This window comes from Ambystoma mexicanum, chromosome 1q (assembly GCF_040938575.1).
Source record: "Ambystoma mexicanum isolate Mex_15411 chromosome 1q, UKY_AmexF1_1, whole genome shotgun sequence".
NCBI classification, from domain to species: Eukaryota; Metazoa; Chordata; class Amphibia; order Caudata; family Ambystomatidae; genus Ambystoma; species Ambystoma mexicanum.
The window spans coordinates 326,793,552-326,937,730 of record NC_090922.1 but is presented as its reverse complement, the minus strand read 5'-3'; positions in this window follow the sequence as shown (position 1 = coordinate 326,937,730).

Genomic DNA, 144,179 nt, shown 5'->3' with positions numbered 1-144,179 from the left:
GTCTATAACGATTCTTAAGAAAGTCAAGTCCACGCAAGTAAAAACGTATTTGATCAGTATATCATGATTTTACAAGCAAATAAAACGGTACAACAAAAAATCGAAAAGCCTCACTTAGACAGAATTGTAAATGGCAACATGTGCCACTCGTAGATAGAATTGTGAATGGTAGCATGTGCCACACTTAGAGATGAAATTTTGAACATTAGCCTGAGTGGCATCTAGATAAAATACAATTGTCAACATGTCCCACACTTGGGCAAAACTGTGATTGGTGCACCAGAATGGTACCATGGTGAATGGTAGCATGTACCCCACTTAAACAGAACCATGACCATTAGCCTGTGTCGCATCTAGATAGGATTGTCATTGTTAGCAATGCCACACTTAGTCAGAACTGTGAATATTAGCCTGCGTCACCTCTAGATATGATTGTGAATGTTAGCAATACTACACTTAGTTAGAATTGTGATCATTAGCCTATGGCAGACAGGATTGTGTTTGTTAGCAATGCTGCACTTGGTTAGAATTGCAAACATTAGCCTGCATCGCAACTAGATAGGATTGTGATTGTTAGCAATGCCACTCTTAGTTAGAATTGTGAACATTGCCCTACGCCACACCCAGATAGGATTGTGAATGCTAGCAATGCCACACTTAGAACTGTGAATATTAGCCTGTGTCACCTCTAGATAGGATTGTGAGTGTTAGCAATGTCGGACTTGGTTCAAATTGTGAACATTAGCCTGCGCCGGACCCAGACATTATTGTGAATGTTAGCAATGCCACATTTAGAATTGCGAACATCAGCCTGCACCAGACCCTGACAGGTTTGTGAATGTTAACAACACCGCACTTAGATCGAATTCTGAACATTAGCCTGCGCCAGACCCTGACAGGTTTGTGAATGTTAACAACACCGCACTTAGATCGAATTCTGAACATTAGCCTGCGCCAGACCCTGACAGGTTTGTGAATGTTAACAACACCGCACTTAGATCGAATTCTGAACATTAGCCTGCGCCAGACCCTGGCGGGATTGTGAATGTTAGCAATGCCACACTTAGTTCGAATTGTGAACATTAGCCTGCCCAGACCCATAATAGATTGTGAATGTTAGCATTGCTGCACTTAGTTAGACTTGTAAACATTATCCTGCATCTCTTCTAGTTAGGATTGTGAATGCTAGCAATGCCACTCTTAGTTAGAATTGTGAACATTAGCCTGCCCCAGATCCATAATAGATTGTGAATGTTAGTATTGCTGCACTTAGTTAGACTTGTAAGCATTATCCTGCATCTCTTCTAGTTAGGATTGTGAATGCTAGCAATGCCACTCTTAGTTAGAATTGTGAACATTAGCCTGCCCCAGATCCATAATAGATTGTGAATGTTAGTATTGCTGCACTTAGTTAGACTTGTAAGCATTATCCTGCATCTCTTCTAGTTAGGATTGTGAATGCTAGCAATGCCACACCTAGTTAGACTTGTAAGCAGTAACCTTGCATCACTTGGTGATAGGATGGTGAATGTTAGCAATGCCACACTTTGTAAACTCGTGAACATTAGCCTGCACCAGACCCTGATAGGATTGTGAACGTTAGCCTGAGTCACTTTTAGACAGAAATGCCAATGTTGGCATGTCCCACACTTGGGTGGAGCTGTGAACTTTAGCCTGAATCACATCTGGAGAGAAATGCAAATGTTAACATCCCCCACACATGCATCACTGTGTACCCTGCTGTTCTGTTCCCCATGCTGTTGCTATATACCCGTATCCCCACCTCCTGTCACAGTAAGCCCAGCCCCCTGTATCTATGTGTCCGTGTGTCGCTCTGTTCCCTGCCATCCTGTTCACATGTCTAGTCTTGGGCGCTTTAAAGATAACCATCATATCACATTACTACGCTCACTCTCTACACATTCATACAACTAGAACACAGCTATACCCCTGATTAATTCGGCCTAGCTGTTCACATACGAATATGACCCCATGAACACCTCATCACCCTACTAAAACACAACTAGCCGAGTCTGGGTGTCCAGCCACCAGTCTGCACACATCCAACTGATATCTCCAGCAGCAAACCTAATGTGAGGATGCAGCTACCATCCGGCAATTACATCAGCTGCACACATATCTGGTGCATCCACGCACCCTACAACACTATCTCTCTCCACTGACCAGAACTACGGTTCCCGAGGGCGTTCAACCTACCAGCACTTTCAGGTCATACCAATGATATATAGAGCGCTATATAAATGCCAAGTAACATAACATAACATAACATTTCCCAGCCCCCTGCAGGTCCTATATGCCCAAGCTCACCATTCATGGAGGGCTACTGAAAAACACCACCACCTCACTGGCAGTGCAGTGGTACCATGCTGGAGCCTCTTGCATATGCCTTATACCAACATCCTCAACTAGGAGTGTCATCCATGTATTACTTCATGCAGAAACAAAAGGAAACGCAAAACAAAATGCGGACAGTTGTTTCAATCAAAGCTCCACAAGCACAGAAACAATCACACACGTGCCTTCTGTTCCACACACAAAGGGAGAGAGCCAGAGTGAAGTGTAATGCAGAGGGCCTGCATTCCAAGGTTATGCATCATCCCGAGGTAGGATTCCTGTCCAATTCAATACGTGATTCCTGTAAACGAATGGCTGTTCTTAAGTCACTGCATGTGAGTCCTATGTATTCAAGTACATATCAGGCTGTATCACTGGTGTACAGAGGTGAACAGACTTTTCCAACTCTGTTATTTTGATTGTGATCGAGTTTGTGGATATAATTTATAGTAACCATCATACTCTGTATGGTGTGGGATGTTCTGACCCACTAGGCTATGCCCTGCAACATCACTGTGTGCTGTTTTCATCAGAAACAACAGGATGGCCGCAAAAAAGCTGTATGCGCTATAAATCTCTGCGAAGTGTGCAGGGAAACCGGAAAAATAGGCCGCCAATCCATTTTGCCTATGTCAATGGTAACACAGGAGACCACACTACCAAAACCTTTCATTGGGCTGCCCACATAGTGAAATGGAACTATTTGAAAAGGCAGTGTTGCATTCCAAGGAAAACCCAGAAGTGCTTTAAAATCCGTTTTTCCTTGGCTGTTGAAAGTGCAAAATCGTGGTTCCCAAACATCAGAAAAGATCCAACTTTCTTGTTGTGTGTTAAACATCACTTTATTTAAAGAATCCACCTAAGCACAATGTCAGGAGAAGTACATTTCATCACAAGAAAATCCACATTCAAAAAGGTGCTTGCCTGGAAAAATCTGTCAGATATGGGCGCAGTACCGCCGCTCGCCTGCGCAGAGCTGTCATTTACTTATACTGTTAGTTAAACGTGTACATTAAGATTAAATTGTGGAAAAGAAGAGACTTGCCATCAAAAGCAATATAGGTTGCTACAAATCAATCACTATGTTTGAAAAAGACTGGAATTATGAGATCTGTGTGCATATATGTTGAAAATGTAAGCTTATTTAGAAAAGACAATTTTAAACAACGGGTTTTAAAAGTGAACTAATGTTAGCCACAGTACATCAAAGGCACATTCCACAGTTTGCCCCAAACAAAGGCATCTTCCCCCTGCTCTCTGCTCAGGAACTGTCATTGAGTTGTTAATGGAGGTGGGAGGAGATTTTGGCATGTTGCTCTGAGGAGAGACAAAAGACTCCCTTGATTGAAAAGATATGCAGATTCAACTGTCAACAGAAAACAACTGCCAGCAGGAAGAGAGCCTGGGAGTGCTCTGGCCCAGCCAAACCTTGGGGGCGGGACCAGACAGATATGTGTATCTTGACCCACAAGAAAATATCTTTTTGAAAAAGACTAACAGCGAACTGTGCAAAATTTGTAAAAATCTGTAAATATAGTGTTGTTAAAATGAAATTTCTCCTCACAGTTTGAAACTACTCGGAAATCTGTGCGGTGTTCAGAGACAGGACTACCAAAATGTTGATGTTGTAGCAATTGTGATAATGCTAGAAATATGAAACTTCACAGGATTATGCTCAGATATCATGCGCATATATGTAGGAAAATGTGTACAGATCTGACACTGGGTAACCAACCAAAAGCGCGAATAACTGTCAATTTTGAACCGAAGCTTGCACTAAAATGGAACTCGGACGGATACGTGCTCTACTAAATTTGTGATGTGAATATGTATTATTAGCAAGTTGGTGATATTGTAAATATGATTTATGTGAAAAATAGATTTAATGTACTGAAACAAAGGGGAGGTACTCCCTGGATTGTAAAATGCAGCATCACTATGACACTAGATTTCCTTCTCAAATCAGGAGAGGGAAAATACTCTAACCAATAGGATTCCTAGAGGGTTTGCTTAGTAGAATTCAGCCTACCCACCCCTTTGGGAAATACATAAATAGGGATAGTTTAGGACCTAGAGACAAACAAATTCATCCATCAACTGACTTACTGTCAAAGCGCTCTGCAGGAGGAACCCAGATCCAAGACTCCAGAACTGTGAAAGCAGAAGGCCCAATTCCAAAGCTGAACCCTTCTCAGCTGGCCTTTAAAATCTTGAAACCTGATTTTAACCCCAGACTTCCAAGGGGCACACCAACATTTTAACAGCCTGGCTGTGCTGTTTCTGCTTTCTTGCCAAGAACTCGTGCTAGAACCCAGTGATCCAAACCAGCAGAGCAGAGCTCTAACGAGATAGCTGTAAACCAGAACCAACCCGTCAGATCCAGTCCAGAGGCCGTGCAGAGACCAGAGTGCCATGCTGAGTGCAGAACCGGGTGCCTGAATCCTGTCCGGTGGGCTAGCAGAATTCCAGTCCAAAACATTTGACCAGATCTTTGACGGGCCTATTCCAAAACCATAGTTGTGAGTATCTATAGCATAGAATTTTCCATAGCCAGTATCTTATCCTTAAGTAATCCAAAATCCAATCCAAAACCATTCTATCATATCCAGACCTGCATTGTAGAATCTCTTTCTTGCTTTTTCGGAATCTTTCCCACATCCATATAGTCCTTTGTTAATTGTAGTGATAACTTCATCTTTGCGCTAATATATTTGCTGAAGAAAGGCAAGCATCTCGGCAGATAGAAACCATCCGGGGGCGTCACTGGATCAGTGGCTGTGCTGTCGTGTAGCTTGTGACTTCATAAACTCCCTAGTGTAAAGAAATTCCTGTTTGTAATTTCAAAAGCGCATTTTTCATTTGTAAATCTTGACTCTTTCTGAGAAAAATTGACCTCTACTAAAACCTCTGCAATTCCATACCGTACATGCTAGAAACAAAATTTCCTTCCTTATAGTTTTCCCGCAATCGCATTTCTCGCGCACTGAAAACTTTGCCATGAATTTTTCATTTGGCTCAATTTCATCACGTGTAAAACAGCAATTCTTTGCAATAGACCTCAGAATTCAGTTTTCAATCTGCAAGTTATTCAAACATCATTGCTAGTGTTTACCTGAAACTATACAAAGCGGCTCCCACTAGTTTTGAATCCAATTTAGAGAATTAAAGTCATTTTTCAATGTTTTTCCCGTTCATTCCAACCCACATTCAAAAGCATTTGAACTGTTTTGAAATCATTCCTGTGTCTATCTATGGTTGCTGGAGGGAACTGAGAGTGAAACTGTATTGGTTGAGATTGTATATTCCTGAAACCTGTTTTCTCGCCTTCCATCTCTATATTGCATATTAGGGGGGATTGAGTTGTATCAGGGGGAAAGAGTGACATTGCATTTTGATTGAACCCATATTAAGTATTATTTTATGCTGCATTGTTTTCCTATCCATATCAAGTATTATTCCATGCTGCATTATTTTTCTTATCCATACTCATTCTGATTAAAGAGATTGTTGATTGTTGTGATATCACCCCAATGGTGATCATTGTATAAATATTAATAGTTTGATATATATATATATATATAGTGTTCAAATTCATCAAATAAATCTTTTAACTTTGCAAAACAGCCTGCTTCCTGGTTTAGTGTGACCGGGGGGATTCAAAGAGAGGGGCGTGATATAAGGGTAGTCCATTCAGAAATAAAAGAACTTATAGACAAAAATATATAATTAAGAGTACCAGCTGTGCATCACACGCTAGGCATTGACTTAGGTGGATTGCCCGGTTGAAATCACTTACAGGAGTAGGGGCTCATAGCGGGATTTCTGAATTAGATATACCACTTGTGACAGTCTAATACAGTGTGCTAACTGACAGGGTACATAAATCCTGTTGGGCTACCACACTGTGTTACACTGTGAAAAGCACCCCTCAATAGGAACGCTCTAAGGAATCGGTCTGTTTTGCAGAAATAAAGGAAAACTTCTGTAAGTCAGGAAGGAAATTAATATTTCCAGAATGGCGACTTTGGTAGATATGAATATGGCTAAAGAACACCTATTGCATAAACTATTTGTAAGGGGTGAATGGACAGAGCAGGATCAGAATGTGTGGTTGCAGGCAGTCACATAACAGATCACTGCAACAGGGTTAGATATATGGCAAGATCAGGGTCCATTACATATGGCCCTGAGTGAACTATATATGGCCCCTAAGGCAAAGGAAGAGCAAAACAAGATTGCCAAAATAGCGGCATATCTATACCCATATATTGGAGCCATTCAGGATAAATATGCCGAGGGCCAAGATCTGGCAAACAGGCAACTGCAGACATTAGAAAAGGCCCAAACTGACCTGGACTCTTCTGAGCAGAGGCTGCAGAGGAACCAGGAGTCAGAAAATAAAGTAGGCAGTACCAAACCAAAATAAAAGAGGACATGGGTATCCTGCAGCAGGAAAAGGCAGACCAGAATACCAGAATGCTGGCCCTGCAGAAGGAGTACCAAGAAAGTTTGGACTCCCTACTGCAGAGCCAGAAAAAGCTGGAAAAACAAATAAATTTCAACAGGGCGTGCGCAGAGCAGGTAGTCACCCTGCAAAGCCACTTAGACAGAGAGAAAGAAGAGAGTAATACATTAATACTGAAAGGCAGAATTTGATGACGAGCTCCAGAAAGCTGGTGCGCTTCAAAGACAGGGGGACGAGCTGGCGGCACAGAGGCAGGCTCTTGCTCAGGAAAGGGACGCCTTAGGCCAGGAAGTCTGCTATTTAAAAGAGAAGCTAGAAGGAAATCACCTGGCCCTTCAGGGAATGGGTGACAACCAAAAAGACCACCAAAAATTGTCAGAGCACACCAGGAGGGTGGAAGATGCTCTAGCAAGGAAGGACCAGGCCAGTATGGATAGGACTCTGTAGGTAACCCTCCTGCAGCAAAGACTGGCCCAGTAGTCTAAAACAACACAGGGAGCACAACGAGAAAATGAGGCTCTCTGTGAGAACAATGACAGGCTCCACAGACAGGTAGCTATGCAAGAACGATTGATAGAAACTAGCAAGGCCTTGATAGAGGAACAGAAAGCTCAGGTTCTTGCATGGCAACAGGGAGCAGGGGCTTGCAGAGATGAGGTTTGCTGGGAAAGGGAAAAACCTGAGCATAATCTCAGGAACCCTAGTAACAGAGGCCTTCACCTCTTCCAATCCCTGGACTCTGCCACCCCCATGTCCACTGGCGCACAGGAGCCCACAGCCACGGGGATGGCAGATTTGAATCCAATCAGAAATATGGGGCTCATAGACCAGCACCTCCCAGGAATGGATGGGCGGGCATCTGGGTATGGGTTCCCAAGTACTGTGAAATTTACTGGGGAGCTCCATGAGAATAGGCCCACTAAGGGCATCCTGAAAACCTCTGCCCAGCTAGGACAGTGGCGGGGGTACTCATCAAATCATGGGAGAAAGGAAGAATCAGAAGACTCCTCTGAGCGCCCCAGGACACAGGAGACTAGGTCCCCACATTCTGCCAGCCATTCCCAGGCTCGCAGAATCTGGGAGAGCCTAGAAGACCAGATGGGCACCTCTGGGAGCAGTGCCTCTGAGTCAGAGGAGGAGTGGACCAGGCTTACCCGAACCAAGAAGGCCAATAAGGCAAAAAGGGCCTTGCTTAAGGACCCCTCAAAGCAAATCAAAGTGATAAGGAGCGTCATCACGCCCTATCATAAGAACGCTAAGTATTCTGTTTGGGAGCACTTAGAGCTCTTTGAGCAGATGATGGAAACTTTCCATTTGAAGGACAGCCAAAGCTGTATTCAATATGTGAAATGGACCTTCTCACCAGAATACTTCAGGTTCTTTGCGGGGCTGGAGGACCAAAATCATTCTAGGTGGTCCACCTATAGGGCGGCCATCTTGAAGCATTTTTCTGTGCATAGAAATCCTCAGGAGGCTCGCAAGGCAGCCTACAACTTGCAATGTGTGGAGCATCAGACCCCACAGAATTTGTGCAGGAATTAAAGCGTGCCTTTGCGCAGACCACCAGAAAGGTGCGCACGGACAGCAAAGAATTTGTCAATACTTTTTCCCACGCTCTCCCCAAGTACATCATGACCCAACTAGTGAGAGATTTTCAGGAGAAAAGATCACTAGACTTGGTCATTGAACAGGTCACACAAATTTATGAGGTGCAAAAGCCCATAGAAAACAAAAATAATACAAAAAGCCCCAAAACAACCAACACCCCTGCTGCTAAAGTGGCAGAGGTGAAAGTTGCCCCCATTTTAGACATAGATATGGGGGAGCCTAAAAACCTGCCTGCACAAAATCAGAATAATCCCAAGCCCAGAAGGCCCTAGTGCCAGTCACAAACAGGGAGCCAAGGAGGTAGTCCCACAAAAGGGATCCCTCACTCCCCTGACTATATAAGTACCCGCAACAAGGGGAACAGACCCATCCTGGGTTATGTGTGGACTCCTACAGCTCAAGGGGGGGATCCAACCAAGCAGCAGCTAACCCAGGAAACTTCCCCCCTCACCTCCCCCAGGAGGGCAGAAATTCCCCAAATCATGGACAGAGCTTCTTCTCCAGGTACCCGCAAAACTTTCAACCCCAAAATAATCCATCCTTCTTTCCCCACTTTCCTGAGCCCAGACAAACCAATCCGGGAGAGGGGAGGCCAAGGGTGGAGGGGTACCCAAATTTTCCAAACCCAGGGTATTTTCAGAGAAGGAATAACTACCCTTCCTGGGATCAGCCCAGGGAGACAACAGAACCCTGTATCAGCCTAAGCGGGTTTCACAACTAGAGCACCAGGTCCAAAACATGGCACAGGATCTGGGTCGCATGCTGAGGGCTCAATAGAACCCTCAGATGAGCATGCCGTTGCAGAATGCCTCACACTCCGAGCCTGGTGCTCCAGAGCAATGACGGGGGAAGAACCCCGACAACCCACCGGTTTTCAGGGAGGAGGCACAAGGGGAAGGGGGTGTAAAGCCTTGGAGGAAGCTTCCTTCCAAACTTGTAAAAAGCCCCTGGAAACCCAGGAACTGGAACCAAAATCTACTGCCTCTGAAAGTCTGACACCCAAGGAGCAGAGGGGGGGGGGGATGGTGGGTTGAAACAAAGAACCCAAAAAGACCAATTTTGAGGAGGAGGTACAAATCTTCAAATTTGAAGGACAGGGATCCTCAGAGAATCCTGGGGAAAAGATCTTCTCCTTCAGAGATGGGGGAACTCCTCCCAAAGAAAAATGGGTCCCAAAGGATCCAAATCCACACTGGGTAGATGTGGGGACTGAGCTAGCGCCGCCCAGGGGAACCCAAAACTTCGCCCATCCCCAGTTGTCACCTTTTATTTTCAGATTCCCTAGACTTCAAAGAGAATTCTGCCCAAATCACCTCTCTATCAGTGTCCAAAACTAGAAAACTAACCCACCAGTTGTCCAAAAATGTAGATTATCTGTGCCCCCTTGAGGAGAAAGAGGGAAGATTCTATGCCCCAGCCCAAATATAGGGGCAGTGTACAATTTTGGCACTGGTGGACACTGGATCCCAAGCTACCCTTCTGTCAAAAAGGGCCTTTGATAAACTGAATTTGGGAAGGGGGGAGAATTACCAAATTCCTCTCACCCTTTTTCCTGGACAACTTCAGAACTTCGACGGGAAGGAAATTCCGATTGAGGGGACTGCGGATTTGGACATTAAAATTGGGCGACACAAGGTGAAGCATCCGGCCATATTTGTAACTCCAGAGGGCACCCCTTGGTTACTAGGGAATTAACTCCTGCGAAGGTTGTCATCCCTAATAGATTGCGTAAACAAGGTCCTCTGGAACCTAACTGACCGATAAAATTAAAACAGAGTGTCAACCATTTTAGATTAAATGGCACCTGCCATATGGTTGAACAAAAACCTAACTAAGTAGAATTTCACTTCCAGAACAACCAAATCCCAGACGTGACAGTAATAGCAGTAGGACAGCAAACTGGTGATGGGGGGTCCTCTCTATTTCTGAAAATCAACCTTCCTTCCAGTCTAAGGTGGCATTCCACACTGGAAGGAAACACTCTGACCACTTACCAATCCACAATCAGACATTCCCACTCCTATAGTCCAGAAAGATGAGAAATCAGCTCAGAGCCTGGCTGATATTCAGCAAATTGGAGAGCAGTTGTTCCTCCCAATTCAGTTAAATGAAGGGAAGGACTCTGTTCTCGCCCAACCTGTGTGAACAACGGTAAGAGCTTCATCCGCGAAGCCATGTTCCACAAGCTCCCAAATGATCCAGCCATTCCCACATTTAAACTGAGAGACAAATGGGAAATGGATCTGGAAATACCCAATCCCAAACATCTCCTGCCAAGCAGGTGTATGCTCAAAATCTCCATAGGCAACAAGAGCATAGTCCATAATTGTTGGGTCGTGCGAGACATCACTGCCGCCTTTTACTTAGGCAGTGACATTCTCAATCGCTTTGCCATTAGTTTGGACCTAATAAACTTCAAAGCTTGGTCTCGATTAGCAGATAATCCCATGGGCTTTGATGATCCAGAGAAAGCATTTAGGTCAGCTCAATTGCTGCCTTATGCAGTTGAAATTCAGATTGGAAAGGAAGTCACCATCCCAGAAAGGACCCGACAATTCTCCCTGGAAGTTAAAGTTAAAAGAGGACAGAAATTGAAAAACCCTGATGCCTATATTCATTTAAATGTTTATTTCCAACAGCAAGGGTTGGGGGTAAACCCAACACCGCTAGTCAATATAGAACATGACACCATTCCAATAGAGGTGGATAACAGCGCCTTAAAGAGTATCACTCTAGCCGCAGGCACCATTATTGGAATGGCGGTTGATGAGTGACATTTTTCCATAGATTTAGACAATGAACTGTTAGGACCAATCCCAGTGAAGCAACTAGGTCCACGGAACGCCCACACCAACCACCCGCCCCTGCACAGAGACACAGGACAGAGAGTTTAACGCACAAAAACCTAAGGTGAGCAATAACCCCAAGTGAGGGGATTAGCACCAGAGGGAGGTGGGAGTCCACCCATCACAGAACCAGTATCTCTACCCTACATTCTTCTGCTATAGGTGCTACCCAATGTCTGGCACATAACCAAGCAGAGAGGGGTCCGGGATAGCACTTAGACCTCCATCCAGTGTAGTGTGGTGCCCCCATGGATACCAGGTGAGCGTAACACACCTCAGCCAGTCTCTGCAAGGCCCCACGCAAGTAACGATTCCTCCCCAGCAAACCTACACATGTCCCCCATAAGTAACGACTGCACCCCTGCCAATCTACGTGATGCCCCACACAAGGATCCGCTGCACCCCTGAGAACCTGCCTGAGGTCCCCTCTAAGCAACGGCAGCACCCCACCGAATCTGCATGATGCCCCGTGCAAGAAACTGCTGTACCCCTGAGAACCTGCGCAAGCTCCCCCACAAGTAACGTCAGCACACTAGCAAATCTGCACATTGCCCCATTTAAGTAACTGCTGCACCCCTGCAAACCTGCACGACATCCCCCGGAAAAAACGTCAGCACCCAATCTGCGTGATGCCCCATGTTAGTAATGGATGCACCCCTGCAAACCTGCATGAGCACCCCGGTAAGTAATGGCAACACCCAAGCCTGTCTGCGCGAGGCACCACATTAGCAACAGCTGAACCCCTGCGATCATGTAAACCATCCCCCTACTCCCTACCCAAAAACACAGCTGGCAAATACCCAGACTGTACAGCACCCTCAAGCCTACACACCACCCACCAGCCCCCCTCACCTAGGGACCACACCCAGGCATCCCCACAGGTCTTCACACCACACATCAGCCCCCCTCACCTCCAACACCAACCCCAGGCAGCCCAACATGTCCTCACTCCACTCACCAGCCCCCTCACTTCCTACACCACCCCCAGGCAGCCCCACAATCCCACCCGCCACCCACCAGCCCCCTCACCTCCAACACCACCCCCATCCAGCCCCACAGTTCCTCACAACACCCACAAGCCCCCCTCACCTCTGACACCACCACCAGGCAGCCCCACAGGTCCGCACACCACTCACCAGCCTCGCTTACCCCCAACACCACCGCAGGGTATCCCCACAGGTCCTCACACCACTCACCAGCCCCCCTCACCTCTGACACCACCCCAGGCAGGCCCACAGGTCCACACACCACCCACCAGTCTCCCTCACCTCCAACACCACCCCAGACATCCCCAAAGGACCTCATACCACCCACCAGCAGCCCTCACCTCTGACACCACCCCAAGCAGCCCCACCGGTCCTCAAATCACCCACCAGCCCCCCTCACCTCTGACAACATCCCAGACTGGCCGTGCCACATATCCCCCCTACCAGTCCAATGTTGAACAACTTACCTCAACTCCACTGGCCTGCCACCAACATGAAGCACACTGGCCACATACCCACACAAAGCTATACCTACTGGGGCACTGATGCAGAAACCATGTCTGTAGATTATCAAAGGACTCCCTGATACATCACAGCCAGTGGCACAGCAACAGGACAGCAGAATGTAGCACCTGCAACACAGTTAAAGTACAATTTATATGTGACACAGTAAAGCTATGGAATTCAAAGTGACACATCATTGTGCCGATCTGCCATTGCAATGGCCCAAAGTACTGTATGACTGTGGAGGACACACGTCCAAGACATCACTGATAGGATCTCACATGTAACGAGAATGCATAGTAGCAAGAAACAATCAATGAATGCAGGGACTCAGGTAGGAAAGCATAGCATTCCAAGGCCCTGCAACCAACACAAGTTGAACAGCCATGTGTCAGGGTGATGCAAAGGAAGTCTGGCAGTGTGTGAGCCAAGCAGATGGATGATGTGTGTTGGTGGGTGGCCATGCATAGGGAGGCAACCCCCGCCAACCCCAACTGCACAATTGATGAGTGTATGACATACATCCACAGTTAGGCCACAACCCATGTGACAGCCACAGAACAAATGCAAAAGGAAATGAAACTAAACAAAATGCAGCACATGAACAGACAACAATTGTGTCATGAACAAAGAGAAAACTTTATTAGCAATGTGCACACTATGATAACAAACTACGTGGAAGGGGGAAATGTCCAAGGGTAAAAATGTTTTAAAGAAAAATATCAAATCAGCACAATGAATTATATACATAGGTAGTGGGTTTCAATAGTCTCTCATGACATCCTCCAGGGCAGGGTCCCATTGATCGTGCTCAACTTGGAGGCGGGACACCGTCTGGTCCTGGACGGCTTGCAGGCTCTCCCTCAACCTCCACACATCCTGCTCCATATCCCTGCAAGCCTCCTCCTATATGGCGACCAGCCTCAGTGTCCTTCCCTCCATCACCTCTGCCCGTGCCATCCTCGCCCGCTGCCTCTCCGCCATCAGCTGCATCTTAAAGTCCATCAAGATGCACACCAATTCAGGAAAAGCGCCTGTGCTCCTCCTGCCAGGTTACCGTATATTGCTGCCCCACTTGCCTCCTCGATATTGATGGGTATGGCTAGGATTGCCACAGGCCACTCCTATACTGCCACTGTCTGGCCAAGCATACACTGCGCATGTACCCCTGCTGCCTGGATGTTGTACCACGGGCGAGGGTACAGTACCAGCACTGTCCTGATGTGCCAGCTGTCCCACTGATGCCTGTTCGTGTGCAGGTGCCTGGTAAGGCACAGAAACCACCACCTCTGTACTTACCTGGAATTCCACCTGAGGCAGGGAGGTACTGACCACCAGACTGGGCGGTGTGGGTGGGATTGAAGTAGAGGGTGCTGTGTCGGATACTTGCAAAGAAGGCCACCTGGAGGAAGACTGAGGCACAAAGGAGGTAGTGGGAAGGGGGCAACTGAATGTGCCAGCGCACAGAGACCACCCGAGATAAGCGCACGTTCCAGCTAGCCCAGGTAGAGCTCCATCGATTTGTGATGTTGTGAGTGCTCGGAACACAAAACTCTCACATCATCACGAATTGAGGCCGTGCGTCATGCAATCCCAGCCAAAAAGGGTGATCCTCGTGGCCCCAAGGGGGGGGGCACGGTCTATGTTGAGGCATCCATGATGGTGGTCATTGCTGCATCAGATGAGGCATGAAGTGGAGTTTGGGCAGCTCCTTCCATGATGCACTGCACATCACCCTGTCCCTGGCCTAGGGTTGTAGCCTGAACACACTTCTGGATGCCCCCACCCAACCCTGTGCCCTGGCCTTCACCTGACTCCTCCTCCACCAGCCCCTCCATCTCCCTGGATGACTCCAGAGTGTCTTCCTCCCTGGAAGGCCATTCCATTTCCACGCACTGTCCCACAGCAACTGAGGAGTCCCACACCACAACAACCTCCTGAGACGTACCCCCAGCAGCTCCGCACGATGGAACTTGCGCTCTGCCAGCTAACTAACCCTCAGATGATGTGGGATCAAGTCGGTCTGGCAGGCGTGTGCGCTTAGGTCTGTTGGTTTTGTCCCGGCCCTTATGCTCCATGGCAAAGCCTCTGCCCTCTTCACAAGCTGCAGCAACTGTTGAAAATTGGGACAAAAAGCATTGACATCATTAACGGTTGTCAATTGATGTGTGCCATACACAAAATAAACATGACTAATCATGCAGCATGAACCAACCATGAACTGACACACACACACACACACACATGTACCCAGGCAAACTGCAAATCAAATGCTGCATGAGTGTAGTGTAAAGGTCCAATCACAGTCATGACACAAGCACATGTCAATAAATCACATTCTACAGTGGCCAACAGCGCATCACCAAAAACAGGCAAGGCCACCATACCAATGAACAACAAACACACGAATGACATGCAGCCATGTGCTTGGGAAAATTTCCAGGGCACCTGCCTACACAGACACAGTTACCAATGTGTACATGCAACAGCATGACCTGCAAGCAAGCAACATGTACCGGCACACATATCTGTGAACAAATTGCACATGTCAGGTGGCCAAACATACACATATTGTATTAACACACTTACACTTGTGTTACAAATGAAGTGGGATGAGAGGTCACATCTCAGTCCCGAAGATGTCAATGCATCAACTCCACATACGCAGGCATCAATGCACATGTGTCACTATCAGCAGATGTGCCTGCATGGATGCATCTGACAAGGTGTTCCACACATGGACTCATACATCATGCACATCACACACATGCCCACAACATAGCATGTCCACATCTGACATAGCCAAGACTTGTTCCATGCTCACACACTCCATGTGCCCAAGTACAACACACACTTAATGTGCAATCTGACAATACTCATGCAAATGCCAGTATACAATGCCTGATGCCACAAATGGCTTGCATTGGCATGAGGCAGTAATCTGCTGTCTCACACCACACACAAGCCACAAACAGGATGTAGCATTTGCAAACATGCATGCCACACACATGCAGTAGAGCATTGGCCCACATGGGTACTCACCAGCAGCATCCAGATGACTTCTCCAGGCCAAGAACTGGGAGTGGAGGGCCGGATAGAACCGCTCAGGTCCCTGCAGCTCTATCTAGGTGAACAGGTGGCAGCCAGCATGGTACACCTCAACGGTGGGTTCTGTGTCAAGTGCTGCCACCACCTTGGAATGGCTACGGGTCTTGTGGTCGTCCCAACATTTCCACACCATGTTCCTGGAACTGGAATGCCCCCATCTTCATTGATGGAAGCCATGATCTCATCCCAGATTCTCAGCCTTACGTTGTTGCCCACCTGCATAGCTGGGTTGAAGAGGGCATCATAGGTCCCCAGGACACGATCCACCAGGATGCCAACTTCGGTGGAGGTGAAGTTGGCAGCCCTATGCCTCGACATGGGGGCGCTGCACTCCTCAGATGGCATAGATGGGGCAGACGTGGCACCCCCAAGGCAGGTATGGGCTTCCTGGGTAGGTGCAGTGGAGCTTTGGTGGTATTGGCAGAGATAGAGCTCCCAGAAAGTACAAAAGCGGTGGCTGCAGGTCCAACACAGGAGTCCAGGAAAAAGTGGGACAGCTGGCACAACAAGACAGTGCTGGTTGCAGGTAGGCACTCACTCTCGAGCAGGCAGTAGCAGCATATGAGTGAGTGAGGCAAACCAGGGCTGGAGGAGGCAAATACAACAGTACGTAGGCAGGAGGAACAGTGGTGTGCATCTTGCATTTACAGCAGCCGATAGCAGAGTAAAGGCCCTTAATGCATAAGTTGTGTCTGGCATATGGTGATGCAGTGCACCTACCAGGCACACCTATGTTGCTCATGACAATGATGGGGTGATTTAAGGCACCGACACTCATCACTGGTTGTGCGCGTGAAGGTTACGATCCTGACAAGTTTCGGAGATGTGTTTTGTGGTGATACACAATCCTTCCCTTCAGGTACCGGGTCCTGCATTTTTTTGTGGGGGCTTGCCTCTGCGCATAGACATATTATTTTGTGAACTTTTTGAGGCCTACAGTATGTTGCATACGTAATTTATGAATCTCTGGGTGCCTCTGTATATTGCATACCACTTTATTTACTTTACAGAAGCTTTCTCGGTATCGTGTACGCAATTTACGAGTGCCTGTGTGGTGCTACGTATTGCCTACTTTTTTGGCCTTTTGGGGTACATTGGAGCCTTTCTGGACTACACATCTACGTCGCACATCATGTAGACTGTTCACTTACTCATATTGCCCACGACAATAACTTGGTGTGTCTTCCATTCATCCCATACATCTGTGACATGAGTGGAAACGCCCCAAGAGGTAAAGGGAGCAGACAGGGTCAGGGTGGGGACACATCTTCCCCAGCCCCATTGGGTTAGGGACATGATGTGGAGACATCTGCCCCAGTCCCAGGGGGTCAGGGATGTGGTGTGGAGACATATGCCCCAGTCACACAGGTGGCCCAGCGATTCTAAGTGATCCGGCCGCAGCTGATTTTGCCGCGGACAGAAAGTTTGCATGAGAAAGGTGTGAACTACCAAAAGTTTGCACCTTTCTAATGTGAACACACTTACTTACTACGGGGTCTGCAGGGGTTTCCCGTTCAACCCCCGCTCACTATACTGTAAAGTATAGTGAGTGGGCTGTTGCGGGGGACACCCCTGCAGCCCCCGTTTTTTTTTTCGTTTTTTTTCCTTGCAGGGGTGCCCCCGCAACACCGTTGCAGGGGATACCCCCGCAGCCCCTGCAGTCTTTTTACATTTTTTTTTACTTACCTGAAATACTACCACCAAAGGTTCGAACTTTTCAATTAGAGCCTTTGAACTTGTCCTTGGAAGTGTTCTTTTGCTCTGGAAGATACAGGGGAGTTGAGGTGCGCTCTGCCCTCATGTGTAAGTGTGACCACCATGCTCGTCCAAATCCTTCTCCCCACGTGACTGGAGACCACGAATTTGAGCTTTCAGTTTATTAAAAAGAAATTTTTCCAATGAGCCTCTGACGTCTTCTTTGTTCTCTCAAAGCTTCTGAACAAGAGGTTCATTCCTTCATTAGATTGTAATACATTTCTATTCTTCTCAGCCGAACATGACCTTGGTTTCTTGGCTCGTTCAACCTCGCCTTTCTGAAATTGACCTGTAATTCATTTGTTTTCTAACTGCGACATATGTGGAAAAGGTGGCCTGTCTCCTTTAGCTCCGCTCTGCTTTATAGTTCATAATGGGACAATCCATTCTTTACTCATTCCTATGTATTTGTTGTGTCGTCTCTCCTTTCTTAACTGTGCAATATGTTAGCTCTGTAAGCCTGAGTGTCGTCATCTTGTCCTATTGTGCAAAATGCCTGCTCCTTGTCTGCCTACTCTACTGTCCTCCTCCAGTACCTCCACCTCTCTCCTCTCCCACCTACTCTAGGGTGCTCTCTGCCTCTCCTATCTTCTCTAACTGCTTCTCTATTGACTATCCTGCTCTCCTCACTAAATCAGGCAGGAAGAAGTTTAAAAAGGACATCCTGGTCTCCAACCTAGGCCTCCCTATCCCTGACACATACACCAGTGCCTCCTCTAAGGAAACGCTCACCAACATCCTCTGCGACGTTCCTTCGCCAGACCTATTGACCCTTCATATGGTCTCTGTGCTCTCTCCCTTCTCCTCTTCTCCCATTAATGGTGGCACCTGCTGGGATGTCCTCCTGACCTCCTTCCATTCTTCTAAGGTCATCATTAATGTTTACTCGAACGGGACCGTCATGGTCCAAGACCCCCAGGCCATCCTTCACCTCCTTGGTAGAAGCCTCCCACATTTCATCAATTTCCTCTCTTCTCCTGCTGTTCCCTCTCCCCCCTTTCCGGGTCTTTCCCGCCTCCCCCTTCTGCCTCCTCCTTGGCTACCTTGGCTACTTTGCCTTCTCCTTTCTTCTCTGCCGCCAGTAGTCTGTCCGGTTTCTTTGCCGGATTACTTTGGGTCCATTCATGGACCACTGTCCATTTCTTTTGACTACGAACTGTGGAGAGAATTTGTTGGGGTTGAATCTGTTGAAGGAATTAAATGCGGTAATTCATTGTTCTTCGGATGGAGTGCGTTTGACGATTTCACCACAGCAACTTGCTGTCTCTCAGTTCTTGACTAGACCTTTGCCGCCAGAATTCAGTGATGTTCCGGAGTGTTTGTGGGCAATTGATGACAATGATGTCAGTGTTCTACAAATTGAGCCTGTTAAGATCATTTTGAAACATGGAGTAGAGTTGCCACATATTCCTCAGTATAAGATTTCGGTTGATGGTGAGCAAGCTTTGAAATGTATAGTCTCCGATTTTTGTACATTGTGGTTTAATTGAGGAAATTGCAGGTAGTTTGTGCAGTTGTCCAATTTTGCCCGAGTACAAAAAAGGCGATAATGCAATGCCTTTTCGTTTCATTATTGATTTACGTGCCATCAACAAGATTGTTGCTCCACAATTTCCCATTGTGCCTGATGTGACGACAATATTAACCATGATTCCGGCTTCTGCTACTTTCTTCAGTGTTGTAGACCTAAGAACGCTTTCTTTAGCATTCCTATAGACAAGGATAGCAGATATCTGTCGGCGTTCACCTTAGGGGGATGCTCATTTACATTCACCCGCAAGGTTACACAGAAAGTCCTAGCATCTATAGTAGGGCTTTCAAAGAGCAGCTTGATACACTCGAGTTGCCTACCACTTGTACACTGCTTCAATACGTAGACGATCTACTTTTAGCTGCTGACTCTGAAAGTGCCTGTAAGTGTCATGACCCATAGAACTTGCCCTTTCTGGACTTCCTGGTCCTTATCGCGACAGGGCTTGTATTCTTTGTTACTCCCTACATGGCCACGCCAAGCGACTTGCCTCGCACCAGCCTTCACATCGCACACGGCACATTTTATAAATTGGCCACGCCCCTGCGGCCCCGCGCGTCTCAACGCTATCATTAGGTAGTGACTTGACGTGTGTGTGCTGTTCGGCGAATCCACTATTCCTAGTTCCTGGTTCCTTCTTCCTTCTTTTCACCCCTTCCCTCTAATCTGCTCCCAGAATCCTCATACCTGGCGACCGCTACCTTTTTCCTGGACATCCTGGAACAGCGGCCTTCCCGGAACTCTGAACGCGCTCTGCAGCCGGACGAGACTCGAGCGAGCCTATACAAGACCCGATCCGTCCACAAGAGGAATCCTCCCGCGGAACAGAGCAAGAAATGATCCCAGGTGAGACGGGGGAGATTTACGACAGTAAGGAGGGCACTGTGTTGTTGCTTATTCACCTAGCAAAACATGGACACAAAGCTTCACTCAAAAAGTTTCAGTATTGTCGAGGTCGCCTATTTAGGCTATCTCCTGTCAAAGGAGGGGAGAAGGTTGATGCCTGAGCGGATAAAAATCATTTCTAGCATGGCTGTCCCAAATAAACCTAAGGAAGTCAGAGCCTTGATAGGAATGGCTTCTTGCTGTAGGCTGTGGATCCCGAACTTCTCGTTAACGATTAAACCAATGTTGGCTTTGACGAAGAAGGGCATTTCTTCGCCATTGCCATGGAACTTGGAACACCAGCAAGCGTTTGATCTGCCCAAGACTGCACTGTGTTCAGCACCAGTTTTGGGCACACCAAATTATGAAAAGGCCTTTGTGTTGTATGTGCATGAACATGATGGATATGCTTTGGCTGTATTAACGCAGGAACATGGAGGGAGGAATAGGCCATGCGGCTACTTTTCTTCCGCCCTTGACCCTGTTGCATGCTCTTTGCCAAGATGTTTCAGAGCTGTCGCTATTGCGTCTGTAAAACAGAGCGAGGGTATGGTCCTAGGCCATGCTTTAACTCTGATGGTACCTCACTCTGTAGATGTTCTATTAAACAGAACACAAACACAACACCTCACCTCCGCACGATTAACGAGATACGAATTGATCTTGCTTGCTCCGCACATTAAAATTCAGAGGTGTTGCTTTCTGAATCCGGCTGAACTTTTACCTTTCCCGCAAGGTACTGCTTGCAGTGACAAAGTGTCACATGACTGCCTTTACACCACAGAGCAAGAGAATAAAGGCAGAATCAATTTGAAAGATACTCCTTTGAACAATCCACAAGGGGAGCTGTTTTGTGATGGCTCCTGTTTCAAACTTCCGGATGGTAAACCACGTCTGCTTATGCAATCACCACATTAGGCACGATTGTGGAAACCAAGAGAATCACGCATAACTCTGCGCCGGCCGCAGAGATTATAGCATTGACCCGAGCTTGTGAACTTTACAAAGGGCTTACAGTAAATATATATACTGATAGCCAGTAAGCCTTTGGGGTGGTTCACAACTTCAGTAGACTTTGGGAGAACAAGGTTTCTTGACCTCACATGGGACTAAGATCCAATACGGCTCCTTGATAGTATGGTTACTCTCAGTACTTGCACTCCCCACTCAGTTAGCAATCATGAAATGCGCAGCGCATCAGAAAATCATAGATGATGTGGGAAAAGGGAATGCTTTCGCTGACCAGATAGCCAAACAGACTGCTGCTGATCTCTATTCAGAAATGTATACTTCAAGGGAAGCCACAAATGTTTGTACTTTGGATGAGGGTATCAAATCTGTGAAAGGTATTCAAGCTGATGCCACATTAAAGGAATCTAAGAAATAGACTGAGGGTTTGGCAAGATTGGATGATGATGGGTGTTGGGTGGAAAAGTTGGAAGGAAAATGGTTGCTGCCAGATGTGTACAATGATGGTCGCTATGGCTCATGGCCCCACCCACATCTGTGCACGGAAGGTATCCAAAATGTTACAAAATGTCTGGGTGAATGATAAAATCTCCAAAGTAGCTGAACATTTTGTTCAGAGATGCATGATCTGCTTACAGCATAATATGGGAAAGGGTACATCGACTCCAAGGGTTAGTTTTGGTCCACCTTCTGTCCCCATTCAGGTTATCCACTTTGATTTCATTGAAATGGAGCATTGTAATAACTATAAGTATGTACTAGTTGTAATCTGCGCCTTTAGTAAATGGGTTGAAGCCTTTCCTGTTAAAGATGCTGCAGCAATGACAACGGCGAAGACCATGCTTAAGGAATATTTTCCTAGGTTTGGTTTGCCAAGGGTCATCTGGTCGGACAATGGTCCACATTTAATCGCTGCTGTAATTCTGAAGATATGCGCGGGATTGCAGATCGATAAACGGTTTCATTCGGCTAGACATTCTCAGAGTGCTGGTCTGGTAGAGAGACACAACGGCATCATAAAGAACAAGCTCGCTAAGATGTGTGCCGGCACCAAACTGAAATGGCAGGACGCCTTACCGATCGTGTTGTTATCAATGAGAACGACCCCACAGACTAAGACTGGGCTCGCCCCATTTGAGGTGGTTATAGGTAGGCCAGCTAATATTTGAAACCTGCCCAATCCCCGATATTTGCTTGACATTGAACATGTACTTCTTTCCGACTACTGTGGCCAGTTAACTAAAAATCTGTATTTGATTTATCAGCAGGTGCGAGAAGCCCTCTCTGGAAAGTACAAGGGGCCAGGTCATAGTATCCGACCTGGGGAGTGGGTGCTCATCAAAGCATTCGAAAGAGCATCCTGCCTCGCACCACATTGGCGGGGCCCGCATCAAGTTCTATTGGCCACACAGACCGCAGTACGAGTGTTGGGGCGAAAGCATTGGATCCACGCGTCACATATCCCTTCCCTTTGCCACACGATACAGAAGACACAGAAAGCCTTACCAGCACTGCTCCCAACAATCACGTAGCATTGAGCAGCATCGAGAGTGCTTCGGAGACTCTCCCTGAGCCCGTGGGTCCTGGGAAAACAGCCGCTTTATCTCAACTCCCTCCTACAGATCCTTTTTCGTCATTGTCAGGGTCTTTCACGGATACACCACTTCCATCAGGAAGCAACAACACATTGTTCACATATCACGCAGGACCAGGAGTCACAAGGTACGATCTGCGTCCACAGAGCTAGACTTACTGCACGGTTGGGCTGTGCCACCTGGAAAAATCATCGGAGGGCTTGTCTTTTTGGCCCGTTCTTTTGTACGTAAGGAATTCTGTTGGCTGGGGTTAGGGAAGGACTAAGAAAACGCGCGATCAGGAGATCGCCAGCAAACAAACTCTTCAGTATTCATTTGAAGAAACAATGCCTGCAACCGCTCACAATCGTACGGAACAAATAAAAGACTGTGGGCCTCAATAAGACTCCGGCGCTAAACCATGGTTCTATTAGCACCATGGTCCATGCCAGAGTCCGCCATGGCGGAATGGGGAATTACCACCCCATTCCGAGGTTGGTGGGGCGGTAATTCACCATGCCGCCATGGCCCTTCCCCATTCCCATTTTTGCCCCATAGGGCTTAATGGGAATGGGGAAGGCGCTAATTACGGTACCGCAAATTGCGGTACGATAATTAGCACCAAGGTCCCTTTGCGGGTCCCTACTTTAAAGGCTGGTAAAACTAGCCGTGAAGGTCGGGTCCCGCAAAGGGACCTCGTAATTAAGCGCTAGGTGTTTAACAGCGCCGCAGCATTTTGCGGCACCGTTAAACACTTAGCTCCAGGGTCATATTGAGGCCCTGTGCGCCTGATAGCAGTAATGAACAATCAAATGTGTGTGCCCTGAAAACATATTGTTGTCTTGTGATTATGTTAATCGGCCTCACAATAGTAATTGCCTTAGGATTTTGGTATTTGGAAGAAGTACATCCGCTTGAAATCCTGTTACCTACTGAAAATGTACCTACTGTTTCTACACCCTTCATGCATCTGCACACTCTATTTCCTAGAGACTCTCAGCACAGACAGAGTTACCACAATAACACTTTATTACTCATAATGAATGCCACACATGTCATTTTTAACAAATCTAATTGTTGGGTCTGCTTGCATTTACCGCAACACGGAGACAAGGGGTTGGGCTTGTATATTCATCCTTTACCTTTGACTACTGCATGCTATGCATCTTTAAGGGCACTATTATTTGGTAGATGGAACGATAGCATCTCAGCGAACTTAGTTGGAACTAATGTGAATGATTTTGAGAGACGAGTTATAACGCCCCTGGGATGCTCACTTTTTACAAATAGGAGTAAGCTTAATGTTGCTTCTATTAGGCCTTCTGATAAATTGTCTCATCCTTTTCAATATCTGATCCCTTTCAAGATGGCTCCTATCGGCAATAGTGATGCCACGCCATCTTCCTACACTGTTAACCACAGCACTGATTCAGTTTCTTTCTGCATACAGAGGAATGGTACTCAGTCGATGGGTGATTTCAAGGGTTGCGCCAACCTTGTGAATTTGACCAGTGAGGACAGACCTTTGTAGGTAGGCGAACCTGTCTACTTTGTTTGCGGTAATGAAGCTTTCCCATGGTTACCTAGGAATTGGCAGGGAACCTGTTATTTAGGAAGTCTGTTACCCAGGGTATTCATAGCAAGCACCGTAGAAATCTCTAAGGCTCGGCCAAGGCGGGACGAGAATGGCGATACTTCAGCACAAGTTCTGGGTGACGTAGCTAAATCCTTTGGACCATTTTGGGGGCAAATATTAAACTCTGAGGATATCAGAAGACTAGCGAGAGTACTGGAGAGGACCATCAACCGGACCACTGACATACTTTATAATATGACTTTAGAAGAGAAAGCGCTAAGGCTAGCGGCACTTCAGAATCGGATGGCATTAGACGTCATCCTGGCTGAGCGTGGTGGAGTATGTATATTAGTGGGGTCTGCTTGCTGCGTTTTTGCGCCAGATTCCTCCCCAACCATCTTTAAGGCAATACAGAATCTGCACGTCCTAAGTTCAGAAGTGCACATTCCCGAGGGAAACTGGGATCTTAGCGCTTCGTTCTGGGACTTCTTACAATCTTGGGGATGGAAGCTACTTTCAGTCTTGCTGATTATTTTGGTATACTGTTGTTTTTCTCTTGCTGTGTACAGTGTCTTCATGGCATATGTTCGGTGTTAGGAGGATGTTGTGCACAGGCAATGGGAACGTTAGGACAAAAGGTATGCGCCCCAGAGAAAACAACAAATGAACTTGTGTTGAAAGAAATTTCTGTTTCTCACCTCATGGCGATCGATATTTCCGATGATAGTGATTCAGGCTGTATGGACATTGAGATGTGGAGTTACTCGTAAAGTCACTAGAAGTAGTTTAGTGCTTGGCTTAGGTCAAAAGGAGGGTTTGTTAAATGGGAAATCATATTGTGCCTTCTTCCCTAATATATATTGGCCTAAGCCAAGTCGCTCTGCGAAGAAAACCATGTTTCAAATGTTCCGATTTTAGATCGACTTCGCCGCCATTTTGGGATCATCCGCCATTTTGATTTCTATTCAAAAGTAACTCTGTGTTCTAAAATGGTGGACTGTGTTTCCAACTTGTAACTGGCCTTCCCAAACCTTGCACCTTAGTTAATGTTTAGGCTGTCCGCGGGCCGAATGTTTAGACTGGGTAAAGAGACCTTGTCCCATGCCTGACTTGTGGTCCTAGGATTCTCTGCACCAATAAGCCTGATCCACAGACATACATCAACACAATGTAATGCAAATATCGAATGTGGACACTGGCTGAACTGCATTGTGAAGGGACATGTGCTAAGGCTTACTGTTAATCCGGGAATACATTGTTGCCATTGTAACTTGTTTGTACGCAAACCAAAAATGATCCGTGTGCATATTGTCGTACAAGCCATAAGTGAACTCGGCACAAACTCTAGACCATGGATTATTAACTTGCAGAGGGGCTGGACATTATTACAAAATTGTATAAATACTTGAATGTCTAGATGTCCAGTACTTCTCACTTCTCACACTGAAGGGCTGGTATTCACTGTGATGTTCTGAGGGCCAGATAGCTATCTGATTTTGTTCTTTGTAAACTGTAAAATATTAAAGATCTGTGAATCTTTATAAGCCCATGTTTGGTGTATTTCCTTTTGGTGGTACTCAGCCTCGATATTTCCTCTTGCTTTTACACTGTGTGCACTTCCACATGGACCCAGTGCTCAGTGTAGCACTGACACATATCCATCAACGTCCCTGTGGTTCAGAAGTATTCGTCAATCAGTTATTGGCATACATCACGGCCATCTTGTGCATCACGTACTGGCAGAGGTGCTGCTTCCCCTCCATCATCATCCTCATCATCCTCACCCGTGCATGCATGTCAATTTCAGGTGGCAGTGGTACATTTCTCCGGATGCACATTTTGTGCAACATGACACAGGCCATGGTGATCTTTGCCACCTTCTCAGGGCCATAAAGGAGTGCTCCACCAGACTTGCTTAGGCAGCAGAACCGCGCCTTCAACAGGCCAATGGTCTGCTCAATCACGACACAGGTACGGACATGAACCTGATTGTACTACTCTTCGTGCCTGTTACACGGGTTCCGCACAGGGGTAAGTAGCCACAGCTTCAAGAGATAGCCTCCATCACCTGCATGGGAGCACAAAGAGGTATGTTTGAGTAATTCTGAGCTGCCACCTTTAGGATTAACAGCCATGGCGCAGCTATTTGGTGTTGACATGATCATGTCCCTGTACGTATGCACACAGATTCATTGGATGCATTGTGTACTGCAATATGGTTTGCTAGTGTGGATTGCGTTGTACAGATGATGCAGGGTGTTCACTTGCATGCTGATGCGGATGTACTGTGGATGCAGAACAATGTCTTGCCACCCATAATTGCAGTGTATGCTACTCTGTACCTAATCACACTAGCGAAATTGGCACAGTTGTAATCATGTTTAGTCATGCATCGCTTGACATACCCATGGTGGCCTGCTTGTGCATCTTGAATGTTGACATTGATGTACAGCATTGGTCTTATGTATGGCATGGATGTGTCATGTTCGGGTTGGGAGGTTCAGGTCAGAAGTGTTTAGCTCTGAGTGCATTGTCCACTCACTGCCCATTCCCACCCAGGTCGAGTATGCACCCCCCCATTCCCACCCAGGTGGAGTATGCATCCCCCCATTCCCACCTAGGTGGAGTATGCATCCCCCCATTCACACCTAGGTGGAGTATGCACCCCCCCATTCCCACCCAGGTGGAGTATGCATCCCCCCACTTCACAACCCTGACCCAGTCAGGCAACTCACCAAGCAGACAAGCACATCGTCCAGCATGTCACTCTATTTGGCGGGGTAGCGTGGAGTTACTCAGCACCATGGCATCCTGCGTATATCCGGGATATAGGGCTCAACAATGTGTGCTGATCTTGCTGGAGTCACATACCATCTGCACATTGATGGAGTGGTATTGCTTGCGATTGCGGTACACTGTCTCTGTTGCATGAGGGATGACCAATTCTACATGGGTGCAGTCGATGGCACTGACGCAATGGGCATGCCTGCCAGTGCATGGAAGCCTAATTTAGTGTCGGCAAGCTCCTGGGCAGTCCGTGGTAGGGATATGTGGGTGCTAGCGTGCTTCGGGAGGGCATCCAGCACTTGGGACAGCATGCGTGAAAAGAGTGATTGTGTGCTGGTAGGTGCCTGTGGCATGGAAGTGGAGCACAGACACCACCTTTAGTAGCAGGGGGATGGCAGTGCGTATTTCTATGAGGCTGACGATGTCATCGTGTATCATGTCCACTATGGTGGTGATGGTGTCCCGATCCAACTGGTACAGGGTGTGGATCTGCTCTGGGGTTAGATTGAATGGAATGGATCTGATGCAAGGGATTGGTGGCTGCCTATGTGGTACCACTGGCTGCAATGGTGGAACTTGCTGGGCCTGTCTCACCCTCCTTCTCCTGTCTCCTCTGTGCTGCCTGTTGTTGTAGCTGTAGTTGTTGTTGTTGTTCTTTCTGTAGTTGTAGCAGTACAGGCATGTCCTCCAGCCCCATGATTGCAACAGCTAGTGGTATCATTTTGGTGTGGGAAGGGGTGTGGTGTGTGGGTGTACTCCTTTTGTACTGGGACAGGCTCCATTGACTCCACCTGTGGTGATTGTGTGCACCTGTGGCAGTTGCCTACACTGCAGGTTGCTATTTACCGGTCGTCCGTGATGGCTGTGTTGCCGCCGTCGTGCAGGCCCTAATTACTGCCTTCGGGATGCTGGTAAGTGCATGCCCATGTAACTTGTGATGTCCTCCTATTAGCAGCCTCCCGGTATTGGCGCTGCAAAGGGGTGCATGTACGCACGCATGCAGGTATGAAGGGGCATGGTACGGGCAGTGGCGGTATTGGCAGGTTGTCGGGTCGTAATGGCCCGGACCCATTAACGATGCCGGTAATACCATTCCGCCTTCCTATTTTCATTACCTCCACGCTCGTAATGAGGCCCACTGTGTTTGTTGTCAACATTTTTCTATCAATTTTGGGAATGTTGCTCGCACTTCATTTCTCGCACAGCTCCCCTTTTTAGGATCTCTATTTTCCTCACTTATTTGTGTCTGCGCACAGCTCCCCTCTTTGCAGTGTGGAATATTTTTATCCACATCAATGCACCACACTGCACCCCTTTGCCAATGGGGAAAGAAAACTGCCAAAAATGGAGGTCGATAAACCCTGTGTGCAATAAATCTGCAAAATTGAGCATGGTTCACAAACCACAAAAGTGCTGCACACCCTGCCACACACACAGGCAAAGTTGGTGTAAAAACAGGAATCACTGCTGTCAACTGTCATCTGTCACCTGCCACCTGAAACAAGGCCACAGAAGGGCAAAATCCGAAAATGCCCTTAAAAATTCATTCATTTTTCCAGAGAATTATGGAAAGGAAAATGTGCTGAAATCATGGATTCTCCAGGCAGTAAGAGGAATCCAGGCATCACTGCCTGACAGCTGCCTAAGGAAATTGGCTGTCAAACCCAGTTTAATTGTGTTTTCTTTTTCCTGAGGAAGTGAAAAATCTGCCTGTTTAAAGCATTTTTCTATGAAAGGCTTAATTCCTTTAAAATGTCAAAATCCATTATAAACTCTGTTAATGTTATATCTTTTAAAATAAAAGATTGTAGGTGAATTTCACAGGAACCCAGCCTGGAGTTCATCAACTAGTTAATTCTGGTCTCACAGTGCCTGGCCTGGGACAATTGACATCTGAGCTTGACACTCCATTGCTACAGGAAGGCTTAAGTGATGCTAATGGTTTGAGCATAATGACAACCAGCAGTACAATGGGACATCAGTAGACTTTCGTCTGGGGCTGAGCCAAAGAACAAAGGACAGGCTGAGCATTGACCTCTGCGGGGAGGGGCAGAACTGCCCTTCAGGAAGGGAACAAAAAAGACTGGACAGCTGCTACCTGAAAAGGGGAGGTTACCAAGGAGAACTTTGATGTTAAATCCTTATGTTTCATTAAAGTTTATAACTCTTTAACTGAGCAACCTAAAGAGGAACAAATCTGAAAATTGGTAGACATTAAACTAATTTCAGCATTGTGATTTGAAGACATTGATGAAACTTATACCATTTATGGAACCAAAGTTATGAAAAATGTCTTATTGTAGCAGAACGATCAATGTTGCAAACTTAAAATTGTATGTACATGATCCACTGATCAGCCCCCAGAGATGTACCGAATTGGAAATGATTAATCCAAACCGTTCTAGTTAAAATTGATAAACATCCATAGAATAACCAAGACAGCTCGCACAAAGATGGGGAAGGGAATGTGAATGTAGACAATCGAATATAAAATATATGTGTCCAATTTTATTAGGGTACATAATGTTAGAAATGTACATTTGTGCAAAAGTTATGTTTTGGTAAAAATCAAGGTGGGAGTTCCTAAATCCTTTCATAAAAGATAACAGCTCTGTTCAGACCGCCAACCAGGACAAAGCACATCCTGTAGCCACTCACAGACATGGGGGGTGTTTTTGAAGTTCTGCCCATGCCATAAACGTTGTAATGTATAAATATAGGAGTTTCACTACACATAATACACACTGCTTCCAGAACACTCCCAGATTTACGAGCAGCACCTTGATCCAGATCTCTTCATTTTGTTGCTGATTCCAGAACTCTTTGAAGATCCAGATTTCTTTGCGGAATCCAGACTTAGCATTGCTGAACTATTGCTAGCTTGACCCAATTGCAAACCTCCAAAACTTAAAAGAATAATTATGATTCAGCTTGGCTTGCTACCAATAAGGCTTGCCCGCTGAAACTTGCATCCTGCTATCTACTGTGTCCAGTAACCAGAAGGGCCCATCCTAATCCAGCCTGAGGCGCAGTCCAAAATTGACCAGAACTGTGCCGCTGATCCAAATCCCTCCAGAGGTGCCCTGCTGCCGGTAGACCTGATACACCCTATGACCAGAACTGACGGTCCAATTTAATTATAAATGACTGTAAGTATTAACAGGAAGAACCTTGACCCATAGTATATCTGCATTGTATTATCTCAATCTCAACCCATCCCATCTTTAAATTCAGAACCCAAGTATTGTTAGAATCCTTCTTGCGCTAATTTCCTCACCTGTGTTACAAAACCATAACTCCTTAGTGATTTTGAATAAGTAAAGTAAATCCCAGAAATCAAGTATCAATCATGGACTGGTTGCGCTGGCCACGTAGCTGTGAAGTGTCATGTGTGGCATTCTCTTTTTCATAGTCCTTAATATAGTATAAGAAAACCTATCTGTCATTTTTAAAACCAAATTCCTGTTTCCATTTTCACGCCTATTTTGCAAAAACGCCTCTCACTAAAATCTCTATAACTTCAATTGTAAAGATAGAAACGAAATTTCAACTCTCACTGATACCTAAGACCCTTAGCTACATCCACAACTAAAAACATTGTGTAACAGTGTATTTGACCCGTTTTTCTCCAATATCGCATAGTAAAGCCAGAATTTGCAATTTTATTCAAAGTTACATGTGTCTTTTGCCCATTTCAAAGTGCTTCTTCCATCCCATCCTGATCTGAAGTGTGTATTGTTGTTCATATTATAGCTCATGTGTGTTAGGACTTGTTTCGTGATGCTTTCCTTAGAACTTTTATCCATTTAAGCATTTTGCACCCTTTTGCATTATTTTACAAAGCCATTCTCACCTGTCAGTTTAAAAGTGTCATTTGCCAAAACGGTGTTCCTCTCTTGTTTGGGGAGGGAAGATTGCCTATAAACTATAGAACTTGTCTTTCATTCCTGAATACCCGCAGGTTACTCACATTGTTGTAGGATTGCTCATTTGTATTTAAACAAAACTTTGCAGGGGGAATTATTAACCTAAACCCCATCCTTGCATAAAACAAAACTGTTCTTTTTCCTGTGTTTCTATTCTGCATTAGTATAAGTGAATTCAAGTGCTTTGCTTATTTTTGAATTGTATTGCTGCCCCATATATATATATATATATATATATATATATATATATATATATATATATATATATATATATATATATATATATATTAAACGTATGTGTGATTTCAATATTAAATAAATAAATATTTACCTTTACAAACTAGCCTGATTCCTAGTTCACTGTGACCTGGGGGGGGGGGTATTTTGAGACAGGTGTGATATGAGTGGTATATCATTCAGAATATTGAACTTATAGACAAAAATAAATAAGGGTTTCATTGCACGCTACATACTAGGCGAGACCTGGGTGAGTGCCTGATTGAAATCCCTTACAGCAGACACTTCCTTTCTGTACACATAGTCATGCGAGAATGTGTTTTATACATGTGACCACTCTGCCACTATGTATCCTTATAATTCAATATGTCAATTTCACCTGATGTGACTCCACTCTTGCGAGTTTCAGGCTGCAACTTTGTATCTTGCACACTTACTTCAATGCACACCGGCCTCTCACTGCGCTTCACTCACCTGTAGTGTTTTTTTTGTTCTTGGGTTAACGTCTTTGTTTTCTGAGGTCCGAGTCTCCCCACCTGCCCTCAGACACTACTGGGCTCCTGTCCTGCCCCAGGGGAACAACCATTTTATTTTATCAATGCAACAAAGGATCAGCACGGCTGCCGGCTCCCTTCATTGGACTTCTCTTCTTTGCTGGAAACAGGGGTCGTTAGCCCCACTTCTCTCAGATGCTTCTGCAGACAGACCATCTGTGTCTTGGCTACCCTGTTTCTTCCAGCTTGTCCTGGGCAGCCACGGTTCCTCAGCTCTCCTCCCCACTTGCTCTCTTTGCTGATTTCTAGTGTTCCTTTTATACTCTCTTGAAGAATTGATAGACTGCAGTTGGGCATGGTTGATTTCAATTGCCTGGCCTGCCTGGCCTTGTTAGTGGGACATGGCCTACGAAGATGTTGATGTGCCTGTATTGGCATCTTCTTCGTCCCACTACAATAGTGGTAGATTGTGAGTCTTATGATAAGAGGGTTGTTCTAGCTCTTTTTCCTCTGGTACCCTCAGTAAATAAGATCAACAGGGAACGAAACGATTGAGTCTCACAGTAGTTTATGATATTAAGGGGACGGGAGGATAAGTCTGTCATATGGTTTGAAAAAGGGGTTTTACATTCCTGTGCTTTCCTCCAAGTTCGAGTGTTCGACAGAACGTCTTGGGGTAGAGTAGAACATGCGTGACAATATCCTATGACAATAGAGGGGAGGTAGGATAGATCAGGATTAGGAAAAGGGGTATGTCAGATCTCATCTTCGGCATCCCACTTCCATTCTTCAAAGACCTTCCATCCCAGTAGTAGACCTTTGCAGCCTCACTCCCACGGTCAGAATCTGACAGTCTTACCCTTCTCTTCTCACAATGCGCGCACATACATACACAAACACACGCACACACACAAAATGCATAGCGATGCATCAAATGTAAATCTGCTTTCATACCATCTCAGGTTGCAGACCGATTGCAGACCAACCACCCTCAGAACACAGTGACTCTACTGCTTCTATTTACACAAAACATATCACATGTGTACTGTTCATAAACAGGGCATGTCAGCACAAAATGTAAGGACGAATGCTTTTTAACCCCCTTTTGTTTCATTTCCTTTGGATGGTGATGACTTTAGGGTCATGTCAAGACCTGTTTTACTTTGCATATTGGGACTGGAGTTGTGCTTTTATCATTATAAAATTAGGATTACAAGCCCTAGAATGTGAAGCAAAAGCGTGCACTGGATATGTACCAACAGACTGGAAATATTCAAGTTGACAAATATGTTCAATATAGAAACACTTGGCATAACTCATAAAAAACGCCTTGAACCACCCGTCTCAGCCAGCAGGGCCACTTACGATGTTTGCCTTAAATCAAAGTCCACCACTTCCAGCCCAGAATTTACCAATCCTAGTATATGACTCGGTTTGCAACAATCTTCCTTAATCAGAGAGTCAGTGATATTTGCGGTTTCTTTGTCTCTGAAGTTTCATGTAAAATGCACCAAAAAGCACAGCAAAAAAAGTAATGTTCAGTGATGTTGGTGTATAAAACTACACATAAAATGTTCTTTGAGATTTGAGAAGGAAACTGACTTGCATTGAGATGAGTGATCATTTGGGAGGAGGAAGAATCAGAGCCTATTGACATGTTTGCATCACAGAGAAACAGGAATCGTGCATGTGAAAAGGGGCAAAAGCCTTGCAAGAAGCCAATGGCATTTCCGGGGCAGTCTGAAGGAGGTTCAAACTTCTACATAAGGGCGACACCGTACGCAACCCGTGGGAACATTCAAACGGTATACCAAACATTAGCTTGCATTTCAATAAGGAGATCCCTGCATACAATTCCAAAGTGTGCAAACGGGGAGAAAAAAGAGAAATACTGTAAGAGACAAAGCTTGCATGATAAAAAAAAATGCTGAATTCTTCACACAAACCAAGCATGTGCCCCGTAAGTGACAATCACACTGCAATGTACATTTAAATGTGAAAGTGCAGTAATAATCAAGTTGGAAGTGAGCTACCATGACTCCACAGCAGTTGCCCAAAAGGGAACTTTAAAACAGTTCTGGGAGTCAAGGAGCTCTGTACTAGCGCTGAGGAAACTAGATTAGATAAACTTCTATAAACTTCTAGCCAGCAGAATTTTGAGAGGTTCTACGGACATGAAATTTTAAAAATGTCCAGGAGATTCAACAAAAAGAGTATGAGTTTATTCAGCGATGACAAATGAAGGTCATATGGGAAAGGGAAGACTATTGCATCACCAAAGGCCAATTATACTGGGGCCTGACAAATCATCATAAGGCATTGAAGCATCTTAAAACATGTTCTATTGCAAAACCAAATTAATGATGGCTGAAAGTTTAATAAAAAATCTAAGCCTCTGGCATTGCTCTGGGCAACAATCCAGACCATGTATCTTCAGCCTGGCAAGCCATTACAACACGGGGAAAGTTGATATGCACACCAGGCTTGGTCCTACCCCAAAAGGGGTAGGTCAGCCCAAACTACGTGATTACATCGCTTCTGCCTCAGATCAGAAACAACTCGACATGTTACGGCCTCAATGGCATCATCAGTAAGGTATAAACTGCATCGCTAGGCCCAGCAGGCTCGGAACCAACATCTGGGTATACCCGTCCTACTCAGGCTAACTGTAGCAAAAGTAAAGAGGTGATGGCAGGGAGGTTTAGAAGAAATCCTAACATGTGGCATCACTCTGGGTAATGGAAGGCAAGCCCTCCAGAAAACCAGACAATAAAAACACTCTAGGAAAAAAGACTTGGTGAACTGCTTTGCAAGGAAAACAAGATTTATTTTGTATAAAAAAGGAAAAGGTATCAGTAGGTCCTGTAAAACCAAACTGACATGGAGCTCTCTATTAGTTCAAAGCATGTACACAGCTTTTAAGGAAAACAAAAATGTGTCACTCATGGCGCCAACAATATACAGTGTTATTCCCCCACCCTCATTGGCTACCACCTATATACATACTAAAAGTCCCCCATTGTCCCTTGAACGATTGGACACATCCTAATCTACCCCTACCATGTAACATGTGGTTCCCCTATTCCGTCACCTCGGTTCCCAGCTACTGGATTGGCAAAGTACCTGGGATATTACCCGAACCATCAGCCTAGTCATGTGGTGTGCACCTGGTCATTAGCATAAGCTCAGTGGCCAACTCTAAGGGCCCTTTGCAATAATAGTGCACACCCCTTGATACAAAACACGCAGGCAGCCCAGCCATGCCTCCCCAGCTCTGGACTAGATGTGTTGGCATCACCTCTTACTCTTCTTATCACAAATCACTGAATGTTCTGCTCCTCACTCCCCCCTCATCAGTTGCCCACCCATGGTACACCTCCATGCTCTCTCGAGGACCACATTAATCAGCCCAATTCTGATGAACGTATGTACTCTATTTTTCCAGCCATTTCAAAGTTCATATGGGATGGCCATTGTCCCGGGGTGTGCTAGTGCCGTAAATCTAAACTGCACATGTTGGCAGCATGAGACCTCTAACCTCACTTCCATGTATGAGTCCTTCGGGCAGGCTGCAGCCCTACACTCACTCTGTCGTTCAAATTCCAGTCTTGTTCCACATCCTGTTCCACAGGCCTACAGCTGGATACAATTAAAGCATTATCTATTCAGCACGAATGCCACTATTCTCAGCTTCACTCATGGGGCTAGGGAAAGGGAAAAGGAAAACAATGTGAACTTGTTGTTACACATTATTGGCCTTGTGTGGAAGCTGCATGTGCATCTCAAGAGTAACCCTCCAGACGGTCTTTTCTCAGCCTGCCAAGGCACCATAGAAAGGCTATGGAAATGGGAAAGACCAAAGAAAAAGCTGATTAGTCGCATCCCTTCTACAAAAGACCACAAGAAAACCCAGACTTGCTTCGGCCTCATTAGGCTATATGAGGTGTAGCTTGGGTCTCTAAACAAATAATTTGTAAAAACGTTGTAAAACCTTTTACACCTTTCTTGGGGTGCTGTGGTTTGAAGGGGCAGCTATAGGAAACAGTATCTGAGTTCAGGGTCACTGGATCACAGCACAAATGTTACCTACACCATTTTGGTGGCCAGCAAACATTTGAACCAGTGCCCCATGAAATTGTATGCATCAATTTTGTGGAGTTCACATACCCCTATTCTGAACATGGGCACTTTCCTCTGTGGATGGACTTTCTAAATCTGTCGCTTGTTATTGCACAGGCTGCGGCACACTCCCTTGACTACTAAGATGTGGGACAAGTTGCACCCCGACCGTGCCTCAGCTTCAAACCTATAAAAGATACAGTATGCATTGTTTTGTTTTTCAGGGATGTCATTTGGGGGCCGCTTTAGGTCGCAGCTGTGACCCCTGCGCTCTCTCCATTGCTACTTCTAGCCAACATATACATATTTTCTTTTTAACTGGCTGTGGGCGGTCCTCATGCCTTTCGGCCCCTTTCCACCCCCTCGCTGCTGATGCTCTAAATAACATTTTTAAATAAAATAATAAATATCCTCGTTAGTCACAGGCCAATATCCTTGCTGAACAGCACTATTAATCTGTTTGGAAATGTGATCCTTGCAAGATTGTCACATCTCAATTAGGCATTCAATAGGGACACAACTCCTCCCGCCAGGGTTAAGCCTATATCCTATTGCAGCCAAGTTATTATTTAGCAAGAAAGAAGTGCTAAATGTGTCCTTTATGGACTTAGGAATAGCTTTTAACCTCTATATAGTGTGTGTATACCAATTGATCTTTTGAGAGTAATCATGGATCTGCAAACAAATAATTCAGTGGTGGTAGGGTGTAGAAGGAAAGGGCTGGTGACTTCACCCATTATTCTGGAACGTGGAGTGCCAAAGGCATGCAAACTTGCACCTCGTATTTTCCAATATATTCACTAAATATGCATGCATTTTTTTGTGACCTACATTTCTACATTGATGACAGTGCATGCCTCATGCTCTTTGCGGAAGCTTTCCAGCGCCTATGTTGAATATTTGAGAAACCTGGAATCAAATCAGAGGTAGATCAGCTATAATGGTGCTTTCTACTAAGCACCGACAGCCTCTTTGTAGATTGCAAACTATCCAGGAATTGATTGGATAATGGGACCCCTAAGGGTATTTGGCCATGAGATGTGTTTCTACTTTAACAATACAAAAACATAATGGAAAAGCCTCGAGAATGGCGCAAGCCATAGGGGGGAGGTTTACATTTGCTAAGAGTTATTACGTTCAATTAGTTCAATTTATGCTGGGAGCCTTCGAGACTTAAGTAAAATGAGTCGCCCTGTATTGCTTGGATATACGGTGCATAAGGAATAGAGAGCTAATGCAAAATAATTGGTTCTTTCCATGTCAGCCCCCATATTTGCTTTCCTCTGAAATGGAGGACTGTGGAGAACCTCTAAATGTCTGGAATAATTGAAAAGCTAAGCTAAGTGACAGAATTATAGCCGACATCTGGCAAAGCGATAAACCTTTGGCAGTCCCTCTGCTCAAATACACTACCACACTACCACACACTTGGCAATATGAAGTCCTCAGATTATCTCAAAGAGCCTCAAAGAGCCTGTTTTGTCTAGGGGTGAAATGACATGCGCCATCCCTTCCCATGATGTCACTTGAGGGCAGGATCAAATTGCATCACTTCATGTGATGACATCAGAGGTCAAGGGTCGTGTGATGTCACTTCAGTTACCTCAGGCATTTTGGTGAAATGACATCCCTTATGTTTTTGTTGGCAATGGGTAAACAAAAGCAACAAAATAAAATTTAAAGAATCTCTCAGAAAGGTGCCAGAGGAGTTGAAATATAAATCAAGCTTCCTTTACTGTGGCAATCACCCAAATCACTTCACAAACATGGGCGTAACAATAAAGCCTGTGGGAGTATAGAAAAGCTTCAACACATCATCATTTGTCACCATGTACTCAGTTCAGCCAAAACCTTACACATGAGCAATGCAGTTTCCATCTAGTGCCGCACTGTGGAGAGAGTGGTAAGGGTCTGCCAGTTTCCATTAGGCCTATCACTGATGCGGAGAAAAAAAAAAAAACATTCTCCAGTATCACTTACTGAGTGAAAGGTTCAATATCGGCAAAAAGGGTGCAGTGCATGTCAGTTGATTTTCAAAATGTCAAAGAGAAGCTGTGTAGAAGAGACAGAGTTTGGTGTGAACAATATATGTATAGTAAGCAATATTATAAAACATGCAGCTACATAATAGCCCATTAAACAAAGAGAGAGGCATAGATTGTGAACAAAATCTTCTGACAGCACTGGCAACTTTTTTTTTCTTTTTTTCTTTTTATGTGTATTAGTTGAAATAAATCAACCTTTCAAATACAAATTACAAGAAATGTATACATAAAAATACAAAGTCATATTATTTACATTTACATTACATTCCGCAAAAACCACAAAGGGACACAAAAAAATTAAGCATCGTTATATAATCAATACATAATAAGACAGACAGACACATTTAAACATTTTTCCATTTGTGGTTTCATGGTTGCTAAATTTTACTGTCTAAACTCATAATGCAATCGAGAAGAAATTCATCCAACACATGATTAGTCATATTTTTTGTACCATAGTGATAGGATTAGATTTTTGTAGCCTCTAAGTTTAAGCATGATAGGAAGTTGACAGTTGCAATTTGTAAAGGTAAGTAACAGGAACCCAAAATTAATGACCACACAAACCCTGGTCTGTGAGGCACAAGTATTTACAGTGCCTTGCATAGTGTGTTTCGTGTGAGGGCTGTAGAGCACAACATGCTGTGATAAGATGTACTAGTGTTTCACCAGTGTCTTTCACTGAGCAAAAGCGGCAGAAATTGTCAGTTGCAGCTAATAGTTTTCGTTTGGCTTGTACATCCCTGGTGTTCCACAAATTAAAACGTAATCTTAGAATACCATTACGCAATTTGAGTGAGGGGCACCGGACCAAATATGAGGGCATGGTTCGCAATTTATTATGTGGAAACTGACATCCCTCTATGTCATGATACGAGAGACACAAGGTTCTAGTGGTTATCCAATCAAACTCAAAGAGTTTTGATTTTGCTTTGTCTGTATTCTGTATTAATAAGTCTAGTGACACATCTGCCGAATTTAATATATGATAGACCTTCGTGAGTCATAGCTTGATGAATGTTTGATTAGTAGTAAATATATATTTTGTCAAAGTTTTCAACAAGACATTTAGGGAAGTCGAAATCAAGCATTTCCTAAAAAATGCACACAGCCGCCACTGATATATAGCCTGTATGGATACCAAGCCCAGTTCATACCTTATCCAGGCAGCGGGTATACAGTTCGGTAGGTGTAAGATACGCCGCCAGTATTTTGCTTCCCATTTAGCAAACGGAAAGGGTGAATTAGTGTTTAATGTTTCAAGGCCATATAAAAGTGCCGGAATGGTTTTCATGTTCCAGAAGTACAATGCAGGCTTGATTGAAAATTTACCATATTTGAACATAATAATTCTGGCTTGTGAGATAGATGAAGTAAGTTTTGCTTCTAATCGTGCTAAATGGCCTGTTGCGTGATACAAGCTCTCAAACAATATACTAAGATATGTGTACTGTGGCACCATTTTTATGGGAGACCGATGAAAAGTCCAGAGATATGATAATGGACCAAGGCGCCTAGGTGAGTAAGTGACAAGTTGTGTTTTGCTCATGTTGATTTTCAACTCATTTTTTTTTAGTATAGATGAAAAACGCGTCCAGCAGGCACTGCAAACCTAGTTGTGTTTTTGATATAAGAACTAGGTCATCTGCATACATAAGTGTTTGGATAGGTTGATTGTTGAGTTTTGGAGAGTCTGACACCACATCGGTCAAGGCAGATCTAACATCATGGATGAAATAATTGAAAATTGCTGAGGCTAAATGACATCCTTGTTTTAGACCCCGAAAGGTGCTAATCTGGTTGGATGGTAAACCATCTAAAGTTAAACGAACTCTGATGGAGGTTTGGGAGTGTAACGAATGAATGACATCATACAGTGTTGCCGGACAATTATCTCTACGAAGTTTTGAAAGCAGGAGCACCCGACTCACTGAGTCAAAGGCAGCACTGAGATCGACAAAGGCAAAAAAAAACTGTTGTTTGTGCATGTGACATTGCATTTTAGCGGATTGAGGGCAAATAGATTTATAGTAGTGCCCATACCAGCAATGAATCCTTTTTGATGAGGATCTCGGAGCTGGTAATGTGGAGTCCAAGCATTAAATTCAGAGCGAATCAGTTTGGTAAACACTTTCCCTGGCGCATCCAGTAGGGCGATCGGCCGGTAATTGGCAGGTACACTGCGATCCCCTTTCTTGAAAATAGGGATAATTATTGAAGTTTTCCAAGATAGAGGGATGGCGCGTGATGTTAATATATCCTCAAAGATGGTATATAGGATATTGGCCCATTCATCTTGGTGGGCTTTAAACATAATGTTTGAAAGCCCATCCGGACCCACCGCCCTAGAGGAACTAGCCTGCATGATGATAGCACGAATGCTTTCTATAGAAATCTGTAATTTCCATGAAAAGGCAAATGTAGGTGCATACATGATTTTTGAGAAGACAGGGTCGGCATAAAAGAAAGAAAAATGAGAAATCCAGGCTGATTCATGGACACCATTAATTTGTGCGTCTCCCTGGAGATGGCATCTATGATCATTCAGCAACTGCCATATGTTGGCAGATTTTTTATTGGACATGGCACTTTGCATTGTTTCACTATCCTGTTGGAATTGTGCCGTCTTTCTACTCTTTAGCCAGTTTTTATAACGGCATTTAGCTGTTTTTAGGTGCCCGCAATGCAGAGGATCTTGTGATACTGCTAGTTTTTTCTTGAGTTTTTTAAAGTTTACTTTAATAGGTTGAGTCTCTGCATCAAAAGTGTGTGGGTGTCGGATTGATTAAGCCGTGGAATAGTTATGTTCTTCATGAATGGTTTTAAAAGATCAGAGTATTGCTCAGTACTGGATTGCAATACATTATAATTCACTCTATTTTTAAAGGTGGTTAGTGTATCTGAATTCCACCGAAGACGATTCCTTGAGGAATTAACTATCGCCTCTACATGCAAGACTGGATTGTCTCTAATTGTCGCAAAGTATCAGGTGGTATGTGCGACTAATAGTCTATGATCACTGTGAGGTTGGTCAGAGACGTTAAGCATGTGAAAATTGCGGTCTTGCATAATGTTGCTCCATCTCTGGGCATCATGAGTGTTGCCAGACGGATTCCAGCAGTCCAAATTAAGGTCACCCGCAATGATGGTATCTGAAATTGCATGATTCATCAGTATCATGTCTAAAATCTTGTTTAAATGCTCATAAAAGATGTCATCGGACATGACGGCAGTATTCCTGTAAATGTTAACAAATGCTATCACCTGTGTATGACTAACAATTTGGACTAGTTGGATCTGAGCCCCAACAGATGACCGCGGCATGTCACGCAGGCCACTAGAGATGTGCACCGCCACAAGAAGACCTGAAGAAGGTCTGCCCCCACTGGGAAGTGCTGGAAGCAGGGTGATCTCATAACCGTCCCAAAGTGGGCAGGAAATTAGCCAAATTTCCTGCAATGCTAGCACCTGGTGGATATCTGACAAATTAGCAACAGAAGAGTGTAAGTGGGAATTGCCCCCGGTGTTCCAGCTTGCAATTTTCAGGGTGGCCGGGGAAGGAAATGTTGATGGTTAATATTGTTGAGTGGAGACACCCTAGATATCTACATTGTCTCTATTCACTCCCTGGTAGATGTTAGGTTTCAAACAAATATTTTGTTGTATGTGCGTGAACCTGTGGACAACAGGCACTAGATTGTTTAGTAATAGGCAATGTGGTGGGCTCACAAACTTGTCCACTTGAAAATTTGATTGGCAAAGTTGGCAAACCTTGAACAGTAGGAGCTGATAACCCTTCGGAGGGCTTGGCAAAAGTTGTACGAAACAGAGCAGCATTTTGTTTCTTTAGTGCAGCAAGATGGTTCTCAGCCTGGTTACCAGTCAATTGGTCGAAAACATTTGGTCGACAGGACAACTGGTCGACACCATTTGGTCGAATGCCAAATGGTCGAATTTATTTATTTATTTTTTTTACCCTTTTTTTGGTTTTTTTGGGGGGGTCCCCCCCCCCACCCCCTTTTTTTCTTTTTTTTTTTCCCCCCACACGAAAACCCACAAAACACATATATATATATAAAAAAAAAATTCGACCATTTGGCATTCGACCAAATGGTGTCGACCAAATTGCAGTCGACCAGTTTGCTGTCGACCAATTGACTGGACACCTCTCTGCCTCATTGTTTCGAGCTATCAATAGTACTAATTGTGAAAGAGGCGAAAGAGGACCACCCAGACGATCTTTGTTACATGGGCCGGTGATAACTGGAGGCACTACAGGCAGAATTGGAGAAGATATGGGTACTGGTATTGAAATGGGGGCTTGCCCAGTTGCGACAGGTACATTGTTTTGTGAAGCAGTCATTTTGCTCAATGCTTTGAAAAAAGTGTTATTTTGGTGTGTTTGATATTTACCATATTTTTCGGGGTTTTTTTTAGCAAAGAAAGGGATTTCTTTTGAACAACTTTAGGATTTCTAACTTTGAGCGCATCCAGGTGGCTTTTACCTTGGCCTGCTGGTCGCTCAGGTGCAGGCACCACAGTCACCTGTTTCGCCACAGAAGCGCTTGCTTGAGATGGGTGCACAAAGGGTGTATTCTTTAACTCATCAATCGGGGTGGGCCACATGCTTGTTATAGGGCGTATGATGCCAGTGATCAAGGGTAAAGCACAAGAATCTAAGGCCACCTCCTGATAAGAGGTATGTGTATGTGCACTAATCATAGCAGAGTTATGGACAATAACATCAACATCAGAATCAGCACATTCCACTGGATTATTCACTGCATTCAATTCATTATGCAAAAGAAGACTTTTAGACTGTGTGGATGAGATGTATGCTGATAACCACCACTTCGTCAGTTCGTCAAATTGTTTCGACTGATGAGAAACCTTTGTATCAAGTGACTCAAAGAGTTTACACAGACTCATGATGGTGGTGTTGATGGCAATGAGAGCCGGTTGGATCATAGTTGAATGCTGTAAAAATAGATCAGATAGGACTGTTTTAATTGTTCTGGGTGTAGGTAGAGCAAAAGACTGTAACATGGGATTGCGAATATCTGCACGAGACTGTGAGTGGGTTGAATCATCCTCCCCAACATGGGAGCCCTCGTCAGGACGATTGATATCCCTGCATAATATTGGGGATTCACATTGGCTTGCATGAATGGACAATCCAGTGTGGTCATGAGACAAGGGAGGGCAGTTAATTGGTGAAATAACAATACGGGAGGAAGAGAGTCTCGGGCTATGTTTGGTGGATGCTAACATCGTGTGGTCAGAGAGTGGCTGTGGGTTGACTCTTGCGCAAGGCATATTCACTGGAAGTGGCATACTATTGGACTCTGAAGAGCAAGATTTATTGTGGTCAACAAGATGGGATGTTGACATAGATGAAATAGAAACAATAGATTAATTCATATGATTGTCAAAAGTGAATTTAGGATTTGAGCAAGATGACACACAAGTTTGCGTGATTGAAGTAGCAGAGTAAAATTTTGGCTGGATAACTTCGGAATCAACATGACTTAGTTGGTTTGATGGTTTCAATATTAATGTCAAATGAGGAATGTTCAGCGGCATACTTGTTGTGATCTTATATGGCATTTTTAACTCAATTCACAAAGCCGGAAAACAAAACAGGGTCGGGGACCAACCCACAATACTAAATGATTACAATAGGCTATGCCAACAGGCCACCAAAAACAAAACACACACTGAATTTTGCAGGACTCTAGTGAGATAAAGAATTGAGAGAGCACTAAATGCGTCTTACTTTTTTAGGGGATAACAGGTCACACAAAATAACACAAAATGACAGTGAGCAAAAATCACAAAAGGGTCAGGACATTTAAAAAAAAAGGGACACTGCACCACCCACCGCACCGTCGCACGGCTAAGCGGACAAGCGGTACTCTCCCGGTACTACCACGAGTGCGCGCGCGCTGTGCCCGTGCGCTCTCGTGATATGGGAGATTGCTGATGACTTTGGGGAATGGGCGTTTCCTAGGGGCAAAGCACAAAAAACCTGATCAATCAAGTGGCAAAGAGCTTGGTGTGACAAGAGCTCGGTGGGCGCTAAAGAGGCCCAATGACCTTTGTCCTTAGTCACCTCCAAAGTCCTCCTCCAAAACACAGGCAAGCGCAGAGGCACTGACAGCAGGCAGCAGGCAAATCCAACGGCAGTCCTGCAGCGCATCGCCGACAAGCGGTACTCGCCCGGTACTCCCACGAGTGCGCGCGCACTGTGCGCGTGCGCTCTTATGATATGGGAGATTGCTGATTTCGCTGAGGAATGTGCGTTTCCTCCAAAGTCCTCCTCCAAAACACAGGCAAGCGCAGAGGCGCTGACAGCAGGCAGCAGGTAAATCCAACAGCAGTCCTGCAGCGTATCGCGGACAAGCGGTACTCTCCCGGTTCTCCCTCGAGTGCGAAACTGAATGTGGCTGTGTGGTAAAGTCATGGCCACCTTTTTCACAACTCTGACTGTAATAAAAGAAACAATTATAAGTCATTATTTGATTTGTACTGTAATGGTATTATTTTATAGAGGTGACTTTGCAAAGTACATAAAACATGATGACACAATTTAATTATATATTTTTAAATCCTAATACAAAAAAGTTAGGGATTGTGGCTCTATGTGCCCATTACACCTGGAGGACTACAAATACAATAATGCCAAGTGATAAAATATGTTTAGATTTCTGGATTTCAGTCCTTTCAAGACTTGATAGACACACACGAAAATATTTTTGGTAAATTAACTGTCAACACATGATTTGGCATTTTCACACACACTATTACTATTCATAAAATAAAGATAGGTTTTACAAAAAAGCTAACTTATTTGAATGCAAACAAAGAGACTTCATACAAATGAAGACAAAGTGTATCGGGGGTGTTCATATAACCAAGAGACTATCATTTGAAATTCCACTGTAAGAAGCTGGAAGTTTAATGTTCTAGACGGGGGTGGCATGTCCATATAGCTACCCCCTTAATTTTTGGGAACCTGCAGATACCCTTCCATGAATAGGAATACATTAAAAAAAAAAAGTTGTGCTTTCTTGCAAATGCAAAGACTGATGGTGTTCCCACTTCCTATTGTCTTTCAGAGAACAGTGTATGGGGCAGGGCAGGAGCACCCTCCACTGGCTCATGTGCAGACCTATGTAAGGTATTAGGGAAATGCCACCTGACGTCACAGCATTTATTTCGTTGCATGGGCACTTGAAATCCTGGCAGTGCAGGGAAACCAATGACTCTTCAACCCTTGCTCTCTATGTCTGTTACAGGCCAGGCCAGGGGTCAGAGGGCTGACTCCTCCCCTATCCTGATTCAGAGCATGAAGGAAGGGTGAAGGTTTCTAACCTTTGGCCTGCTGCAGAGCCCGTGGCTCTAAGTTCCAGAGCTCCTCTGGATAAAATATCACAGTCGGTGAATGTTGAATGTGTGCATGCGTGTGCGCGCGTGCGCACGTATCCCCTCACATATTTATATGTGTTTGGATTGTGAAGGGATTGTGAGAATTCTTACAGGGAGGCAGGGTAGATGTGTCACGGAAGAGAGTTAGTGAGAGCAGCATAGTGCAGAACATGGGCAATAAGCAGCACCACATCTTTTAAAGCAGTCAATTGGCAATGCAGGTATATAAGTAGGCAGGTACCATGTTTTCTTTGGACACAAGCACCATGAAAGGAGGAGGAGAAATGTCCTGCTTTGTTGATACAGCCGTATTGTTTCTTTGGGAACAAGCAACTTGAAGATGGGAAGGGAGCAGCAACACCTTGGTAAAAGGTTTGATGCTTTCTTTGGGCACTAGCAATATGAAAAGCGAGGGAGGGAGGCAGTGCAGCAATTATTTACAGTTCTGCAGCAATACAAGGAGGCGGGAGCACCAGCATATATTGATGGCAGGTCTCATGAGGCAACATGATTGCATGTTTTACAGTGTCAAATATGCCATATTATTATTATTATTATTATTATTATTATTATTATTATTATTATTATTATTATTATTATTATTTAATATTTATAAAGCACCAAGCAAGACAATGAAGCCCGGGGCATCAGGGCACTGATAAAAACATAACATAAACAACACAAAAATAGCACAGCTAACTCAATAAAAAACATAAAGCATTGAATCCCAAAATACAAAATAGTTCATTAAAAAGGCACCCATGCTCACGCACAAGCTCAAATATCCAGGGGCAATGAATTCCAATGCCTAGGTGCTTTGTAGTAGAACACCCACCGGCTAACCAAAGACAGTTTTGTCAAAGGCACCGATATTTGATGAGTATTATTCGATCCCAGAATCTGCTTGCTAGCGAGCCATGAGAGCCTTTCAGAAAGATAGTCCAGGCTGATGCCAAACAGGCATTTATGGGTCAGGGTCAAGAGGCAAAATTAAATTCTTGCTTCAATTGGGAGCCAATGCAAATCCCTCCTGGCTTGTGATGCGTGCTCTCGTCTACATAACACTTCCACAACACGAAATACACTGTTTTGGATGACTTGTAATTTAGAGATATCACCCTTGCCTGTGCCCTGAAGAAGACTGCCACAATAGTCTAACTTGGTACCAGTGATGGCTCTCGTAATAGTGGTTCTTCTTGGTTACAGAAGTGTGCAGTTCACTAAGCAGTTTGAGGTAATAGGCCGAAGTGGAGGCAAGGTTGTTTACCTGAGACTTCATGTTAATTTCTTGATCAAAACAAATACCCAAGGATTTTACTTTTGGTAGTGTAGTTTTCTTATAGTCTGCTATGACAAAGTTCTGATAATCCGATCAAAGCTTTTTTAAACCTGCTACTGTGCTTGCAATCATTAATTCAGTTTTTGCATCGTTTAATGCCATCCCATTTTCAACCATCCCATATTGGATAAAGGAATAGACTCTGTTTATATCTTTAACACCCTTTTTATAATCACCTGACAGGGGGATTAAACACTGTGGGCCTGATTCATGGAACGTTTTCCTATGGGATTGTGCCATTATAAAACACTTCCATGAATCAGGCCCCAAGTGTCATCCGCTTAATTGGTGAAATTAATTCCTCTGTCATCAAGTAATTGAAACAGCGGTTTAGCAAAGATGTTATACAGTGTAGGTGAAAGACAGGACCCTTGCGGAAACACCAAATTGGATATTAACTATTTCTGCTGAAGCCTCGCTGCTGCATACTCCGACTAAGCAATTTGCTAGAAAGGATTAACCCACCCAGGTGCATGTGATGAAAAAGATGCAAAGTGTAGAAGCCTCACGATTAAAATGGCATGATCTACTAAATCAAAAGCAACAGATAGATATAATAGCACCACAATCACAATTTGTTGGATTTTGGGTCCAGAAGTGCTGTTTCAGTGCCGTGAGCAGCTCTAAAGCTAGATTGTTGCTTGCCCAAATTGTTATTGACAATCAAATGCTCCTGACCTGCATATAGGCAACATGATCTAGAATCTTAAAATGAAAAGGAACATTTGTGATTGGCCTATAATTAATAGGTAAATAGGGATCCCGTGCAGGTTTTTTCATCAGCGGCGAGATCCTGGCTTGTTTAATACACTATGGAACATAGCCCACCGAAAATGATGTATTAACACATTTAGTCATAATTGGAATCAGGGAGAGCAAACAAGCCTTCCCTACCGCCGCCGGAAAGGCAGTCCCCTTACAATTGGTAGGCTTAAGTTGCAAAGTGATGTCTGTCAGTTCAGCTTATGCAACTGACCTGAACTTAAACAGTGTCTGGCCCTCGTCCAACAGAGTATTTGGGAACATTCCAACGGCTTTAAACGAGCTATCAACATGAAACAGCTTACGCTTGTCACTGATACTTTCTCTAATCTTATGCACTTCACCAAACATTGCATCTTGAATGGAGGAACACGAGGCACTACCCTATATCTATGTATCTGATGATTTTAGATTCCCTAGGACAAGGATTTCCTAATTCTTTAAGGAGCTAAAAAAGTTCCTGCATATCAGAACTTGCATTCATAATTCTGGAATTGTACTCAGCCTCTTTTGCGTCATTGATCACAAGTTTATAGTTTTTGCTGCCCTATGTATATGTCTCTATCTTCTGCAATTCTGGATTTGGACCAGATGTATTATAGGACTTTTGGTTTTCCAACATTAATCCGTGTATTTCAGGGGAGTACCAGAAAGACATCAAGTTTTCAAAGGAGCAATATTATTTGCTGCATCTGAAAGGGTTATCCTAACAGGCACGTGCCAGATCATCAGCAGACCCCTAGTTATCAATGGTCTGCGACAGTGCAGCAATTAATGGATCCATTGCTTCCTGGTACGTTTAATAACGTTTCTAGATACCATGGTTGTTCTGGCTGTTTTTATTTTCATCACTCTCATAAGTAGCACAAGATTCAAAACAATGAAGCTATGATCTGACCAGGGACACGGGAGAACCTTTGCCTCACTTATCTGTGTTTTAATAGTTGCATTCCAGTCCAGAATATTACCTTTAATATGTGTTGACTCATGTGCATGAATAGTAAACCCCAGCTCCTAAAGAGAAGGCTCCACTGATATAGCAATCTGATCTAGCCGCCCACAGACAGTGAATTTAGAAGTGGGTTGAAGCATGGAAAGCAACATGTTGGTGAATTAGTCTGGTAAAATATGCTGTTGATCGTCATGTTGTCTTCAACTGCGTACAACCAGCAAGAAAGGGGACAGAGCTGGCATATTATGTTACCAGGCCTCATTGTTTTCTTCGGGCACAATCAGCCTGAAAACTGAACAAATGCTGGGATATATTTTTGAGAAAAGGTTTGGGATTTATCTTTGAGGACACTGCAAAATTCTCCCTTTCTGTTGCTGAACTGGCAGTAAATGAACATTTGCAAGAACTCCAACACAGAACAGATTGTACATTGCATGGCTTTTTACCCATGTGTTCTATCACTTGTGGTGTAAAATACACCATGTCAAACCATTGCTTAAAATTATTTCTCAGGGGAAGAACCACATAATCCGGCCGGAGTTGGCTGGGATGCCTCGCTTGCACCGGCAAATTCAGGGAAAACACTTAGCACCTTCAACTTTAAAAATGTACCACCTGCCGCTGCTCAGATAAAAAAAAAGAATAGCTGCAGTCTTAAATACATCGGTTGATTGTTTGCGACAGAATCACTAAACAGACATGCAGTGTGCTCCCTAACCAGCTACTGTGAATATCTAACTTCTCCTAACACAAACACTACGTGATCACCGGCTTTGAATTTACTGTGTTACTGCATTTGCTGTTCTCTGCTTGTACCCATTTTTTATTATTGCATTTGTTCTAGTGCCTTGTGCTGGTTCATTTTGCCTGGGCAATAGTTAGGGCCTATGCCAAAAACTGTTATTTAGTAAGAGGGTGCCATTTTTGACAGTGGATTGGAGTTGAGAGTAATAGGATTGAAGGCCAAAAACCCACACCAGAGAGCCCAAGCAGGCAGGCGATGACAGCCCACCTGCAGGGAACACCTTTAAGGCACTGTCCTGTTTGTGCCTCAATATTGCCCTCAACATTCAGCGCGGAAGACACCCCAGTCTGCTGCACTATGGTGAGGCCGCCTGGGGTCCATATAGAGTTCCAGGAGAACGCCATTTACGACCTCCCTTCTTTGCGATCCAATGCAGCTCTTCCCGCCACTGTGCATCGCCACCCTCTGTATCTGATTGGCTGGAAGGCCAAGACCCCACTTCAGAGAGCCTGAGCAGGCAACCGACGCTGCCCCCCTTTAAGGCCTGTATGTGCCTGTCTGAGTGTGTTCATCCATAAATCCATGGATTTGCCCTTAGCATTTAGCCAAGCTCCTACGACCTGGCTTCCTCTTTTGACCTCACTGCTCCAGTCGGCAAAGGGACACGCCCACTTTACCTCCTGCTCCTCTGAGATGTACCACCACCCTGCTTCCTGAGTTCTGTAGGCCAAACCTCATTGCTCAAAGTAAACCCATTATGCTTGGAACAAGCTGCAAAGTTTCCACTAAATGCACCTCTACACCCACTACACACCAGCCTAATCCCAGTACCCTCCCCCCACTTACCTCCCCTTACTCGCACTTAGCATTGCGCCCCACCTCTTAACAGTGACCATTGCCGACCACCAGCCCGCATCACAACCATGCCTACTGAGGCACGGGCGCCTCTTCCCAAACCCACCCTCTTCTTGCATCCTCTCACTGCCTCTCACCGCCTGCTCAAATTCACCCTGTTCGCTCCCACTCTTTGCCCAATCCCACCTCCTTCCTGCCACAATTCCACACTACCACCAGTCCATGCAACGCTCATATTATCCATCCTCATCCCTACCCGCAATACACATCCATTCAAGCACACCCTAGATCAGGAGCACAAGCAGTGCCCAATCTCATCCCTAATCCATCTTATCCCGCAACACCCGACGGTTCCATGAGATAAAATCGTGGCAAAAATTGCTGTTGTTAAAAAATATCGCGGCAAAAATGCTGTGGTTTTTGCGCCGCAATCCATGTAAAGGATGCGGGGGCACCCCCGCAACCCCTGGACCCATTATACCATTTAAGGGGAGCGGGGGACACCCCCACAACCCCTGCTCCCCTTAAATGGTATAATGGGGCACACCTTTACCGGGCCAAATCACAGCTTTTTGCCGCAATTTTCTTTTACTGCAACATTTTTGCCGCAATATTATTATCTGATACCCACCCGACGGCTCTCAGAAGAAATCCTTGCCCTCACACTACTAAAGCATCTTACCTATCATTTATTGATTTATTTATTTTTCCATTTGATTAGTGCGTGAAGCCCATGGGCATCACGGTGCTGTTAGATAAACCAGTAACACTTAGTGAGGAACCATAACATAGCACATAACTTTTAGGATCATTGAGAGTATTTGAAGCATTTTGCATAGGAGAACAGTACAGATGCATGGTAAAACAAAATATTTGATCACACTCATTGATTGTTACTCAACCTCAGGGGGGTGAGCGAAAGGAGATAGAGTTATGTGAACGGCAACATTGGTAGAGCTTTCCTGAAGGCCCAGTAGAATTGTTCGGCTCGGAGGGTAGGTGGGAGTAAGTTCCATTGTTTTGCAGCAAATGTTGGGAAGCTAGATCCCCCAGCTTTTTGTGGCTTGAATTTTGGTTGCGTGATACAGTGAGTGTAGGCTGCTCTTGGTGGTCCGGTCGGGTTAGCTTTGGTGATTTTTTGGGATAAGTAGGGGGCACTTTAGATTGGCATCTGTGCATGATGCACAGAGTCATGAAGATGATTTGTTTGCGAATCGGGACCCAGGGGGCCACATTTCTAGCAGCAGTGATGTGGTCAGCTTTGGGAATGTTTGAGTGCGGCTCAAAGAGCGTTATATTGAATGATCTGCATTTTATGGATATTGGTGTCTGTAGTACCTGCAAAGAGGGCATTGCAGGAGTCAAGTCTGGATCCTATGGTGGCACGAGCTATTAGTTTTCATCCAAATATTAAATACATGCAATTCACCAACAGTGAAAAGGAGCATTTCCATGATGCCTTTGCCCATAACATATGCCAGAAAAAAAATACATTTTCACACTGACTGTTCCAATACATGCCCACTTTGGCAGCACCTATGTATATGCCAGCATTGCCATATAGGAACATACTCGTTTTGGCTTTGCACATAATGTCAGTAAATATACTATAAGAAAATATGTGCAGGCTGTCTCTGCCTATATATATAGAAGTATATGGCAGTATCCTTGCATGTTGGCTTTGCCATTGAAAATGCCAAACCAGAATAAGAAAACTGGCTGCATAAAAATGGCAGTCTACCCACGCAAGAAGAAGTATCATGCAATCACATATCATGCTTGCTTTATCATGGATGACTGCCCATTAAAAATGCCATGCCACAACAAGGAATGGCTACACTCACTGAACCCAAATGCCAGTCTAGCCAAGTAATATCACACATCATGCTTGCTTTATCGTAAATACACAATAAAAAAGTTCATGCCACAGTAAGAAATGGCTAGGCTTGCTGCACCCAAATGCCAATCTAGCCAGGTAATAACTTATCATGCTTGCAGCTTGCTTTATGTATCAATGCCCAAAAAAATGTACTCAACGACCATCCCTCTCACTCATGCAAAAACTCACTCAAACACGCAGGGAATTAAATGTTCTTACTGGAGCACCGTTCCATGTAGCCCAAACGCCCAAACCCTCTGCAAGTTGAGGAAGCTCTTTGCCCCTGACAGCTGTGAGTCTCATTGGAGTCTCAATGAATGCAGCACCATTGCCTTCACAAACTGCTTCTGAAAGCCGTCCTGGACAGCCCAAACATTGAAGCCATCCAAAACTATCATTTTACTGTCATGGTGACTATTGTAAAAGATGAAATGAGCATCACACCAAGTTCATTGTGTGTTCCTCCAAAGGAATGCACTTTTGTATTACCTATCACAGACATGTTTGATACATTGGCAATCATTCATATATTCCCAGAATGCACTTCGTTTTTATGCAAAGCAGCCAGTATCCTATATTCAGGCCACCCACGTTATTCAACACCTAGCTACACCCCACAGTCCCAGCCACACCACTGTCAATCTGCCCTATCTGAACAACCTACGTCATTTGTGTTCCAGCACTGAACAGACTGACACCAATTCATTGGATGTCTCTCATTTTCTCTATTCACAATGACACTTGTACACTCATTTATTCACATGCATTAAATCGTTATTTAAACGTAGTGGTTTCTAAGCGTGGACCCAGGGATCGAACCTGTGTTGCTTCATGTCATCTTGCTTTCAAGCCGAGCGCGTTGCCCCTGAGCTATAGCATGCACACAGCCACCATACAGCATACGATCCTTCAGTCGCTTACATTGCATAATTCAGCCTTAAATGGATGCATACATACAAACATCCATCATAAACATGGAACACCCTTGCTCGCACCCACATACCCCTAAACAACGTTTTTTGTGTCTTCTTACGCAAGGGACTCCTCTCCAGGCAGGCACCTGGCTCCCTGAGCTCTGTTGCAATGGAAGGATCCAGGAAGCAGGAGCTCTCCCAGCTTCCTCGTTCCTCCCATGCACAGATGAGCCAGAGCCTCCATCACGTGTGCACGGTGGGATAGATCCTCCATCCCAGGGTGCAACTGGAACATTTCCTTCTCTCTGAAAGAAATCATTTCTTTCTGAAGTCCAGAAGGAAATGATTTCTCATTTGATTATTTGAGCACTCGGCTCTGTTTAGTAACCCAGATCTTCACATCTGTTGATCTTCCTCGCATTCTGAACAGCACCGGCAGGTAGTGGGGGGGGTGTCTGAGAGGTGGAGTCATAGACATGGTGGGCAGTGAGTTATCTTGGTTTGTGTTTGATGGCAGGGGCAGAGGCGCAGGGGGTAATCCTGCGAAGATGGTCTTTGCTATGGGAATCGTCTACATCACTATAGCACCGAGGCCTGGTGTGGGTATGATAGAGAGGCATGTAGAATATTGTTTGGATATACGGATGGGGGCAGGGTAAAGAATGGCGAACGGCGCTAATACATACATGAAACTGAGATTAGGACATGATTAAACGACGTCCGTTATAATTTAGTTTATTGTTAATAGATCAGTATGGATTGTTGGCACACAGAGGGTCAAAAACCACTTGCTTCAACATGTAGGAAAATGTCTAAATGATGGTCACTTAATATTCTGGCCTCAATTCTCTGAATTAGAGGTCCTGTCTGTGGAGAGCATTGAGGGATGCCAAGTCAGATACTGTGTTTCCCCCAAAAGAAATCTTAAAGCTTCAGGCCAGGAAACAATGAGACTCGAGAATTACCACGTTATGTTATGTTATGTTATGTTATGTTATGTTATGTTAAAGGTTCTTATACTGCGCACTGTTGCCACCTGCGTGGGATCTTGGCGTTCACTACACAAGTACAGTAAGGAGTAGATGCTCGGAGAACAGCAGTGCCATTATTTTCTACCAGCAGCTCCCATTTTCTATCAAAGACACCAGGGCAGATACAGAAGGTTGCTTTGTGATGATCTGGGATGCAATCACCTACTTCAAAGTAACTCTGATTGTAATTGTAATTGTTTATTTATACCGCGCTTTTACACAGGTGGAGTGCTTCAAAGCACTTCAAGGCGGGAAGGGACAATGGAATGCAGTAATAATTTTTAGGCCGTAAAGTTTCCAAAAGAAAGGCCGGTGATGCTATTGCCCTCTTTACCTCCACGTTCCTTCTATCTCCCTGCATTCCAAACCAATATCAAAGAAACCCTTCCTGTGGCACGTTGTACTAGGTTTCAAAATTAAGGTAGAGCCAGGCCCCCGTCCTGTATTGGTGCTGTGACTTTGTACCAAGAAACCATGGCTTGCTTACCCCGCCCAAAGGAACTGTAACAGCGCTGATTTCAGCTCTTGCAAATATTTCCCTGGCACCATTATCGGAGCGTTCAAAAAGACATATAGAAACCTAAGAAGTAGCATCATTTTGACCACTGAAATCCTACCATATAGGTTAAGAGGAAGGTTCTTACATCTGGACATGGCTTCCTTTGCCTGTTCTAGGACCCTAATATAATTGCTGTTATACACAACTTTACTATCCCTGGCTATATTGATCCCCAGATAGTGGGTTTGGACCGTATGCCACTGGAAACCCCACCCGTCTTGATATTGCTCGACCCTGTCTGTTGATGGGAAAAGGACCCATTAGTGGCATTTACCTTCAGCCCAGAGAGATCTCCAAACTGTTGCATATCCGGCATGATTGGATGTAGATTAGTACTGGAATCTTTGATGAGCAGCACCATATCATCTGCATACAGCGATATTACTACCCTGTGAGTGTGCAGTGGAACTCCACAGTGCAGGTGCAGTTCCCTAATCCTTTCCGCGAATGGCTCTATTGCCAGGGAAAACAGCAGGGGAGGGAGGGGGCACCACTGTCTTGTCCCTCTTCCCAATGCTATAGTTGGTGTTAACTGGCCATTCACCCGTATCCTGGCTGACGGGTGTGTGTATAACAGTGAGATCATAGCTATAAACTCCTATCCCATCCCCATGCATCTCAGCACAGAGAACAGGAATGGCCACTCAACCGAATTGAATGCCTTAGTAGCATCAAGTAGGGCTGTCACTATGGTGCCATTTTATGGCACCATTGCTATCAGTCCAAACATTCTCCTAAATCCATACGATGTGGAGCGCCCTGGTATGAAACCTGCCTGGTCTGCCCTCACCATTGTTTGCATCATGGGCGATAATCGGGACACTAGGACTTTTGCTAAGATTTTGTTATCTATGTTGATAAGTGATAAGATAATGGGCCCTAGATTATGAAAAATCCTGCGCTAAACTCTAGTTGTTTTGTGTAGCTATAAGTATCTATGCGAGGTTACAGGTGTTGGTTGAGGTGAAGCGCACACCTCTTTGTATGGTTAGAAAAGGAGTTCTGGCTACCTTGCAAAGGTATGTTCAGAAAAATGGATTTCCATGCTGGTACAGTGCACACTTTTTATTTTTAGTGTGGACTAATAGTCCTAATGGTGCCGACCATTAGGACCATGAGTCCACACTAAAAGCCAGGACCCCTATGTTGATAAGTGATATTGGGTGGTAAGAGGAGCAATCATTACAGGGCTTATCCTGTTTTAATAATACTACTACCATTGCCTCCCTCAAGGACTCTTGTAGTTGTCCCTCTCAAGCTCTATTGAAACATTTCCAGCGAATGGGGGGCGAGCCTGTCAGCATAATGTTTATAGAATTCTGAGGTGAAACCATCAGGTCCTGGTGACTTCCCATTCAGCAGGGATTTGATGGCATTCTTTACTTCCGTCAGTGGACGGCCTAACTGCTCCCTCTGCTCATCCGTGCACCAGTGTAATGCTACATGGTCCAGATACATGTCTATCTCCGCCTGTGAGGCTTGGATTTGGGAGGAATATATTTGATCATACAATCTGATAAACTGCTGTCCTATCTCCTTGTCCTCAAACCCATCTACCCCTTGATCATCCGCTATCACTAGGATTCTGCCTCTGAGATTGTCCATTTTAGTTCCCCTTGCCAGTGTCCTACCCCAGACGTGCCCCTATCCATACTGGCGTATCGCCACCTTACCCATGATGTATTTGGCCTCTCTAATTGCCAATGCCTGGAAATCCTGCAGCTGCTGCAGTATTTCGTCTTGTTATTAGTTCGTTGGGGTGGGTGCCGCCATTTGCAAGGCTCGTATATTATTTTCCTTAGCCACCAGTGCCCTTCTGATTTGCTTTAGAATCTCTGATTCCTTGGCTATGTATTCCCCCCTCATCACACACTTGAAGCATTCCCATAGTGCCCCCGCTGATCTCACCGAGCCCACTTTAATATCAAAAATGTATCCATGGCTGTCCTTAAGCTCTCCCGAAACACTGTATCTGTAAGACCCTCACCTTTGAATCACCATGGCAACCCTTCCCTCATTCTGCCCGCCAGCTCGATGGTTGGTAATACAGGGGCGTGGTCTGATAGGGTGCGGGCAAGGATGTCCGCGTCCCGTACTTGTTCCAACAATGACTGTTACACCAAAAAGTAGTCTAGCCATGATGCCAAATTGTGGGGCGCAGAATGACACGTATATTGCCGCTTATTCTGGTTTCTGACCCTCCAAGCATCCTCCATCTCCCATATGAGACCCATGCTCTGTAGTCTACTTATTCCTCTGCCCCCTATGCAGTGGCTGTCTCCAGTCCGGTCTAGTGCAGGGTTCATGACTGCATTGAAGTCACCTGCCCAGATTATCTCCCCTGGCGGCAACTTCCCCAACAGTTTTTCTATCCAGCCTACCGTATCTACCGTATCCTGATTTGGGCCAGAGTAGTTAATTAAGGTGTACAATTTCCCCATAATACTCCCATAATACATAATAATCCCTGCACTACGAGAGCCCTACCCTCACTATCTTTAACGACTTTGGTCTGACGAAACCCAACTGTATTGTGTATGAGGGTGCTCAATCCTCTTGCATATGAGGAGTACGATGAGAAAAATCTATGGCAGCCCAAGCTCCTCCCAAATTTAGACTCCCCCTCAGGTGTTAAATGGGTCTCTTGTAAAAATACTATCCCTGTCTGAGGTCGCTGCATGTACAGCAGGACCTCCCGCACTTTTGACTGACAATTTAATCCCCTGACATTCCAGCTAACACACTTAAGCGATGCCATCAGTCACTGATAGAGCATAAGCGTTTCCAAGAGTACGAGCTCTCTGACTTTTTATCCCACCCATCTCCTTTTGATTGTATCGCACAAGCACCATGCTCTCTGTGTGTGGTGTGGCATTTGTACCGGCTCTGACCCCCCCACCCCCACCAACAACCCCAATTTGTCAGTACATCGTGAGCCCTCCTCCCCCTTTCCCCTCAAACAACCCCAATACAACATCCCAGTATGCCCCTCCCCCTTTTGCTGACCTCCCCAACACATCAGCTGTCACCCTACCCTTACCTACACAAAACCTGAGCTTTCGCTTGAGGGAAGGCTAAGAGTCTAGCCCTCACCACACGCGTATGTATATTCATGGCTGCACCCCGACTTCCATGAGTCATTACTCATTCCAATTCTAGTGTTTTGTAATGTGAAAAAGATATGTTCTATCGAGCATTTTGTCACCATTATTCCCACGTTGTCAGGGGATTCTTGGCTGCAGTTCTAAAAAGGTGTTGGCTTCTGCTGGTGTATAAAAGAAAATCGCTTGCCCTTCATGTTCTAAGCTTAACTTAGCTGTAAACAGCATGGTGTAACGGATGCTCCTATACCGCCATTGTTTCTTGACTTCTGTGAAAGTGCTCCCAGATGCTTGTACCTTGTCTGAGAAGTCTGGGAAGAGTTTGATCGTATCTCCTTTATAGGTCAGCGTCCCTTTCTCCCGGGCCTTACGCGGGGCTGTGTCTCCATCTCAATAATTCAACATACAGGCTATAATTGGGAAAGGCAGTGCCCCTGGAATTGGCCTCTTCACACTTGTTATCCTATGCGCCCTCTCCACTATGTACATCAGCGAGAAATCCTCTTGACCCCTTCAGCATCTCCTCCACAAGGGGTTCCATGTTTCTCTGCTCCACCGACTCCAATGATCCTTAGGTTGTTCCTAAGTGATCTGTACTCCAAGTCATGTTGCTTGTCGGCAAGTTCCTTTGACACCCGTTTCACCACTGACATATCCCTGGCCACCGATACAGACTTGTCCACATGCCGGACACTCTCTCATCCACCTAATCGAGCCTCACTCCATGCTTGTCCTGGCGAACCTGCATGTGATCAACCTTGCATATAAGGGTGTACATTTTCCCGTCTTGGGACTGTATGCTGGTTTTCATCTGATTAAACATCTCCTTGATGTCCTGAAAAGCCCCCGCCGGACCCTGAGCCGCCACCTGGGCGCGCACCTCCTGGAAATCTTCCATTATCTTGCAATTTCTTGCTTGGGATGGCGTATCAAAGTGCAACTTGGATTGTTGTTTGTTCCCTTTACTGAACTTGGACATCTCCACTAGCCACGGGTTACTCTGGCTCCTGGGGAATGTCCCCTGCTGCTGCTGTCAGGCATTTCTATGTTGAGGCCCCTCTGGCCCCTTCGATCCCGCCCAGGGTCAGCGATCTAGATTCCTGTGGCTGAAGTGGGATCCCTTGTGCTGAGAGGGACTCTGTATCATGAACCAACCACACGTCCCCCTCCGTTGATTTGGCAGCTTTGTTCACACCAACGTTCTCTGTGTAAACCCTTTTCCACAGCCCACCCAGGGCCAATCCTACCTGCCTTTTGTCAGCATGGCTTGCCACTCCAGACAAGCTTTGTTATGGCCTGTTTGATCAGGCGCAGCTCTTGAGGTCACTAGTTTCCAATCACTGTTTCCACCTCTTGGATCAATGCCCCCTAATCACTATAGTGGGAGCTAAGGCCTCCCATGCGCCGTGGCAGGTCTTCGTGGTGTGCATTTGTTGTGGCCTTAATGTCTATCTATACAACTTCATGCCCCTTTTCCACCGCCTTTCACCTGAGCCCCACCAATGATCAGGGGCAGCTCTGATGATGTCTACAACATATATTGCTTTCTGGCGTTTTTAAAGGAGTTTCTTATTTAGTTGTTATAGACAGGGGTGCCCAAGGTTTCTGCTAGGTATTGACCCTTCCTTTCCCTCCTTCAATTTGCAATGTCCCTGTTCCGGTTCTTACACAGCACAGATTACTTCTGGTCCCACCGCACCCTGAGTTGTTCTTGGTACCGACCGTTTTGCCCAGTTGTAGCTAGTTGATGTGAGGTGGGGGTTATTTCTGCACCTCGACGGGGAGCGCCGTACCCGCAACCCAAGCTGCCCACACGCCTCTAAACTAGTTAATGGGTGTTATGAACATAAGGTTGGTAGAAGTCTAATAACTTTTCCCCCTTTGTTGCTGCACGCCGGTTTACCTCGTCGCTCTCAAGCAGCTGTGGCGATCAAGCACAATCCAGGCCCAGCAGGCTCTCGCTCTCCTCTCACACTGTCTTCATTGCTGTTTTTCCGCTGTGCTGGTGTCCCGAGAAGTTGCTGTCTGCAGCACTACGGCGCTGCATGGGCCAGTGCCTCCCAGACCCCAAGCAGCCCATCTGTGCTGTTGTTGTACGTTCCGTGTGCTGGGTGTAGACTCAGTTCAGATGGGCTTCTCTGCTGTTGATTCCCTGGTCCAGGTACACACCTTCCAGATGCAGTTGGTGAAGAAAATCTTCACTGCCACCACTAGATAGCTCTGACCCCGGTCTGCCAATGATCATACTCCGTGCAAGGTTCATTGCATTCTGCCCCCCAGGTGGTAGTAGCTGTCAGTCGGGGAGATCTCTCCACCCGCTGTTGACCATGCACAGGACACAGACTTTCTCCTCGAGCACTCCACTCCCTGCACCTGGTGTTCTCCGTCAGGGCGTAAGCACCCACAGCTGCCTCCAGCAGTGGTTTCCTGTGCTCCTCGATCTGGCAGCCAGAGTCACCATCCCTCGACAGCGTCAGGCCCGGAGGGGATCGTGAGGACAGGTCGCCTGCACAACTGCAGTTCTCACTGTTGGCTCCTGTTCTTCGTGTACTGTCCTCACCTTGAGGCGTCTGCTCGATGGGCCACTTGGTACCCTCCTCCACAGTTCCAGTGTCTCACCAGTTGCTACCAACACGGAGCTGCTGGGTATGGGTTGGATTCCACACGGCCACGCATGGTACGTAATACTCTTGTCTCTGAGACAGCACTTCTCTGTTCCAGGCCCAGGGGCGCCTTGTGCTCCGCACTCCGGGCCTTCTCATTACTTTTGAAAGTTCACTTCCCGGGTACCAATCAGCTTCAGGTTTTTGTCCACTATGAGGGAAGAACTTGTATATGCAGCCCGTTGTTTCAAAGCAGCATTGATTTTCACTGGGGAAACCTCTGGATATTTACTGGATCTGTGGAAGCGTTTGGGAGCTCACAGGCTCGCGGACAACTTGGCTGGGCTCACTAGAGCCCCCCTCCAAATGATCTTAACAGAAAAAAACTAGCATACTAGGCCTGCTGGCATTTCTCCTAGTGCAAGTGCATGAAGTGCTGCAGTCGTGAACAAGCTAGGAAGGTGGGACAAAAAAGGGGGGGGACAGGACAAACAAACGTACTCTTCCTAGTACATTCAGCTCATGCATGCGTACAGACATAGGTACGAGGAAGGGGAGTGGTGGGGAACAAGTCTGGGAATCTAGACGGTATTCCCAACATCATTGAGTGTGCCCCAATAGCGTCACTGTGTTAAAGATGAACTTAGAAAGTGTGCCCTAATAGCATCACTGTGCAGCGTCACTGTTTAAAGTTGAACTTAGAAGTAAGCCCTAATGGCATCAATGTATTAGAGTTGAATTAAGATGGTATTCCCAACATCACTGAATGTGCCCTAATAGCGTCAGTGTGTTATAAGTTGAATTTAGAAAGTATTCCCAACATCATTGAGTGTGCCTGGTCGCATACACTTTACTGATTACCACAATATCACATTACTACGCTTACTCTCTCCTATACACCACCATTCAACTAGAACACAGCAGTACTATGACACATTTGGTAAAGCTATTCTCATACTAACATGACTCATCAAACCCATCATCCTAATAAAACATAGCTAGCTAGCATATACTGGCTAGCTTAGGCGTCTCCTCAGGCCTAACGCAGCCAGAACTCAGTCTGGATGTCCACCCTCCAGACTGAACACATTCAACTGATCTCCTCAGCACCGCACCTACCGCTAAGAAGCAGCTATCATGCAACAACCACACCAGCTGTACACATACCTGGTGCGCCCACGCACTTTACGACTCTCACGCTCTCAACTGACTTGAACTGTGGTTCCCGAGGGCTTTCAACCTACCAGCACTTTGAGATCATACCAATGATACATAAGGCGCTATACAAATGCAAAATAACATAACATAACATAACAAGGGCGTCCAGTCCAGCAGGTCCCTGGGTTATATGCAGAGAGGTTGCCCCGCTCATGGAGCGCAAGCGGAAAGTGCAGTAATGCTGAACATAGTGTAGCGGGCAGGAGGCAAGTGCAAAAGACTGGTGGGGGAGCCTGGGACCTGTAAGGCTCTGGAGGTGAACCAGGCAGCCAGTGCAAAAACTGAACAGAGTTAGGGAGAAGAAGGACGAAGGAGGGTGGAGAAAAAAAGAACAGAGGTTAGCGAGGGAGAGAGAAGGTGGAAGAGAAGAGGAATATCTTGAGGATTTTCCGTAATTTAAGGTGCTCCGGCTCAAAACAGAGAGAGGCAGGGAGGCTGTTCCAGATGGAGGCACCGGCAGAGGAGCAAGATCTACTCCCAAATCTCTTTTTGTAAAAATGACTCAACCACAGAGAGTTGGAGGAGGACGAGCGGAGGACTCTAGAAGGAGAGTATTTAGGAAAAGAGCATTGGGGATAGTGTGGGCTCCGGCCCCAGAAAGCCTTGTAGATTATCCAGAGGGTCTTGAACTTGATCTTTGCAGCTACGGGGAGCCAGTAGAGGGATTTCAGCACTGGAGAGATGCGGTCCCTGGGCTTGAGTCCAAGGATATTTCTTGCAGTTCTGTTCTGGATGGGTTGTAGAGGACGAAGAGTAGAAGTAGAAAGATTGAGAAAGAGGCTGTTTCAGTAGTCCAGCCTAGAGAGAACTAGGGCTCTCGAGATGGTGAGCTTCTGTGGGAAGGTAAGAAAAAGTAGAATACCTCTGAGGAGGTGCAGTTGGTAGTGGGACTTTTTAGAGATGTCTGAGATGTAAGAGTAGAAGGAGTTTATGCCCTTATTAACTGGTGAGTTTCTTATGAGAACTGTAGGACTTTGTTCAGGTATGATTTTTGTTAGTGATAGGAATGCAGTTTTGTGTCCAAATAAAAAAAATGCCCTCCACCAACACCTTTGCAACAGATGGAGCCACCTCTTCTAAGCTCAAGTCTTAAAAGGAAGTGGCATGGTTGAAAATTAGAGAATACTCCATCTGGATGGCTATGGCTACCCCTTTTCCTTACATGCCCACATGACGTGATCCAGAAGAGACTACATTCTGGTTTGCTATTATTTGGCCATTCCATCCCAGGCAGTGTAGAAAGGTTGCATCACTCTCTTTCCTCATGCCCCCATTTCACTATAGTTCAACTTGGGTGCTTTCGCCACCAAGGTTTTTAGATAGAGACCAGAGGAACTCTTCTTGAAGGACCAAGTAAATTAGAGTCCATCTTGGATTCCCTATTAAATAGCACGTCATGACACTTCTCCCTGATATCGCTGCAAATTTTTGTAAACAGGAAAATTGGATTCAGTTGTAAATCAACAATAAAAGACTGAGACACCTAATTGATAATGATCTTATGGCACAACATACCAATGTATAACCCTACATAAGAATCAGAGCTCAAAGAAGACCTACACAATGCTTACAGAGGCCTGGCTGCAGTGTAATGTTGGACAACACAATGCAGAAGCAGAGATTGAAGAAAACATTTTTAAAACAACTGAATGAAGCATGGAAGCTTCTGGTGCACAAGCTAAAATGATAAAAAGTAAAACCTATACATACATGCATTTGAGAGGATGGTGCTGTAATCAGACAGAGGCTGACAAGAGAGCTGAATTTGGGAAGTTACATGTTCTTTACTTCCCAGACTGCACCCATACTGCATTGATTCTGATGTCTAAAGAATGCATACCTGGTGAATACACACACAAGCGCCAATGAGTAAACGTAGGCTGTAAAAAATCCCTGGACCAAGGTTGATATACAGGATACTTCTATATAGTTTCTGTCACATTCCTTACCCATGCCTTATTAGATCTGTTCAGTACCTTTAAGTTTTGTTTGTTTGTTTGTTTGTTTATTTGATAATGCGCTCCAAGCCCTTGGGCAGCTGGGCGCAACAATACAAGTAGACTTGAAACTTAGTTACAGTGCCTGACAGAGGCTATTACAAAACAGATGTAACTTACAACAAATGATACAAGTTATAGAGTACATATAGGATCAAGATGGGTAAGCGTAGAAGAATACCGTCTTAACATATGTATAGCATGATCAGCTAGATAAGGGTGAATATCGTTACATATCATTGTTTTGCAGCCATTTGAGAGCGTTACATCTAAATCTAGTATAGGGTAATGGGCGTCTGAGGTCAGGTGGGAGTATGTTCCATGATTGTGTAGCTCTAACAGGGAAGCTAGATCCACCTGCTGTGGTAAGTTTGAATCTCGGGACTTCAAGTAGAAGGTGTTGGCAGATCTCGTCAGTCGGTTTGAGGGTCTCCAGTTGATTCTTTCAGCTAGGTATGGGGGTGCTTGATTGTTGAGGCATTTGGATGTGAGAGAAATAATTTTAAGGAGGATTCTGTCCTTTATCTTTAGCCAGTGGGCCTCAGTCTGGTGTTTGGAGATATGCTCTCTACGTGGGATATTCAAAGCTGCTTTTAGGGCATTATTTTGTAATCTCTGGAGTTTGTCAATGACGGACTTATTTGCACCTGAGTATAGGGCGTTGCAATAGTCCAGTCTGGACATGACAAGGACATTGGCCAAGGTGAGGCAGCTGGCACTGGACAGGAATGGTCTGGCAGCACGGATGAGTTTACACGTATAAGTGGTTGTAGAGGTGAGGGAGTTCACTTGCTTTTTAAGGGTAAGAGCTGAGTCGAGGTAAAACCTAGAGTTTTAACCTCTCGCATAACCTTAATAGTATTATTGTCGATGTTAAATGAGGCATAGTCCGGGGTGAGTTTAGTTAGTTTAAGGTCTGATCCGAGGAGCAGGATTGCAGTTTTATCGTCGTTCAGGCAGAGGCCATGGGTGGCCATCCATGCCTGAATGAGGATGTATATTTTATTCACCATAGCCAATTCCACTTCATAGTTGCCCGAAAGGGGTATGAGGATCTGGGTGTCATCGACATAATTTGTGTAGGTGCCACCCAGTCTGTCCAACTTGTCGAACAATGGCTTGGTGAAAATGTTGTACATAGTGGGTGAGACACAGGAGCCCTGCGGGACTCCACATGTAATTTGGATGGGATCGGCACAGATAGAGGTGGAAAAGACTCTCATGGTCCGGTTGGCTAGAAAGGTTTGGACCCATGCTATAGCTTCCCCTGTGAAATTGGCAGCGAGCTTGAGGTGGTTGCATAAAACTGCATGATCCACCAAATCAAAAGCTGCTGACAAGTCCAGTAGGAGTAGCAGCGCTGTTTTCCCACTATCCTTGAATTCCTCAATTTTAGTTTTAAGATCTATCAAGGCTGTTTCAGTGCCATGGAGAGGGCGGAAGCCCGATTGGCGCAATCCTAGTAGATGGTTAGCTTCTAAGTAATCTTGAATTTGGAGATAGGCTACTCTATCAATGATTTTTAGTAGGAAAGGTACAGTGGTGATAGGCCTATAATTAGTTGGGATGGATGGATCAAGGGTTTGTTTCTTAAGAAGGGGGAGGACCCAGGATTCTTTTAGGTTAGCTGGCACTGTGTTGGATTTGAAAGAGGAGTTAATGAGCTTCGAGATAAACGGGGCTAAATCTCTGGCTGTGTCCTTTATTATTTGAGCTGGGCAACTGTTGCCCTTACAGTTGGTAGGCTTCAGTGAGAGGATAACCTTTTCAGTGTCGATGATGGAGATAGGTTTGAAGCTAAAAGGGGGGATAGTATTAGGTTCAGTCACTAGAGGTGCTTGTTGATCAGTAGGAGAGAGGGCGTCCTTTTTATTAGTTATTTTAAGCTGGAGTCAAAGAGGCACAGGGGGGGTCATGGATCAAGAAGTGCTGGATGAATGCATTTGGTCACAACTAGAATGAAAGAATATGGAGGAATTATTTAGGGACAATCCACAATGCAAGCTGATCTTACAGTTATGAGCCTGTTTAATCATCAGGGGAGTATTATGCCTTTTCAATCACTTTTCACCACACTTTCAGGAACTCGTCCTTAACCTAGGGCGAGATGGTAGGACGGTTATGCTCAAAAAGCAGGGCAGATTCACTAAATTAGCAATAGGTAAAATAAAATCCCTCTAGGAATGCAGATATAACTTTGGAACCAGAAAGGTTGCAATATTGTAATTTAAGGAAGTGGAAAGTACACTGCAGAGTGAAAACGGAGGACTTATAGCCCTTTTCAGAAATTGAAAGGTATAGTCAGGGGGCTCCTCCAACTAAGGGCTTATTTTGAACTATTTGTCATATCTGTATGAGACTTATCACTGGCCTCAAGCCCAGGGGGCCATCTCTCCAGCCATGAAATCTCTCCCCTGGTTCCCAGTGGTTGCTACGATCAAGTTCAAGAACTTCTGTGCTGTCCACAAGCCTTTCTGGGGCCAGGGTCCTCACTATATACACCTTCTCTGCCTAAATACCTTCCTTCTATAGCCCTTCGCTCAGCTACCTCGAACTCTCTGAGGGTCAGATGCTTGTCCAAGCCGAGAGTGGGGGATAGATCTCTCGCCTCTGCAGGTTCCTCCTTCTGGAATGGCCTCCCTGCCCCTCTCAGACTTGAGTCAGACCACCTGAAGTTCCGGAAGCAGCTCAAGACTTTCCTTTTCTTCTCGGCATTCTCTCTCTCACTTCCTTGCTAACTTACCTATCTGCTGCTCCGACTGGTTGCTTGGTACCCTCAGATATTGATATTGATATTGATATTTTATTTCTATTGCACTCGTACACAAGTCTTTCAGAGTGCAACAATGCAAGGGAGGGAAACAGGGAAGAACAAAACAGCGATCTTACTACGCACAGTGACATTGAGAACACACAAGTGCATGTGAGAGGGAGATGGGAAAAGTGCATGGAAGGGGGGAGAAGTGGAAAGTGCGAGGCAGAGGAGAAACAGATAAATAACAATAAATAAATAATAAAGGCGACAAACAGTGGTAGTGCAGCCAGCAATTTGAAAGTGCTAGGTTTAAGGCAGCAGACAGGGTAGGTCTGATAAGTGCAGGAAGAAAAAGGGGGGCTGAATGGATACAGATACAGACCCCAGAGCAAGAGGTGGCCCAGAGGCAGTGCGGGAGGGTGGCGGGGTGAGCAGGTACTTGGGCCCAGAAGACAGAGGGTGGCCAGGTGCACGGTGCCAAGAGAGAACAGATCAGCAGGGCAGAGGGGGAGAGGAGGCAGAAGAAAAGAGGAAGGTTTGAGGTGCTTCCGGAACCGGAGATGGTGCTTCTCAGGTTTTAGAGTGTCAGGGAGGCTGTTCCAGAGGGAGGCCCCAGCTGAGATCTACCCCCAGCTCATTTCTTTGAAAAACGACTGACCCTGAGGGAGTTGGAGGTAGAGGAGCGAAGAGCTCGAGAGGGGAGGTATTTGCGGAGGGATAGCTGAAGGTATTTTGGACCCAGGCCCCAGAAAGCCTTGTGGACAATGCAGAGGGTTTTGAATTTAATCCTTGCATCCACTGGGAGCCAATGGAGAGATTTCAGAGCTGAAGAGATACGATCCCAGGGCTTGAGGCCAAGGACAAGCCTTGCAGTCATGTTCTGGATTAGTTGCAGAGGGCGGAGAGTAGAGGCAGGTAGATTTAGAAAGATGCTGTTACAATAGTCCAACCTAGAGAGAGCCAGAGCTTGGGATCCCATGAGCTTCTGGGGGAAGGAGAGGAAAGGCAGAGTACCTCTGAGGAGGTGCAGTAGGAAGTTTGACTTTTAAGAGACCACAGATATGTGGGTGTAGAAGGAAAGGGTGGAGTCAAAGATGACCCGAGGTTCTTAGCCTCGCAGGTGGGGGTAGGAGGAGGGCCAAGGGAGGCCGGCCAGAGAGTGAGAGTAAAGGATGGTGAAGGTGTGCCGATGAGGAGGATCTCCGTCTTGCTGTCATTCAGACAAAGATCATTGGTGGCACACCAATCTTGAACGGCAGTTAGCAATCAGAGATGAGAGAGGGAGAGAAGGAGGCGGAGGGCAGCCTGAAAATGAGTTGAGTGTCGTCAGCGTAGCACTGGAAATTTGAGCAGAAAGTGCCAATGCAGTGGGCGAGATTGCCAGGTATTGGTTGGGTATCTCCCAGGTATCTCCCTGGGTACCAGGCTCCTCCATGACCAGTCTTCCTTGCACTGCCTCCTGGCCCACCGTGCACATAGGGGCTGCATCTGTAAGCCCTTCAGCCCCCTGCCTCCTTTGCACTTACCCAGAGCCACGCTGTCCTGCCTGAACTTACTCAGAGCCATGCTGCCCTGATCCCACTTCTCCCTCTCCCTTTACCCTGCACTTCTCGCTGTCGCAGATGCACGATCCGAATGACACAAGGCCTAGTAGGATTATTTGTCTTGTCTACCCTCTGTCTCCCCTCCCTCGTCTTGTGGTGCCTAGAAACACTTGTGTACAGGTGCTTTATAAATATCATATCCTGGTTGCCAGAATGTACATCACAAAAAAGACATATAAGACTAGATTGGAGCATGACATAGGTGTTTCAATTATTAGTGATAGGTGGCAGGATTTCTAGAGCCAGGCACCTAAATTAATCGATATAAACTCAGATACAGGGACACTTTACAACTGTATGTAGTAAGGCATTTTAGCCAGAAAGATCAGAAGAGTGGTGGATGGACTGTGGACAACGGGCTGCCTTCTTACACATCTGGTTTAGCTCTCCGAACCTAAGAAATAACTGGCTGGAGGTGATTTTCATAGTCTACAGAGATCATGAACTCTCCTCTATTGGCTAATCTAGTTTCCAATCATGTTGAACCCACCAAATGCACTAACACCACTGTCTCTGACATTCTGCTCATTCAACCTCTACACATGCCAAATGTGTGTATAATGGCTCAGTGGGGAACAGCTGAGCAGACAATACAACACATATGGCCCACAAGGGACTGGTTTGTCAAAGCCTTGGACAATATTGCACACATTCCATACATTGCACTATCACACCATCACACCATAACAACTTTTTATGACAATATGGATAAAGTGACAGTGATATTGTTATGTGCCCTAGGCTCAGAAACATGGATTACTGTAATTGACTGATATTGACAACTCTGAGTATAATAATTTTTACAACAATTTATACAGAACTAGACCATGTAAGTAGCACTGTTTAAAGGCAAGACAGGTGAAGATGGGGGAGCTATACAATTGATAATTTTAAAACATAGCTGATGCATATTATACATTATTCACAATTTAAATGATTAATTAAAAAAAGAGTTGGACTAAAAATTTGAAAATCTGCTATAATTGGCATATTCCAATGTATTGTAATTTATTTAGTTATAGTTTTTATAAAGTGCAAACAAGAAAAGCAAGTGTATATCTGAGCCCTGTACAATCGATAGTAGCAAGAATACATTCAAACAAGTACATACAAATAAAATTCAACAATCACTTATAGAAGTAAATTCTAACAAATTCATATCTTAAAATGATCACCGTGACGAAGCTAAAATACAATGGCAATCATGCTCATAGTATGAACAATTTAAAAAAAAGATTTTCCATTATAAAACTATATAATTTAAAACTTGACCCCAGAACCATGTCTTAACCGCCTTTCTGAATTTCAGACAATCTGCAATCATTCTATGCTCTGGAAGAAGCAGATTCTAAAATGTCCAGGGCAGCACCCACAAAAAATACCTGTTCATTGCTACAGAAAATTTAAATCTGGGATATTCCATCCTGACTTTTATTCTACTCTACAAACTTCGAGTACCACCAAGATTTCCAATTTTTTTGGTAAGGTACATCAGAGTTTTATTGTAAAGTGTTTTGTGTGTAATGCATACTAATTTTAACTGGATCGTCTGCTCAATTGGGAGCCTGTGAAGAGTTCTCAAAATGACATTAATATCTTTAAATTTGCTTGCACCAAATATTAAACGTGCTGCCGAATTAAAATCTGGCTTAAGCGGGACGAATGTAGATTTAGCAAGCCTGAGTAACGCAGGATTTCTGAAATTGTTTGGGAGAGTACTAGTGATTGACCTAATAACCTAAAATGAGTGGCTGACAGACGCGGTTTTACTGCTCTAAGAGAAAACAGATTACATTTTCACTTTTAACTATCTCATTAATATTCGGGTGAAGGACAGATTAGTATCTAAAGTAAACCCTAATGTTTTAGCTGCTTTGGAGCATTCAATCATAGATTCTCCTAAATGTTTAGCCTCGGCCATCCAGGAAACAATAAAATGGCTTGGCGATGAGGTTAGAATAGTAACAATTCTGTCTTTGGGGAGTTTAATTTTAAAAAGTGTGAAGCCATACAACTTTCTATTTCTCCCAAACAATTTCCCCTTCTCCTCATATCCTCTTCAGAAGAGATTTTTATGTGCAATTGGGTGTTGTTAGCACATAGATGCATATCAAAATTGCTTTTCTTTGCAATTTGGCCTAATGGTCCCATCAATAGATTAAATAAAATTGGAGATAAAATTGACTCCTTTGGCAATCCGTAGGGCGCAGGGAGAGCATCTGAACGATTTTGATCAATGTAAACTATTTGTTTATGATCTAAAAGAAATGATTTGAACCACTTTAAAAGCTTTCTTCCTATTCTCATGCGGAATTGCAATGTCTCCAATTGGGTTTTATGATCGATCGTATCGAACGCCACTGCTAGATCTAGGAAAACCAATCAGCATTTCCCTCCATCATCTGTGCTTTTTAATACATCATCTAAACTGTGTAATGTTGCTGTTTCAATGCCACATCCCTCTCTAAAACCAGATTGAAATGTTGTCAATAGGTTTTGGCTTTTTATCCAGCCATTCAACTGAACAAAAACTACCCATGCCATGAATTTTCCCTAGAATGGGAGGGATGCAACTAGCCAAAACCTGGACAGTTGATCGATATCTAAGTTAGGATTTTTCAATAATAGACATATTTTCCCCATCTTTAAATTATCTGGGAAAGAGCTCTGGTCCAAAGAAAGCCGTATTGTTTGGTGAAGAATGGAGAAAACACAGAAAAGCATTCTTTCATCTTAGATGCTGGACAAGGATTAACAGCAAACTGTGTCGGTTTGACCTTTGCCATTAACGAGGGAATCTTATCATCATCTGGCAGTTCCAATGCATTCCACTTTAAGGTCTCTCTGTGTATGTCTTCTAACCATGTGTTAGATGCCTGTGGAGTTTCATTTCCTATAGTAGTGATTTGCTCACAGAAATATTTTACAAAATCATGAAAACTGAGTTTAGCTGATACTGTTTTCATAGCTTCGTTAGGATTTATTATAACTTTCAGTAAGGAGAAAATAGTTTTTGATTTATTTAAAGCCAATGTGATGGTAGTTGAATAATAAAGTTGTTTTGCCTTTAATGTAAGACCTGCATGTTTTTAACAAGCAGATTTTAGAGTGATTAGATTTCCTTCAGATCAATTGTAGAGCCAAATACGTTCATGGGTCTGATCAATTTTGTCTGTGAATTCAATTCATCCATAAACCATGGCATTGATGGTTTATTCCTACTAGATGTAATCTGTTTAGGAGCAATATTATCTATGGTGGATTGTACAATAGTGTCAAACCTTTGACATGCCTCATTTACTGTGATATTAGCCATCTGCTGGATTCAATGGGAATCCATGTTAAATGCATCCCACCATGGCATTTACACTTCTTTAACTACCGAAGGCAAATAGTACATGCAAACCTGGGCCCATCCAGATGTGTATGCATTATTTGCATTCTGTAGTACAAACTGTGAAAATGGCCCCAAAGTGCAAGAGGCACTTTTATTAATATGAATCCAATGTGTGAAATGCACACTTTCCACTCTGCACAACGGTTCACGACCAGTGATCCTCTCCCGGGGAGGTAAGAATTTCTTGTCCAAGTTTTATTTTCTCTACCAACTCCATTGACAGGCAAGGAGTTGTCCCAGGAACTCTAAAGAATCCCCACCCTCAGATATTCAATTGGAAAAGCCCACACTCACAACTCCCCCCTTAAATCAGAACTAAAAGCTACATGGTTATTAAGATGTTCTTTTATACCATTCAAAAAGCTGTCATACACTCAATAAGGTCTGTTGGAAGGCATGTTAAATGGTTGATTTGACAGTAGATAAGCTCTCACAATTACAGCTGATTCCAATACATACCCTATATTTGGTCACTGTATTATGAACACCAATACTTTTATTTATTTTTCTGCGTGTGGAAAACTGTGATCATGCATCTTTGTATAGTCATATTTGGTGACAATGATTGTCTTGTTTCTCATGAGTGAACTTGGTTTTACATGTTACTTGAATTCAGAAAGGAAGGTTTTTGGTGTTTGGTCACCAAATAATAGTTTATTTGTTTTTTTAGTGTTTTTATGGACCAACATGATTGTGTCCATCTAAGGAGTCATTCTGTGAAACAACAATTACAATTTCATCATGTTCTCTTGTATTCATCGAATAAATCCATTGGCTCATCTCTGTCTCAATAGGCATTCATGGTCCTCGCCTATCCTGTTGGTAAACACATTTTCCAATCCTATACATTTGAGGCTGTCAATACTTTCCAACCTATGAAGTTCCATCCAGTTTGCTTCTAAGTACCCCTTAGTCAAAGTGGCCGCAGATTTTGTGTATTCTGCTTTTGATGGGGCACATTGTGCTCCCACACACCTTTTATTGCAGATGTAAACTATAATAAAACGACAAAAAATTGGGTTTTGCAGTGAAACAAATGTCGGAATCGTGTGTTTGCCGTGCCCAGCTACCGCAACAATTTGTGTTCCACTTATAATGAGAGACCAAATATTGCTACTTACACATTAAAACATTTCCACTGTTTTATCTAGCTTTGTGGTGGCTGTGGACTTACAGGCTATTACGTTGCTAGTACTAGCTTTGTTATTGATGTTTAATTATTTTAAAAGTACCAACGTTGCACAGTGATCAGTGTGGTGAGTGAGATAATTATGTAATGGGCATAATTGTGGAACAAAGATCAGGCAATAAACAGCAAAACCAAGTGACATATAACATGCTTACTCTCCAATGCCTAAAACATCATGGTGATCACATGACAAGATGCAGTGATGCCTCCACGTTATGATAAGGAGCAAATACCCAGCAGGTGGCTATTATGCACTGCCAGCAGAGGAAGCCTCTCCCACATTAACTGCACAACATACACACTAGGTGGACATGGGCTGCCTTTTACCATTTGTTAAGTGACTTCAATTCAGCACTCCAACTACATCAATGCCTAGTCTGGGATGCCCAAGGGAAGCCCTTATTTATATGTTTTTATGACATGTTCATAGATCTGGATGATAAACCCTTGTATAACGCCCCTCTCTTTGAATCCCCCGACCTCACTGAGCCAAGAAGTAGGTTTGTTTTGCAAATTAAAAGATTTATTTGAAAAATTAAACAATATATATATATATATATATATATATATATATATATATATATATATATATATCAATCACACTTTTATAAATAAATTAATATTTGATAGCACCCTTATGAATATGACAGTGATCAACAAGGGATAATATTACACTAGCACACTTTTTTAATCACTTAGAAGTTGGTATAGAAAGGATAAGGTAGCTCAGAATACTTTATGGTTTCAAGGAAATGCAATGATGAAAAAGAATGCAGCACAGAAATAAACTGATATGGTTTCAACAAGAGATAATATGATCACTTTTTTCCTGGTGGAAAATCACTCTCCCCCTATGCAATATGAAGAGATGGAAGGAGAGCACACAGTTTTCAGGAAGATAATCACAACACAATACAAATTCTAGTCCCCCCCCTAGCAAGCTTGGAGCAACCGGTATGCTTTTAAACAGGCAGAAATACTTTTAAATGTGATGTGCAATGAAGTAAAAAATATGTTAAAATGATTTTAATTCCCTATAGGAGATTCAGGGTAGGTGACAGTTACTTTGAATTAGTTCAGGTCAACACTAGCAATGATTCATGAGGGATTATCAGGTTGAAAACGAATTTCAGCAATGGAAGCAAAAGACAGCTATTTTTGACAGTTGAAGAAGTTTGAGTCAAATTGCAATTTGCGGCACTTTTTCCGAGTGCGTCGAGCGCGATTATGGAAAAACTATAAGGAGTAGAAAGTCAGTGTTGGGCTTGTTGGAAAGCCGAGGATCTTAGCTTTAAAATGAAAGATACATCTCGCGGTTCAAAAGATACGGACGATTTAATGGAGGTAGATTCTCAGAAATAAAGTAAGATTCAAATGACAAATGACACTTTCATAGGTTCAAAATCACAGAATGGACACACGATTTCTATGCAGTTCTAAATAGGTGGAAATGGTTTGAATTAGATTATTTTAAACTAAAAGATTGGTTTTGCACAGCTCTGGCTGGATACTCACTCCTAATTTTGGAAGGAATGGGCCTCGTCACAGATCTGATCAACAGGTTTAGCTGTGGTTCTCTCTGCTCTGCTGGTCTGGATCGCTGGTGCTGGCCAAAGTTCTGCCACTGCACAGCGGTCTGGTCTGGGTCTGGTCTTCTATCGGCACTGCATGGCGGTCTGGTTACAGCTCTGCTTTCTGGGTTCTGGCACATGGTTCTAGCCAGAATCAAACAGCTGTTGAATATCAGGTTGCAAAAGATTTTGAGGCCTGCTGAAAAGGATTCAGCTTGTGGATTGGGCCTTCTTCTTTTAAGTTCTGGAGTCTAAATTCTGGATCTCAGGATCTGTCTGGATTTGAAGTCTGGAGTCTGGTTTTCTAAGTTCTTGTCTCTGGATATTGCCTGAATTTGAAGTCGTCTGTCAAAGTGCTTCGCGAGAAATCAGCTTGAAGTGGGAAGTGAATGTCCCTACCTGGGTCTCAGTGGCTCTTTTTATGTCTTTTGAAAGTGGGTGGGAAGGCTGACTTTCTATGCCCAACCCTCAGCGGATCCTGATAGGCTATAGGATTCTCTGTCGCCTTACTGGGGAACTGAATTGTGAGTCATCCGGCATCCTTTTTATGGCATACAGAAAGAACACTCCCCTTGTCACTTTGCACACAAATCTATTTTTGACTTAAATGCATATTTATCTATGTACAATTTTTCTAATATTCTAATATTATATGTCCAGTTAACATATTTTCGGTAGCGCTAAACCATCCGATCCCTGTCTTTGTAAGATGTTGTGTTCACTTCTGACAGAATTCTGCCCTTTTCATCCAGAACACAACCTCTAAACTTTTCCAAAATTTACACAAATATGCTCAAGGAATATGGGCATCAGATGATGAAGTGTCAGATTTTTAACATACATACATTTGGAGTAATACCCTATTTTCCGCTACTACCCCCCAGAACATACCACAGAGTCCTAACACCTCTTAAAATGTGCACAGAAAAATCACAGGAATCATGATATTATTGATATAATTTTGACAATTATGTACTATGAATTATCCATCTTTCTAAAATCATGCTCTGGCCCAGAGGGGTGTGGTTTCCCAAAGCACATGGGGGAATTTCTGGTTTGTCCACTTCCTCCAAGCTCAACTGGTTCAAAGAGGCAGTGCCTCTCCCATTTCCTTCCAAGAGGAAGCCATTTACGAAGCGATTTAGAAATTGCTTGGAGCAAAGGGAAGTTCATTGTTCTGTTTCCCTGCTCCCAGGTACTCCTCCCCTAATTGAATCAGATAGGTTTGATCTCCTTTTGGTGGGGGCAGCAGAATGCAGCCAGGCCTGTGAATGCAGTTGCTGGGCAAGTTTCAACTCCTGTCAGGGGTAGTTGCTGGGCAGAATTCAATCCCTTTAAGCCAGGCTTCAGCCAAATGTCACTTTTGTTCCCATTTTTCTTCATTCAAATCAAACTTACAATTTTGACACATGTAGCTAGAACGCTGATTCTAAGTTCAAAACTATGACATTTAAACAGTTGCAACCTATGTGACACTGCAAAGTAAATCACTCATTCATTTTAAACATTTCGATTTTAGTGGCTTTAAGTCCAATTTCACTTAAGCTGCTGACATCCACAGCTCAGCCAGTTTTGTTATGAACATTATTTTAGGCTCTTCATCTTTCCAGATTTGGTATGCACACAAGACTTCATTCTACCAGACGTCTGCTCGTGTTCAGTAAGATTTTTGAATATCTTGCAATGTTTGAAAGCATTTTGAGCTTGTATTTCAGAGAAACAAATGTGATTTCAAAGCGCTTTTTTTGAGCTAACAGGCACTGCTGTTTGTCCTTTGGCACCACATTTCACTCATGGTGCTTCTGGCCCATCACGCTCGCACTTGTGGGTGGCAGGTCAGGCGACCATTTTGGTGTGCGCAAAACTGCACGGTTTTCCTGGATTCTGGCGCAAATGTGGGCTTTTCGGCCATCTTGGATTTTCTAAGCCCACAGCACCAAATGTTGTAGCATAATAATTGAAACGTGGGTCAAGACACCTGACACATTGAATGACACAATAGATTGAGAGGGGCACACTATCTATTCTGTCCTCACAGATTGGTCTCGCTCTTTGAAATATTGGCTGCTGCTACATCTCTTACATTAACTCCCAAGTATGGATTGAAAACCTAATTAATACATTTGGTAAGCAATTTCAATCCTTTTAAGGCTCTGGTTTTATTTTTCATCAGTAATAAATAACCTGCATCAATGTTAATCACTCCGGAACATCACTTAACAAATACATATTTCATTTATTTCAAATTATCTTCATCTATTAAACGATCCAGAGGTAGACAGGGACGTCAATTAGGGGTCGCCAGAGGTCGCAACTGCGACCTCTGAGGTCTCGCTTGCGACCTCATTGCAATGCAAGCACCTCTTTACTTCTGGAGTGGCTGGCTTTCTTCTGCAGGCCCCTTAAAAAATAATAAGAAAAATAAGAACAGGAGTGCCACAAGTCTAACACTTTCAGCACTGACCCTAAATAAGAAAGAATAGGAATACCAAATAATGTATCTTACTGGAATTCTATACAATAATTGATAGAATCATTAAAGGTTTATTTCAGGCACACAGCAGGGGGTGAGTCACTGAATTATGGGATCATTTATGAATAATTGTGGCGCAAGCTGGCGCAAGCGTGAAAAAGCTAGCGCACGCGTGCGATTCATGGAAGGCCCTGCGCGTGTATTTCCTGGGATGTGTGCCAAATCCGCACCTACCTTACACGTCACTGCGACTTTCCAAACGTGTGCATGACAGGAACAGGGAAAGCGCACAACTTCCTGCACACACACCTAAAAAGGGGGCGGAACACGGGGAATGGGGAACAACACGTGAAAATGTAGGCGTAACGTGGGAAGTACCACTGGGAAACACACGCAACGCCCACACGCCAGAGAACAACACATATTCATGGAATCGAATAGGGAAAACATGCGCATGTTAAAGCACTTGCACAAATACGTCCGCCACACGAAAGCAGGCCGAAGCGCCCCCGCGCAGCATAAAAGTGCGCACAAACAACAAACAAGCATATACAGCTACGATGAATGTCTCATTCCTCGCAGCAGCGATCGTGGGAAACCACAGGAGGAGGAGAATAGCCAGGCCCACATTTTTTTGCCCAGGACTAGCCTTTTTGGGATGCCTGATGACGAGGTCTATGGCAGGTATAGGTTTTCACCTCATATCATCCTAGAGCTGGTCACTGAGTGGGAGGATGAACTCACATCACCCACCCTGTGCTCCCAAGCATTGAGCCCCTTGGAGAAGGTGCTCAATGTACTGCATTTTTTGGCCACTGGGTCATTTCAGCGGACAACTGCCATAGTGGGGGGCATCACACAGCCCACGCAACCACGTTGCCTACACCAGGTGTTGGCAATCATCACTGCGCGCCCCTCAGTCCGCAGGCACATATACATGCCCAGAACACCCACAGAAAGGCAGGCCATGGTCCAAGACTTCTACAGGGTAGCACTCTTCCCCAAAGTGCTTGGTGCCATGATTGCACCCATGTGGCTCTACGCCCACCTAGGTCCACTGAAAACATCTATCACAACTGTAAGCACTGGCATTCCATGAACTTGCAGGTTGTATGCGATGCCCAGGGAATCATCACCTCTGTGTATGCAAACTATCCAAGCTCCACTCATGACATTTTCATATACAGAATGTCCGTCCTGAGCCGGGCCCTGGAATCGGAGAAAGCATGGCGACACATGGCTCATAGGTGAGTACAAATGCCTGTGCACATGCATGCATGTCACACGCAGACAAATGCACAAGCTCAACTAATGGCAACCATTATCACCTTACCAGGGGACAGTGCCAACCCTCTGAGCACCTTAATGATGATGCAAATACGGAACCCCAGCACCCCACCCCAGGTAAGATACAACGGGTCCCATTTTGCAACCAGGGCCATAGTGGAGCGCACATCCGGAGTGCTCAAGTCACGCTTCCGCTCCCTTGACTGCTCTGGTGAACAGCTACTATATGCACCCCCAGTAGTGTGCAGGATCATTGTGGCAGCATGTGTCCTGCACAATGTTGCAACGCGGCGGGGCGTACGGGAGGACATGGTGGTGCCCCCACATCCCCAACCACACGCATGGCCGCTGCACATTGGAGGGGTAAGGGCACGTGGCGAGGCAGCCCGTACCCAGCTTCTGGCCACATTTTTCACCTAAACTCCAACCCCTGCAGAGTGCACACAGGCTTGGCACATACCAGGTGACAATCGATGATGAGAAAGGAACAGTTAACTGTCACAACCTTACCACCCTGAGAATGTGTCCACGGAAGTGCCACATTGTGTGCATCCCTAGCTACTTAAATACAACCAATCACGTGTGACCAAAAGGAACGCATGCAAGGTGCATATCCCACCCACTCCCATGCAAAACAGGGCATGAAAGTACTGGTATGCCACCCAAACCCTCCCAACCCCCATGATCCCCATCTCCCACACCATGCCATTGAATGCAACGGCAAAACATCAAAGCATATGCACAACACATGACACAATAGTCATGAAGTGCCATGTGAGAAATGTAAATAGGCACCAGACAATTACACCTGACATGGAGGGGCCGATTCATGGAACAAATGTGCACCGAAAATCATGGCGCAAGCATGAAAAAGCAAGCGTGCGATTCATGGAAGGGCCTGCGTGTGTTTTTTCCGGGATGTGCGCCAAATCTGTGCTTGGCGCACACAGGCGCATACGCCATTGCAACATCCAGAACGCCATGCGCGAGGCGCACAGCGAAAGCGTACAACGTTAGTGCACACACCAAAAAGGGGGCAGAAAAGGGAGCGGAACACGCGGAATGGGGAACAACGCATGAAAAAGAAGGTGTAACTGGGGAAGTACTGCAGGGAAATACACTGAATGCCCACACGCACGCGAACAACACGTATTCATGGAATGGAATTGGGGAAACCCGCGCACGGCAAAAGACACACACAGGCCTAAACACGTGTGCCACACGAAGTCCGGTGGTAGCGTCCCTGCGCATTACAAAAGTGTGCGCAAACAACAAACACGTACATACAGCTACGATGAATGTCCCATCTGTGACCCCCCCTAGGAGAAATGACGTGTGACGCAAGGCACAGGCATCCCAGAAAAGCAAGAAAAAGAGATAAGCGACCCCTGTAGCCCACGTGCATGTAAAAAAACACACGCAGTATGCTGTGGTAGCCAGGAACCCCAAAAATACGTATGTGATCAACACGCAGGCTAGTATGGGTGGAAAAAAGGGTTACGCGACAAACAGAGACACCCGCAGTGGTAAAAATAGCATGTGCGACTCACCGTCTGCCTTGCGTGTAGAAGAAGAACGCATAGCCAACACCCACTTGCTGTGAAGTAATCGCGTGTGAACCCCAACGCCTGGAAAACACATGCACCACTTTCCATGAAAAGCACATACAGAGAGATGGAAACCCACGTGGGACCCTCAACCCGTGCCAGGGAAATGCCTGCGCGTGTTACATCACATTCGCGCTTACGCGCTCAGGGCCTTTCCTCGAATTACACGCTGACATGCAGTTTTTTCACGTGCCAAATCACTCCGTATCAAGCTGGCCACGCGACAACACACGGAAGACCACGCTCCTGCCAAGAAAGCTGAATTACTGCCCCCCAGAGACCCGAGCAGCCTCTCACGAGCCAACTGCTGCTCCCTGCCTGCCTGCTGCCACAATGCCCTGCCATTTGGTGCCTGCACATCTGCCATCTGCAGGGGTCTAGTTGCTGTGACCATCCCTGCTGGAACGGAAGACTCACGACTGGTGTTCCATCACCCCACAGCCCAGCCCCAGGACCCAGTTGCCCACCCACACCTGCCTCGGGGGCCGCCATGTCAGGGCAAACACCATCAGAGACCACTGGCGACCCCCAGCCAGAGAGACAGAGGGCTACCAGCTTCAGTGACAAGGAAGTTGGTATCCTGGTGGAGCAAGTTCTGGGGCATTATGATGCCCTCTTCACACCATCGCGCGCCGATAAGGAAGGACGGGAGAGGATCTGGGAGGACATAGTGGGTGCCATCAACACGGAGGGGGTGGCACCCCGCGACATCAAAAACGTCCGGAAGCGCTGGGAGGACTACAAATCCAGGACCCTCAAGAAGGCCCGGTGTCTCTTGAAGGCAGCGGATGCAGTGGGGCACCGGGCCCGTCTTATAACCCAGCAGATGAGGGTCCTGGAGCACATTCACCCAGTGCTTCACCCCCAGATCCTCAGGCTGCAGGCCCGTCTGGAGTCGAGTGGTAAGTGCCCATGCATTCACGTTTGAAACAGTGCATGTCGAAGCGTGGTGGTAGTTAGCCACTCGGCTGCTTGTGTAACATGGGTCATGTATGGATGTGTGTGTGCAGGGAAATGATGGTGCTGCATGTGAGTCTAGTCAGGCATGACCCACATGGATGGTGTTACAATGCATCATGCCGAGCAGCATGTCTGTACCTTGACATGTTTGTGGTGTGATAGATGTGTGCTGCTGTCATGCATGATGTACATGTCCGTGTGTCAGAGTAGTGTGTGTGCCATGGATGCATGACATATGTGCCTGACGATGTGTCGAATCACTGATACAGCCTACTCATTCTTGTATCCACTGTGTCTGTGGGCATACAGGGCCAGATGCATGACCCTCCGGTGCTGCGTGTGCATGTGATCAGCATCTCCCATGAAGCATGTGAGTTTCAGCCCCCCATTGGATGTATCTACGGTGCGGTGGACATGGATGCAAATTATTGTTGCATGTGCATGCCGGTTCCTGCATGTGTGTTGGCTGCACTGACCCATGTGTTGTTGGGAGACATGATGGAAGTGACGTTTAACAGTGCCACTCATGTGCTATTGCTTTCTGTCTAGGGGACTATTGTACAGTACCCTGATGCTTGTGTTCAATGTCTCCCTTTACACAGCGGCGAGTGAAGAAGAGGGCGGAGACGGCACTGTGGAGAAAAGTGGCAAGGATGCCTCCACCGCAAGGCCCAGTCACCCTCACAGGAAATTCCATCATCCGGGAGCGAGGGGACTGGTGTAGCGGCTGCAGCAGAAGGGGCGGATCAGCCCCCAGAGGGGCTTGCTATGGCGGAAGACAGTGTGGAGCCATCCTGGTTGGTGGTGTGTATAGAGGAGGAGGAGGCCGCTACAGAGCCGCAAATGGGACCTGGTGGGGGTGGTACCACTGGTGCAAGTGGTGCAGTCCAGGGGCAGGAGGCAGCACAGGTCGCCGCGGAGGTGCCTGTGTATGTCTCTGTCCCTGACACTGTGACTGCATCACCATGCACCAGCAGGGATGCCCCGTCCCAGGCCCGTCCGCAGGTAGGGGGGAGGTCCACGTCATCTGGCACTCCTCTACCTGCAGACGAGGGGACCCGTGACCGGATGGAGTCCGTCTGATTGGCGTTGCTTTGCGCACTGGAGGGACCACGCACATCATCACAAAGCTGTGTGCCAACGTGACCCAGTTGGGAGGGTCCATGGTCAGGGTTTTCCTTCATGTGTTGGCCAGTCTTGCGGCCCTCTCCTCCTCTGCCCACACTATACGCCAGTCGTTCTCCATGCCTTCTTCCGGCCCAGATGCCACCAGGGCCCCCTGTGGATATGTCCCAACCAACGCAGCCAGCCAGGTGGAGATCCCATCCCTGCTAAAGTCGGGAGTCGGAGGTCCAGCAGGGGTGGCCACCCCACCAACTGGACCCCAGCAGATGGAGGATGTGCCAGCATCATTGGGCAGGGCACGTGCACGATGGTGCCGGGGTATTCCATCAGCCCGGATGCCGTTGTGGTGGCAGAGGCAGTTGCGTCGGAGGCAGCAGCAGGCTCAGCGTGGGAGGCATCATGGCTCGGGGCCATCAATACCCCAGGGGCAGGCATCGGCCGAGGGGCAGGAGGACCCCGGACTGGGAGTGTCTTCCGTGTGGCAGCGGTTGTGCCAGCAAATAGATGAGGAGAGGCGGCGGGGGGAGAGGGCACGGCTCAAGATGGTCAGGGCGGAGAACTCCATGCACCAGGCTTTGAGGTGGGCGGAGGGGCTTGAGGAAACTCGCAGGGATTTGAGGCATTCCATGGCTGCATCCCTGCGAATCCTCGGGTCCAGGGAACAGGCCCGCCTCCGGAACATCGACATGGAGTTCGATGATGCCCTGGGCTGGAATATCGAACAGTGAGCCGTGGGACTAGCTCGCCGCCTTTGTAAATATTTATGTAGTTGGAGGTTTCCTTTATTTTTTTTCCTTTGGGGCGCATGGACTATGCCCCACCTTTTTGTTAATAGTTATTCATTAGGTAGGATTTTTCTTAGGGTTCCTTTGGATTGTTGGGCACATGGACCCTTGAATTGTACATTGTATATAATTATGGACCTGATTTAACATAATTTTTTTTTACCATGGAGGAATGGTTTTGTCTTTGTTTAACTTCGTATTTGGTGCTATGGAAAGACACTTTGGAGGCATTTTTCTCTGCATTTTATTCTATTTATCATGAATAATTTTTCCTTGATTTCGGACATCCTTTTATTTATCATTTTATTCTTGTGTAATTTCGTTTCATTCATTATTTTTTGTATTTAATACATTTTTATTTTTTACTTCATTTGTGTGGTCTTCTCTCATTGGTTTCGTGCATGTCACAATGTGGGTTTTCTCAATCATGTGTCGCCATTGTGTGGGTCTGACGGACTTGTACTCATGTGCATACTGGTTATTTGGCATCTATCATGACATGGGGATTTCAATTTGGAGTGGATGGAATGCTTGGTTGGGTGTTTGAACTGGGGTGACGTGGGGTGGGATTTGGGGGGCCATAAGGGCCATGGATCTGGATTGTGATGACGTGTTCGGTGGTGGACATAAGTCGGGGCCTGCTGCCAGGTGACCGTCACTGGGGTGGGTGGGGGACATAAGTCAGGGCCTGCTGGCAGGTGCCCATCACTGGGGGGTTGGGGGGCATAAATCGGGGCCTGCTGGCAGGTGCCTGTCACTGGGGGGAGCATGGGGGACATAAGTCGGGGCCTGTTGGCAGGTGCCCGTCACTGTGGGGAGGACATGAATCGGGGCTCCCAAGTGCATGGTGCCATGTGGCCTGCCTGTGGGGCATGCCTAGGGGTGATGGACTGCCTGCGGTGCATGGTCAGGGGTGATGGGCTGCCTGCGGGGCATGCCCAGGGGTATGGGGTGGTCCCCTGTGGTGTTGGCTGTCTGAGGGGCATGGGGGGGTGGGAACACTGGGAGGGAACACACTGCCAAATCAAGTGTGATACTTCACACGCACCCCCGGAATACATGTACCCCGCTTGCGCTAGGCCAATAGCATGTAAGACTCCACACGCACCCCTCGGAATACACGTACCCCGCTCGTGCTAGGCCAATAGCGTGTAAGACTTCAGACGCGCCCCCGGAATATGTGCAGGCAGCCCATCCACCCTGGGCATGCCCTGCAGGCAGCCCTTCACCCCAGTCCATAGCCCGCAGGCGGCCCATCCACCCTGGGCATGCCCCGCAGGCAGCCCTTCACCCCTGGGCATGCCCCGCAGTCAGCTCATCCACCCTGGGCATGCCCCACAGGCAGCTCATCCACCCTGGGCTAGCCCCGCAGGCAGCTCACTCCACAGGGGGGATGTTTTCAACGTTTTACACGTGATAGGCCTGGCACGAGTAGGGTACGTGTATTCTGAGGGGTGTGTGTGAAGTTTTACACGCTATTGGCCTAGTGCAAGCGAGGTACGTGTATTCCGAAGAGTGCGTGTGAAGTTTTACACACTATTGGCCTAGCGCGAGCGGGGTAGGTGTATTCCGAGGGGTGCACCGGGAGTTTTACACGTGATAGGCCTGGCACGAGCGGGGTACGTGTATTCTGAGGGGTGCGTGTGAAGTTTTACACGCTATTGGCCTAGTGCAAGCGGAGTACGTGTATTCCGAAGAGTGCGTGTGAAATTGTACACGTGATAGGCCTGGCACGAGCGGGGTACGTGTATTCTGAGGGGTGCGTGTGAAGTTTTACACATGATAGGCCTGGCACGAGCGGGGTACGTGTATTCTGAGGGGTGCGTGTGAAGTTTACACACTATTGGCCTAGCGCGAGCGGGGTACGTGTATTCTGAGGGGTGTGTGTGAAGTTTTACACGCTATTGGCCTAATGCAAGCGGGGTACGTGTATTCCGAAGAGTGTGTGTGAAGTTTTACACGCTATTGGCCTAGCGCAAGCGGGGTACGTGTATTCCGAAGAGTGCGTGTGAAGTTTTACACGCTATTGGCCTAGCGCGAGTGGGGTACGTGTATTCTGAGGGGTGCATAGGAAGATTTACACGCGTTTTAGTGGTTGGGGGACTGTATGCTGGTCCACTGGCCTTTGCGCCATGTACTGGATTTGAGCGATGTTTTTTGCGCTTGGTGCGGGTTTGGGGGCATAACTGGCACTGCTGCAGGGTCGCTGTGCCACTCTGCGCCACGGCTGCTTATGGATGTATGAATCCATGAATACATTCTGCGCCTAAATGTGTTTTGGTGCACGCAGCTGGTGCAGACGGCCACACGCGCACTCTGTGCGCCAGCCGCGTGTGCCACTTGTGCGCCGAATTCTATGAATTACCCCCGGAATCTGAAGAAATGACTGACCAAAACCTCACACCCTGAAAACTGTGGCACAAATACATGCCACCAGTGGTGCAAGCAACAAAAGTCAGAATACCTGTTGCCATGCACATTCGACAATAGCAAATTGGCATTACAAACACTGTGTGCTGCGTGTGTGTCCCCTGCAACGCACCGCTCACCGGACAGCACAGTGAGTGTGCATTGCGTTGGGGAAACCCCTTGAGGATCATGAAAAATAAGTACAATCAACCAAAGTACTCTGTTATGCATGTACACGATCAATGAATTGGAAGTGAACATGGATTGTAGGGACACAGCATGCCTGAGAAGGCAATCTGGGTGCACGTATGTGCATGGTGTCGCCGTAGTTGGTGTGGGGGGGGAATTGCCTAAGTGTTTGTGTCAGTAGGGACATGCATCGATTACATGCATTTGAAATTAAGTGAGCCTCATTGTCCTGTACACAGCACATGTAAACATTGCACTCAAGGACCCTCCTGTGTGTTAAACCACACCAATCCCCTGACACCTCAAAATCAAACACAACATAGGATCAGCCATTGACCAGCAGAACATATCATGTACAGAGTACCCCACATCGACAATGACAGACAGTGAGCAATCACTGATTCATTGAAAATCCGTATAGGGTCTACACAGAAAGTGCATCAAAGCGCCTCAAGGAGGGAGGGAACAAGGGAGAATAACAGTACATTCCTACAAGTCCTTCAAACAGTCCCGAATGTGAAAAATAACAATCAAATCAAAGTAGATAGTACAGGTGCTTGTAACAATAAGTGAGAGTCTATGGAGGGAATGTGGGAAAACAAAACTACCATCAACATTGCTATGCCTGATGGCAATAGTTGCAGTGCAAGAGTCACATAAGGAGGGGGGGTGAGGGAAGAGCAGGGTAGGCGTGAGGAGAATAACAAAACAAGTGACAAGCAATGGAAGGTCGATGAATAATCAAGATAGTGCTGGGGAGGGGGAGAAGAAACACAGAAGGGAAAGGGGGAACAGATGAGCTGTAATCAGTGGTGGAGGGACTGATGATAAAACTAAGCGCCAAAATAAAACTCAAAAAGGTGAAGGTGGGGGGTGGATGGACGGAGGCAGAGGGGGAAGTGTCTGCAAAGAACAAGCGGCTATGTATCACCATGCCTGATGGCAATTGGGGTAGTGCTTGAAAAAGACAGAGGACAAGGAGGAGGGGAAAGGGTGGTGGAGAGGGAGAGGGAGGAGAGAAGGGAGGATTGGGCTAAGGTGTAAAGGCAGGAAGGGGGAGAGGGGGAAAGAAAGCACACCCCGGGGGCAGAGGGAAAGAAGAGGGAAAGAAGGGAAGGGGGTGTGACGGTGAAGGGGGGAGACAGAGGGAGACTGGCACGGGGCAGGTGGAGAGTGGTGGGGGGTAAGGGAGACAGGGGGAGACTGGCAGGGGGCAGTTGGAGACAGGCAGGGAGCAGGGGAGACCGGGGGACAATCAAGGGACCCAGAAGGGTGGTGGTCAGGGTTGGACAGGGGTAGACAGGGCCTCCATTGTGGCCCTTTGGTATTGGTGGCTGGCTCCAGCTTTCTGGTTGGCTGGATTGTCACAAGGGCCAAGTGCAACCAATGGGAGGGGTGAGCAGGGCCACGCCACAAACAGGACAGTCAAGTCAAAAGCAATGCAGCCATATTTCAAATGGCACAACAAAACACCAGGCAGGGCTGCAAGATGGCCAAGGCTTGGGAAGCAAGGAATTGGGGGTTGATGAAACACGTGGTCACAAGGATAACTCAGCGTGCAGCGTTCATGTGGCATATCAAAATCACTGTAGGCCAAGTGTCCCAATGCCACATTACAGTACATGGACCCCTCCCACCATCAGTGTGTGTTACACAGCCAAAGGGTGCATGCTACCGCCTACAGCAGGAAGTGCATGAACAAAGACAGTCAAGTAGTAAAGAAATCATAAGCAACATGATGAAATGCACAGTCAACAGAATGCTCACCCAAATGAAGTGCAGACATGCATTGGAGAAGCCATCCGGAATACCCACTAGGGGTGTACACACAAGTAGGACTTCAGGCTGGCCACAGATATGCTGTCACACTGAGCCATCCTTGCAAGCTCATGAAAAGGGGAAGCAGGGCCCTGCTGGAACCCACGGTGGATGCCTTCAAATGCCACAAAGCACCACACTGTCACATGAATGCACAATAGACAAAAGATTTTTTTTTAAATGCCACATATGACCCGGGGGGTGGGGAGGACACCCAGGAGGGGGGAGGTACAGAGTGCACCTCAACACCCACATGTGTAGATGTTGAGATTAAAAAAAAACTCAATGGGCTCAGCACCTGCACGGCCCGACCTATGTGGCAGATAGGTTGTCATTGTCACCCTCTGGATGGAAATCAGAAGGTGGACGTGGCACAGTTGCCTGTCCATACCTATCCATGCCTTGCCCATCAGCGGCAGCAAGCATGCAGGTCTGGTAAGCCAGGTCCTGCATGGCAATGACACATAGGTCTACATGCATTACCTCACGTGTCACACGTGCTTCCTCCTGCAAGGACTCATGTGTAAAATGGAGTTCTGCCTGCATGGCCTCACATGACATACGGAGTACCTCCCGGCTTGCATGGAGTTCAGCTGAGATGGTTCTTTCAAGCCGCTCCATCCTGCCTTCTGCCCACAAACTGTTGTCCATCATGTCATGATCTCTGCTTCCAAAAGATCAGGACTTGCCCGACTCCCTTGGAAGCAGACCCATAACCCCGGTTCCGAGTGCCAGACAGTCCCAATTGGGACCTTTTGGACCCTGTCCTGGCGCCAGTGGCACGAGGCTCATAAAGATGCCCAGTCCCAGCGCTGGAAGCGCCAGGCTCAAAATGCTTGGGTGGACTTACCTGCAGCAGACCATGCTGCTTACTTACCTGCCAGTTGAACCCCTGATCCTCTTCTGTTTGGGACTACTTTTCCTGTTGGGTGGGGCAGGAGCCACTCCCTAGGTTCAGAACACTGGAACTCTTCTGGAAAGCAGGAACTCTTTTCTTACCTAGGCATGGCTGTGGGAGGAGACACCTAAGCACTACAGGAGGCTATTTAAACCACACCCGATGGATGAATCTTGCTTTGCGTTATTCTGCATTCTCTGCAGCAGAACGCTCATCGTGTCTTCTGCTTCTGATCCTGGGCCTAAGGGAACAAAGGCTTACCATCCTAGAATCCAGTCTTCAGCAGCACCTGTAAAGACAAAGAAAGAACAGGTTAGCACTACGGTCTTCAGTGGCAGCGCATCTCTTACCTGGTCCATCGGCTGTCACCAACGCCTTGCGCTGCATTCCGGCATCTGAAAGACAAAGGCTTACCTACTCTTCGCATGCTCCGGAGGTCTTCACACTCCATTCCGGCATCTGAAAGACAAAAGCTTACCAGCTCTTTGCACGCTCCGGAGGCCTTTGGCGCTGCATCCCGCATCTGAAAGACAAAAGAAGGTGCGTTTAAAGACATTGGGCAACTTTATTACTCACGTGCCATTACTCCTTCCCACGCCGAATCCAGTGGGTATTCCAGCACCCTTCAGCTTCTCTAAAGCTCCGAACTTGTACCTGCAAGATAAAAGGGACAGTTAGTGCGCATTGTGAAGCAGGCTACAAGCGCTTACTTACGTGCTTCCAGGCGCTTCTATTCCTCACGCAGGTTCGATCCTCAACTCTCATCAGCCCGCCATCCGCCATCGCCGGAACCCTGCAAAACAAGAGATAGCATTACAAAAGACTTTTAAGACATTTGAAGTGCCCAGAACTTACCGTTCGTGCAGTTAACGACGGACAGCAGTCCTCTGAGGTCAAGAGGCCTGCACCCTTATCCAGTGAAGAAACTGGTTACGGCACCCTGCCCCGAGGCAGATGGAGAGCTCGGCGTTCACTTACCTAAGGTGAGGGCGTTAACCTTTGGGGTTCTACAGGAGAAGAGAAAGGGAAGAGGAGAGAGGCACCCAATAACCCCAGTTCATTAATCCCATATTTTCTATCTGCAGACATCTTACTCTTCGAGTCAGACATACAGTGCACAGAGGTCCAGCCCAAAGAGCCAACCGTGTGTTACACATCACCTTTGAAGATACGGCATTCACCCAGTCAAGACCGGCACCTCTGCGGGAATCAGGTGAGCGTTACAGAACGCAAAGCCTACCGCAAAACTCCCACCCAGGCGCTATGGAAACCTCGGATACCGACCAGCTAGCCCAGTTACTTGGGGAACTAAGAGCAGAAGTGCATGCAGCCCGTCAGGAAACGAATGCTCTAAGAAGGGAACTGATTATTTCCAAGGAGCGAACAGACGATCTCACTAGACAATTGCTACAGTCACAAGCCGGACAAACTCTGTTACCCGCATCAGGGGCAAATCTTCCTTCAACATCCTCTACGAACCCAGTGCAGATCAACCTACCTGGGAATGTACCTCTGGCTCCGCCCGAACGATTTTCTGGTGACCCAAAGAGGTTTGCAGTATTTATTAATCAGTGCCGGTTGCACTTCTTATGCCGGCCAGCAGCCTTTCCAACTGATCAAGCTAAGGTAGCTTTCGTGCTTTCGTACCTTAGTGGCAATGCGGCAGACTGGTCGATCCCTCTAGTTAATCAAGATGATCCGGTTCTCCATGATTTTCAAGCTTTTCAGCTCAGTATGGAAAAACTGTTTGCAAGACATTCACAGGGGCAGGCCTTGGACAATGAGCTCCTTTCATTGCGACAGGGTAATCAAGACCTTTTGGCTTATATTGCGTCTTTCAACAGACTGATAGTGGAAACTCGATGGCCTGAGGACAAAAGGATTACGCTGTTTTATAGAGGTCTATGTGGAGAGCTCAAAGATGTGTTAGCCCAAGTAGTGAATCCCCCGCAAGACTGTTCGGACTATATTGACTTAGTCGTTCAAATTGACCACAGACTGCAGAACAGGAAGGCCGATCGTTCCAAGTTTGATGCTCGAGTATTTTCCAAACCACCAACTCCTACTAAAGGAGTAGACTCCGGGGAACCCATGCAAATAGGGGGCCTGAAAGGACCACTAACACAAAAGGAGCGGGAAAGGAGAAAACAGCTGCAATTATGCCTCTATTGCGGAAACTCGGGGCACTTTCTTCGAGATTGTCCGGTGAAACCAGCCAAGAAGGCAGTAGGAGCTGCAGTTACCAGGGTCACAAACTCTGAGCAGGGAAACGACCTCGCCCGACAAAAATAGAGGTCCTCTTGCCGAGCGTTAAAACCAGTTCCGTGACCTCGCATTTCGTGATACCTATGGTCCTCATTAGCCCTGAACATCTGGATCGATTACATGCGATTGAAGCTTACGTCGACAGCGGTGCCATCGGCAATTATGTGGATCATGAAATGGTTTTGAGGATGAATCTGACTCTTTGTCCAAAGGCTCTAAAGGACGTCATTACTACGGTGGATGGTACGGAGATAGCCTCCGGACCAGTAACGCATACCACCCAAGAAGTGACGCTAGTAAGTCAAGATGGACACCATGAGAAGATCGTGTTCGATGTGATCAAGGCCCCTCAGTTCCAGATTATTCTAGGAATTCCTTGGTTAGAGAAGCACAATCCTCAGATCGATTGGCGAGCAAGAACGGTTCAGTTTCCAGAATGTGTCTCTACTTGTCACCCTCGACCTGGTGTTGCACTGGCAGCAATTTCCTCGGAGGCTCCCCAGTTACCTCCTGAATACCTAGAATTCCAAGATGTTTTCCGGAAGGATCAGGCTAACTCTCTACCTCCTCATAGGTCTTATGACTGCCAGATAGACCTGATACCTGGATCTACTCCTCCTTGTAGTAGAATTTAGGCCCTCACCGAGCCTGAGAATCTTCACCTCCGACAATACCTGGATCAATACCTAGCGAATGGGTTTATTCGTCCTTCCAAATCCCCTGCTTCCTCAGCTTTGTTCTTCGTTCCAAAAAAAGAAGGGGACCTTAGAACTTGTATAGATTATCGCGCCCTGAACCAGATCACCGTTAAGAATAGATATCCGTTACCTTTGATCCCTGAACTCCTGGACCAAGTCAGAAAAGCATGCATATATACAAAGCTGGATCTTAGAGGAGCCTACCACTTGGTACGAGTAAAAGAGGGCGATGAATGGAAGACGGCCTTCCGCACCAAGTATGGGCTATTTGAATATCAGGTCATGCCCTTCGGACTTTGCAATGCCCCGGCCGCCTTTCAATATTTTATGAACGATGTCCTCAGAGAGCCCATAGATGTGTGTGTTGTTGTTTACATTGACGACATCCTCGTTTATTCTTCATCGGAAATTGAACATCGGAAACACGTGAAAATGGTCCTCGAGAGATTGCGTCAACACAAACTTTTCGCTAAGTTGGAAAAATGTGTTTTCAACGTGACTGAAGTTGAATTCTTGGGATTCATATTATCACCTAGCGGAGTGCGTATGGATTCAAAGAAGGTCGATGCAATTCTCAAATGGCCATCGCCATCCTCCGTAAAAGGTGTTCAAAGCATGTTAGGCTTCGCTAACTTTTACCGCAGGTTTATCCCCGAATTCTCTCGAATAGTCCAGCCCATCACCGCCTTGTTAAAGAAAAACAAACGTTTTGAATGGTCTACCGAGGCAGAACAAGCTTTCCAGAATTTGAAGACTAGATTTATCTCTGCACCGATCTTAAAACATCCTCGCCCAGAACTCCCCTACATCGTTGAAACTGATGCTTCGAGCCTTGCCATGGGGGCAGTTCTATCACAAAAGGACCCAGTAACCAATCAGTTGCATCCCGTGGCATTTTGGTCCCGCAAATTCTCGCCTCCTGAAATCAATTACACTATTACTGATAAGGAACTTCTAGCTATCAAGTCCGCCTTTAAGGCTTGGAGGCATTATCTTCTGGGGGCCCGACACACCGTTACTGTGGTTACAGATCACCGAAACCTGCAATATTTGAAAACCGCAAAAGCTCAATCCTCTAGGCAACTCCGTTGGGCACTATTCTTTGCCGAGTTTGACTTCATAATTACCTATCGACCTGGTACAAAAAACGGTAAAGCTGATGCCCTTTCTCGGATGGAAGTGGAAGAACATTTGATCAATCCTAAACCTGTACCTATCATTCCCGAACAAAGAATTCTAGGTGTAATCGCCACACAATCCATAGAGGAAGTTAGGATAAAGCCAGGCTACTGGTAACTCCAGCAGACATACAGAATTGGCATCTGCAGGGAAAGGACTTTACGGCGAAGGACAACCTATTATATTTCCAAGAACGGTTATACCTGCCCAGCACAGATTTACAGAAAAAGGTAATCTCTTGTTATCACGATTCTTTAATGGAAGGACATCCCGGTATGACCAAGACCTCGGAAAAGATCAAGCGCTACTTCTGGTGGCCGTCTTGGAAAAAAGATATCAGAGACTTTATAATGTCCTGTGGAGTATGCGCCCAAAACAAGAGTCAAAAGGAAAAACCAGCCGGCCTTTTACGCCCTATTGACATCCCGCCTCGCCCTTGGCATACGCTTTCTATGGACTTCATCACCGATCTACCTCCATGCTCCGGATACAATACGATCCTAGTAATCGTGGACCTATTCTCCAAGATGGCGCATTTCATTCCACTCAAAGGCTTACCAACAGAAGCAACTCTGGCCCGAGAATTTCTCGAAAACATCATCCGACTGCACGGTTTTCCTTCAGTTCTAATTTCGGATCGAGGTAGTCAATTTATTTCTCATTTTTGGCGAAGTTGCTGTCGGTCGGCTCAAATTGATGTGAGACTTTCGACCAGCCACCACCCTCAAACCGATGGACAAACCGAGAGGACCAATCAAACTCTGGAACAGTATTTGCGCTGCATGCTACAACAAACTGAAAAAACTTGGAAAGATATCCTTTGGATAGCCGAATATGCCTACAATAACTCTGTCCACTCGGGAACTGGGAAGACCCCGTTTTTTCTTTTATACGGTAGTCACCCTCGAACCTCGGAGTTGGATCCACTCCAAGATCTTGGAACACCAGCAGTAGACCACCTGCATTCTACAATCACCCAAGCCTTTAAGGAAGCCGTTTCTCACCTTCAAAGGGCTAAAGAACAATACAAGAAAGGAGCAGACCAACATCGGAAGGAAGCCCCCCAATATCAAGTAGGAGATCAAGTCTGGTTATCAACCAAATATCTACCTCTAAAAGGACCACGCACATTCAACCCAAGATACCTTGGTCCCTATTCCATCACTACCATAGTAAATCCAGTAGCGGTCAAGTTGGACTTGCCCCCTCACATGAAGATACATCCGGTCTTCCACGTCTCTCTATTAAAACCCGTGCAACCTCAAACCCGACTAACTACATCTCCAAAACCTATTCTAGTTGATGGAGAACTCGAGTTTGAAGTCAAAAGCATCCTGGATTCCAAGATCTCCAAATCTAAACTATTTTACCTGATTGACTGGAAAGGCTACGGTCCCCAAGAAAGATCCTGGGAACCTGCAGAATATGTCCACGCGCCTCGTCTAATCAAAAGATTTAATCGAACATTTCCTAACAAGCCCAAACCCCCGGAGAAGCCCGGTTTGGGAGGGGCCTTGAGGGGGGGTGCTGTCATGATCTCTGCTTCCAAAAGATCAGGACTTGCCCGACTCCCTTGGAAGCAGACCCATAACCCCGGTTCCGAGTGCCAGACAGTCCCAATTGGGACCTTTTGGACCCTGTCCTGGCGCCAGTGGCACCAGGCTCATAAAGATGCCCAGTCCCAGTGCTGGAAGCGCCGGGCTCATAATGCTTGGGTGGACTTACCTGCAGCAGACCATGCTGCTTACTTACCTGCCAGTTGAACCCCTGATCCTCTTCTGTTTGGGACTACTTTTCCTGTTGGGTGGGGCAGGAGCCACTCCCTAGGTTCAGAACACTGGAACTCTTCTGGAAAGCAGGAACTCTTTTCTTACCTAGGCATGGCTGTGGAAGGAGACACCTAAGCACTACAGGAGGCTATTTAAACCACACCCGATGGATGAATCTTGCTTTGCGTTATTCTGCATTCTCTGCAGCAGAACGCTCATCGTGTCTTCTGCTTCTGATCCTGGGCCTAAGGGAACAAAGGCTTACCATCCTGGAATCCAGTCTTCAGCAGCACCTGTAAAGACAAAGAAAGAACAGGTTAGCACTAAGGTCTTCAGTGGCAGCGCATCTCTTACCTGGTCCATCGGCTGTCACCAACGCTTCGCGCTGCATTCCGGCATCTGAAAGACAAAGGCTTACCTACTCTTCGCATGCTCCGGAGGTCTTCACACTGCATTCCGGCATCTGAAAGACAAAAGCTTACCAGCTCTTCGCACGCTCCGGAGGCCTTCGGCGCTGCATCCCGCATCTGAAAGACAAAAGAAGGTGCGTTTAAAGACATTGGGCAACTTTATTACTCACATGCCATTACTCCTTCCCACGCCGAATCCAGTGGGTATTCCAGCACCCTTCAGCTTCTCTAAAGCTCCGAACTTGTACCTGCAAGATAAAAGGGACAGTTAGTGCGCATCGTGAAGCAGGCTACAAGCGCTTATTTACGTGCTTCCAGGCGCTTCTATTCCTCACGCGGGTTCGATCCTCAACTCTCAACAGCCCGCCATCCGCCATCGCCGGAACCCTGCAAAACAAGAGATAGCATTACAAAAGACTTTTAAGACATTTGAAGTGCCCAGAACTTACCGTTTGTGCAGTTAACGACGGACAGCAGTCCTCTGAGGTCAAGAGGCCTGCACCCTTATCCAGTGAAGAAACTGGTTACGGCACCCTGCCCCGAGGCAGATGGAGAGCTCGGCGTTCACTTACCTAAGGTGAGGGCGTTAACCTTTGGGGTTCTACAGGAGAAGAGAAAGGGAAGAGGAGAGAGGCACCCAATAACCCCAGTTCATTAATCCCATATTTTCTATCTGCAGACATCTTACTCTTCGAGTCAGACATACAGTGCACAGAGGTCCAGCCCAAAGAGCCAACCGTGTGTTACACATCACCTTTGAAGATACGGCATTCACCCAATCAAGACCGGCGCCTCTGCGGGAATCAGGTGAGCGTTACAATCATGAGCGCACCCAGAGTAGATCGGCGGGTTTGGTGTTTTACCCTCAGGGCCTCACGGTGTCCCTTTGCCTGAGCAGCAATTGCTTGACGCAGAGCCACCATTTCATCCCAGCGCGCCCTGTCAGATGCCGCCATGCCCAGTCTGAGTGAGCGGCATGTAGAACGCGTAGCCTGCTGCTGGAGCTGCACTTGCCTTTCAGAGGGGAAGATGGAACGGGCCACACTTTCCATACCTTGAGCCATCATCTCAACTGCTCCCCCCTGTTGCTGTGATATGGCATGCTCCCACTCAGTTGACCCGGTGGTGCACGGCCACTGTGTTTCCGGACACAACACCTGCCAGGCCCAAGGAACCATGGTGCATCCCTCTGTCGACCTGATGCCCCAGGAACATGGACAACTGGACTGGAGTGTGACCCTGCACCCATAACCACCACAGGTGGACATTCCAACCCCACCTGGTCTCCTACTGCAGGTGTCGCGCACAGAAGATCATCCAACACAAGATCACTTACCGGCGACGACACGTCATGAGGCAGATCCGGCTCAACATAGTGGTCAGAGGATCCATCAGAGCCAGACTCAGAGTCTGCTCTGGACACGATGGCCTGGAGCACCAGTGGGTTCTCGTGGGCTGCCACCCCACGACCACCACTGGTGCCTGGTTGGTCATGTGAACTGACCACTGTGTCTGGGATGACATCTTCATTCTCTGCCTCCAGTGTGTCATCACTTGCAACATAAACAAAAGAAACATGAACACGGCTGTCAGTAGCACATACCACACACATACAGATCACAACATTGACAGCCAACACATGAAGCAGACATGTCACACGCAACTCAAATACCAACATGCATCTAGTGTCATTGCAATGCAAGGGTATCGCAAAAGCAGGAAAGCAGGTGTGCAAAATGTGAAGCCAACACATGTTTTGCATGTTGCCCATCACCTGCATCACACCTGACCTCTAGCAGGAACATATCCAAGGCAGAAAAGAGAAATGGCTACAAAGAGATGGCATGTAGCATAAGCATGTGGGAACACACAAATAGCCACAGCTGGCAATCACACCAAACACACCATGACAAATGTAACATGCATGTTCACGTGCAGCACTCAACAGCCATCGACTATGCAGAGTGCATGTGTCACAGGAGGCACCTACGTTACTGTGTTTTGATACAGTGAAAGGAGGGACATGGGTACATACATGGCAGGTCACTATCACACAGCAGCATTGTGTTGGCATGTTGAAGAACTGAACTTGGCACAGGAGTGGGTGTGTGCGGTGCAGTGCATTTGTACCCCCTCAACTTCCAACATCTCGACGTACGTAGTGATGTCAATCTCCAAACATGACGGCAGTGTAAGGGCAATTGCGGCCATCATGTGCAAATGGCATGCACTATGTAGCATGGATACCGTGAAACACCCACCCTGTGGGCAATAGCAGGGAGACACTGCATGGCAATGAAATGTTCACCACAGACCTGTGCATTGGCAGACAGTGTTGGCATGCGTCTATTGCATGTCGTCAGTCAAATGTCACTACAACCGATGAGAAGTGGACATGATGCAGGACAGATGAGGAACCATCAGTAGTACACCCATTCATGCAGAAGACACAATACCAGTTGAACAGAGGCAGGGGGCCTGTAACAGGCGGAGCCATGTGCACGACACAGATGTGGACACCCTAAAGTTGTGCATGATGACACACAGACCCACAGTGAGCATGAAATGGCTGTCCAGATAACATGACACTTGGATCATCCTGGAGACATACTACAATGAGCAGGCGGTCAAGGACACCTAGGGGCATACATGGAATGCACATGGAGCATGATTGGGCACACATGTGCATGGGGAGCCACTGCCACCAGCACAGTCAGAGTGAGACACACTGCACCAAGGACAAAGGATGTATATGACATTATATGACATCTCATCAAGATTGTCCTTGTATACAAGTGGCACAGAGCGCAACCAAGCAAAGGGAGGGGAACAAGGGAGAAAAGAAAATGAAAACAACAATCATACTGGGCAGAGTGACATTGAGAACATGCAATTGCATGGAGAAGGGAAAAAGGGGTGAAATCCCTGGAAGGGGGAGAAGTGGAAAGTGCCAAACAGAGGAGACCAAAGAATGAAAATGAAGTACATTGATAGAATAGGCATTCAAAAGATGGTAGTGCAGCCAGCAAGTGCCAAGTGCAAGATCATTTGGATAGGGCAAATCTGATGAGTGCAGAAGAAGAGTGGGGGACTGTATGGGTACAGGTATAGGATCCATTGCAATGGGAGGCCCGGAGGCAGTGCAGCAGGGAGGCAGGGTGAGCAAGTACCTGGGCCCGAAGGACAGAGGGTGTCCGGGTGCACAGTGCCAAGAGAGGAAACAGTTCACCTGAGGAGAAGAAGGGCTAATGCAGGAGCAAATAGGAAGTTCTGGAGGTGATTCCGGAAGCAGAGATGTTTCTCCTCAAGATTCAAAGTGGCAGGTAGGCTGTTCCAAAGGGAGGTCCCAGCCGTAGACACAGATCTGCCCCCATCTTGTTTCTTCAATAAACGACTGACCCGCAGGGAGTGTGAGGTAGAGGACCAAAGGACTTGAGAGGGGAGGTATTGGCAGAGGGATAGTTGAAGGTATTTTGGACCCAGGCCCCAGAAATCCTTGTGCACAATGCAGAGGGTCTAAAATGTTATCCTTGCATCCACTGGTAGCCAGTGAAGGGATTTCAGAGATTGACAGATAGGATCCCAGGCTTGAGGCCAAGGACAAATCTTGCAGTTCTGTACTGGATTAGTGGTAGAGGGTGGAGTGTGGAGGCAGGAAAAATGTTGATAGAGCCTGTCACAGTAGTCCAACCTTGAGACAACCAGAGCTTGAGAGACAGTGAGCTTGGAGGTGAACAAGAGGAAAGGCACAGTACCCCTGAGGAGGTTAAGCAAGAAGTTAAAATATCTCAAGAGATGTCAGAAATGTGTGCGGAGAAGGTATGTGTGGAGTCAAAGGTGACCCTGAGGTTGTTGGCCTTGCAGGTGGGGATAGGAGGAGGGCCAAGGGAGGCTGGCCAGAGAGTGAGGGGAAAGGATGGTGAAGGTGTACCGATGAGGAGGATGTCAGTCTTGCTGGCATTTAGACAGAGATCATTGGCAGTACACCAATTTCAAACGGCAATGAGGCTATCAGAAATAAGGGAGGGATAAGAGGTGGCCGAGGGCAGCCTGAAAATGATTTGAGTGTCATCAGCATAGCACTGGAAGTTGTAGCAGAAAATGAAAATGCAGTAGGTGAGAGCTGCCAGGTGCTGTTTGGAAAGCCAAGCTGAGAGGTAAGACCCCTGGTGAACACCACAGGTAGAGAGGGAGATTGATGAAAGGAAGGATCCAAGTTGTAGCTGGGAGGGTCACACACGCCAAACACACATGCAGTTGAGTAACATGCATCTATGCTCACCGGACGATGCATTATAATCTATTCTCTCTCCCACTCCACAGATTTGTTCTGCTGGGATGAACTCTGCAGCGATCTCCTTGTGCTGAGTGAGTTGTCCTCCTCTGGTGCTGGCCCACCACCAGTCACCTGAGACATGGAATAATTGGAGGCACGCTTTTGTTTTGCATAGTATCTGAGGTCATTACAACGCTTGTAGAAGTCCTGAGCCGTGCGCACCTGGAATCCCTTCGCTGTCACACCATCTGCAACATGCTGCCAGTGGACCCAACACTAGTGAGGTGTTGTATGGCACTGTGGGCCCACAAGCATTTCGCGTTGGTGTGCCGACACGTAGTCCACAAGGAAGTCCAGTTCCTGCTTGCCGAAAGGCTTCTTCCTTGATGTGCCGGAGGCCGGAGCCATGTCTGGGATCTCAGCCTCTTGCGCAGGAGCATGCTTCCTCCTTTTGTGTGGTTGTACTGACCATGATGTCATAACTGCCCCAGATACGTGTGCCCCTGTCACAGATACACTGGACACACATGAACCGCACCTCCTGACAAGATAGAAATCATCCAGGGAGTCCTCAGCATGCAACGCAACATGCGCTGCCCGACCCCGAGCCCGGGTGGTGGTCCCCACAGCTGCACCTGCAGTTACCACCACCGGTGGGCCCGTGACAGCAGATGAAAGTTGCTGTTGGGTCATATGGGCCCCAGGTTGTGATGCAACAGTTGCATCTCCAGGAGTCACAGGGAGTGGTGGCATGTCTGCATCAGCACGTGGCTGGGCATCCTGCCCCAGTGGGGCACCCCTGCCACTTGTCCCTCTGTAGCCACCCTGGCCACCCTGGACTCCCTGTCCCCCCTGGTCTCCATGCCCACGTGCCCGACCATGCACACCCCTCGGAGGACGCCCAGCTTTGCCGCCCTTTCCCCTCGGTCGCCTCCCAACCATTGCACAGATGGTAAATAGCCAATGGGAGGTGCACTCAACAATTGTCCTGGGCAATTGGGTTGAAGGGGGCAGGGTACTGGATGGAATAGGTATCCCTGTGCTCCTGCAAAGCTGTCTGTGACCCCTGGGGAAAAATGACAGGTCACGCAATGCTCAGGCCCCACCAAAAAATAAAAAAAAACAAAAAGAAAAAAAGGAAAAATAAATTGTAAAAAAAATAATAATAAAAATTATAAAGAAAAATGTGCACGTGACCCCGGTAGCCCAGGTGTGTGGATTTAACCTCCAGCAGTACGGTGTGGCACTCAGGGACACAAAAAACACATTCGTGTGGAACACGTGGGCTACTATGACCTCGAAAACTGTACGCAATGCACAGGGGGAACCACAATGGGAAAAATAACGTGCGTGACTCACCGTCTGCCTTGCGTGGAAAAGGAAAAGAACAACACATGCGCTTATGCACGTAGGCAACACCCCACCAAAAGAAGAGGTACGAACTTCAAACACTGTGAAGTGATTGCATGTGAATCCAGAAGAGTAAACAAATGCATCGATCTCCACGAAAAGCACGTACAGTGGACTGCTTCAGCCTGGACCTTAACGTCACTGGCATGCTTACGCGCTAAGGCCCATTCCTTGAATTAGACGTGGACATGCTGTTTTTGCATGTGCGGATTCATTATGCACCCGTGCCGAGGGAATCGCCCGTGCGCGTAACGTCACTGGCACGCTTATGCGCTAAGGACCTTTCCTCGAATTACACGCTGACGTGTTGTTTTTTCACAAGCGGATTGACACTGCATCAAGCTGGCCACACGACAACACACAGAAGACCACGTGCCTGGCCAGAAGGCCATTTTCCAGCCCCCCAGAGCCTTGAGCAGCCTCCTACACGCCATCTGCTGCTGCCTGCTTGCCTGCTGCCAACATGCCCTGCTGTTTGGTGCCTGCACAGAAGCCATAGCCAGGGATCCTGTATCTGAGAGCACCTCTGCTGACCCAGAAGACTCCCGACTGGTCTACCATCACTCCACATCCCAGCCCCAGGACCAAGTTGCCCACCCACACCTGCTTCTGGGGTTGCCATGTCCGACTCAACATCATCTGGGACCAGTGGCAACCCCCAGTCAGAGAGGCAGAGGGCTGCCAGCTTCACAGAAAATTAAGTTGGCATCCTGGTGGAGCGAGTCCTGGGGAATTATGATGCCCTCTTCTCAAGTCTGCGCCTTGACAACGATGGACGGAGGAGGATCTGGAAGGACATTGTGGGTGCCGTCAAGGCAGAGGGGGTGGCATCCCGCGACTATGACCGTATCCTGAAGCGCTGGTAGGACTTCAGGTCTAGGGCCTTCAGGAAGGCCCAGCGCCTCGTTGATCCTCATGGAGAAGTGGGACGAACAGACCAACAACCCGATGATGGTCCTGGAGCGCATTAACCCAGTGCTTCACCACCAGGTCCTCCAGACGCAGACCCATCCGGAGTCGAGTGGTAAGTGTCCATGTGTTCAACTCCAGCATAGTGCATGTTGAGGTGTGTCAAGTGTGTGCAACTTGGACGTTTGTGTGGTATGCACATGTATGGATGTCTGTGTGCAGGGACATGACAGTGAAGCATGGGAGTCCAGTCAAGCGTGTGCAACAGAAATGGTGTGTGTGTTCAAATGCATGATGTGCACCTGCATGTGACAACGCACACATGTTTGCATGCCTGTGTCTGTACCTGGCCATGTCTGTTGTGTAAATCATGGATGCTGATGTCACCCTCATGGACATGTATGGTGTACATGTGTGTGTTACAGAGTGGTGAGTGTGTGACTGGGAAACGCCATGGATGCATGACACATGCACACCTCGATGCGTGCATTGACTGTTGTGGACTAGCTGTCCATGATTGCACTGTGATGGGAGGTCGACACGGACGGATGCATGACTGTGCAGTGGTGTATGTGCATGTGTGTTGCTTGCAAGGACCCGTGTATCGTGGAAGGTGATGATGGCTATGACATACGACAGAGCCACTCATGTGCATTTGCTTTGTGTCTGACAGACTTACGTCCAGTCACCTGATGATTGTCTTCAATGTCTCCCTTTACACAGCGGCGAGTGAAGAAGAGGGCAAAGACAGCGCTGTGGAGCAGAGTGGCAGGGATGCCTCCACCGGCCGGAGATGCAAGGCCCAGTCACCCTACCAGGTAATGCCATCTACAGGGATCGAGGGGACTGGTGCCGCGTCCGCCACTACGGCCGCAGCTGCTGAGGGGAGGCCCAAGAAGCCAAGGTTGGAAGTGGGTTCATCGGCAGCGGAAGGGGCAGGTGAGCCCCCACAGGAGCCGGACAATGCGGAAGATGGCGCAGCGGCATCCAGGTTGGTGGTGGGTGAGGAGGAGGCCGCTTTAGCCCCACACGTGGGGCTTGGTGGGGGTGATTCCACTGGTGCAAGTGATGCAGTCCAGGGACAGGGGCAGGAGGCATCACAGGTCACCGTGGAGATGCTTGTGCGTATTCCTGTCCCTGATTCTGCGACTGCATCTCTCTGCAGCAGCTGGGATGCCTCATTCCAGGCCCGTCCACAGGTAGCTGATGTGTCCATGTCAACTGACATTCCTCTACCTGCGGACGAGGCAATCCGTGACAGGGTTGGTATCTCGATGAGCACACGCGTGATTCGTGATGACTTTGCATGATTCCAGGAAGGACAACGCACATCATCACGAGCAGCTGTGTGCCATCTTGAACTGGCTAGTACAGCTCATTGTCGCAGGGTTCCTCCATGTGCTGGCCATTCTTCCGACCTTCTCCTCCTCTGCACCCAATATGCGCCAGTCATCCTCCATGCTGTCTTCCGGCCCAGATCCCACCAGGGCACCCTGTGGATCTGCTTCATCCACTGCGGCCAGGCTGGTGGAGATCCCATCCCTGCCACAGTTGGGAGTCGGAGGTTCAGTAGAGGTGGTCACCCAAGCAACAGGATTCCTGGCAATGGAGGATGTGCAGGAAACTTCCAGCAAGGCATGTCCACGACAGGCCCGGGGGTCGTCAGCATCCCGGAGCCAGTCATGGTGGCACAGGCAGATTACATCAAGGCATCAGCACCAGGCTCGACGTAGGAGGCGTCTGGACTCGGGGCATTCAACATCACAGGGGCAGACATCGGCCAAAGGGCAGGAGGACCCTGGACTATGTGTGTCTTCCATGTGGCAGCAGATGGGCCAGCAAATGGTTGCAGAGCGGCGGCGTGCAGAGAGGGTGGAGAACTCCATGGGGCGGGCATTGAGCCGGGCACAGTTTCTCGAGGAGACTCACAGGGAGTTGGAGGAGACCATGTCGGTGTCCCTGCGAGCCCTTGAGGACAGAGCCCAGTCCCGGCTCCAAGACATAGGGCCTCATTATAAGGCTTGTGCTCCCGTAATGAGGGGGCAGGTACAGGACCGGACCCCTTCATTCCGGGAGCGCCGATTACGAGCTTCCCATCTCGGGACCCGGATCGCATGCCTGGTAAATCCAGGCATGCTTTCCGGGTCCTGCGAGGGAAGGAGGGAGGCAATAACGGGCCTGATGTAATCTGCCCATTATTACCTCCCTCCCCATTCCCATTGAGCCCTATGGGGGCTCAAATGGGAATGGGGATGGGTTCCTGCAAGGAGGAATTACCGGGTCCTCCTATGTCGGAGTAACCCGGTAAGTCCCCATTGTAGGAACACAGTAATGGAGCCCAGAGCGGAGGCACCCATGGAGACCTCCATTCTCGTAATGAGGCCCATAGACTTGGAGTTCAATGATGCCCTGGCCAAGTCTCTTGGTAAGAATGGTGAGCCGTAGGACTAGACCACCACCATTGTATATAGTTGATTAGGCTTAGGTTTCCTTTCGTTTATTTTTATTTTGGAGTCCATGGACATTGCTCCACTTTTTGTACATAGTTGTATTTTTGTAGGATTTTTTTATAGGTTTCATTTGGTTGTGGGATCATGGACCCTGAGAACTTTCATTATCTATATTTCTGGAACTGTGGACTTTATTACTTCGATTTTATAACACAGATGATGGATTTTTTTTTTTTATTTACCCTTTGGAATCTGCATTTTGTTTTGTGGACATGGACCACTGGGAGCTTTTCCTTTTGTTTTGATCACATTTATATTTTGCTTTTGCATTTCAGTTCAGTTCACAATCATTTATTTTTCCTTGTTAAGGTTGTTTTTCGTTTGGGAGATTTCTGTTATTTAATCAATTTTCTTCAATTCACATATTTGTGTTGTATGCTCTCATTGGTTTGGTCCATGTGTCAGTCGTCATTGCCTCAGTCATGTGTCGCTGCTGTGCGGCCATGTTGGGCATGTCTTTGGGTGCATGCATGTGTTTCTGTGCATGGCATGCAATGGGGCCTGTACTGGGAAGTGGGGACAATGGATGGGTGTGGAGTTGCACTGTGGGGGGGCAACTTGGAGTGGGATTTGGGAGGACATTTGCTACATGCATGTATGTTGTGAAAATGGGCCTCATTGCGATGTAGGTGGTAAGGGATTACCGGCACCGGTAATCCCTTACCACCCTATTCCGAGGTCCCTTAGCGGGTCCCTTCCTTGACACCTGGTTTTACCAGGCGTTATTGAAGGGACCCGTTAAGGGACTTCAGAGCTAATAACGGTACCGCAAATTGCGGTACCGTTATTAGATCCATCCCCATTCTCATTGAGCCCTATGGGGGCTCGAATGGGAATGGGGAATGGTTCCCGGAATGGGGACTTACCAGGTCCTCCAAGGTTGGAATGACCCTGTAAGTCCCTATGGCTACCTCCTACCTTGTAATGAGGCCCAATGTGTTGGTTGGGTGGACATGAGTCAGGCCTGCTGGCAGGTTGCTGTCACTGGGGGTGGGGGGGTGGGGGACTGGCCCCGTCACTAGGGGGGGCATGGGTCGGGGTCTGCTGGCAGGTTGCCGTCACTGGGGGGGGCATGGGTCAGTGCCTGCTGGCAGGTTGCTGTCACTGGGGCAGGGGGACATGAGTCAGGGCCTGGTGGCAGGTTGCCGTTTGCCGTCACTGGACGGTGGGGGAAACATGAGTCGGGGCCTGCTGGCAGGTTGCCGTCACAGGGGGTGGGGGGTGGGGGACATGAGTGGGGCCTGCTGGCAGGTTGCCGTCACTGGGGGGGACATGTGTTGGGGCTCCCAAGTGCATGGTGCCATGTGACCTGCCATCAGGGCATGGTCAGGGGTTGTAGGGGTGTCCCCTGTGGTGTGGGCTGCCTGCGGTGGATGGGGAGGGGGGGAAGGCCAACACTGGCAAATCACGCATGAAAATCCTTGCGCACCTCCGCGGAATGCACGTACCCCGCTGGCGCCAGGCCTATCGCATGAAAAACTCCCTGCACACCCCTCGGAATATGCATACCCTGCTCACGCCAGGCCAATCGCCAGTTCCTGTTTTGTCAAAGGGTGAAAGGTTGTGTTCCATCGCTTCCCAGATATCACTTCGGGTGAGGTCATTGGGGTCAAGGGTCATGTGATGTCACTTCCACTACCCCTGGCATTTTGATGAAATTACGTCCCTCTTAGGCTCATCTGTGTGCCCTGCACTGTGAGTGTGGGAGTTTTCAGTATTACTTATAGGGGATGTTGAAAACTTTAGACAAATTCAATGTTTATCTTCAGTGCATCACCCAAAACATATGTTATGATGATAAATCAATATGTAACAAACAGCAGTTATATTTTCTAGGTTTTTATAAGGGCCTAATACCATACTGGAGCTTGGTTTCTAAGCCTGGTTGCGGATTCGAACTTCTGTTCCTCTGCCTGATCATGCTTCCAAGACCAGCGCGTTGCCCCTGTGCTACTCTGTTTAACAGTCTTCAACATCATTATGTCTGTTATTATGGCATTGGAGCAATATCCTGTTAACAAACGATTTTCATCAGCTAATATACAACAATGAGCAAGCCAAGCAACTGCTCAGTCATTTTAACATATAGTTTACAGACCATATACATAGATTAATCCTTGGACTAAAAGTCTGCCCTGGAACAGCTCCATAAAACGTGAGCCACAGTGTATGCACCAAACATCTGGTGAGTAAATATAGAGATGCATTTTTTAAATGAGTTTCTAGATTTGTATCCTCACTTTAAACATGCTCAGCTACACGGTCATCAGTACATGTAGACTGTCAATACTATAACTCGAAACATTCCGTGCAAAAATATATAGATGAATAATGTGACATGCTAGGCAGCTACCAATGCTGTTTGTGTAAATGAACACAGCTCTTAATGCAAAAAGTGAATGAAGTTGGGCATCCCTATATGCTAAAAATGACAATTTTAAATGTATATTGTAATGGATTCATTTTGGTTTCTCCCTTTCCACTTTCCCTCTTTCATTTGTTCCTGTGGAGTTCTCCCCCCATCTATAAATATACATTTTTATTTTTGAGGGTGTTTTATATGAACATGTTCACAAGAAGAGCGGCGTGCAGCATACCTAAAACTAAAAACAAACAGAATGCACTGAATATTCACCACATGTGTGATGTAGCCTCCCATGTCCATTTGCTGCTGGTATATACCAAGCAAAGCTTCTAAGTAGTAGCATCCATTGACAATGAATGCTTCTCATCCAGTGTATAATCACCAAATGTAAGCCACAGTTTCACAAGTGGAGACACTACCTTCATAGAGTATGCCAACTGCAGCCTTCCATACTGCTAACGCATCATATGCCTGATGCAGTTATCACATTCAGTGGGGTGTCTGACATGTCAAGGGACTGCCATCATACGACAGAGGTGTCCAAAATGCCCCGGTAATGCAATGCAATCCAATGGCAGTTAAATCCTCATAGGCATTGTATACTCACCTTGAGTAATGTGCAGCCTCACTCACCCAGTTGGTGTTATCATAGGCACAATTGCCATGTACTGATATGCTGTACTAGGTAATGCTGCCCGTGTGGGGTATATACACCATGTGCAAGGTGCAGCCTCACATAAGTAGGTGTAGACATCCTATGTCACGTGCAACTGCAAATGTCTAAGACATCCTAATCCCCCGTACCGACTCAGTCCTCACATATGCAGAAGCTGCTCCCCAAATCTCGCACTTGCCCGCTTGCACTTACCTCATTAAGGACCTGATTCATGGATTTCATGGTGTGTAAAATAGGGACTTTGCGTGCCATTCTGCATGGAAAAGAAATTCTGTCGATTCATGGAATCGACTTTGCAGGACTTGTCTGGACGTTGCAGGGACTCCGCGCAGTTCCGGCACATCTCTGTGAGCAGTCGAGTGCCTTGCACAAGACTCCACGCAGAGTGTGGGTCGGGCCTGCGAAGAGCTGAACATAGGGGACGGCACATGCATATTCTCCATTCTCCACACAGAATGAGGAAGAACAAGGAAAAAAGTGGGTGTGTCAAGGGACGGCCTGCGTTTAGAAAGTGCACGCCCAGTATCACGGACAACCACGCGTATTCATGGATCTCACCAGACAACATCACGTCTGTGAAATCAGCATGCAAATCTCACAATCACAACACCACGTGAAAGCAGATACAAGGCCCCAATAGCATGGCAATCACTGCACAGAGTTAAGGTCTGATTGGGTATTTAGGGGTGCCTGCATGCAGATGGGGTGCCGATTGCAGTTAGTGTTGCGCGTATGCAGAGTAGCAGGGTGCAGTCACGGATTACGGGGGTTCGCTGGCAGCGGTACTGTGTACCTACTACAGTTATGTAAAATGGTACGCATATTGACAGGGTGCAGTAAATAGTTATGGAGGTGCTGTCTTGGTTGGGGGTTTGCAGGCAGTATTGTCAGGGTGCATTACTTTGTGGACGAGGAGGGTGCAACGGTTGGTATACATCGCTGGATTTGCTTTGCGTTGGGGCGTGTCATGGGCAATCTGGCAGCTACTTGCACATAGGCTTACTTTGCAGTCAGAATTCCATGAATAGGCAGAGTGCGCACAGTATCTTTTGCACGAAGGGTCTCGCAAAGTAGTTTTAGCCGCAGGGACTTTGCAGGATCAATGCACACTTTTTCATGAATAGGGCCCTTACGGTACATCCACAGCTTCAGGTCTCTGCTCAGATTACAGGCAGTGCTGGACGTTCCTTGTGCCTCTATCTCTTTATACAGCTACTTCTCATCACACTAGTGTTGCTAACATTATGAAGATGTGATGGAGAGGGAAGAAGAGCTCCCACTCCTTGTCCTTTTTCTAGCCGCTCGCGTTCAAAGGTTAGAGGAAGGACAAGGAGCAGAAATGCTGCAAGTAAACAAGGCTTCACAAGAGCGCTCTTCATGTTCGAGTTAACACAGTGGTTCTCCTGCAATCTCTGAAATAGGGGTCCTAAAGCGAGGACAAGGACTCCAAAGGGAGTCACCTGGGGGAGCAAATGGTATGCATGGCAAACCCCAAACAATATCCATGAATCCTGCATGCTTGTCGTAGAGACTGGCTAGTGACTAAGAGAGTTCAGATTTAGAAATTCGTGGAGCCATATTACACAAATGTGCAAAAAATAGCTGGATGTTGCCAAATGCAGTACGTCAAATCATGTGGGTATTCGAGTGTTCTTGCTTCTCTGCCTGCAATTATGAATGTACAAAAGGAGAATCATCACTGGTGCATTTAAATCGAATGGTTCCCTCATATATAGTAGTTTTCCACATACAAATTAGGGTATTCCAGTAAACCCTGTGTGTGCTGACCATGAGCCCCGGCTTCACACTTGCGGTGAGATGCTGAAGTGTTAGACCACCCAGGAAGTTGTCTACCTATGTTGCATTGTTTGTGAAGGAGAAGGAAGCTCCCATGAGTCATCAGGGGGTGGTAGTAAGGAAGTGCGCTCCTGGGGGAGCCTGGCCTCTTCTCAAAAACAGGTTGGGGCTTCCTTGGAACAGGACAAGACAGCACAGATTAGATTATCCTGTCTGGATTCCACAGCAAAGCAACTCTGCGCCCATTTTTGAAGCACACAAGGACGGGTGAGGTACTATGACAAAATTACTTATGCTCTGAAGGAGTACATGGATGAGTAGTGTTTAAATCACCTACCCGGCCCTCACACTTCTTCAAACCAACAGCGATCTGACTCGTAAATTTAAAACAGGCACAGCCAAAGATATTTGTGGCAATATGGGCCAAGGGAAGGTACACTCTCATAAGGGGTATGAATGTTAGACAATTCCAAAATAAGAAAAAGTTCAATCAAGGTTCTATATAAATATGTACTTTATTTAATAAATCAATTATAGCACTATTAAAAAACAATATAAAAATGTGCTCCTGTAAAGGGATACCAAAAATGCATAATACGTGTGTGTACGCTGTCTGCATACTCTAGCAGGGAGGAAAAGGGCAACATTTGCAATAATGTTACTCAAAGGTTATGTTTCCTGAAGATAGAGGTGCACCAGGACCATGGCCAGCCACTAAGGTCCCAAAAATGGACAAAACCAGATGGGGCTGTTAATATCGCCTCATTCCAGTTCTTTTGTGGCTCGACAGCATCAAACCAGGCTTTGAGATGCCATGTTTGCAGGTAAAACTGGGCTTGAGTGCTGCAGGCCACGTTGATCCTCCGGTGGCGAGTCAGCATCTAGTTGGTTCTTGCGGGATCCAAGCAGTTCAAAGGTGACATAGAGAGATGCAGGTTGGCGATTGAACGTGGTGTAAAAACCTGCAACACCGCTGGTTTGGGCTGATGAGTAATGCGATGATACAGCACTTTAAGACAGGCAGCGGTGGCTGATCATGTCAATTTGATGCTTGGTTCAATGAAGCAGCAGTTTAAAGTCATCTGAACGATGCGCTGGTGCTCAAGCTGGACAGGGGATGAGGCACGGCTGTGGCAAGGTAGCATCAAGCCAGTTTGGTGATGCAATGATAGCGGAAAGGTGATTGCCAAAGTCAGCACCTTGTGTCCTGTGGGTTCAAAAGTAGTTTGAATGAGATTCAAAGTGGTTTGAGCAATGAAAACAGGAGACCTGGCTGCATTGGCATTCTGATGCTTTGAGTGCCACTACAGGAAGCCCTAGGGCAAGGTAAGTCTGTTTCAGTCTCTGCTCTCCCTACCTGGAGAGCTTTTCCAGCATACTTGTAGGCCTTGTCCTCAGCAAAGCCAACCCCAATGTGCTCTGGAATTGGGTAGAGTGCTGAGTTTTCATCTGCCTTGAAACACATGTCTTCAACTGTGACAGAGGGCTTTGGAAAGGAATGCTCTTCCTGCCAGGGTCAAAAGAAGCTTTTCCTGATGTCCTTGAAGGTCCAAAAAGGAATCAAAGAAGGAGTTGAAGACCTCCCTTTTAGTGGAGAGGGCCACAGAGGATTGGATGAAGGGAAGCCTGCTTTAATGAGGCTAATCACTGTATCTGAGATAAGTGGCCCTTGCCTCCTGATGTCATTCTAAGAGGGCCTTGTTCCAAAGGAAGTAGAGGGGGCAGGAAGGAGAGAAAAGGTCACAGAAAATCAAGATGTAGGAACCCTTCCTCGTGCACACTGATAGACCTAACTCTTCCCCTTTCTCAGCTTGCAGCTTCAAAGGCTAACCGTTGTGCAGCCCTTTAGTATGTAGCAGGACTTTGAAATAAAATGGTCTCTTTGAAGCCTGATTCCCAGGAAATCTCCTGCTGGGAGCTGCAGGGCCTGGAAGGGAGGAGGTACCCAAACTCCAAGATTGTCAAGAGAGGAAGGCAGCCTCCCTTTTGGCCCATTTACTGGAATGCAGGCAGTCAGGTGCCTGGGATCCAGATCACCTCTCATAGCTGGTCTGTGCTCACAGGGTTGAAACTGGTATACTAAAAATCAGATGTGGCTTTAATAATTAAGTGAACTATCAACCAACATACCAAAACCTAGATATGGTTTATATTTCCAGATTGCCCTGCCACCAGACAATAGTCTAGTTTAGTATTATGGTTTTGTTACAATGTGTTACAATGTGCAGACTTAAATGCAGATGCTTACCTGCAGTGACATTGCGGTGACAGCAGCTGTCTCACAGGGCACCTCTGACATCTGGACTCACTCTGTGCCACTGGAGAGCAGAAGCTGAAGCACAAGATACTGATGCAGCAGTGCACAGATACACACCATGCTTTTGGCGTGGCGTTTAATGCAAGGGGTGACTCCCTTTGTGAGATAGAGTCCCTGCATCATTTTATTATTAAAGCAATCAAAAAAACGTGGGCTTTTACACCTTTGTCCAATGGCAATACTTCACAGGTTCTCCACAAATGTTGGTGTAGAGTCAATGAGTGACGGCACCCAGGAACCTTTTCATAGGGTTTGGTAAAGGCCATTCACTGCACATTTGAAGGGTGACAAGTGACACCTGACTAGGACAATTGTTGCAACATGGAAGTTGTATTATTCCATAATAATATCCTTCAAATTAGACTGAGCATTTCGAACAAAGAAACACAGTTGGCCAGATTCTCAAAAAATGGGGACAAATTAAAGGAGTGCAGAGATTGCGCTCATTTCCTTCGTGCTCTTGCCGAAATGCTCAGGTCACTGTATTCTCAAAGGTGAACTGAGCATTTCAGGAGAGACTGGACAATAGCACCAAGATACTCTGTCCAGCCCACGTGCATACATTTACCAGTGCATGGCAGGATTCCTGCAACCATGTCGTTTCTAGGAGCACATTTCACTGAGACGGGTGTCTCAATGGCCCGTCTCAGTGAAATGCTTGAGAGAAAAAACATGTTTTCCCTGTTTGGGGGTTGAAATGCAGCTATGACAGCCATGGTTTAAACCACGGCTGTCACATGTTAAAACAAAAGCAAGACAGGGCCAGAAACGACCCTGTCATGATCTCCACCATCCACCCTGTGCCAGTTCCAGGATTTTGAATGCCCAGGAACGCAGATGGCGCAAAAAGGGCATCTGAATGAGCGCATGTTAGAGCTATTATGACTCTGGGCCAGTGACATGCGCTTTATAAACTTAAATAAATACATCATTTAAGATGCGCTCATTCAGGTGCTATTTGTTATTTGGGCTGCTCCTTTTTTGGCGCAAGTGACGAGAAGTGACGAGAAGCGCTAGTACATCTTCTCACAAATCTTTTAAGAACCTGGTCCAATATACTTAAGGGTGGCATTGTCCAATTTAGCCGCCTGACCAGCAATTTGAACTGCAGGCTTTAAACAAGTGGCATGTGTTCTGCCTTCTGTAGTGTTAATGTGGGAGGGCATTCGATCCAAAAATATGGGATGCAACCCTTACCAATTGTGGTATTCTTTAGCCTATAATGAAAGGCAACAATGGTGTGACCAAAAACCTCCACGTCACAGGGGCAATACGTTTGTAGTCTTGGGCTTTCATTGAACAAAATAATGCATTCTGGTAGTCGTAGTCTTGGTAGAATTTTGTTGTAGAAATTGAATGTGAGCATTTAGCACTATGATTAAAAAGGCGGCACCACAGTGATATAGATGTACCGTGTCACCCTAGACATCTCGCTTTGTTTGAAACATTTTCTATAACAACTTGGTGACACACAGCACATTTGTTGGTTTGTCTGTTTTAATTCACCCAGAAAGAACTAGTGTCAGAGTTTATCTTGGTTTGTAGAACACGATGCAAGGATGTCCTCTTAGTGATAAAAAGTGCATTCTAAGAACAAGTCTGGGTAAATAGATGCAGGCTTTTGCTGAGAGAAATTGACAACAGTTCAAAATAAGTAAGATTTGGGACTCATTTTCATATGTATTCATGCTGGCGAAAAACATTATTTGACTTACTGCTATTTTCACTTTTGTTCGGGAGTTATTTTTTTTTTTAATTGGTTGTTTTTCTTTTTTTAACGATAATTGCTGCTTTCGCCTATTCTGCAAAAAAAAGTTTTCTTTTAAGTTAAAAGAAATGATTGACTTCCATATTATTCAAACTTGCCCAAACCCATGAAACTACACTTCGGCTATGGCATAATTATAGATAATATCTATACTTTGGATGCTGTAAATCCCCAGATTCTGTTCTAGTCATTAAAAGGTCTGAAAAACCTTGCACGTCAAGCCGAGCGAGCCAATGCGATGGAGTTTGCTTTTTAACTTTTGCAATTTAAACACATACATTATAACCGGGATCCGAGGCCCTCCTTCCTGTATCACTGAACTCAGCATTCCCCTGTCGAGGCTAAGTGGAAAATTGCTATATTTTTCTCAGCCCTGACACTGCTTGTAAGCTGTAAACAGAAACAATATCTTGTGCAAACATAAGGAGGCCTGGGTTCTCTGACTGAATAGTTGATGAATTGCTCACTGCAGCTGTACATGTGAACTTCCCAATGTCCACAAAAAACATTCAATAGGCCAGCTCCGAACTTAGCATAAGTGTGTATCACCACCATCACACACTCATAGCCATAATCAATCCCAGCACAGATTATGACAAAGTGCAAGCAAAACAAGGTGTTGTGAATAAAACATTTTTTTTTTTAAATAAAAAATATGCAACAGCTCTCAGGGAGCATCCCTGTACCATGTTTGCTTTTGTCCTGCCTGGTTTACTGACTTTAGACTGACAAATTGTATTCTACGGACTAAGGGCGCAAATATCATTTTTGCCTTTGAAAGAGAGGATCAGCTGGGGCCAGGGGACAAATTACATAAAATGTGCACCAGTGCAAACCATTGAGTAAATGCTTTGATAATACAGAATGGAGCAAACTTGTTTTGTTGCAATCCATATTATCTAAACACGTTTGCACCAGGGCAAAAATGAATCAGACTCTTTTTTTTTTTTACTATGTGTGCGGCACAGGATAAAACAAATGGTGCTGTATACATTTCTTTTACTCTTATGCTGCAACCGCAGTGACAAAAGCAACCTGCTTCATTTTTGCCCCAGTGAAATTATACTTTGGTACTGATTGGAGCTACACCTGTTTGCTCCATTCCTTATTATCTAAATAGAAAATCTGGTGATAAATTCGTTTGTTCAGCTTTTTTGCACAAGTGCAAAGCTTTGATTATCTGGCCCCATATTGTCAAAACTGGTGGAAAAATGCAGGGTAAATGAATTTAGCACCGATTTTACTGCTTTGTTAATGGAGAATGAAGCAAACAGATTTAGCCACAATTTGAATTATCTAAACATGTGTTCACCAGGGCAAAAAGGAAACCGACTTTTTATCTACTAGGTTTGATGAGGAATATCAAGGAAATGTAGCAAACATGTTTATTTTTATGTTATGCAGCAAACATAGTACAAACAAACATTATGATTTATTTTTGCCCCAGTGCAAATGTTTTTTAGATAATACGGATTATTGTGACAAATCCTATTTGCTCCATTTTAAATTATCAAAGCATTTGCTCGCTTTTTAGAACTCCTGCAAATGTTAGATGTCGAACCAGCCTTGCCATAAGCCTTGCATAAGTATTAAAGCCTTGAAGCCAGTGAAGTCTCGAGAGGATAGCTCAGGGGCAAAGACGACACGGAGCACCGCAGGTTCGATCCCCGGGTCCACGCTTAGAAACCTCTGGGTATTAAGCATGTTATAAATGACCTATCATATCATATCATGTGACCCTTAGAAGACTTGCTAGCTCTGGTGACAACACGTAACCTCACCAGGAAGAGACTTACTTGACAACTCACAGAGAGATCGATTTGGGTTGAACCTCTTTGCTGAGCACTGTGTTTCTGGTGCTATCGAGATTTTTTTGCATTGCAGTCCTGTGGCAGATTTTGAATTTTCTACGGTCTTATTGCAAAAACGGGGAAGTGTTAATTTCTGCCACTACTTTTGCCTAGCATTTTGAGCCCTGGGTGAAATAGGGTGGTGATTACAACACGTTTGAGAGTCAGCAGTAATTGAGTTATTGTTTTTGCAGTACTATTGAAGTTTCTTTTTTTCATGCTGTTCATATCTGCACGTAGACATATAAAAGTATAACAGTTTTTAGATTTCAATGGAGAATGAAAAATAATACATATGAGTGAAAATGTGAAGAAGAAGGAGTAAAACTTACAGAATTAAAACTATTTCGAATGACAACACTATGCAGCCAGTGACGAGGTCATAGCCATGGTTGGCTTAATTAGCCTCCTTAGTCACCTGTGAGCCCAACATCACCTTGTTGAGGAACAACAGACAAGTTAGAGCCAATTCAAAGTTACTTAACTCACTAATAAGTGTCTTTGGGTGGTCAGGAAAGGCCCTTGATTATGAGGGGTTCATGTTGCACGCGCCGTATTAATAACTGATTTTCCAATTTCATATGTATCAAAGTGTAGTTAATTATGGACAGGATATGTTACTTTAGTGTTAATGTTGTCTAGAATTGATACATATTAGCTTGCACTTGCACAGAAAGATAAAATGTCAAACCCACCAAATCTAAAAACATGCATGCACATTAATACATATACATGGGTAATGAATCTCAATATAGTGTGCTTTTCATAAATGAATCAAATGAATGCTGTTTTCCAAAGGGAACTTTGAAACTGGTTCATTGAGGTAGTAGAAGCCAGGGGTTGGGTGAACAATTAACTTCACAAACTCTGCGGTCAATGCAGCCACAGGAACAAGCCATGATTTTAATATTCTGATAAGTATAGTAGATGTAATCTCCTGGTGCCTGAGAGCATGACAGAAGGGCTTTCATTATTTATTTTGGTCAGCAGTAAAACGCAGGGTTAGCCAATGCCCAAGGCTACCCAAGAGTTTCAATTTTGCGATAAAATGGCAGTTTTTTAGATTGGAAAGTTTCAATGGATTGGTGATCTGGGGAATGAGATAGTATTGCTTACTCAAAGAGAATTTATTTACCTAGAATTTGTCATATTGCTTGAAATATTTACACAAACCATGTGCAAATTAAAGGTTGTGGCTAAAGAGATTTGGGTAGTTATTGACAGTAATGTGTTATGTTTCAATACTAATGTTTAACCGTGTGCTGATGGCATGAGCTACAACGGATGAAATCTAAGAAGAGGTGTGTTCTGCTTATGATCTGAAGATGACAATTAAGATAAAACTGGCCATTGAAAACATAGGAATGGGGGAAAAGGTGGGGTTTCTTTGAAGAGGTTTTTGTCCAATCATATAATGGGGTGGATTGTAATAAAGTATCTGGGAGTGTTTTAACTGTTGCAAAAATGTACATAAGATGTGAACTGATGTGGTTTGTTGAGACTTCGGTTAGTATGGTCCTGCAACACCATCTAACTGCTCCCCAGATAATTGTACAATAAAACTTGCTTTATGTATAAAGTGTGCACTCGTTCCTCAGGTGGTTGACCTGGTTTGGGCTGAGGTAATTATCGGTCAGCCCCACAAGAGACATGCATCTGGGTTGATCTGGGTTGAAGGAGTATCAACAAATGCAGGGGGCAGGGTTCTAGGAGTCCATCGTGTACCTTATAAATGCTTGCTTTATAGTTAGAAGTCTGACTAAATCAAAGTGTTACATGTAAGAGAAGTTAGCGAGACACTAGGCTCATGCGTGGCCGAAGAGCAGAGGCAGAGTGTTCCAGATGAGAGTAGAAGGTGGTGCAGCTGGCTTAGTTCAAGCCAGTTGCAAAGGTGCCAGCGTCTGAAACTAAGGAGGGATGACAACGATGGGGTAGCCAAGCTGGCGAGGAAGAATATGGGTGAAGAATTACCATTGCTATTAGAATAATAGCAAAGTCTTTGTTGGTGGTGGGGCCTTCTTAAGTGGAGATTTGGTGAGTAGTAATGCGTCTCGGGCATGCACAGAAATTCTTCCCCATGCCATTAGCCTTTTGCTGCAACATTAGTCCAACAAGTTGTAGGTCTATATATGTTCATGCAAACTTCCTGAATACTGTTCTGGGGCTTGCAAAGTCCATTATCCTGACACTGATAACGCAGCTTGTGTCCTGCTCAAACAAAAAGGAGAGATAGAGGGGTATGTATCACCAGCACACCCTCAAATTCAAGGGATTGACCCTTTACCCTTTGGAACACAAAGCTAGTGATAAACAATTGCTACCTTCTCCAGGTGGAAACTATCCAAGTACTCTATTCTTTTATGGTGATGAGGAAAACCACTCTTTAGACACCGGTTCTATGAAAAAATATACATATTTTATTAATCCAATATACACAAATGTTAAGAACACCATCCGGTGCGTTTCTTAAAGTGCTTCTATAGTCTCCTACAGTAAAAATCTGGAAGACACGTTCACAGTAGTGTATGCACAGGCTTCTCCCCTTCAATGGGTAAGTCAGTTAGTTCCAATATTTAACCGTTAAGGTGTACTGTGCTGTGTTCATTTCCATACTAAGTCATACCTCACTATGCACACGTCACTCAATCTCATTCCATTCATTCTATTCAGCATTCATTGTCTCAAACTCATTCCACAACCACAATTAATACCCGACATGTTTCTTTCCGATTTCAGTGTCATGTAATCAATACTCGGAAATTCTTCAGGGGCTTGTGTGAGGGGTTAGTAAAGCATGCATACCATGTCTGTCAACGTCATAACCTAAAAAACGTTATTCAATAAAAACATTGGATTTTCAATTTTTCCTGTTGGAATTCAGGTGGTATCTTCTCCCCACGGGTTTGTAGTACCCCTATCGTCAGTTTATCTGGAAAAGGGTTTCCACCTATCAAAGAGCAATAACAAAGAATAGGAGTGTCAGTAACCTATTCTGCTGCTCAGCTCATACATATAACTACTATTGTTCACTAATAGAAAACATAGTTCAAAGTTTGCAAAAACACCAATTGTAGTCCACGGGCACATCTATATATTTGACAACAGCCAAATCTTAGTAGTTCTTAAATCTTTTACTTATCTTTTACTTACTAGGTTGAAGTCTAATCTCCCCTTATCCTGACCAGAGAGAAAACAAATTTGATGTTGGTGTGTTGCACTCACCCTTTTCTGACGAGATTGTCCACTGCCTTTGAGATCTTGGACTTCTCGGTGGACCAGGTGAAGAGAGAAGTGGCCGTCTCGACATTATGGGGCATGCATTCGCAGCTGGCTATAGGGAGGGAAAGCAAAACCCATTGCATTCACTGACCCGTAAACCATGTCATTTTCGTTCGACATGCTACACACAGGGTTTTACCCTATAAGGTGGACTCCACTTTTGTAGTTGTCAAGCGGTCGTCTTGTTTCAATTTCGTTCTGTTTATAATCTCATATACTCGGTTTTCCAATCGGGTTCAGCCCACTGGATGTAAAGAGATCATACCCCAGTGTTAGCGATTACTTGTATTCGTTCACGATCATAATCACATATATGGTCAAAAGAACTCACTTCAATGGCTTGTACTCCGTATGTAATGGCTCTGTTAGTCAGCCAAACTATTCCCTGCCTCTGCTGTGTCGATCCAATAGGGTTGAATGATTAGGCAAATCCCATCTAAACCTATCGGATTATCCCGCTGTTCTTACTCACTTCGCAGGCGTGCTATATCTAAACGGGAACAACCACAAAGATTATTTTATTATAAAAACATCGTCCATTTACCAAACTAATTGCTCCGAACGCTATAGCATCATGCCTTACATAATGCTCTATCCATAAGCACTGGTGAAATGTGCTTCGGGACCTTCTCACCCGTAGGCGGGCAAGGGAATGGAATCAAACGTCCTTCGGTCATAAAGGTTTAAGACCAACCCACACCGCCACACAGTGTCATCATCAGCCCGTTTAGTTCCCCGCCAGAACGTCTAACGTTAAAACCGTAAATGTAGATGTTCTCTCTTACCGTTGATAGTTCATACGGTATTCGTGTCAGTTAGTGGCTTGTTCGTCCGCGTCCTGATGCACTTCCGGGATGGCTTCAACTCGATGCAAACATATCCCAGGTTTTGTATGCTTGCGTTCCACACATACGCCTGCGCATTAGAATCTCTGCATTACTCATTATTCCAGGGAGTTTTTCCATTTTACAGTGATTCGTTCACACAGCAAATTGTAACCGCAGGTGAGTATAATCAACTTAAGGGCGTGTGTTTTATCTTTAGTCAATACTGGTTTAGAGGGGTGTTGCAGGCCTCAGCGTTAGTGGCTGACAATTCAGATTCATGCTTAACAGGCCAATATGCCGAATCGTAGGGTTAAGCCCACCAGTCAATTTTATCATTGAGCCCTGTACTCATGCTGTTGGTAAGGAAAATTAAATGTTCTTTTTTCATCAAAGTCCTTTTGTCTTTATTACTATCCGTGCCAGGTCTTTGTTTATATAAGACGGTCCAGCTAATATCGTCCACTGTGTGGCAATGTTCAATCCAGTGCTCTACTAGGGGGGCATCACAGGTTCTATTTCTGATGCAGCTCCTGTGTTCACCGATCCGGATTTTAATTTTCCTCTCTGTTTTGCCCAAATAGATTTTTTTGCACGGGCACCATACCGCATATATGACCATGTTTGAATTGCAGTTAGTAAAACTTGGTTGTTGCCAAAGGGTAGGTAAACCAATATCTACTGCTGTACTTCTAAACGTAGAGGGACAACATGTGCAGTTCCCGCACTGTGTGTGCCCTGTTAGTTCTTGCAGCCCCCATTGCTGTGGTAATGTCTTCTGTTTCATCGGTCTCTCGCTGATGTCGTTTCTTGTCAGGTGTTCTTTCACGTTGCGGCTTCTTTTAAACACAATGATAGGTCTTGCTATTGGTTGATCACTATTTTCCAAAAGGTGGCAGTTTTTCCCAATGATTTTTTTAATTCCATTGGAGAGATGGTTATACGTATTAACGAACACCAGTTGTTTAGTTGTGTCTTTCTGTGTGCGCTGTTCCCTGTATTCCAAGAGTGCCTCTCTATTGTTGTTATTTGCCGGTTTCCATGCGTTCTGGGTGATTTTCTTGGGATAGCCTCTGCCTTCCAGTTTTTCTTTCATTTTGGCTGCTTCTACCTGATAGTCTGTTTTGTTCGTGCTGTTTCTTTTTAGCCTCAAGAAGGGTATAAAGTGCTAAGGGTCAATTCTTTGTGAACTGAATAGTGAGTTTGCAAAATTTTCAGCACACATAACCCCATTTACCAATTCATGGATCGTACTTTACATATCTTTCCATGGCTTTGCGCTGATCTGTCACAACATTGCATGCAGTCGAGTGCTTTGCACAACACACCATGCAAAGTGTTGGACAGGCCTGAGCAATGAAACAAATAGGGGGCAGAACATGCATATTCACTACCCCCGCAATATGAGGAAGTACAAGGATTAACATGGGTGTGTTGAGGGATGCGCCACACAAAGAAAGCACATAACCATTCAAGCGCAAACATAACCGAATCCATGGATTGTAACGCGCAATGTCACGTTGGTAAAAGTCACACGCAAACCTTGTGATCACATTGCCACATGATATGATATGGCATTCATAACACACTGTACACATGATAGTAGATGCAAAGTACAACGTGCAAAGGAAACAATGCGTGTAAAGCATACAATGTACACCATTCCAACGTTGGTCAGCCAGAATGAATGCAGGCATACTGGGAGCCATCCTACATGGAAATAGAAGGAGGTGGAGGATGAGAATGGCGAGGGACAGGATTTGCCTACCTCACACGATACTTTTTGGGATGCCAGACAACCAGGTGTATGCAAGGTACAGGTCCCGCTCCCCATTTCATCCTAGACCTGGTCTGGGATTGGGAGAAAGAGCTCACATTACCTACCATCTTTTCCCATGCCTTCACACCCCTAGAGAAGCTGCTGACACCCCTACATTTCATAGTCACAGGATCTTTACAGTGTACCATTGTCATTGTAGCGGGCATACCTCAGCCAATCAATCCTGGTGTCTACACCAGGTATTGATCTGCATCACATCTCGTGGGTGCATGCGTAGGCACATATACATGCCACGCACACAGCAGGAAAGGCAGAGAGTGTGCCAGTAGTATTATGCTGTATCACGCTTTCCACATATAGTTACAGCAATTTATTGCAGCATGTTGCGCTACGACCCCCCACCCCCCAATTGATGCAACACATTTACCACAACTGAAATCATTGGCGTTCCATCAATGTGCAGGTCATCTGTGATGCAAATGGAGTCATCATGCAAGTTAAGGCCAACTTTCATGGAAGCACACATGGCAGTTTCATCTACCGCCGGTTACCACTCTACTGGGCCCTGGAATCGGGGTACTTTGGCAAAACCTGGTTTATCAACTGTCACGCACATGCCTGCAGTCATGCGACACACTGAACAACTGATCAGGACAATCAATGCCAATAATAATGATCTACACATTTGCAAGGGACAGTGCCTACCCACTGTCACCATTCCTGCTCAAGGCCTTCAGGAATGCTGCCACACCAACCAAAGTAAGGTGCAATTCAGTACATATAGCCACAAGGAGCATAGTGAAGTGCACATTCAGGGTGCTCAAATCATGTTTCCACTCCCTGGTGTAGTATTGCTGTATGCCCCATCAGTAGTATGCAAAATTATCATGGCAGCTTGTGTCCTGCACAATGTTGCCAAGCAGCGTGGCATACCAGTAGAGATGCAGGAGGCACATCACTCTCATCCACAGGCACCACCCATGCCCTTAGTTGGCCAACGGGCACAGGGAGAGGCTGCATGCAATTAGCTTGTACAATCATCCTTCACATGAATACCAGCCACTGTGGCGCACACACAGTGAAGCCAAAACCCTTGTTCCATTCAATGATGAATTTCAGTCAATCCCCCATGCCCATAACAGCACCCTGAGAATGTGGGTCTTGAAGAGGTGAAATGTGTGTGTCCAAAGTCATAAAATCAACTGCACCAGCCACTGACACAATCATAGCAAGTGGAAACAACAGTATACATGTTGCACACAACAAAACACACAACACAATCAACAACATCCCTTACCATTTTCACATGCCCCACAACAATTAATGTGCATGCAGACCCCCAATAACCCACATGAGAGCACAAGTAAGAAGGCACAGCACAAAAGGCAACTAGTATCTAACAAATGTGAGCACTGCCCTGACCACCCTATGCGTGTCGCACAACAACATACAGATGGACTGGCCATCCCATTCCCTGAGAAAAATCATGCATAAATCTGCTTCAAAATAGTCAAATGAACTGAGAAAACTGCAAGCTCCAAGAAAGATGCACATCTCACCTAACATATTTTCCCTTGTGTGTTTACACCAAGTGTACCCAGGAATCAATCCATGCTCCCCTCTGTATGTCTCCAAACCAGCATACATTGCTGAGGTGTTTTGCGTACAGGCATCCCACAGAACTGTTACCTTGAATATCAGCAGCCATATGCCCTTGCAGAATGTCTCAGTCAAGAAAAAGTACACAAGGTTGCAGCAAGTACACAAGGTTGAAGCATGTAACACAGCCATGCACCCAATGACACTGCACCCTGTTCCCACTGGATGACATGCATTAACTGCAAGAAAAGACTCACCAGCCTACCATGTCACCCCGCAGCCATGCAGCTGTGCCTGCTCACTTCAGTCTAATGCAATGTAAAACACCCCTCACAGTGACACCATCACCACCCACAACACCTCCACTGCCCCCCCGACTGCCCCCCCGACTGCCATGCTGTGAAGGACCATGTTCCACTTACAACTTGTTCTGCTAGGGGCCGTTGTGATACATCAGATCAGGCTGTAGTCAGAATTACACTGAGAAAACCCCCAAATAGAGATCCCAGAGAGGTTGAAAACCCAGGATCCCCTCTCCTCTCAGAAGCCCTCCCAATGCCACGATGTGGCATTCCCTGATTAATGTGGCATCAGGACAGTGTAGGAAACACTGGCAGGAGAGCTGATGATGGAATATTCAAGATGAGTGCAGGTGAACTTGTCAGCAATTTAAACAGGCAGAAGTCCTAGAAGAAGGCATGGCACAGAGGCTACAGACAGAAAAGAGACAAGCAGACAAGAACAAGTCATGAGAAATTGATGTCATGGATACTGCACACAAAAAGGAGCAGCTAAAAGGCAAGAAGAATGGAAGGCAGAGCTCAGAGGGACTGGTCTGAACAGGCACCAATGAGCTTGGGACTGAAGTGAGCTTTGAGATGCACTGAGCAGCTGGTAACAGGTGTCAAATTGCTGCAGGGGTACCGTGCATGGTACAGATTGACATGGCAAACAACAACACAAGGCCTATCGTGTGTGCCTGGTGTCCAGGGGTGTGAGGTCCACCCTGTTGCGGTCGGGCAAACAGGGCAGGCCCCCACATGGCCTGCCATGCTGTGCTTGGTTTGGAGTTGTCTGTGGAGTGCAACCCGATACAGGGCGGAAGCGCAAGGAGTGGACTGCCAGCATGTGTAGACATGCCATGAAAAGGTGAGTGAACGTGATAACATGTGGCAGGCATGACAAATAGAAAAATGCAAGAATGACTCATCAGCCTCCCAACCCCATGAGTCCCCTCATCCATGCAGCTGGACCTGCTCACCTTCTCGGGCCAATTAATTGAAAAACACCCTACACAGTTAAAGCCTCCCTGCCACCAATGACACGACAACCTGTGCCCCCTTGAGTGCCTTTAACTTACTTGCACAAAGTACCCACTTGTCTCACATCCACAGCATTCTACCTGAAACAACATTCTAAGCTTGCAAAGACATGCATTGCATGAAAGTAAACAAGCTGGACAGCATTGATTACTGCCATATGGAACATGGTAATATGACCACCATGGTCCACCCAGTGGCAAGGGCCTTAAGTCCAAATCACAGTGTGTGAGCAGAAATTAATCCAACAACATCAAAACTCATTGACAGAGCAATCACTGGCAGCAAAGCAAACACATTTTCACCACAGAACGACATGCACTCTGGACACAGGGTTAGTCAGCTCCGGGAGGCGGCCGCAAGCTGGGCCATTGATTTCAGGCATGCAAGTAGTGCATACCCACTGTCATGTGTGCCTTTTCTGTGACTCATGGATGCAGGAGAAGGAAAGGGACACCAAGTCAGGAGGTGAAGGTCTGAGGAGTGTAAGTACAAGTGGGGGAGCTGATGTGAAGGATGAAAGCTGGTAAGAGGGCATTAGGACACAGAGTTATGAACGTGTAGCTGTGGAGTGGGAAGAGAGAGAGAGAAAGAGAGGGGGGGAATTGTGGATCAAGGAGGAGTCTGTCTGGTTGGGGTGTGTGGAGAGAGATGGGGGCTGTTACAGTGGGTGAAGGCAGAGAGAATCAGGTGAAGAGTGGAAGACCGAGACAGAAAGACATGGAAAAAGGTGGCATTGTCTGAGAGCCGGGAAGGGACATCGATGGAAAAGTAGTACATGTCGGGGGTGAAGAAGAACAATGGCGGGTGAGAGTGAAGGGCAGACGGGGAAACAAAGGCCACCTGTGAAAGGGAAATCCTCAGCTTCTCATCACAAAAACAACCCGATCAACACATGTAAACCAGAAAGAGACCCATGCGCGCAACATCCACGCAATTAAGTCAGTTCAACCACAACTCCACATAGTGCACCACCCACCAACTCCCTCCACCCCCCTTGTTGGACACCACAGTTCATGGACATGACATCAATCACCAGCTGTTGCAACCCCTTCCAACAGATCACACACTCTGGATGAGCCATTCCCAGTAAGGGTCCAGGGATCATAGGGTGCACTTCTAACACTTACAGGGACAACAGATGAACAGAAGCTGTGCAACGGGACAATATACCACATAAATGTGCCCACAATGTACACACACATACTGTGCAGTCACTCACAGTGTTAGATAAGAACACCATCTTATGGAAAAGAAAATCCATGCAATACATTCAGGAGGAGAGAACATACAGAAAACAACACTGAACAAGAAACTTGAATGGGTAACACATGTAAAGGCTGTCAGGGGTCCATGTGTAAACCAGTACAAACCTAGATGCACCAAGTGTGCCAAACCCGTCATGTGAAGTACATGGAGACATTTGGCCAGACCTCTGTTTCCAGAGGCAAAATCATGAAGGGGAGCAGCTGAGGTCTTGGTGATCTGCAAATGGATGTGTGTGTAAGACGTGTAGTTGTAGCAGGACAGGTCATTTGAGCGGATAAGGGCGTGGAGTGGGCTGTGACACAGGTCAAAGAGTAGCGTGGATAGCGAGTACACCTGCAGGACCCTGCAGGACACATGGGGCACGGGTAGGAGAAGGGTGGTAGTAAGAAGACATCATAACGGTCAGTGAGGCAAGAGGTAAACAATCATAATGCAGAGTCCAGATGTACAGAGAATTGAAGTTGTGGGTGAGGATGTTATTCTAGAATGTGTCAAATACTGCCACTGGCTGAAGTGTGATAAGTGCTGCGCATTCCCATGAGTCTGCTGTCCTTTGTGGAAGTGAAACCTGAAATCCAATGCACACACATGGATGTTCAAGGGCACATACACACACGAACATGTGGAAAAACACACATCTGCACTGACATTCACTGTGACAAAATGACATCACCCACTGAAAATCTGATGTGTGAAACTGTATGCAAATATTGTGGTGCACACTGAACCAGACAGTTACCTGATTGACAGTGCTCAACCTTACCTGCTGACAGAGCTGCCCTGATTTGATTCCCTCATCACCTACACCAGAAACTGTTGCCCCACATTTGTGAATGGAGTGCCAGTTCCCAGCAGAGGGCATGTGGATAAGGGAGGCAAAAGTTTGCTGGGTGGATCTCTCATGGAGTGCAGTCACTGGATAAATCAGGATCACTGCAACAACATGTGACATTGCATTTCACAAGCCATAGAGCAAATCATGCAGACTGGACATATGTCATAAAGGTCTGTTTACTGATTGTTACATGTAAGTGTCATCTTGTTGCAGTCAAGTGAACCATGTCAGTTGACACCATGGTGTATGGCTACATATGCAGTTCCTCAGTCATAAATCCCTTAAAAGGGCAACAACACATCTCTCAAGGTTGTAAAAAATCCATATGAATGTCCATCCCGGACAGAGTTAACCAAATCAAAATGCGTCCATCCTGGGCTATACAAAATGAGAACAGTGTGTCCATCCCAAACTGGAGGGGGGGGGGGAGACATTCCTGGACAGGTTAAAAAAAAATCCATCTTAGACTGAGGGGACAGAATGCCCCCCATGGAGGGCAATGTGTGTGTCCATGAATGGACAAAAAAAATATACAACCACAATGTAAAAAGAAAAAATCCCTCCATAGGCTTGTGAACATCACAGCACAGGTTGTTGAAGTGGCAGGGGTGGACTGCGACTGCCATCCTGTTGTGGATCATCAGCTGGTGGTAGGGGTGGTGGTGCATCCTGTCCTTGCAGTGCCAAAGCATGGTCATTATTGGCTAGGGCCAGCCATGTCACAGATGCATGCACCAGCATTCCAAAGGCAGTGAGGTCAAGAGGCACTTCTTCCCAAATAGCCAGAGTCCACATGTGCTCTCACTCATGACACATCAACTTTCTGGGACAGCGCTTGCCTGAAGGGGTCCATTTCTACATGGATCTGGGACCTTGTAGCAGACCATTACTCATGCAATGAAGCCCTCAAGCTCTCCATCTCACAGTGATGGCAGTCTCTAGATGCCTACATCTCCTGCTTCAGGGCTTCTCTGGACTCCTGAAGACACTTTAGTTCAGCCTGTCGGCCCTTGATGCTGGCGTCCACGCCCAGTTTGTGGGAGAACTTTGTGGACCGCATCTCAGCATGCAGCGTCTCCTCCAGGCCAGTCACCATTTGCTACTGATGTCCCTGAGATGTCAGATACTGCACATCACAGTCAGCAGGTGTGGAGATGTTCCTGGCCAAACTATGCATGTTCCAGGTCATGCAAAGCATTTTCCACAAAATGTCCTGCAACTTGTCACCCTGCTGGATTGCTGCATGCAGCATATGCTGCTCCCACACTGTCTCTCCAGCATACAGAAGTCCACACCATGTGCTTGGCTGATGGGGGTAGGATGCTGGGGTCAGGCCCATTGCAGTGGGACCCCTGTCATTGGCTGCAGGTCTGCCACCCTCTATTGGACATCAGTCCCAGAATCTGACCGCAACTCAGGGGTGTGATATCTTGCAGCCGTAACCACCGCAGAAGAGGAGCACACCACTGACTGGACCCGCTAAGATTTGTGCACATCTGCAGACTCAACGCCCCCATCCGACCTGTCCATTGGGGCACCCTGCTTGTCCCTCAATGAGTAAGCTACACCTGGTTCTGCAATGTAACTTGCAGAATCAGAAGAGTCAGAAGGGTCTGGAGCACGATTGATGATCATCTGTAGCACCTATGTATGTTCATGGCGTATGAAAACACGGCCTCCACTATTGGACTGGTGTACAACCTCCTCCTCTTGCTCCTCCGCATCTGCATCCTCTGCATCATCACTTGCACATGGATTTTGAGTCATGAGTACCTTGACAAACATGCACATGCGCATTACAATGCAAAAAGACACAAAATGGCTGGTCACACATGCATCAAACATCATGACTATCCACACTGAGTCACACGTCACAGATGTATGGCATTAACTTACATGTGCAGTCATGTATTCACTGATTCCCACATACAAGATTTTCATGTCAGACTGGTGTATGTGAATGTAGAGCTCCATGTTCAAAGTTTCAATTACAACATGCACATTTATGAGATGCAAAGCAGACAGGTACACGCATTGGTGTTATTTATCCCCAAACCCTTTCTCATGGGTTGTCTTCAGACAGTTCAAAAGGAGAGTACATGACTGTGCAACTTCGAATGATGACACACCATCAGATAAATAAACCTATGTTTTGACTAGTGTCACCGGGTACAATATACAAGTTGTCTCAACATAATGCCTACAACACAGGGCAGTGGCCTTAAGGCACTCTGGGCCTCATTAAATGGTAGGCGGTAAACCATGGCGCTATTAGCGCCATGGTTCATTCCGGTAATTTACCGGTACCGCCTTGGAGGAAAGGGGAATTACCACACTATTCCAAGGTTGGGAAGGCGGTAATTCCTCCTTCCTCCAGTGCCCTTCCCCATTCCCATTTTTGCCCCATAGGGCATAATGGGAATGGGGAAGGTGCTAATTACGGTACCGCAAATTGTGGTACCGTAATTAGCACCCCCGTCCCTTTGCAGGTTCGTTTTTTAACGCCTGCAAAAAGCAGGCGTTAAATTCCCCAACCCGCAAAGGGACCTCGTAGTAAGGCAGTAAGGGTTTACCGGTACCGGTAAAATACCGGTACCGGTAAACCCTTACCGCCTACCGTGTAATGAGGCCCTCTGACTCTAGCAGGCTAGTCACAATACAGTGCGTCTTTATAGGCAGCTTGAAAATGCATCCTGACAAGGCATTCCATAGAAGCAGGTGACAGAAGAAACATGCATCTCAGCACCCTTCGTGCCTAGAAACACTTGTGTATAGGCATGTTATAAATGACGTATCATATCACCTCAGCAGCAAGTGTGTATTTCAATATCATATATCGCATGTACTTGATGTACAATGAACATTGACTGGGCCCATTAGTGTGGCAATGTTTCATTGATGTTGAGGAGGTATGTTTTTTGCGTGACACAGAGGCTTGGGGATTATATGTGCCTGTCAGGGGGGTACAGCATGAGGTCTTACACTGTGCACATATTTGGTTTGTGACAACCCTTTATACAAGTACTGGCACTGCTGTGAAGCCCAGTAGACAGTGATGAGTACTGTCAAACAAACATGTACCAAGCATGGTAACCACAGAGCCACCTCCCCAAATGCAGACCATGTGACAGAAGTGTACATGGCAGAAAATATGGATTGGCCATGGATGGCTGACAACTGCAGCCAATTGTACTACTACACATATACGGGTTGGTCACCATAATTGTCCACACATACGATGCACAAATGCCACTAACCAGATGTGTCCTCCTAGGTTTCCCGGCCTCCCATGCCTTGCACCTACTCAGTGCTAATGAGTTGACTTGTAGCCTATTCAATTGGAGTCACTCATGGTTCTGGCAAAATGAATGAATGAAATGCACAACAAAATATTGCTCAGAGCAAATTAAGAAAGGTTAACAGTCTAATTGATGTACTACGTAGATGCTTTGTCCAGCAAGGCTCCAATGCACATCAAAGCCCAAATATGTGGTACGCAATTCGCAGAGGTACCCCAATAAAAAATATTGCAATACCAGTAAAGATTTCAAAAATTTTAAAAAGCAGTACGTGATACACAATGGGCCTCATTCCGAGTATGGCAGTGAGGGATACCGGTCACCATTAACGAGACCGGTGCCGGTAATCCCTTACCGCCACATTCCGAGTTCCCTTTGTGCCCTCGTCCCTAACGCCTGCTTTTAGCAGGCGTTAGGGACGAGGGCGCAAAGGGGCTTTTTAAAGTACGGTCACCGTTATTTGCAATTTCCCCATTCCCATTAAGTCCTATGTGGGCTCATTTGGGAATGGGGAAGAGCTCTGGGGAATGGGAAATTACCGCCCTGGTCAACTCGGAATAGGGTGGTAATTTCCCATTCCACCAGGGCGGTGCCGGTACGGGTCCGGTGCCGACCAAGGCGCTACTACCGCCATTGGTTAGCGCCGGACTCGGAATGAGGCCCAATGGCACCCCAGGAGCCAAAAATGGCATGCTGCTACTCCAAAAGCTTCAGAAAGAATAAAAAAGCGGTACGTGATATGCAGTGGCACCCGGAAATAAAATTCATATGTGATACACCACAGGCCTCAAAATAGACAAAAAATACATGCTGGTGGGTGCAGAGGCATCCCCCAAAAAGAAAAATGCTGTACGTGTTACTTGAAGGAAACAGCTTATGTAGCACCCCCAAATGCATTTATGCGAAACACGTCTGTCTTCGTACATTCTTGCGCACAACTAGTGATGCACGTCACACCTCTTAAATATCACTGTCATTGCCATGTACTTCGTAAACCGCGTAGCCGTGATGCATGCAGCACATAGCACGTAACTTTAGCACTAAGGGCCTTTGCTCTGTATTCAGCTGCCTCAGATGTGACACACTACAGCACCTCTTCTCCTGCCTCCAGTGCCATTACAATTGCCTCCTCCTGCACTGTACATCCTCCCACCTAGGCATCTTCTACTGACTGCTGAGAGTCAGTCCCTGCTGTGAACTTGCACTGTTTTGGAGTGCCTGCTGACCAACCATTGCCTGTCCTCCTGTGTCTGGCCTGTTGGGCACTGTGACCACCTCATCTGCGGTCCTGGACTCCTACCTCTCCATTCCACCACCACTGCTCAACAGCCCATTTCCAGGACCCAGTTAGGCCACCCACACCTGCCTCGTTGCCATGTCTGGTCCATCCTCTTCCCTACCGAGTGGCACCCCCACGGTAGCGAGGCAGAGGGATGCCAACTTCACCTCCAAAGATGTTGGGATCCTGGTAGATGGGAGCCTGGGGAATTAGGATGCCCTCTTCAACCCCATTACGCAGCTGGGAAAGGAAGGACGGAAACAGATCTGAGTGCACATCTCGGATGCCATCAACATGGAGGGGGTGGCAGACTATTGGCCGCAGTCCGGGCAGAAGCGATGGGACCACATGAAGACCAGCAGCCTTGCTAAGGCTGAAGCAGCCCTAAAGGTAGGTGCCACTTTGGAGGTGTACTGTTCAGGCTGCTACATCTCCCAATAAATGCAGGTCCTTGAGGAGTTCTACCCAGACCTCAATGCCTAGATCTGTGAGTGAACATCTGCAAGCTGCTTGAGAGTAACCTTGTGGTGCACAACTCTACAGTGTATGTGTTTTGTACATGGGCATGCATGATTGCTGGTACTCCTTCTGTATGCAGCATGTGTGTTGTAATGATCAACGGTGCCATGCAGCCTCCTGTGATTGCTTGTCATGTGTGATGTCAGACATCTCTTGATTGTACATGCGCTGGCATGTGCACTGTGGTTTGTTGGTGACTTGGGCCACTCGGAGTGCACATGCAATGTCAGTTGAAGCTGACATGTGCTTGGACAGTAAAGTTGCCGGATTACGATGTTGTGGCCATGTGAGGGGCATGCATGCAGGACACATATGTATGTAGTACATGTTCGAGTGAAGCAATTGTCATGTTTGTGCATTGTCCTCTCAGGGATGGGGATGTGATCTGTAATCCCACTGCATGTGAAGTCTGAGTTGACGTGTGATTATGTCATATGTATGTGCTGGGTGCAACAGCAAACACGCTTGTACTTCTGCAATTTGTGCATGTTTGTTGCATGCTTACAGGTCAGACTGTCAGTGAGGCATGTTGCATCATTTCATTGGGTGGACAGATGCCCAAGCAGATGCTTGCATGGCCATGCTGTGCATAGTACAATCTTGAGTGTCTTGTGGGATCCAGCATACAACTGGGTGTCTTGCCACCAATAAGTTCCCAGCTGTACCCCAGACCATCTATGGTTCCATGCATTCCTTGGTTTCCCAGCCTACCACGCGACACCCTGCCCACCCATGTGCCCTGTCTCCTGGGACAATGCAGCAGGCTACATTTAGTTGAGCTTTGCATTGCTATTGTGCCATTTCATGCTTCTTGCAATATGTATATGGACTGCCATCTATGTGCTGTGATCACATGTGAATGAGCCATGATTGTGACTCCTTATTGATCCCACACTCATGCATCAGTTTTCATGGAGATTGCATGGGCAAGTGTGTGTGTGTGTGTGGCTGTTGCTGGTTTACCCATGGGGACTTGATATTACTGTTTATGTTGTTTAGGCAACACATGCTTTGACACTGTTCACTGATTTCAATGTTCTTTGTCTGCTTTCCCACAGTTGTTGCAGCTGGTGAGCAGGGCAGAAGCAGGGCTGTGGAGCAAGGACACAGGGACCGAGTCTCCAGACCAAGGTTCAGACCCTAGACATGCCCTTGTGACTCCTCCTCTTCGGAGATGTGGCTGAGGGAGCTCCTGGACCAATGGGCATGGCTGCTGGGGGTAAGTTCCAGGAGTTGAAGGAGGCAGTGGACACATCAGTAGAGGTGGGACAGGTTGATGCCACAGAGGGTTGATGGAAGTGGAGATGGAGGAGGAGGCTATTACAGTCCAGCCCATGGGGTCAGGTGAGGGCGTCAAGGAGATTAGTCATGCTGAAACCCTGTCCCAATGGCATGAGACTGTGCAGGCCACCATGGAGGTTCCTGCACAAAATCCTGTCCCTGGGCCATCTGCTACAGCAGTGCCCACCTCCCAGAATGCCTCCACCCAGACCAGCATCCTGATGCCAGCCGATGTGTCCATCCAAGCACATTTACTGCCCCTGCTGGCTGGTCTCACGAGGTGGACCGCAGTCCTTCATGATGATGTACAGGATACTAACAGTCAGCTTGTATTTCATGACAATGAGCTGTGCCGCCTCGTTATCATACTGGAAAAAACACTGCTCTCGGGTGAGCTCAGTGGGCTGTTTCCTGTAGTGGCCCCCTCTTTAACTTCTTCTTCTGCGCACCAGTTGTTTTCTAGGGTGCATTCCCGGCCAGATTCTAGCACAGCCAACACCACTAATGCCCCATCTGGTTGAGCTTTCGTACCTGCCCGAGGTGGGAGTCCCTAAGAAGTCAGATGAGGTGGTCATTGTGCCTACCAAGCCACCAACACAGGCACAGACAGTGGATGGTCAGCAGGCACCTCAGGGCAGTGCAGGTGGCCTATGCCCCCAACGGCAGTCATCAGGTCGAAGGGTGCATCTCCATAGCTTGCACTCTGCATGGCTGCAGCAGGTGACGACCATGCAGAGGCAGAATGTTATATGAATTTCCACACTGAGGAGGCATGTGCCACCAGTGAGACAGGAGGATCAAAGGGGGGCCATGCACGCTTTGTCATCTGTGTTTCAGAGGTAGCAGAGGCAGATGGTGGCAGAGAGGCAGTGGGCAAGAGAAGCAGCCGTTATGGTGTCCAGGGCGGAGGTGCCACTGAGGCCAGCAAGGAGGTAGGCTGCCATCCTGGAGGCTACGTGCAGGTCGGCAAAGGAGCCAGAGCAGCAGATGGTGGCCTCCCTGCCAGCCCTCGGGCAACAACGGGTGCCCGCCTCAGAGAGGAGGATTTTGCATGTGACTCAGTCATGGTCGAGATGTTGTCAGAAATCAGAGAGGACTAGCCCGCTACCTGTGTTTATTGTTCATTAGGATTAGGTTTCATATTTGACTTATTTATTATGTATCCGTGGACTATTTTGAGATTCATTTTATAGTTCGATTTTAATACAGGTTTTGCCTCAGTTCATGGAGTGTGGATTCCAGACAGCTTGAAGCTGCACTTGGTGATTTTCATATTCCATTCTGTGTGTCAGGGGCCCTGCATGTTTAACATCAGTATGTTGGTGTTATTGGAGTGAAGGTGTCAGTTGTGTGTGTGGTGGTGCACATATGTATATGGTTGTGGTGATATGTGGATGTTGCATGATGGTTTTTGTAGTTTCTCATTGAGGACAGATTCCGACTTGTTCAGGTGTATTGCCACATGTTCCACATGTTTCCATTGTGTGTTTTATCTGGTGTCATCTCTATTGCCTCTGCACATTTGCTACTAGAGGTGGAGTTTTGTGTGCATTGATTCTATTTTAGATCCACTCTTGTTTAGGTGTACACTTGGTGGCACTTACTAGGCATTGTGTATGTGCCCACACATTCACTGTTGTGCATATTTGACTTGTGGGTGTTGCAGTGAGAAGTGGCCTCACTGTGAATGGGTGGCCTGGAGACAACACTTGTGCATTTGACAGTAGGTTGCTGTGTCATATCCATGTCATGGTAACCCACCCACACATATCTGCAGTCATGCACTACCTGCTCTCATGTCATGCATCACCTCTGCCACTGGGATGCAGCACACATTGGGCCTGATCACGACCTCGGCGGTAACCCTTAAATCTGGCGGTAGCGCTATTACCGCCGGATTTAAGGGTCCGCCGAATCAGGGCTTTGGTGGATTTCGCCCCAGCTCTGCGCTATTTCGCCCGAAAATGTGCGCTATTACCGCCGGCGGGAAATCCGCTGGCAGTAAGAGCGCGAATTTTCCCCATTGAGCCCAATGGAGAAAGGGGCATTCCAGAATGGGCTCAATGGGGAATGGGGACTTCCAAGTCCGCCCAACTCGTGATCCCGTGCTATTAGCACCGGAGGCTATGGCGGTCGCGCTAATAGCCCCCGCGCTAATAGCGTTAGCGTTACCGCCGAGGTCGTGATCAGGCCCATTGCCTGTCTCACTGACTCACCCAGTCTCTTTGATTATGTGTACTTCTGTCCTCCACACGCATTCACTTGCAGTGCTTTGAGGCCATTGCAATGGCAAATGCGCACTTTAGACATGCCACTTTGCATCGTGTTTCCATGTCACGTATACATGGGGTGGCCACAGTGTAGGTGTTGCAACAGTGTGCCGTCCAGTTGAGGTACTTCAGATTCTTGTTTACCAGGGAATGATTGGAGGTGCTCGAGTCCTGGATTCAACAGCAGTGCTCCCAGTTGATTGTGTTTGTGGAGGATATGTGATAGGTATACTTCATGGTGGAGGGAGACCACAGAAGTTGAGGTAAATTGCAGCTCCACATTGGACTAGTAGGATGGCAGACTGTGAAGGAACTGCCTGAGACAGTGGCGGAGGTGAAGGAGGCTGGTGGGTGGTATTGGGACTTGAAGGGGCTGCCTGAATTAGTAGTGGAGGTGGGGGGGGCTGGTGGATGGTGTCAGGACTTAAAGGGGCTGCCTGGGGGTTGTAGCAGAGGTCAGTGGAGTGTGGGGAGGGGGTGTACTGTCAGGTGCTGCCTGGATTAGTGGCAGAGGTGAGAAGGGCTGGTGGGTGGTGTTGGGACTTGAGGGGGCTGCCCGGATTGGTGGCAAAGGTGAGGGGGGCTGGTGGGTGGTGTTGGGACATGAGGGGAATGCCTGGGGTAGTGGCAGAGATGGGTAGGGCTGGTGGGACATGTCAGAACTTGAGGGGGCTGCCTGGGGTAGTGGCGGAGGTGAGGGGGGTTGGAGGGTGGTATCAGGACTTGAGGGACCTACTGTGCTATAGGCAGAGTTGAGTGGGACTGGTGGATGGTGTCGGGACTTGAGGGGGCTGTCTGTGGTAGTGGCAGAGGTGAGGGGGGCTAGTGGGTGGTGTTGGGACTTGAGGGGGCTACCTGGGGCTGTGGTAGAGGTAGGGGTGTTGGGAGGGGGTGTCCTCTCAGGGGGCTACCTGGAGTAGTGGGGCAGGTGAGGGTGGGTGGTGTCAGGACTTGAGTGGGCTGCTTGGGGGTTGCGGTGGAGGTCAGGGGGTGTACTGTCAGGGGGCTTCCTGGATTAGTGGTGGAGGTAAGGGGGGCTGATGGGGGGTGTCAGGAATTGAGGGGGTGCTTTGGAGATAAGGCAGAGGTCAGGGAGGTGTGGGGAGGGGGGTGTACTGTCGATGGCTTCCTAGAGTATTGGCCGGGGTCAGGCAGGCTAGCGGTTGGTATACAGACTTGAGGGGGTCGTCCTGGATTAGTGGCGGGTGTGAGGAGGACTTGTGGGTGGTGTGGAAACATGAGGGGGCTGCCTGATGTAGTGGCAGCATTCAGGGGGTGTGAGAGTAGGGTGCACTGTCAGGGGGCTGCCTGGATTAGTGGTTGAGCTGAGGGAGGCTGGTGTGTGGTGTCAGGACTGAGGGGGCTTACTGGATTAGTGGCAGGGGTGAGGAGGACTGGAGGGTAGTGTTGGGACTTGAAGGGGCTGCCTGAATTAGAGTCGGAGTTGAGGGGGTTGGTGGGTGGTTTTGGGACTTGAGGAGGCTGCATGGGGTAGTGGCAGAGGTGAGGGGGCTGGTGGGTGGTGTTGGGACTTGTGGGGGCTTCCTGGGTTGTGGCAGAGGTCAGGGGTTGTTGGGGGGAGGGTTGTACTGTCAGGGGGCTGCCTGAGTAGTAGGGGGGGCTGATGGGTGGTGTTGGGTCTTAAGTGGGCTGGCTTGGGGTTGTGGCAGAGGTCATGAGAGTGGGGCGGGGGTGTACTGTCAGATGGTTTACTGGAGTCGTGGCTGAGGTGAGGGGAATCTGGTGGGGTGTGTCAGGACTTGAGGGGGCTGCCTGGATTAGTGGCAGAGGTGAGGGGGACTGGTGTGAGGTGTGGGAAATTGAGGGGGCTACGTGGGGTTTGTGGTGGAGGTTGGAGGTGTGGGGAGGGTTTGTACTGTCAGGGGGCTGCTCGGATTAGTGGTGGAGGTGAGCGGGCTGGTGGGTGGTATCAGTAGTGAGGGGGCTGCCTGGATTAGTGGTGGAGGTGAGGGGGACTGGTGGGTGGTGTAAGGACTTGAGGGGGCTGCCTAGGGACTGTGGCAGAGGTCAGGTGAGTGTGGGGAGGGGGGTGTACTATCAGGGGGCTGCCTGGCATAGTGGTAGTGGTGAGGGAGGTTGGTGGGTGGTGTCAGGACTAGGGGAGGCTGCCTGGGGGTTGTGGCAGAGGTGAGGGTTGTGTGGGGAGGGTGTTCTACTGTCATGGGTCTGTCTAGGGTAGTGGCAGAGGTGCAGGGGGCTGGTGGATGGTGTCCGTACTGGAGGGGGCTGCCTGGGATAGTAGGGGAGGTCAAGGGTGCTGCTGGGTGGTGTCAGAACCTGAGGTGCTGCTTTGACTCAGGGGTGTGGACCAACAGTTTTGGTGCCTTGACAGTAGGAGTGACAGTCTGCAGTTTCACCGGGGTGCAGCCTTGACTTACAGGGTGCATGCAGATTTGCCCGAGTGCAGCCTTGCCTTAGGAGGGACCATGTGCAGTTTCACTGGTGTGCAGTCTTGACTTAAGGAGGACCGCATGCAGTTTTGGTGGGGTGCAGCTTTGACTTACAGGGGCCATGTGCAGTTTCGCTGGGGTGCAGCCTTAACTTACGGGGTACCCACATGCAATTTTGCCGGGCGGCAGCCTTGACTTACGGGTGGCCACACACAGTTTCGCTGGGGTGCAGCCTTTACCTACGGGGGACTGTACGCAGGTTCACCAGGACACAACCCTGATTTACAGGGACCACATGCAGTTTCACCAGGGTGCAGGGTGATGTTGCGACTTGAGGGAGCTGCCTGGGGAGTGGCAGAGATGAGGGGGGCTGGTGTGTGGTGTTGAAGCTTGAGGGGGCTTCCTGGGGTTGTGACAGAGATCAGTGGGGTGTTGGGAGGGGTTTTACTGTCAGGGGGCAGCATGGAGTAGTGGCAGGGGTGAGGGGAGTTGGTGGTTTTCGGGACTTGAGTGGGCTGCCTGGGGGTTGAAGTGGAGGTCAGCGGGGTGTACTGTCAGAGGGCTTCCTGGATTATTGGCTGAGATGGGGGGGCTGCTAGGTGGTTTTGGAACTTGTAGGGATTGCCTGGGGTTGTAGCAGAGGTCAGGGAGGTGTGGGAGGGTGGGTGTACTGTCAGGGTGCTGCTTGGAGTAATGCAAAGGTAGTTGCAAAGGTAGACGCAAAGGTTGGTATATGTCACTGGTACTGATTTGCGTGGGGGTGTGCTGTGGACATTCCGGGCGCTACTCCATTTTTTTGCGCCTATGGTTACTTTGTGGTTAAAATTCCATGAATACGCGGAATACACAAAGCATACTTTTGCATGCAAGTGGGTGCAAAGTTGTTTTATGCGCAGAGTACTTTGGGGGAACTTTGCACTTTTTTTATGAATAGGGCCCTTATTATGTCTATGCTTGTGTCATGGGTGCTGCACAGTCGTGAAGTACACCAGGAGGCGACGTTAGACATGAATTTATCACATCCGTATATGCTTGTTTAATATAAGGCCTGAAAAGTCCTCAATGAGTAAACAATTCTGGTCCTGCTGTATAGAATTCAAACAAAGTTAGAGCTCTGCTCCAATACCTGTAAAGCAGCCCCCACATGTGAATTTCTTTTTTGTTGTGCCACAGGCTGGTTTCAATGCACAGTAGCTATGGCTGCAGGCATCTAGCAATCATGATCTTGCTTATTTTTTGTAATAAATGGAAGCATGGGACTTATTATGAGTTTGGCAGTGTGGCCCGCATTACCACACTGTTTTACTACAGGTTTGGAGGTAAGGTGGAGGAAAAACCTCCTTCAGAAAGCTGGAGGTAATTCCTCCACCTTACTGCCAAAAACAGGCTGAACCGTCAGACTTACCGCCTACGGACTCCAAGAAATGGGGACTAACAGCACCTATCACCAAGTGGCTGGCAGTAACAGTAAATCTGTTTGGTAGTATTTCGGCAGATTTACAGCCGAAATACCACCAAACTGGTAATGAGGCCTATGGTTCTTTTCACCAATGTTATTAGCAGCAGATATGGTGCCCCCGATCAGATTGTGCCACAATGGGCTAAATGCTTCACAAAAGGAAAATGGCATATTCCCTTAATGTACACAAAATCTATAACAGGTGCCAAATGAAAGGAATAATCTGCAGACACGGAATGCTTCTTTTGGCATGATGCAAGATCCCTTGTTTTGTTCAGTGTTCGCTGCTTGATTAATTTCTTTTTCCTCGTGGCCGAGCTGCCTCAAGTGGAAGTAAGTGCACCTCTCAACTTTCCCCATGGTCTGGTACTAGATGGAAATTAAGCTACAAGTGCAGACATTTGTTGTCCGAGGTGAGAAAATGATCACATAAAATAAGCAGGCTGGTGTCAAATGCATTGTATTAAGCAGCTAATTTGTGGCATGGATATCCAAGGAGTAAAGTCAAGCGAGGGGTATCAACAATAATGGCCGGGTTTAGGAACTCCAATGTGGTTTCTATTTCACTTTTTTTTAATTGTATTTTTTTTTTTTAATGTTATTGGACATTTATATGACGCCTATACACAAGTGTTTCCAGGCGCCACAAGACACGATGGATGCTGAGGGGAGGACAAGGGAATCATGAACGTAGAGCAAAAAAAAAGGTTATATTGGCCTTGTGACAATCTTACCGTGCAAGTGCTTGAGAAGGTGCTAAGTGCAGGGGGAGGGGTAGAGGGAGAAGTGCAGGACTGGGGTGCCCCCAAGGAAGGGGGCAAGGAAGTGCTGAGCTGGCCAAGGTGGCAAGTGCCAGGGGGAAAGAGGAGAGAGAGAGGAAGAGTGCAGTAGGCAGGGAGGACAATGAAGGGCTAGTCCGGGAAAGGGAGCCTGACGGCAAATGCAGGCAAAAGATGCAGCAGGGGACTGGTGAGGGTTGGTCTGGGCCATGTATGATTCTTAATAAGCCAGTCCCCAGACGCAGCAGCAGGGAGAGAGTTAGCATGGGAGGGGGAGGGGGAAGGAAGAGGAAAAAAAGAAAGTCTTGAGAAGTTTCCGGAACATTAGAAGATCCGGCTCAAGTCGGAAGACGCTAGGAAGGCTTTTGTAAAGCCAAAGCTTAATCCGCAAATAGTAGAAAAGGGAAAAGGCATGCGCTACATTTCTTGCGCTACACACCTTGATATTTTTTTCATGTCATAGGCAATTCAGTAAAACAAAAAAGTTGATAGCTGGAAGGTTTAGAATTCAGCTTAAACTCTGGTATAGGTCTAGGCAACCCTCCAGACCATGTTTCTTCAGCTTGCCAAGCTATTACAGAAGGGGAAAGACCATATGCCATTAGACTTGGCCCCACCCTGAAAGAGGCAGTGCAGCCTGTACTGCTTGGTCACATCCCTTCTTCGTTAGACCACAACCAAACACAGACATGTTTCAGGCTCATCAGGCATCTGTGGGATGTATTTACCCATGCATCCGAGCCCTACCTTAAAACTGTGCAGTACTGACATGGAAAACCTCATGATGGCCAGAGCTTCCCAGAAAATGCACAGGGAAATGCATGAAGAATAGGCTGCCACTCATTTTTGCCGATGTTATGGGCACAGAAGGACACTGCCTAAAACCACCATTGGACTACCCACACAGTAGTCTGAAACCATTGGGAATGGCAATGCTGATTGCCAAAAGCAAACCCATAACTGTTGGGAATTCATTTTTTTAAATCCCAAAAATGGGTGCAGTACCAGTACTCACCACTATCCAAAAGCCGGCAGTTTAAAACCACCCTGTGTTTCTCTGAAGGCAAGCCAAAGTGCCTATTTCAAACATTGCAATATGTGCAAAATATTCACTGAACACCAGCAGACATTTGGTAGAATGGAGTTTTGTGTGCCTACAAAATCTGGGAAATGAAGAGCCCAGAACAATGCTTATAACAAAACTGGCTGAGCTATGGAGTCAGCAGTTTAAGTTGCACTGGATTTAAAGACACTAAAATCGAAAATGTTTAGATTAAATGAGTGACCTATGTTTGGTGTCACATGCCTTTGTAACTGTTGAAATGTCATAGTTTTGCACTTAGAATCAGCATTCTAGCTGCATATGTTAAAATGTTTAGTTTTATTTGAATGCAGGAACTGGGGAACAAAAAGTGACATTTTATCTGAAACCTGGCTTAAGGAACTGAATTCTGCCTGGCAACTACCCCCATCAGGAGTGAAACTTGAGTCACAGCTGTGTTCCCAGGCCAACCTTCCTTTTGCTGCCCACACTAAGGATATGCCATCTATCTGATAATTGAATTACCTGTGCTCTGCAGGAGAGTGAACAAAGCCCTCTTCACTCAGGCAAAGGTTTTTATTACTGCAGTCGTAAAATGTAGCTTCCTCTTGGCAGGAGCTGGGAGGGGCACTGCCTGTGAGAGCAAGCTGGCTTGGCAGAACTGGAAAAAAAACAGAAATTCAACCTTGTGCTGAGGGTAAACCACACCCCTTTGGAGCCAGAATATAACTTTAAAAAGATGAATAACTCATAGAGCGGACATGTGAAAATTTTATAAATGATACCATAATTCTTGTGATTTTTCTGCCCACATTTTAAGAGGTTTTTTGACCCGGTGGCATGTTCAGGGGGGTTTTAGCAGAAAAGTGGGGATAACTCTAAATGTATGCATGTTAAAAATCTGAAACTTCATCAGTTAATGTCCGTACTCCCTGCGCACATGTATGTAAAGTTGGGTCAATGTCAGAAATTGCAAAATCAGTTAAAAAGTGAAATATGTGCCATTTCTGAATGCAAGCTCCCAGGAAGAGCAGAGTTTGAACAGGGGATACCTCCTGTAATGCATGATGGGTGCATATGATTTTAAAACAATATGTACCTCTGCAAATATGTATTTGTTTCAAATCTAGATTTGTGTGTAAGTTGACAGGAGGAGTGGACTTTCTGCAGGCTGTAAAATGACATCACTCTGACTCACAGTTCATTCCCCAATCAAATGATAAATGGAAGTTTGACCAATTAGAAGCTGAGAGAGAGGTAGGGTCAGTGATGCTAGAACACACCCACATTCTAAACACATAAAAGCAGACAGACAGGACAGATAGGGACCTTCCAAATCCATCTGCTGCAACGCGCTCTGCCGGACCATACAACATCCAGAGATCCAGACTTCAAATTCATCAAACCTCCAGAGAGCCAAACTAGAGACTTCAATCTATCCAGAACTAAGAGACCAGACCAGAGAGAAAGCAGTGCTGTACCCAGAGAGACCCAGACCAGCAGAGAGAGCTGACCCAGATCACTGTGAAGTGCAGAGGCCAGACCAGACCAGACCAGAGTCCAGTCTAAAACCCTGACCAGATCCGTGACGTGGCCCATTTCACTCAAGAATATAGTGTGAGTACCTAGAAAACTGTGCAGAACCAATCTCCTAGTTAAAATAATATAATTCAATCCATTTTTAACCTAAGTAGAACTGCAGCTTAGCAATTGTGTTATCCTGCCATCATTTTTAAAGCTGAAAAAGTGTGCGTTTAAAATTCCAAATCTGAAAAACGACCTTTATTCAATCGCTCATATCTCCGCAACCGTTTGTGCTAGAGACTTGCAGTAACTTTCATTTTGAAGCTGAGATCCTAGGCTTTCCTATAGAGATAGTCCTTGTGGTTCCTCTGTAATAGCGCTCGGCGCATCCGCGAATTTTGCCGCGATTTGCAAATTTCTTCACATGTAAAAACTGCTGCTGCTTGCCTTCCATTTGCCAGAATTTCGTTTAACCTGCTAACTATCCCTGCATCATTGCTAGTGTGAGCCTGGACTAATATTAACTAGATACCACTCACCCTGAACCTCTGAAAGGGAATTAAAAAGCATTTCCAGCATATTTCTCATCCATTGCTAGCACATATCAAAGCATTTGGGCCTGTGTTTTCAAAACTCCTATCTGTTTTCTGTAAGCTTGCTGGGATTGAACTGAATCACATTTGATTGCATTTCTGAGAACTGTGTGCTTCCTTCCATTTCCTTGCATTGCATCAAGGGGGGGAGGGGATTGCCAGAGGAAAGTGATAACCTTTTTTGTTGAAAACATATTGAGTATTTTCTGTATTGCATTTTCATTCAACATTACATCCATTTGAACTCTATAAGGCATTCTCTACCACATTATACTTTTGTTCCTATTTACCAGTGTGCTACCTTATCCATTTCATGTCAACTCCTTATTGATTATAGAGAAGCGTGTTAGTGCCAGATTCTCCGTTGTTAATCTTTATCATATCAGATTAAGTGTGCTATTCAATTATTAATTTATTATAAAGCGTGATATATATATATATTTTAAATTATCAAATAAACCTTTTAACTTGCAAAACAGAACTACTTCTTGGCTCAGTGGGGTCAGGGGGATTCCAAGAGAGGGGTGTTATATAGGGGTAGTCATCCAGAACGCATGAACTGGACATAAAGATATATCAATAAGGGTTTCCATTCAGTATCCCAGACTAGGCATTGACTTAGCTGTAGTGTTGAATTGAATCCTCTTACAAATTGGGGGCTCGAGCCGGACGTTTGGGTTAGAATACCACTTGTGCAGCTTAATACAGTGTGCTAACTGACGGGATACATACATCCAGTCGGATCACCACGCTGCATTACGCTGTGAAGCATTCCTCAAAAGGGACACTCCAAGAAAAGTTCTGTTCTGCAAAAATAAAATACAAACTTCTGTAAGTCAGGACAGAGACCAATCTCTAGAATGACGACCTTAGTAGACATGAAAATAGCCAGAGAGCACCTCTTGCATAAGCTATTTGTGAGAGGTGAATGGACCGAACAGGGCCAGGATGCGTGGTTGCAGGCCATCACACAACAGGTCACTGAAACAGGGTCAGATATATATAGAGATCAGGGTCCCTTACATGTGGCCCTGAGTGAACTATATATGGCTCCTAAAGCCAAAGAGGAACACAATAAGATTGCCAGGATAGCAGCATACCTGTACCTATATATGGGAGACATGCAGGATAGATGTGCTGAAAGCCAAAATCTGGCAAATAGGCAACAGATGGTGTTAGAGAAGGCCCAATCTGACCTGGTCTCTTCTGAGCAGAGGCTGCAGAGGAGCCAGGAGTCAGAAGATGATGGTAGGCAGCACATCATTAAAATAAAGAAGGATATGGATGTGCTGCAACAGGAAAAGGTAGAACAGGATACTAGATTTCTGGCCCTGCAGAAGGAGCACCAAGACAGTTTGGACTCCTTACTGCAGAGCCAGAAAAAGCTGGAGCAACAATTAGACTTTAACAGGGCATGCACGGAGCAGGTAGCCACCCTGCAAAGTCATCTAGATAGAGTGAAGGTAGAGAGCAACAAGCTGATCTTGAAAGACCTGGATACCCAGGCAGAGTTTGATGAAGAACGCCAGAAAGCTGGTGCCTTTCAAAGGCAAAGGGACGACCTGGCGGCACAAATGCAGGCTCTTAGTCAGGAAAGAGACGCCTTAGGCCAGGAAGTCTGCCATTTAAAAAGGAAAACGGAAGAAAATCACCTGGCCCACCAGGGACTGGGTGACCTCCAAAAAGAACACCAGAACTTGTTAGAGCACACCAGGAGGGTGTAGGATGCTCTAGCAAGAAAGGAGCAGGCCAATAGGGACACAGCTCAGGAGGTAACCCTCCTGCAGCAAAGACTGGCCCAGTTCTCCAGGACCAACCAGGAAGCACAGAGGGAAAATGAGGCCCTCTGTCAACACAATGATAGGCTCCAACAACAGGTAGCGATGCAGGAGAGACTGATAGAGTCGAGTAAGGCCTTAACAGAGGAACTGAAAGCACAAATGCAGGCTCTTGCATTGCAACAGGGAGCAGGGGCGGATAGAGATGAGGTCCGCTGGGAAAGAGAGACTCCTGACCATAACCGCAGGAGCCCTAACACCAGGGGCCTTCATCTCCCCCAGTCCCTGGACTCTACCACCCCCATGTCCCCTGGCGCACATGAGCACAGGGCCGCAGGGATGGCAGATTACTATCCAGCTAAGAGTATGGGGCTCATAGGCCAGTACCACTCAGGAATGGAGGGGTGGGCATCCGGGTATGGGCACCCAAGTACAGTACAGTTCAATGGGGAACCCCAGGAGAGTAGGCCCATTAAGGGCATCCTGAAAACCTCTGCCCAGTTAGGTCAGTGGAGGGGGTACCCATCAAATCCTGGCAGCAAGGAGGAATCTGAAGACTCCTCTGAACTGCGCAGGACACAGGAGACCAGGTCCCCACATTCTGCCAGCCATTCCCAGGCTCGCAGAATCCGCGAAAACCTGGAAGAACAGACAGGAACCTCTGGGAGCAGTGCCTCTGAGTCCGAGGAAGAATGGACAAGGGTTACCCGAACCAAAAAGGCCAATAAGGCAAAAAGGGCCTTGCTTAAGGACCCCTTAAAGCAGATTAAGGCGATCAGGAGCGTCATCACGCCTTACCATAAGAACGCTAAGTATTCTGTTTGGGAGCACTTAGAGTTGTTTGAACAAATGATGGAGACTTTCCATATGAAGGACAGCCAAAGCTGTATTCAATATGTAAAGTGGACCTTCTCCCCGGAATACTCCAGTTTCTTTGCGGGGCTGGGGGACCAAAATCATTTAAGATGGTCCACCTATAAGGCGGCCATCTTGAAACATTTTTCTGTTCACAGAAATCCTCAAGAGGCTCGCAAGGCAGCCTACAATTTGCAATGTGGGGAGGATCAGGCCCCACAAGAATTTGTGCAAGAACTGAAACGTGCTTTTGCGCAAACCACCAGAAGGGTGCGCACGGATAGCAGGGAATTTATTAATACGTTTTTCCATGCCTTGCCCAAATATATCATGACCCAGCTCGTGAGGGATTTTCACGAGAAAAGATCTTTAGACTGGGTCATTGAACAGGCTACCCGGATCTATGAGGTGCAGAAACCGGTAGATAGCAAAAGTAATGCCCAGAAAAACCCCAAAGCCAACACCACCCCTGCTGCTGCCAAGGTGGCAGAGGTAAAGGTCACCCCCGTTTTAGATTTGGAGATGGGGGGGCCTAAAAACCTACCTGCACCTAATAATGCTAGGCCCAGAAGGTCCTCGGGCCAGTCACAGACAGGGAGCCAAGGAGGCAGCCCCACAAATGGGGTCCCTCGCTCTCCTGATTATGTAAGTCCCCGTTACAAGGGAAATCGACCCATCCTGGGTTATGTGTGGACTCCTCCAGCCCAAGGGGGGGATCCAGCCAAGCACCTAACCCAGGGAACTTCCCTCCAAACTTCCCACAGGA